Here is a 144,179-nt window from a genome sequence, read left to right on the forward strand (position 1 = left end):
AGATGAAGCCTTTTACAGACATTGACCCAGTTATATATGGCCATTAAGTAAGAGGGAGATGTTGGGGAATTGTGAGGATATGGTTGAGCTTGGAAGGGCTTGAGCCTGAGGGGTGTGTCAATCCTGTTAGTCTCTCTCTCTACGGAGAGGTTTAGCAAGGAGGGACAGTAGAACCAACCCCCAAAAATGTGCCTCTTATCAGTCTCCCTGCCTCACAAAGTGCCCCGCACTCCTGATACTATGGCAAATAGTTAAAAAGAAAGGGGGAGATGTTGGGTAGTATGCCAGCTCCCCCTGGCTTCTGCTTAACCATATGCCTATATAGGGATTGATCTGATCCCATTAAAAGCTTTGGTCTATTTACATAAATCACTTTTACATTTACATAAAGCACCACACTCCCTCCAGGGCATTGGTGGTTTAGTGGTAGAATTCTCACCTGCTCCACCCCCTCTCCTTGTCACATCCTGATCCTCTCCTTGTCACACCCTGATCTTCCACCAATCACTTTTTGCTCCACCCTATCTATGTCACATCCTGTTTCCACCCTACTTGGAGAATATAAAAACAGCTGCTCTTCTGATTAAAGACACTTGGAAATTGCTTTCCGGCTCTGAGAGTTCCAGAGTGTATCTCCTGCGAAGTTAGTGCGGCATGAGTTCCTGATCCCTCTCCCACGCAGCAGCCTAGATCAGCTCCAGTTGAGTTCTCTCCAACCCAGAGAGCACTAGCTCGGGAAGAAGCACCCTCAGGCTATCCCGGCACACCTGGTTGAGTGCACAATGTTCAAGGCCCTGGGTTCAAACCCCCGGCCCCCACCTGCAGAGGGAAAGCTTTGTGAGTGGTGAAGCAGTCCTGCAGGTATCTTTCTCTTTCCCTCTTTATCACCCCACCCTCTTGATTTCTGGCTGTTTCTATCCAATAAACGAAGATAATAAATTTAATTGTTAAAACATTTGTAAAAAATTTAAAAATAAATAAAAGTAAAAAAATATATAAAGGAGGGCCTCAGTTGGCCTAGTTTGGGTGACATGTCTAATTCTGGCTTAATAATTTAAATTTTTTCTTGCAGGAAGGAGTAGGCTGGCTTGTGTCTGAGTCTGGAGCCTCTTCTGATTGATTTTTCCCAGAGATTTACCCTTGCTTCTGCCAGGGCTAGGAGAAAGTGACTGCTGAGATCTGAGGGAGGAATCCAGGATCTAACTGCTCCTTCAAGAGATTTACAGAAACCTCTGCTGCAGCCAAGCCTCTTGTACTCTCTTTAAGGATTATTTGATTTGTTTATTCATGTATTTATTTATTTTTAGCAAAGCACTTCTCAGCACCAGTTAGAGTGGTGGTGGATTCTTAAACCTGGAATTTTTAAGCCTCAGGCATGAAAAACTTTTTGCATAACCACTGTACTATCTCCCCCTCTTTAATCATTTTTTCAGAAGAATCTATGCCCACAGAGCCTTTCTGGGATGCTGTGCCTTAAAAACTGTTCCTCCTGTAACTATGGTTTTGTTAATTTATCCTTTCTGAAATAAAAAATAAATAAATAAACAACTGTTCCTCCATAACAGCTCCTCCAGCTGTAGACTTCCAGGTTCTGTTTTTTTTTTTTTTTTTGGCTCTGCTGGCTTAGTCACCTATCATCTAGCTCCTACCTTTCAAAACTGAGCAGACACTGACTATTCACCCATCCCTTTTGTCCTGTTGGACCTCTTCACTGTTGCTTTCATGATGTTTGGAAAGAGATTAAAGAACAACACACCTTTTCAAATTGTAACATTTAACCATACGTGTCTTCTGGGAATTTTCAAATAATCCTCTGAGAACATGTCACAGAGGGGATCATTCAGGTTTACATGATGGTGATGGGGAGGAGTGAAAAAAAGGGGAAGGGCAGCATGGCAGGCTCTGGTCCCCACCTCCATATTGAACAGGATATCTTGGCTTTTTTTTTTCTACTTTATATTTTGGGACTTCTAAGATTTGGTTTGAACAAAGAATCCTTAGCTAAAAATAGAGAACCTTAAAAGCCACTGCACCACACCAGGCAGCCACCTACATATCTCACAGAGTTATGATGATAGCATAATGGAGTCTTGTATCCTGGTTTAGTTTATTTATATATTAATCTTACATGAGGTTGCATTAGAAACATGTTTTTATTTTCTGTGGGCTTTTTCCACCCAAAGTTCACTTTTTAACCCAGTGTCTGCACATCAGAGACCTGTAGCTCATATAGTTATCAATGAATAAATTATAATGTGTAGTAGCTATTGCTTCTAGAGGTATTTTTGTATTTTATTTAATTTTTAAAATCTTGTTTAAATTATTTATTTATTTATTGGGTAGAAACAGAGAGAAGCTAAGATAGAAAGGGTGAAGAGAGAGAGAGACTTAGAGCACCGCTTCATTGTTTGTGAAGCTATTCCCCTGCAGATGGAATCCAGGGGCTTGAACCTGAGTCCTTGGACATGGTAGAATGTGCACCCAGTCCCTAGCATTTTATTTTAATGAGAGAATGGTACAAAGAGAAAGATACATACACACAGAGAGATGTTGGTCTGCTTCTAATTCTGCTTCTAAGACCCCTTCTGTTTTGGTCATCACGTTAGGTTTGCTTGCATTGCTTAATGTTGTGGTCTATTTACATAATCACTGCTTTACCTGAGACCCCCCTGCCTCCAGGGCATTGGTTTAATCCCCACTGGTTAGATGCAAGCTTGATACAGTGCGCTTTTTCCTTCTCCCCACCCCTTATCCTATGTATTTCCTCTTCTGACCTGACACTTCCACCTCAGGAGATATAAAGGACAGGATTTTCTGATGGAGAGAGATTAGATAGATTGCACTGCATTCCTGCTCATCAATAAAGATTGAATTGCGTTCCCAGCTCAGCCATGAGTCCCTGGTCATCTGTCTCCTGCCCGCGAAGCTAGCCCGGCAGAGAGAAAGAGAGACAGAGACAGAGAGAGAGAGGAAGTAGAGCAGAGCACTGCTTAGCTCTGGTTTATTGTGGTGTTGAAGATTGAATTTGGGAACTTGGAGCCTCAGGCATGAAAGTCATTTGCATAACCATTATGCTATCTTTCCAGTTCTAATAGCTGTTGTTTCTAATTTGTTTCTTATAATAATTTTCACACTTCCACCTAAGACATATTTGCTGAATACCTATTATGTGCCAGGCACTGGTGTATGGTGCTGGAAATACATCAATGGATGAGATAGACATGGTTCTCTCCATTGTGAGCTTCAAAAATTTCACATCCACAGTGTAAGAAGCACAAATGCTCTAAGAAACAAACAAACTATGGCCAAAGGACTATAGGAACACGGGCAGAACCCCTACCTAAATTTGAATGCCTTGGAAATGTCTCTGAAGGAAGAGATTTGGAGGGGGGGTTAGCAGAACATTCAGGAAGGAAAACAAATGCTTTGTGCAGAAAAAGCAACAGGTGCATGGACTAAGGACAGAGGACACTGTGACATGTCACAGGACCTGGAAAAGGTCCAGCATGTCTGGAGGGCAAAGTGCACAGAGGTGAGAGTCCAGGGATAAGCTGGAAAGGTCTGTGGGAACCAAAGCATGAAAATCCCCCTGGACTTGGCCAATTGGTGAGGTATACAATCATCTTGGGGTACAATCTATTTACCATTCCAGGATTGGAGAATACGCATCCAAAAGGGTCTGTAAACTGAGATGTTGGGAAATTGTGCAGATGTGGTTGAGCTTGGTAGGGCTCACAAAGTACCCTGCAATCCTGATACTATGGCCTATCTACATAATCATTGTTTTGCCTGAAAGATCCCCACCCATTCCATTCCTTTGATCTATCTTCTTTCTACCCTCAAGACCCTCCCTGCCTGCCTCCAGGGTATCATTAATCCTACCAGTTAAAACCCTGGCAACAGTTGCTAAGGAAGTTTCTACCTTCCCAGTCCCCTTTTGCCTTTCTCCGCCCCTTTCCTAGCCATTTCCATTTCTAACTTGCCACTTCCGAGTCTGCCTTTTAAAAGCCTTGGCTCTGTGATCAATAAAGATATTGCATTGTCTCGCTGCCATGTGTTTGGTTGCTCTGGTTGAGTTCTCTCCAACCCAGAGAGCATGCGCCCAGGAAGAGGTGCCCCTACTCTAGCCCGGCACTGAGATGAACTAATTAGAAGTGGGAGACCTTGAAAGGGCTTCCATAGGGGCCTCTACTTTGAATTACAAAAAACAATCAGTCTGTTTGCAATGTGAAGAATAACTGTGGCAGGGGAGGGGGACAGCAGGACCCGGGTTCATTGGCCCAGTCCCCACCTCCAGAGCTCATGCTTCACAAGTGATGGAGCAGGTTTGCAAGTGTCTTTCTTTCTTTCTCCCTTTCTGTCTGCCCCTCCTTTCTCAATTTCTTTTTTTCCTATCCAATAAAATAGAAAGGGGGAAGACGGAAATCAAAAATGGCACCAACCCCCAGCAATAACCCTGGTGGCAACAATAGCAAGACAAGGAAAAAAAAAAAAAAGAAGGAGAAATCAACTGGGCTGTAGATGGGATAAAGGCACCCTCAGTACTGAGGGCTCAGGTAAGGGGAAATGCAGATGGGAGATGGAAAGCAGAGCTTGGAAGGCAGTCAAATCCCACAGACGGTTGGACAGTTAAGGGAGGAGGGGGAGGAGGGGGAGGAGAAGGAGGGGCAGGAGCTGCAGGAGAGGCAGACAGAGAAGCCAGAATTGTAGGCTTGAGTCCAGGGGAGTGCTGGGCTGGGGAGGCCTAGAAGAAGACAGCCAGGAGGAACTGATAGTGTACTGATAGTGCTGTGATGTGATACCAACTGCAAAGTAGCAAAAGAACACCACTAGTATGCTTGATAATGAGGGGCCAAGCTGCCAGATGGGCCCATGATCCAGGCTGCAGTGTCTTTAGAAGCATCTGAATTTCAAAGTATCTGGGCCATTCTTTCAGGAAGTGTGACTGAGAGGAAAGGTAGTTAGGGATTAGCTGGAGGACAAGAAGTAGGTAGATAGAATCAAACTTTTCCATATTTGGAAGCTACTCTCTTCCGTGATCTAGCTTTCTAGCCTTTTTCCAGCCATGACATCATCTTCCTGGACAATAACTTGGGTCTACCTGCATATCAGAGGTCAGGCTCAGGAAAAAAACTAGTATAGTCATGGGCCCTTTAGAATATAACTAAAATAGGCCTACTAGCTATATTCAAAATAGAGACCCCAAATATTCATCTGCAATATTCCAGCCTTTAGGTTCATGATTAGTCAACAATTTGTTTGGCTCTATGTTGACTCTTTTTTTAGCCACCATGATGCCAACCGGACTTCCCTGGGCAGACAAGCCCACCAATGTGTCCTAGAGCCCCGCTTCCCCGGAGCCCTGTCCCACTAGGGAAAGAGAGAGACAGGCTGGATCGACCTGTCAATGCCCATACTCATCAGGGAAGCAATTACAGAAGCCAGACCTTCCACCTTCTGCACCCCATAATGACCCTGGGTCCATACTTCCAGATGGATAAAAAAATGGGAAAGCTATCAAGGGTGAGGATAGGATATGGAGTTCTGGTGATGGGAGTTGTGTGGAGTTGTACCCCTCTTATCTTATGGTTTTGTCAGTGTTTCCTTTGTATAAATAAATTTTTTTTAAAGTAGATAAAAGAGACTGGAGCCTATGTGAATGCTACTAGTGGCTCCCCAGTAAAAACCCATTCAGAACCAAATCAAACCAAGAGACCTACTTACTGTTCAGGGTTCTCCAAAGTATGATCCCACCAACTTTATTTCCTATTTTTCTTCCTTCCACCATCACATGTGTCTTCCCAGACAGGTTGGTCATTTCCCCCCAAATCAGTGACAGATGTTACTACTTCCATTTCTAGGTTTATATTATCATCACCATCTGAAACTCCCTGTCAGCTTCCTGTGGTGCAATTCTACCCACCTGTATTGTCACCTCTGACACTTGAGACCCCAATCTTAGGATCCTTTAGAGCTCATTGTCTGGTCCCATCCCACATCCCGTCCTTCATTGCCTCCTATTCTAACTTCTTCAGATATTTATCTTCTGCCTCTACCTGACTGTAAATTATTGGAATCATAGCAAAGTTTAGGGTAAGTTACTTCTTGAAATCTTGGGTGACTCTCTTAGCGCTTTGGAAGCTCTTTTTTTTTTAATTTAAGAAAGGATTAATTAACAAAACCATAAGGTAAGAGGGGTACAACTCCACACAATTCCCACCACCCAATCTCCATAACCCACCCCCTCCCCTGATAGCTTTCCCGTTCTCTATCCCTCTGGGAGCATGGACCCAGGGTCATTGAGGGTTGCAGAAGGTAGAAGGTCTGGCTTCTGTAATTGGGAAGCTCTTTTTATGCAGTAAAGTTTTGATAAATGTGAGTGAGTGAAATTTTCAATCAATTTCCTCAATGCATCTTTTTCTTAATTTTTATTAGTGAGTTAATATTGATTTACAAAATTATAAGATAACAGGAGTATAATTCGATACCTTTCCCACAACCAGAGTTCTTTGTTCCTATTCCCTCTGCTGGAAACTGCATTAGTTCTCCCAAGGTCACAGGTATGGATTGACTATTATTTCTATAAGTATATTTATATATATTTGCCATTTTCCCCCTATAGTCCTGCCTCTTCTTCCTTTCTAAGTTACACCTACTACTGCTGAGTGTCCTTTTTTTTTTTTTTCCTCTTTCCTCTTCTGTCTCTGGGTCCTGATGGAAGTGGGATTCAGAGCCCTCTGGGCATCTTCCCCTAATATTTACCCATCTATCAATGGATTTCTTTTTTACACTTATGATATAGTATTTGCATATAACTTACTTGCAAACTCCTGTATTCTTTTCTTTTTTTTGCCTCCAGTTTTATCACTGGGGCTCAGTGCCTGCACTATGAATCCACCCCTCCTGGAGGTAATTTTTTTCCATTTTTGTTGACTTTGTTGTTATTGTTATTGCTGTTGTTGTTGTTGGATAGGACAGAGAGAAATAGAGAGAGATGAGGAAGATAGAAAGGGAGAGAGAAAAATAGATACCTGCAGACCTGCTTTACCTCTTGTGAGGCAACCTCCCTGCAGGTGGGGAGCTGAGGCTGGAACCAGGATCCTTACGCCAGTCCTTGCGCTTTGCACTTAACCCACTGCGCTACCGCTGGCCTCTACTCCTGTATTCTTTTTTTTTTTTTTTTAAAGATTTTATTTATTTATTTATGAGAAACATAGAAGGAGAGAGAAAGAGCCAGACATCACTCTGGTACATGTGCTACCGGGGATTGAACTAAGGACCTTACGCTTGAGAGTTTGATCCTTTATCCACTGTGCCACCTCCTAGACCACCACTCCCATTTTTCTATAAATCATCTCTAGATTATTTATAGTGCCTAATACAATGAAAACTATTTCACTGCCTTTTTCTTTATTCTTTAGGGGAAAATGAATGACATGAAGAAAAGAAAATCTGTACCATCATGGGTTTAACTACCTAGTGGTATTCTGGATAGAGGTTGGTTGAATTCAAGGGTTCAGAACTTGAAGATATAGAAGGCTGACTGAACATATAGTTTGGTTTAATCTATGGTTTCAGGCAACCACTTGGGGTCTTGGAGTGTACCACAAGAGAATAAGAGCGGATTACTGTGATGTGATGTATGCATCAATTCTATGAAGGTACTACTATCTTACCCCATTTAAAAAGAGGAAATTCAGGCTCAGAGAAGTTAAATAACTCACAGTTAGTGAATGGCTGAACCAAGACCATCAACTCAGATCTCTTGGTCCTTATGGATCTTGTCCCTGCGACAAGGATGACTTCTCCCTACTTTTTGTGATTGGCTTGAAGAATGAAGAAAAAGAAAAACAATTAAGGAAATGTTCCAATAGTGTTCTCAGTGCCAGTCATATTAAAGACTGTAAAATATACTACTTCAGGAAGCCTTTTCAGATCAGTGGAAAATCAGTGGACTCTGTCATTTTCACTTTTCAAAAGTTCAGTAATGAGAAGAGTTTAAAGAACAGGACCCTTGGGGGCCAGATGGTGGCACACCTGGTTGAGTGCACATGTTACAATGCACAAGAGCCTAAGTTCAAGCTCCCAGTCCCCATCTGCAGGGGGAAAGCTTTCTGAGTGGTGAAGCAGGTCTGCAAGTGTCTTTCTGTCTCTCTCCCTCTTTATCACCCCTTTCCCTCTCGATTTCTGGCTCTCTATCCTATAAATAAAGATACTCGGGGGAAAAATTTAAAAAGAAAAGGAGAATAGGACCCTAAAGGAAATAGTCAGGGAAAATACAGTCAGTGAAAAGTTAGGGTGTTAAAGAACTACACAGGAGAGAAGCAGCCAGATTGGGAAATATCTTCTACTACTTCTTCTTCTTCTTCTTTTTTTTTAATTTGTCTCAAAACTCCCTGACCTGATTCTCAGAACCAATTCCTTACAAAAATTATACTTGTCAGTGAGATACCTAGGGTCATTCTTTCTCAGTGACATAAAACTAAAGTCTAAGTCTTAAAACTTGTAAAAGTGATTCTTTCCTTAAATAATTTTAATTTTCTAACAGAGAAGCATCAAGCACACCAACTCATCACTGCCTGGAGTTAGAACCCTGCCCTCCTCCCTAGGTAATGATCCAGGTGTTGGACTGTATTTTCTGTTTGCACTGACACATGATGGTAGTAAGCCTTTTCTCACTCACATAACGACATTATTTTTGACAATAGTTATTTAACAACTCATTGGATTTTCTATGGGGTCTGATTTCTAACTAGATATTCATTATAATAAAATGAAAATATAACTCAAATTCTGCTAATGGCCCATGGCATTCTTCATAGTAGGAAAAACGTCTCTCTATGGCTTTCTGAAGCCATTGTGTTCCAGAAATACTCTGAACAGAGTCAGAAACATCCAGTAATAGTCCCTTTGGCCAGGTTCCCAGTAAAGTCATTGAGCCTTCCCCCCCAAATAGTCTATTAGATTCCTGGTTTCTCTTCTTTAACAGATGATATGAAAAATTTCTCTTTTGACCTCTTTTTTCTCTGTGTTTTCCATGAAATAAATAAAAATTAAATTAAAGTAACTAGGATTTAAGGTCTTTCCCCTAGTCCCCCAATTTTGGGCCAGAAACAGAGAATTAGTTTCTGTTGAAATATTTTATAGCCCTGAACAGATCCTTTTAGATTCACTGGCATCTGAAAGTTTGATCACTGGTTTACTATTTATTCCTTTTCACCTGATGAAAAATTCAGAAGTTGGTTGAAAAGAATTTTCTTAAATAGAGGATTTTAAAGAGAAATACAGCCTTGGCAGGCTTTCCGGGTCACATTTTTAGCCACGTGGCAGCTGTGTTTTAGCTCCCAGTCCCAGCATAGAGGTGGGATATCCTCCCATCCTGCCAATGGGAGAGGCCAAGACAAAGAAGAAAATTTGAGCTGAGACCTGGAGTGGGAGAAGAATGTTTATCTCAATTGTGTTAGACAGTAAATAATGTGCCTGTTTAGCTGTGAGATCATTCACATCCCAAAGTAAGCTATCTGTGACCATGGGGGACTTCCTTAGCCAGCACAAAGTTCATTCATAAAATACAAATATTTCACAATGAGAATTCAATAAAAAAGACTGCTTTCTAGGTTAACTAGGGAACTGGCCAGGTAAAAAGAGGATGCTTGACAGACTAGGATGTGGCACTGTTGATAAAACCATCAAACCTAGGACTCTCAAGCATGAGGTCTCAAGTTCAGTCCCCAGCACTGCATGCCAGAGTGACGCTTTGATTCTCTTTTTTATTAATAAATAAGTGAATAAATCTTTAATAGATTTATTGAATGGCAGAATAGTAACTACAGAAACACCGACCTCTTCCAAAGGGAAAGGAAAGTAGCTGGAGGAGGGACCTTGGGCCTCCAAGATCTAATGTTTATTGACTGAATTAGATAAAGATGGTGTGCCCAAGAGCAGGTCCCGTGTTTTGGGTGGAGATGGGCCAGAGAGTAAAACCACACACTGGATTCAGAACCTGCTCTGGGAAGGAATGGTCTGAGTTGGGCTGGATAGGCATTGCTGTTGTGCAGTTTAAAGAAACAGGAAGTAGATATACACCCACAGGAAAGAGCAAGTCCCTTCTTCCTCTAGTACTGGAGTCTCCTAATTTCCCTTTGGTCAAGCCCAACAAATATCACGGGTAAAGCAGAAATATGGTCTCTGCAGCACCCCAGCACTATAAAGAAAAGTATACACAGGTGAACAGAGAAAGGAAAGTCTAATAACCTGGACAAAGTTGATTTATGGATCACTGACTACCCAGGCATAGTGCCAAGAACTTTGCAACAGGATTTCTCTTCAATTGCATTGGAGAGCTCCAGCCTCTAGGGGGAACCAAAGAGCAGCTTCATTCTGGAGGGCTTCTGGGGCCTCAGGAACCTTGGCTGCATTGACAGAGTATTGTTCTTTCTTTTTCTTTCTTTCTTTTTTTTTTTTTTAAATATTTTTATAGTTATTTATTTCCCCTTTTTGTTGTCCTTATTCTATTGTTGTTGTAGTTGTTATTGATGTTGTCGTTTTTTGTTTTTTTTTTAGATAGGACAGAGAGAAATGGAGAGAGGAGGGGAAGACAGAGAGGGGGAGAGAAAGATAGACACCTGCAGACCTGCTTCACCGCCTGTGAAGCGACTCTCCTACAGTTGGGGATCCGGGGGCTTGAACCAGGATTCTTGTGCGGGTCCTTGAGGTTTGCACCAAGTGCATTTAACCCACTGTGCTACCACCCGACTCCCATTCTTTCTTTTTCTTATCTCCTATTCCACCACTACCACATTACACATACTCCGTCCCCCGCCCCCACCTCTCTCTTTTAATTGGGGAATTAATAGTTTACAGTAAATCTAGTTGTTAGAACATGTGCAAAATTTCTGTTTTCTGCAAAACACTCTCACTGACCCCAGGCAAAGTCCGTCTCTACCATCATGCACCAGGACCTGAACCCCACCCCACCCCACCCCACCACATTGTTAAAAAAAATTGGGAGTCCGGCAGTAGCACAGCGGGTCAAGGAGAGGTGGCGCAAAGCGCGAGGACAGGCAAAAGAATCCGGGTTCGAGCCATTGGCTCCCCACCTGCAGGGGAATCACTTCACAGGCAGTGAAGTATGTCTGCAGGTGTCTCTCTTTCTCTTCCCCTCTCTGTCTTCCCTTTCTCTCTTATTTTCTCTCTGTCCTATCCAACAACGACGACATCAATAATAACAACAATAATAACTACAACAACAATAAAACAAGGGCAACGAAAAGGAAAATAAATAAATATAAAAAAAATTTTTCGGGTAAAGCGCAGGTGGCGCAAAGCGCAAGGGCCGGTGTAAGGATTCCGGTTTCAGCCCCTAGCTCCCCACCTGCAGGGGAGTCACTTCACAGGCGGTGAAGCAGGTCTGCAGGTGTCTGTCTTTCTCTCCCCCTCTCTGTCTTCCCCTCCTCTCTCCATTTCTCTCTGTCCTATCCAACAATGACGACATCAATAATAACTACAACAATAAAACAACAAGGGCAACAAAAGTGAATAAATAAATATTCAAAAAATTTTTTAATCTTAAAAATTCTCAATGGTGAAGATACAGAATCCTTTACTTCGATGCAATACACCAAACCCAGTTCAAGTTCTGCTTTGTGTTTTCCTTTTTCTGTTCTTATTCCTCAACTTCTGTCTATGAGTGAGATCACCCCATATTCATCCTTCTCTTTCTGGCTTATCTCACTTAACATGATTTCTTCAAGCTCCATCCAAGATGAGATGAAGAAGCTGAATTCATCATTTTAATATTTGAGTAGTATTTCATTGTGTATCACCTTCTTTCTTAAGCCCTGATTCTACCAAGGCCAGCTCATGGGCAGAACAGAGCAGTTATCTACCTTTTAAAAAATTTAAGTTGTACAACATAGGCTTGGACTAGGTCCTTTATATGTGAATTTTCCAGTAAACAGACCATGTAAACTTATGGTAACAAATATAGTACAGTTCTGTTTAAAAATTTTTTAAAATTTATTTTAATGAAAGACACAGAAGGGGGAAGGAGGTAGAGAGAGATCAGAGCAAGGGTGGGGGTATATAGAATAACGGTTATACAAACAGACTGTCATGCCTGAGGCTCCTAAGTCCCAGGTTCAGTCTCCCATACCACCATAAGCCAGAGCTGAGCAGTGCTTTGGTAGAGAGAGACAGACAGACAGACAGACAGACAGACAGACAGACAGACTAACCAGAGCACTGCTTAGTTCTGGCTTAAGGTGGGCAGGGAATTGAACCTGAGACCTGAGGGCCTCAGGCATGAAAGTCCTTTGCATAACCATTATGCTGTCTCCCCTGCCCTGTAGTACAGTTTTATAAATGCATTTTTTTTCCTTTTCTTCTTTCTTTCTTCTTTTTTTTTTTAAATCAGAGCACTGCTCAGCTCTGGCTGATGGTGGTTCAAGGGACTGAACCTGGGCCTTCAGAGCCTCAGGTATGAGAGTCTCTTTCATAACCATTATGCTATCTACCTCTACCATTTTCTCTTCATGTCTCTTACTTAGTTTATTGTAAGAACTCAGTACATAATACATACAAACATAGTATATATTATATATACACATTATTTATAATAAATATTAGATATATAATTTATATTATAATATAAAGATATAAATTTATGCTTCATATTATTTATAAAAATATAATGTATGTGTATATACATACATATACACACATGACTACTTATGTTGTTGGTAAGGCTCCTAGTTCAACATCAAGCTATTAATAGTTAAGTTTGAGGGTAAAGTAGCTATTTTAAAAAATAAATTTTAATTTAATTTAATTTTTATCAGGGCACTGCTTAGCCTTCTCTTATGGTGGTACAGGGAATTGAACCTATGGCTGTAGAATATCAAATGTGAAAGTGTTTTTGTGCAATCTGTGGTACCTGTCTTGCCCAGCAGCTAAATTTTTTAAATTAATTTTTGTTTTTATAAGGTTTTATCCTTTTTTGATTTCTTTTATTATTTTGTTTTATTTTTCTTATATTTGATAAAATAGAAATTGAAAGGGGAGGCAGAAATAGGGAAAAAGAGTCATCTACAGTATTACTTGACTATTCATAAAACTTGCCTGCTGCTAGTGGGGTCCAAGGGCTTGAACTTGGGTCCTTCCACTTGGTAATATGTGTGCTCAACCAAGTGTGCCACTGCCTGACTCTGTTAACTTTTTTTTAAAAGATGTATTAATTGAGGTGGGGATGAACAGGAGGAGAAGAACCAGAGCATCACTCTAGCACGTGTGATACAGGGATCAAATCCAGGACCTCATACATGAGAGTCCAACACTTTGTCCCCTTTACCACCTCCCAGGCCATGAAGCAGTTAACTTTTTAAAAATATTTTGTTTATTTATTTTCCTTTTTTGTTGCCCTTGTTGTTATTATCATTTTTGTGGTTATTATTGATGTTGTTGTTGCCAGATAGGACAGAGAGAAATGGAAAAAGGAGGAGAAGACAGAAATGGGAAGAGAAAGACAGACACCTGCAGACCTGCTTCACCGTATGTGAAGTGACCCCCCTGCAGGTGGGGAGCCAGGGCCCTTCCCCATCTGGGAATGACACCTGCACACACAGATGCCAAAATGTTCATGTCTGCAGCCATACCCACATGTGGATTTGGGCAAGAGGTAATAGGATGGTGTATACACAGATGTTTATAGCCCTGCTATTTTTTCCTCAGGATTCTCAGTAGATACAAATAATAATAAAGTAAAAAGAAATAGACAAAATTCTACTATCCATGTTGCCAAGGGAAATAATGTCAATGGAGACAACAGAGCTGCATGAAAGTTCCAGGCACAGAGTCTGTTGTGACTTCCCATTTGTGCAGTTAATCCCAGTCAGGAGCCAGGAGATGACTGTTAATTGGCATCTGGCAAATAGCTTTCAGTTAAGGAGCTTCAATTGCAGGATTCCTGACAAAAGGCTCTGGACTCCATTAAGAGTTATAGTCCTATTAAATTCCATCTGACAGGGGTGTGTCTTGTGGTAATGTTTAAAACAATAACAACCATTTTAATATACCACACCAAATGTATGTTCGTGTTCAAGTATCTTGCTTTATGTAGAAATTTACTGCAAGTGGTGTTTCCCCACATGTATCGATCTACTTTTGCAATTATCTTAGTAGAAAAAAAATGTACTCAGAGTTGTATGTGTTTCTCAAGAAAAATTTCATTTTGAGGGGCCGGGTGGTGGTGCACCTGGTTGAGTGCACATTACAATGCATAAGGACCTAGGTTTGAGCCCCCGGAGCCCCCACCTGCAGGAGGAAAGCTTCACAAGTTTCGCCAAGGTTGCAGGTATCTCTCTGTCTCTTTCCCTCTATATCACCCTCTCCCCTCTCAATTTCTGGTGTCTATCAAATAAATAAAGATTTAAAAGAAAAAAGGGGGGGATCAGGCAGTAGCGCAGTGGGTTAAGCACACAGGGCGCGAAGCGCAAGGACTGGTCGCTTCACAGGCAGTGAGGCAAGTCTGCAGGTATTTCTCTTTCTCTCCCTCTCTGTCTTCCCCTCCTCTCTCCATTTCTCTCTGTCCTATCCAACAACGACCACAATAACAACTACAACAGCAATAAAAAAACAAGGGCAACAAAAGGGAAAATAAATAATAATAATTTTTTAAAGCCTGCTTTGCAAGAAAAAAATTTTAAAAGAAAAATTGCATTTGGTTAGTATTATTTATTATAAAAGCAATTACAGGACCGTGAAATATTTTCAGAAGTCTAAAGACAAAGGACACGTATTTATTTATTTGTTTCTTTGTTTATTTGTATTGTCACCAGGGTTGTCTCTGGGACTCAGTCGGTGCCAGCACTATGAATCCACCACTGTCAGTTGATTTTTCCACTTTTTCCTACATTTTTTTCATTGGATAGGATAATTGGCTTGATGTGGAAAAATCGATAGTTTTTTGCATATCATTTTGTGTTAGAGAAAGAAATTGAGGGAGAGAAAAGGGGAGAGACACCCGCAGACCTGCCTCACAGCTCCTGAAGCTCCCCCTGCAGGCAGGATTGGGAGCTCAAACCCAGGTCCTTGTGATTTGTAATATGTGCACTTAACCAGGTGCACCACTGCCTAGCCCCCCCTAAAAACTCTTGTTTTGTAACCAAAGCACTGTTCAACTCTGGCTTACGGTGGTGTGAGGAATTGACCTTGGGGCCTTGGAGCCTCAGGCATGAGTCTCTGTACAATCATTATGCTATCTTTCCCACCCAAAAACTTTATTTTAAAAAGATACTTTATTTATTTATTTGCTGAATAGAGACAGAGAGAAATCGAGAGGGTAGGGGAAAATAGAGATAGATAGAGATGGGTACCCCTGCAGCACTGCTAGCCACTTATGAAGATTTTTTTCCCCCTGCAGGCAGGGAGCAGGGACTAGAACCCAGGTCCTTGTGCATTGTAGCTTGAGAGTATATGATTTAAATGTATTAATGGCTTGCTTTTAGGACTGAGTTAATAGCCATTCTTATCTATGCAAATTATATCATACAGAAATCAAGTATGCATATTTTTAACAGGTCAGGGTCTCACTCATGCATACTTTCACTTATCCAAGCTGATTTTTTTCAGAGAGAGAGAGAAACCACAGCACCAGAGCTTCCCCCAGTAACATAACACCTTCCTTGTGGTGCCAAGGAAGAATCTGGGCCACATATATGGCAAGGCAAATGAGCTATCAAATGAGCTATCCTTTCAGTTTGGCGTAAAGATCTTGGTTCGAACCCCCGGCTCCCCACCTGCAGAGGAGTCACTTCACAGGCGGTGAAGCAGGTCTGTAGGTGTGTATCTTTCTCTCCCCCTCTCTGTCTCTGTCTGCCCCTCCTCTCTCCATTTCTCTCTGTCCTACTCAACAATGACAACATCAATAATAACTACAACAATAAAACAACAAGGGCAACAAAAGGGAATAAATATTTTTTAAATCTTTAATAATAATAAAACCACAAATTTCACCCTGGTATACTCAGAATTTTGCAGAAATCTCCTAGTGACTCAGTTTCAGAATTCTCATGCCTCCGTTTACATTTAATAGTTATATTGCCTTCTAGGTAGTTATGTTACTTGTTCAAAAGCAATAACTCGGAGGCTGGGCGGTAGCGCAGTGAGTTAAGCGCACGTGGCACAAAGCACAAGGACCTGCTTAAGGATCCTGGTTCCAGCCCCTAGGTCCCCACTTACAGGGTGGTCACTTCACAAGCGGTGAAGCAGGTCTGCAGGTGTCTATCTTTCTTTCCTCTCTGTCTTCCCCTCCTCTCTTGATTTCTACCCAACAACAACAGCATTAATGGCAATAACAACAATAACAACAACAAGGGCAACAAAATGGGAAAATATGGCCCTTAGGAGCAGTGGATTCATAGTGCAGGCACCGAGCCCCAGCAATAACCCTGGAGACACACACACACACACACACACACACACACACACACCAAAACAAAAAACAAAGAACACCTTAGGGCCTCATGACTGAGTCCAGCATTTTATCCACTGCTCTACCTCCCAAGTACTTGAATTTTTTTTTTAAATTTCTTTATTAGGTGGTTCATAGTTTATGGTCAACAGTAAAATATAATAGTTTGTATATGCATAACATTTCCACATAACAATACAACCCTCACAACGTCCTCCTCTGCCATCATGTTCCAGAACCTGAACCCTCCCCCGACCTGAGACTTTTATTTTGGTGCAGTATACCAAGTCCTTGAAGTTTTATTACGGCTGAAAATAGTGTACTGGAACTAGGACTAACTCACCCTATACAGCACACACTTTCCATGAGTGAGGTACTAGGTTTGAAGCTCACTATCACATGGAGGCACCATGGGTGGCACCAGAGGAGCTACATGTATGGTGAAATGGTGCTGTGGTATCTTTCCGCTCTCTTTCTCACCTCTATCTCTCTAAGAAATAAAGAATGAAGAATTGCACAAGGAAATAAAGAATGAAGAATTGCACGAGGGAGGAGGCTCAACAATGGTATTGCTTATGCTTATGTATGAGGCCCTGGGTTCATTCCTCCAAGCTATATAAAGAATGTTTTAAAGTTGTACACTATAATTATCATAACCATATCAATTTATTCCTTTATTCTGAAGAATATGGAGCTTTGCACCAGCACAAGTCCACTGTTCTTGGTGGATTATTGTTGCTGTTATTATTATTATTATTGTTACTCAAATTTCAGACAGAGAGTGGGGGAGAGAGAAGGAAAGACACCATAGAAATGAAGTGTCCTTGGTGCTGTGCAAGGTGCTCCTACATGGTACCATAGACTCAAACTTGGGTCTTCAAGCATGGCCGGATGTTATCTTCTAGTAGCAGAGCTACTTCTGAGTCCCTGCCTTTCACTTTTGAATTTCACTATAATGTAATGTACATTATATGTTCTGTACAAGATTACTTTTGCAAAAAGTATTATGGAGTTTCATTTTTATCCTCTATTATATCTGCCGGTCTAGCTTTGCGGGCAGGAGAGAGACGACCAGGGACTCATGGCTGAGCTGGTAACGCAGTTCAGTCTTTATTGATGAGGAATGCAGTGCAAGCCGAGCTATCTCTAATCACAGTCCTGTCCTTATATATCTCCTGAGGTGGAAGTGTCAGGTCGAAAGAGTATGTACGTAGGATGGGGGGTGGGGAGAAGGAAAAAGCACTGGAACCAGTGGGGATTAAACCAGTGCGGGCAAAACAATGATTATGTAAATAGACCACAGTGTCAAGCAATGCAACAGAAGGGGTCTTAGAAACAGAATTTAGAAGTAGACCAACATATATCCCCTCATTTTCTAAGGAAGTATGGAGACCACAATACTATAGTTTGACAAAGGTTAAAATATCATTTATTTAGCGTGGAGCTAATTAAATTTTCCTGCATTAAAAATCATTCTTTCCTGTGCTAAATATGAACCAACATGGACCCCAGGTTAGATTGATGGGGTTTACAGTTAACAGTATTAATATACTTTTCCCATACTTAGGAGCTACTCTATGCCTTGATGTAGTGTTCTAATCCTATTCCCAACTCTGACACCATCTTCTCAGAAAATACTTTTAGCCCACCTGAATGTTAGCTGTCAAAAATTAGGGCAAAAATTAGTAATCATGGGCCCCTTGGAATAAACTTAAAATAGACTTCCTATATTCTTCCAACATAAAGACCCCAAGTCTCATCTGCTATATTCTTACCTTTAGATTCCTGATTATTAAACCATTTGTTCTGCTTTATATCTTAATGTTTTTCAGCCACCAAGTTGCAGATGCTACCATGATGCCAATCTGACTTCCCTAAACAGATGACCTCACCAATGTGTCCTGGAACCCCACCTCTTCAGATTCCTGCCCCCACTAGGCAAAGATAGAAACAGGCTGGGAGTATAGATCAACATGCCAATGTCCATGTCCAGCAGAGGAGCAATTACAGAAGCCAGACCTCCCATCTTCTACACCCCAGAATGATCCTGGGTCCATACTCCCAGAGGAACAGGGAAATTTCCATTGGAGGGGATGGGATACTGAAGTCTAGTGGTGGGGATTGTATCCCTCTTATCCCACAGTCCTGTCAATCATTATTAAATCAAAAATCAAAAACAAAATCATTCTTTCTGGAAGAGACTTTGATTCTGCAATTCTCTTCCATCTCTTTCCTTGAAATAACTCATCTAGGGTTTCATTTGCCCAGGAAAAAAAATAATAATTTCCTTACTTTGTTTTCATCACTTTCATCCATTTTATGAAATGCTGTATCTTTTATAAGATCAGTATCACACTGTGGAGTAAACTTACATTTCTGAATGTTTACAAGTTTGATGAAACTGACCAGAGAGTAACCAACAAAGCTGTTGATGTATTTGGCTTAACTAGATAGTAATGTGATACAGGAAGCAATGCTTGGAGGGGTTGAATTGTGAAAGTGCTCCATTCACTGAGGGATATTTTAATATTTCTAAAATTTTGTTTCTCTGTGCAACACAGTATATATATATATATCAAACATCAAGGATCACTTTTCTACCAGTCTGTTATTCTTTAGATAATCCATTTACAAGGTCTTTGTCCTCTCTAGCTCTCTCCCCTTTTCTACTGCTAGCATGTTTAGTGTGAATCCCTATCCATTGAACCAATTCTACATTGTTAAAGTCCAGACATTGGGCTCATAGAAATGAACCTTACACACATTTTCAGTCTACTTGGGTCTGTCTCAATTTTAACACGTTAAACTTCTCAGGACATTTAAGGTTTATAATTTTGGCCAGACCCATAGCTCCAAGTCAAAAATGTGCTTCAAAGAGCAAATAGTACAGCTCTTAGTAAACTTTTAAAATCATGTGCTACCATCAATGTCTTTCTATGTGTCTCAACAACAACAGAGCCATCAGTGTGGGAATGTTCTTTCTTTCTTTCTTTCTTCTTTTATTTTTAATGAGGACACATGAAAGCACACTTCACAAGTTAAGAAAGGAAAATACTGTTGCTTATATGCATGCCAGCAGTTCTCTCTCCATGTAGTCATGTTTCAAACTTTGTGTTTTCATCTTGAAATTTGAAAATGTAGTTGATTCTAAGAAAGAAGTATTTTCTGGCTATGAAGACTTACTTCAAATCATTACCAGAAAGAGAATTGAGCAATGATTCTCCTTTATAACATAAAACTATGACCTTTTAATGAAATATTTTCTAAATCATTTATGCCCTTGAATAGCATATTCTTGAAATGTGTGCAAAATAAACAATCCTTTATTTTCCTCTTTGCTGTTTTAAAACAATTTTTATTGGGACCAGGGTGTAGGTTTTAGGATACTGCCAAATGTCATGCAGGGTGTGGTATCCTTAGAGGGTTGTTTTTGTGTTTTTTTCAAGTTGTAGTTCTTGGGTTTTTATTTTTTATTTACTTCTTCAAAAATAATGAGATAACCAAACCTCAAAGAGAAATTCCGGTTCTTACTGTTGTCTCATGGGTTCCCCACTAATAAAAATCAGATCATTGCCTGCACCCAGTTTTCACTTATTTCCTTGCCAGGAGAGCTGATGCTCTTAACATTGTAAGCTCATTATTAGAAGCTTTAACAAATTATTATTTATGATTATTATTCCTTAGGAAAGCAAAAATAACTAAGAAGGGTCACCACATGTAAAGCACCTAAATTCAACTGTATTCTTCTTGTGGTGGTGTGCTTATTGAAAATCTCAGTAAGTCCATTCTTCCCTTTTCTATTTTGTTTTTTCTTAAACTAATCCCTGGTTACTAGGAAACACAGAAGCCCCACCTCTGACTTCACAGTTAGCAAAATGAAGGCTAAAGATGATTTTTTATATAATTAGAGCAAAGCCTTTATCCTACAAGACTAACTGTTCTTCTAAAAACAAAAAGAAAAGAAAAAACCAACCAAGGTCTATGCATATCTTAATTCCTCAATCTTCTTCTTCTAGCGTTTGCCCTTCTTCTGTAGCCAGTTAATGGTTTTGAAAGTGACTGGGATCCATGTGGATTCAGTCGGCTAGGAAGGATAGTCAGTTTCCCCAATGAATGGGTACTCACGGGATGCACCACGGGAAGGTCGATCCAATGCATCCCAATTCCTCAATATTACACAGAATAATCGCTAGAAAGAACTTTTTTAAAAAGACCAAATCAAATCGATGGCATTTACAATCAACAATATTTATACCCCTTTCCCATATTAGGGAGCTGCTCTCTTCCCTGATCCAGCTTTCTGTTCCTTTTCCAGCCATAACATCATCTCCCCAGGCAATAACTTGGATATACCTGCATATCAGATTTCAGGCTCAGGGAAAAAAAAAATAAACAGACTACACATGCCCTTTGGAATTTAACTAAAATATGCCTACTAGCTATCTACAAAATGGAGTATTCCCCAACTCTTCATCTACACTATTCCAGCCCTTAGCTCCATGATTGTTCAACAATTTGTTTGGCTTTGTATGTTAACTCTCTTTTCAGCCACCAGATTCCAGATGCTAGCAGAATGCCGACCAGACTTCCCTGGACAGACAACCCCATCAATGTGTCCTGGAGCTCTGCTTCTCCAGAACCCTTCCCCACTAGGGAAAGAGAAAGACAGGCTGAGAGTATGGATCGACCTGTCAATGCCCATGTTCAGCAGGGAAGTAATTACACAAGCCAGACCTTGCACCCTCTGCATCCCACAATGACCTTGAGTCCATACTCCCAGAGGGTTAAAGAAAAGGAAAGCTATCAGGGGAAGGGAAGGGATACAGAGATCTGGTGGTGGAAATTGTGTGGCATTGTAACCCTCTTATCCTATGGTTTTGTCAATGTTTCCTTTTTATAAATTAAAAAATTAAAGATAAAAAATAAATACATTTTAAAATCTTTTTTTAAAATTTGTTGGACAGAGACAGTCAGAAATTGAGAGGGAAGGGGATGATAGGGAGAGAGACAGAGAGACACCTGCAGCACTGCTTCACCACTTGTGAAACAGTTAACCCTGCAGGTGGGGACTGGGGGCTCAAACCTGGGTTCTTGTGCAATGTAACATGTGCACTCAAACAGGTGTGCCACCACCTGGCCCCAAAAGATCTTTTAAGAAATGAGATGCCAGCAAAGAAACCCCATTTTCAGAACATAACATGGGATGGTGTTATCTTATGACTGGGATTCTGTCTTCATTATTTGACACAGTTAGTGAGGATCTACCTACAAACTGCTTGGATGACAACGTATTTCTGAAACCCATCACCTTTAGTGTTGGTGCAACTAAGGAAATTTGTGTTTAGTGAGTTGTTTTTTTTTTTTTTTTAAGAAAAATGAAATTCTAGTCTCATTTGTTAGATTATGCAACTTTCCCCAAAACAAATAAAATGAACACATGCTGGAAACAAAACAAGACAAAATTCATCACAGAACCATCTCCCTAGTGTCATGCACCAGTAAGACTGGAAAGGCCAGAGGGAGGGAAGGAGAGGAGGGAAGGAGAGAAGGAAACATGAGCAGGAGTTTAAATATGATATAATAAAGAAATATGATCTTGAAAAACAAGATCAGAAGAGAAAACACAAGTAGAACCTGAGCTGGAATTGGCGTATTGCACCAAAGTAAAAGACCCTGGGGTGGGTGGGTGGGAGAATACAGGTCCAAAAATGATGACAGAAGACCTAGTGGGGGTTGTATTGTTATATGGAAAACTGGGAAATGTTATGCATGTACAAACTATTGTATTTACTGTCGAATGGAAAACATTAATTTCCCAATAAATAAATTAAAATTAAATTAATTTAAAAAGCTATGCAGAGAGGACCAGCTAAGCCAGCACATTAGCTCCCTTAATTCCACCATCCTCAGGGTGCAGAGCCTGGCTGGCTGTTTGAAATCCCTATGGCTTTCCTCCCTTTTCAAAAAAAGAAAGAAAGAAAGAAAGAAAGAAAGAAAGAAAGAAAGAAAGAAAGAGAAAGAAAGATGAGCGGCAATTAAATATGATGGAATCCCTCTCCAGTTTCTCTTGCCTTATATCTCGGAAGTCTGAAGAAGATAGAAATAAAGAAGGAACTCCAGGTTTTTCAGCAATCAGCAATCGCTGATAACACTTCCCGTTAAGCAACTAGGGAAAAGCACTTCCAGAAGCAAACCAAGAGCCCCCCACCCCCTCCGCTGGGTTGAATGGCTCACAGATCTAGGAGCCAGGTCCCATCTGGGTACCACTCGGCAGGGGCTCCTCTTTCATCCTTCTCCCCGCCGCCCCTGCAGGCGGGTGTGACCTGGCTGTGGCTCCCAGGGTGCCAAGGAGGCGACGCCCGCGCGCCCCAGGGGAGGAGGCGGCTGGGGCCGGGGAGCCGCCCCCTCTCGCCGCCGGAGAACAAACGGGATATTCAGCAGTGGTCTGTGGCTGCCAGAGCAACTCCTCGCGGGGGAATTCAGTGTGGAGTCGGGCTGCTCCGCGAGCGCCTTTAAAAGCGCCCCCACCGCGGCCGCCGCGCGCACCCAGCTTCCCGGGCGGTCCCACGGCGGCGAGCGAGAGAGCGAGGGGCGAGCGCGCGTCTCTGCCCGCGGGGGCGCCTGGGCGCGCGGTGTGCACACGGGGGCGCGCCGGCCGGGGGGCGAGTCCCGCGCGTCTCCAGCGGCCATGAGGGGCGCGGGCGCCTGGGTCCCGTTCTGCCTGCTGCTGGTCGCCGGGCTTTCGCGGCCACAGCCCGGGGAGAGGTAACGCGACCCTGCCGGTCCCCCTTCCCCTACTCCCCGCTCCATTCGCTTCCTGGCATCTCCTTCTCCCCGCGCTAACCCGGGGGCGGCTCTGAGCACCCCAGGACCAGGTCACTCTGATCTACTTCTCCTCTCCTCGAATGCTTATGAGATTTGAGGGACACTCTTGAGTCCCAGATGTGTGGACTATGATTTCCTTCTGTTTCTTTCCCGGGGAGAGGTCAGTGGCGCCCGGATTGCTCGCGGAGAATTAACTTTTTTCCAGCCCCTTAGAGGACCTCCCCGCGGTCAACTGGGGCATCTCCTTTTCCACCTCCCTCACCATCAACCTCTCTTTTTCGAAGAGCAGTTCTACTAATAGCCCTTTTCAGAAAAGAGGAGGAGGACCAGGCATTTCTCCACTCTGCCGATTGCATTTATTTGTCTACTTACTTAAAATTTTATTTATAGTCAGAGCACTGCTCAGTTCTGGCGGATGGTGGTGCCGGTGATTGAACCAGGGACCTAAAGGCTCAGCCACGAGATTCTTTTTGCGTAACCATTATGCTATCTCTCTAACCCTTATTTATATTTATTATTTATTTGTATTTGCCGCAGTGGCTCAGTGCACAACTCCACCACTGTGGCCACTTTTTAATTTTTATTTTTTATGGAGGGTGAGAGACAGAGAGGAAGGTACACAAAGGAGTGATACCTGCAGCACTGCTCCACTGTTGCTAAAGTTTCACTCCTGCAGGTGTGGACCGTAGGCTTAAATCCAGGTCCTTGAGCATGGTAAGGAATGCACTCCACCCGGTGAGCCATCACCCAGCTCCTTCTTTTCTGTATTTAAAGCCACGCCTCTCAGCCTGCCTGGCTTTCAGCACCTCTTCCACTCATCTAGCTAAAATTTCCATTTTCTTCCATCATTTTACCACTGCATAAAGGATTTGATTGCATATGGAGGATGGATGGATAGATCCATTATCGTAGTGGTGACAGATGGCAGATGGAATGAATTTTTCATCAAGTTATAGTTTAAATATTTTAAGAGTCAGCAAGCTTTCAAAGTCCTTTAACAGCTCACACATTTATTAATCAATATCAACTTTATCTGGACGACTAGGTTACTACTTTCTAAAGTTGGCATTAGATTATGAGCTCTTGCTTCAAATTGCTTCCTTTCCTCATTTATTTCCCCAGACCTGTGTTCACATGTGGTGGCATTTTTACTGGAGAGTCCGGATTTATTGGCAGCGAAGGTTTTCCTGGAGTGTATCCTCCAAATAGCAAATGCACTTGGAAAATCACAGTAAGCATATATTTTTTAAGGACCCTTTCCTGGGAAGTGGGTACTGGAACTAGTGGGAAGTTTGCTGCTTTTGCTTTTGGTGTCAGGACTTGGGTTAGGGTAAAATACCTGCAATAGTGACATATTGGATTTGCTTCAAGTATTTGGGAGATTTTTTTTTTTTAAATAGAATTACTGGTATCCTGCATTAGCAACTAGAAAGTGCACAAGATAATGCGTGAAGGAGTAAATTCTTAAAGGAGATGTGTTTCTGAGAACTCAGCCTGACTCAGTTGGGTTTCATGAATACGTAATCAAGACTATTTTTCAGTCAACAGCAGAATGGCTTTGCTGCAAAGGTTGTAATGACTTTTTTAAGCCACATAAGAAATTTATTTACATAAGGATTCTGGTTCGAGCCCCCGGCTTTCCACCTGCAGGGGAGTTGCTTCACAAGCAGTGAAGCAGGTCTGCAGGTGTCTATCTTTCTCTTCCCCCTCTCTGTCTTCCCCTCCTCTCTCCATTTCTCTCTGTCCTATCCAACAATGATGACATCAATAATAACAATAATAACTACAACAATAAAACAAGGACAACAAAAGGAAATAAATAAAAAATTATTTAAAAGAGTTTAAATTTATATGTTATCTGAAGGACTTTTTTGAAATTAACTTTTATTTATAAAAAGGAAACACTGACAAAAAACATAGGGTAAGAGGGGTACAACTCCACACAATTCCCACCACCAGAACTCTGCATCCCATCCCCTCCCCTGATAGCCTTCCTATTCTTTAACTCCGTGGGAGTATGGACCCAGGGTCATTATGGGATGCAGAAGTTGGAAGGTCTGGCTTCTGAAATTGCTTCCCCGCTGAACATGGGCATTGGCAGGTTGATCCATACTCCCAGCATGCCTCTCTCTTTCCCTAGTGGGACAGGGGTCTGGGGAAGTGGGGCTCCAGGAAACATTGGTGGGGTTGTCTGCCCAGGGAAGTCTGTTTGGCATCATGGTAGCATCTGGAATCTGGTGGCTGAAAAAAGAGTTAACATATATAGCCAGACAAATTGTTAACTAATCGTGAATGTAAAGGCTGGAAAAGTTCATATGAAGAGTTGGGGGGGGTTGTCTCTGTTTTGTAGATAGTTAATAATCCTATTTTGGTTATATTCCAAAGAGCTCATGAGTATACTAGTTTTTTTTTTTCCCCTGAGCCTGACATCTGATATGGAGGGACAACAAAAGGGAATAAATAAAAAAAATTATTTAAAAGAGTTTAAATTTATATGTTATCTGAAGGACTTTTTTTAAATTAAATTTTATTTATAAAAAGGAAACACTGACAAAAAATAGGATAAGAGAGGTACAACTCCACACAGTTCCCACCACCAGAACTCTGTACCCCATCCCCTCCCCTGATAGTTTTCCTATTCTTTATTATGTTATTGTCTGGGGAGATGATGTCATGGCTGGAAAAAGGGCCAGAAAGCTGCATCAGGGAAGAAAGTAGCTCCCAAATATAGGAAAGGTGTGTAAATATTGTTGACTGTAAACCCCATTGATTTGATCTGATCCAGGGCCCATATTCAGCTTGGGAGCCTAGGTGACCTCTGCATCCCTGTAGATCTGAGTTCACATTCTGTGGTCACGAGTAGGAATGTTCCAAGCTGCCCCAATTTCAGGTCCCATCTTTCTCAGGTGAAAAATAGAGTATGTTGTCCAGCCTCCCTTTGTGTAATGACTTTTTAAAATATATATATTTATTTATTTATTCCCTTTTGTTGCCCTTGTTGGTTCATTATTATAGTATTATTGTTAGTTATTGATGTCCTTGTTGTTGGGTAGGACAGAGAGAAATGGAGAGAGCAGGGGAAGACAGAGAGGGGGAGAGAAAGATAGACACCTGCAGACCTGCTTCACTGCTTGTGAAGTGACTCCCCAGCAGGTGGGGAGCCAGGGGCTCAAACCAGGATCCTTATGCTGGTCCTTGTGCTTTGTACCATGTGTGCTTAACCCGCTGCGCTACTGCCTGACTCACGTGTTTAATGACTTTTAAAAGCTATTCCTTAGGGGTTTCTCTTCCCACTGTCTCCCCCTCCTTTCTCGATTTTTTTCTGCCCTATGCAGCTACAACAACAGCTATGACTACAATCACAGTAACAACTACAACAAGGGCAAAAACAAGGACAACAAAATGGGAAAAATAGCCTCCAGGAGTAGTGGATTCATAGTGCTGGCACCGAGCCCCAGCAATAACCCTGGAGGCAAAAAAAAAAAAAAAAAAAAGCTCTGTTTCTTGCCTGTACCTTGCATAAATATTTACTGGTGGAGATTAGAGAAGATCAAAGGAAATGTTCACCACGATTACTTTATATCCATTAAGATAAAATGAATAATAAAAAGAAACAAATCCCACTTAATGTCCTTGACTTGAAACCATCATTAAAGCAATCTAAGAATAGAGAATAATGATAATTGGGAAAAGGCTGGGGAGAAAAATTATCAAGAGAGGGCTAATGAAGTAAGTGCCCACATTAGTTAGTAGTGGGGTACACTCTGCTGAGTCAAGATGAGTAAGATTTAGAGATGGCCAGTTTAAAAAGATGCCTGGATTTAAAATTAGCAAGATCAACTCATTTTCCCTGTAAGCATAGGTCTGATTGTTATTTTATTCATTTTTTTCTATGCTGGGAAGTTGTTTGGTATCTGAACATGTTGGTTCATTTGAGCCCTTCATTCACTCATCTGATATATGTGGATTATGGTTTATAAAAGTTGCTGCCTCTTAAGGAGCACTTGTATGTAATTAAGGAGACAACACATTAGCAAGTTGTATCATCTTACTGGCTTTCTAAAATCACTCTGAGAAATTAACTATTTCCTCAGTTTATAGAGGGAGGGAAGTTGGAACTTAAAATAGACCGGTCACATAACTTGGCTAAGCAAATTTTATGCAAAGTGGAACTTTTTTTTTTTTTTTTTTTTTTTTAGAGAACACTGCTCAGCTCTCGCTGATGTTGGTGTGCGGTGTAGGGGATTGAAACTAGTACTGCGGAGTCTCAGGCAGAAGCATCTCTTGGAATAACCATTATGGGATCTACTCCTACTTGTGAAACCCCCTTTTTTTTTTTTTTGCTTACACTCTACTGGGTGAACTATATTCTTATTTTAAATTTATTTTTTATTGAGAGATTAATGTTTTACAGTTGACAGTAAGTACAATAGTTTGTACATGCATAACACCATTAAACCTATTTTGTAATGAGGCTTTTCCCACCAAGAAAGTCATCTGATATGTAGATAGGAGATGTCCCTACTTAATATAAAATTTAGCTCCAGGGCCTGGCAGTGGCACAGATGATTAAGTGCACACATTACAGTGCACAAGGACCCATGTTCAAACCCTTGACCCCCACCTGTAGGGAGGAAGCTTCACAAGTGGTGAAGTAGGGCTGCAGTGTCTCTCTGTCTCTTTGCCTCTCTATCCCCCCCTCCTCTCTCAATTTCTCTCTGTCTCTATCTAAGAATAAATGAATAAAATATTTAAAAAAGGGAGTCGGGTGGTAGTGCAGCGGGTTAAGCGCAGGTGGTGCCAAGCACAAGGACTGGCGTAAGGATCCTAGTTCGAGCCCCTGGCTCCTCACCTGCAGGGGAGTCGCTTCACAGGCAGTGAAGCAGGTCTGCAGGAGTCTATCTTTCTCTCCCCCTCTCTGTCTTTCCCTCCTCTCTCCATTTCTCTCTGTCCTATCCAACAATGATGACATCATCATCAATAATAATAATAACTACAACAATAAAACAAGGGCAACAAAAGGGAATAAATAAATAAATATAAAAAAATAAGAAAAAACATTTAAAAATATTTTTTAATAAACTTAGCTCCAGGGCAAATGAGGTAGTTCAGCTGGGAGCATGCCTCTTTGCCATGAACTCAAACCCAAATTTCACCGCTTTTATCAGTGCTGCTATGTCTCTTCCTCTCTTTTTCCGTCTGAAAAAAAAGTCATAGAGAAGCCCCATTGATAACAAAAAACAAATCAACAACAACAAAACTTGACTCCTGAGATTGATGACAAAAAACAAACCAGCAATACCCAGTAGAGTGCACACATGACCCTGACCTAGTCCAAGCTTCAGGAGTAGTGAAGCAATGTATCTCTCTTTCTTCTCTCCCCTCTACTCTCAATCTCTTTCTAAAAAAAAAATAACAAAATTTCACTCCTCTATACATTAATCTTATCTAATAGAATAGCAACCACTTGATGAGCTAATACATATTTCATTACGCATTATGTTATTAACACATGAATCCAGGAGAGGATAAGTCATGGAAAACGATTTTGCAACAGTGGTAGATAAATGTGAGAAAAGGTTCTGAAACAAGCCTACAACTTTGTTTTCCTAGTATAGTGTTTCAGTTGTGAATGAATTGCTGTAAGAAAATATCTAGTGAAATTCATGACGGAGAGGCATCGTGTATCTACAAGTAGAAGTCCATGGTTGACCATGTGTTAGGAGTAGAATGGGCATTACTGCCATGACATCAAGCTTTTATGGGGTGGGGTCAGTGTTCAGTGAAGCATTTCCCTGTTGAAGGAGTTGTATGCTTTAAGAGAGCCTGACTGCCTTATTCTTATGTGTGGGGCAGGGAAGTACAGTGGATGATCCATTTGGATGCAGTGTAAAGATAAGATGCTGTTACCCAGCAGTCATATACTGGATACAGATTCTTCCATCATCCAGATGTTGTGTGACCAGGATCTTTCTTTAAACCTCAGGATTGTTGTGAAAATAAAACATTAACATGTTTGAACAATAACATGTTAAAAAAAAAAAATTCTTTCCACACAATTCCCACCACCAGAGCTCCATACCCCATCTCTTCCCTCTTATGAATTGTGTGGAATTGTACCCCTCTTATCCTATGGCCTTGTCAATATTTTCATTTTATAAATAATAAAATAAATAAGTAAAAAAATAAGATTGTAGAAACAACAACCATAAAAACTCTTGAAGTGGTGCTCAATAAATGTTAGCCACCACTGTTGGTGTTAAGCCAGAGCACTGCACAGCTCTGGCTTATGGTGGTGCAGAGGGTGGGTGGAGGACTGAACCTGGGATCTCCAAGGCTCAGGCATCAACATCTTTTGCGTAACTATTATAGTGGCTCCCCCACCCATCATTTTTATTATCCTTATTTATTACTAGTCTTAATGTGTCCTTCTCAATCCACATGGATATAGCAGATTACTGCTTCTCCCTCGCCACTCCACTCACACTGGACTTAACATCAGCTCAAAACCATTTGGATTTTTTTTTTAATTAAAATTTTTTTTTAAATTTATTTAGCGGATAGAGACAGCCAGAAATTGAGAGGGAAGGGGGTGGTAGAGAAGGGAAAGAGACAGAGAGACACCTACAGCCCTGCTTCACCATTTGCAAAGCTTTCTCCCTGCAGATGGGGACCAGGGGCTTGAACCCGGGTCCTTGAGCATTGTGCCGTGTGCTCAGCCAGATGTGCCACCACCCGGCCCCAACAAGTTGGATATTTATGAAACAATCTACTTCATCATATATCTAGAAAGAATCTGCCTTTGTGCTTGGGTTCTCCTGTGATCTCAGTGGAGAGATTCTGTGAGAGTTGACCTTTTTTTTTTTTTTCCTTATATTTGCTAGCACAGAGAGAAATTAAGAGGAGATGGGGGAATGGATAAATGGATGGATGGATAGATAGATAGATAGATAGATAGATAGATAGATAGAGCACTGCTTCATGAAGTCCCTCCCCCCAGAAGTTGGGACATTCTCGAAGTGCCTGTTTCCACCATGTTGTGCCCTCAGGGCATTGTCTATTTCCCCAGGATATTTGGAGTGCTTTGGTCACTCCTCTCCCTTCCCAGAAGGTCCTTATGTATGAACCTGGGTCCTTACATATGGTAATGTGTATACTCAGACAAATGCACTCACCCCTGCCCCCTTTTTGTGGAGCTAGATTCTAAACACAGAGACCCACAATAATGTTGGTTCTAACAGACATTCAGTTCTCTTCACCTAAAGAACCTATGATGGGGCCAGGTGGTGAAGCACCTTGTTAAGTGCACACATTACAGTGTACAAAGACCTGGGTTTAAGGCCCTAGCCCTCACCTGCAGGGGGGAATGCTTCACGAGTGGTGAACCAGGGCTGCAGGTGTGTGTCTATTTTCCTTTCTCTCAATTTCTGATTCTTATCCAGTAATAAATAAATAAGATTAAAAAATGAAAAAGAAATGAAAAATCTTAAAAAAAAAAGAACCTATGACAGCTTTATAGTCATTGGGCGCTCAGTATTTTTCTCCTTTTTGTGTTGCTATACTTTGTATGCCTCCTCATTGTCCAAGGTGACTGCTGAAGTTCCAGCCATCATGTCCGCCCCAGGCAACAGAAAGGAAGAGGATTGGCATCTCCTCTCCCTTTAACAACATCGTGCAGTTATATGTAGTTTACTGTCTATATTTCATTGGCTGATTCTAGTAATGGAGCCACTTCTAGCAGCAAGGAAACTGAGAAATGAAGGCTTCGTTTTAGGCATTCCTGTGCACTGCAAAATTCAGGTCTTCTTTCACTATAGAAAAAAAGGGAAACAGCAGATGACAAATAGGCTCTATGACCTATTTGTTAGTGGTTTGCCCAGGCTGCCCAGACTAGTATTCATGAAATTTGAACAACTGCCAGCCTTTTGGGGGAAAATATTTTCAGAAAGGATAGGTAATTAGGTGATGCAATAGAAAGGACTGCATAATTTGCTTTTCTAGCTAAAGCTTGATAGTTCCACTCTTAGCCTCTTGAGTTTATTCTGCTGCAAGGGGCTGCCTCTTTTATGTGTGCATATGAGTAAACTACCGCACTAGAGAACCCAGCACGTTTTCTGGGTCATAATTACAGCCTCAGTGGAATAATCACAAAGACTCTGGGTGTTCTCAGAATCTCATTTTGACATCTTTAATTCATTGCATTTCACAGGGAATAGCAGGAATGTTTCTCAAAGTCATCTCAGTTTTTTACGGTTTTCTCATTAACTAAAATAGCAGAAGGAAGCTCCTACTTCCTGTAGTTCTAGAGGAGAGAAAGAGAGAAACATGATAGAAGTACCAAAGCTAGTACTTCTGAGGCCTCCACTCATTCAGCACATGGTATTCAGGGCTTTGTCCTGTTTTGCTCATGGTGGAGAACAAGGCAGCCAAGCACCTGGCCCTCTTGTAGCTAGTCTAGTTTGGGGAGACAGACACAGGTAGTTTATTTTATTTATTTATTTTTAATTTTTTTAATTTTATTTATTTATTTATTTATTTTGGATAGAGACAGCTGAAAATCGAGAGGGAAGGGGATGATAGGGAGAAAGACAGAGAGACACCTGCAGCCCTGCTTCACCACTTGTGAAGATTTCTACCTGCAGGTGGGGGCCGGGGGCTCGAACCCAGGTCCTTGCACACTATAACATGTGTGCTCAACCAGGTGCACCACCACCTGGCCCTGGCACAGTTAGTTTACAAACAAGTAAATAAGATATCAACTGATGGTGGCATAGACAGTGGCTATGAAGCTTAGATGAGGTGGTCAGAGAAGACCACTCTGAGATACTGACATTTAAACTGAAACCCCCATGGTGAGGAGTTGGCCATGGGATAATCTGGGGAGGAGCATGTTAGACCAGCAGGTGCAAAGGTCCTGAGGTGCATAGGAGCTTAATTTGTCTGAAGAACAGCCAGGAAGTCAGTATGGCTGGAATAGAGTGAATCCTGTGTGTGTGTGTGTGTGTGTGTGTCTGTCTGTCTGTCTGTCTATGGGGGTGCAATGGAAGAAGTGAAAATGTTTGCAAGAAAGACCCTTTTGGCTATGGTGTGAGATGGAATTTTATTTTGAGTTGGATTCCACTGGAGGATAAACAGAGAAATGGGAAAGTCTGACTTTAGCATCTGCTGTGTTATTCATTTATTTACTTTGGATAGAGAGAGAAAAAAACTGAGAAGGAAAGGGAAGATTAGGAGAGATAGCTGTAGCACTGCTTCGCTGCTCATGAAGCTTTCTCCCTACAGTTGGGGACCAAAGGTTTAAACACTGTAAAATGTGCACTCAACCAGTTGAACCACCAGCCAGACACTCAGCTTTTTTTTCTTTTCTCTCAGCTCTGGTTTATGGTGATGCCTCGTACTGAACCTAAGGCTCTGAAGCCTCAGGTATAAGAGTCTCCTTGAATAACCATTATATTATCTACACCTGAAGACTTTAACATCTGTATGCTTCAAGAAAGACAAATGTGGATTGTCGCAATGAAACATTTTAACCAGTTGTATTTGACTTTCCAGTATGTGCATATTGGAAATTTATTCTTAAATTATAGTATTTTGAAATTTTCATAGGAATTTTTTGTACAGCTGATATGCCCAATAGACTATTGACATTTGTCTGCTTAAATGAAAAATTCAGTTCTTCAATCACACTTGTCACATTTCAAGTATTCAATAGCTGTATGAGGACAGTAGCTATTTGTATTGGACAATGTGCATATGAATATTTCTACCATCATAATAAGTTTCATTGGACAGTGCTGGTATTAACAAGTTCTGAAGTTAATTTCACTCATGTTTTTATGAAAGTATTACTCAGCTATGGCTTATGGTGGTGCTGGAGTTGAACCTGAAACCTTTGGCGCTTTAAGCATAATTTTTTAAACATTTTTTTCTTTATTGGGGGATTAATGTTTTACATTCAACAGTAAATACAATAGTTTGTACACGCATAACATTTCTCAGTTTTCCACATAACAATACAACCCCCACTAGGTCCTCTGTCACCCTTTTTCAGGATCTATACTCATCCCCCCCCCTTAATTTTTTAAAAAGAATTTATTTGTTCATGAGAAAGGTGGAGAGAAAGAACCAGACATCACTCTGGTACATGTGCTGCCGGGGATTGAACTCAGGACCTCATGATTGAGAATCCAATGCTTTATCTTCTGCACTACCTCCCAGACAACAGCATATATATATATTTTTTTTTTTGCATAACCATTTTGCTATCTCCGTAGTCAAGGTAATTCTGTTCTACATTGTTGTCAGTGTTATGACTAAGGATCAAGTTCTCTGGATTCAGCTATGTTTTTCTGGACACCAACACTTGGTGACCTCAGCTAGCCTTAGTTTTACTAAATATCTTGCTCAACATGTGCTCAGAAATGAATGGCTAGTGATTACAAAAAAAATTGAGGTTTAAGAATTTGTTAAGTATTTGTAATCTATGATAGGGTTGAGGGTTTCTCCATTTTCTGTAAGAGCTCATTTTCATGACTATAGCCAAAGATAGCTACATAAAAACCCTTTTCTCTTTGTTATGTGTGTACAAACTATTGTATTTACTGTTAAATGTAAAACATTAATTCCCCAATAAAGAAATAAAACCCATTTCTCATAGGTAGTGGTGGTATGGTGGGCTGGGGTTAAGTATGGTTTCACAACTAAGATATGTATGATCTTTTGGAATATGGTGACTCAGTTTCTTCTAAGCAGGCATAGGAGTGGGTTGAGGCAAAGTCACCCAAACTGATTTAAGAGTCAGAATTAGTAACTCCACTTGTACCAGGTTTTACTACAAAGAGAGAAGGACAAAAGAAAAAAAGAGAGAAAATGAAGCTCCAAATATTGCCATACTATCACCTGGACCCCTCTTTCACAGTGGTCTTCTTGCTGGTGACACATGTCTACAGGGATAAGACTGTGCTCGGGGATAAATCACATTGGTAGCATACAGGACTTGCATTTGAGAGGACTCAGCTTCAATCCTGGGCACCACCTATTAATAGTCAAAGCTGAGCAAAGTTCTGGGAAAAGATAGAGGGAAAGTGAAAAAATTTTCATCCAGCAAAGGGACAAAATTGTGCAAGAGATTGAAAGAGCTGTCTGAGACCCCTGAAGAAATGAGGGGTAAGTGAGCCATTTTCAGGAAAGGACACAGACAACTCTACCAAGAACATATCTGGTACCATATTGTGTGCTGGAGTTGCAGATGAACTCTTGGCCAAGGTGAGAGTGGAGGGCTGCCTGTGATAATGTCCCAGGCTAAGGAGGAAGAAGATAAAGCCCAACTTCTTGGCTTCACATGCTGCCCTGGCTCAAACATTACCATTCCATTCATCACTTCATTATAAATTTATTGCAGCCTTGGCAGATCCCCAGTGTTCTTCTGTTCCTTGATCTCTTCATCCAGAGTTTTTTGTTGTTGTTAATCAGACCACTGCTCTGCTCTGGTTTATGGTGGTGCTAGAGATTGAACCTGGGACATCAGAGCCTTAGGCACAAAAGTCTTTTTGCATAACCATTATGCTATTTCCCCAGCCCTATTCATTTTCTAAACTCACAGTAAAATTAAAGACTTATGCTGATGATCTGGCACAATTTTTTATTTAATTCATTTATTTCCTATTCCTTCTTTTATTTGATAGAACAGAAATTGAGAGAGGGAGCGAGAAAGACACCTCCAGCATTGCTTCAGCACTTGTGAAGCTTCCCCTTGCAGGTGGGGACCAGGGTTGAGAACCTGGGTCTTTGCACATGGTGACAAGCATGCTTAACCAGGTACACCACTGCCCAGCCTCATACACAATTTTTTAAGGTGAAAAACATAAAAAGTAATAAAATAATGCCTAGTGAAAACATCTCCATTTAATATTTGACTTGGGCTACATATGGGTGACTGGGTGGAATTTTGTTGATAGCAGTTATACAAATGAAAAGAAGCTTGAAGCCTGGAGCTTTCTGGAATTTCCCCTCAAATAGATGTGTAGAAATTATTTAAAACTGGTCCCAAGTAAATATCACATCTGAATGTGTTAAACAGGTGCCTTTATTATCTAAGGGAAACAGCAACTGATAATTAGTGAAAGTAATATTCTTAGACTTAAAGCTAGGGATAATTTACAAAATGGTCTTTAAACTGAGGTAGCCTCTGTTTATTATTAAATTCCTAAGCTTTTACTTTTTTTATGTGTGTTTGTTCTAAGTTAGAAACCGGGGGGGGGGGGGAGAAAGAGACCATCGCACTTAAACATGGTGGGGGCTTGGCTAAAACCTAGGTTGTATACATGGCTAAACTACCCAAGTGAGCTATTTCAGTATCCAAGTGAGCTATTTCACCAGTCCAAGTCCAAAAGTTTTTATTTATTGCCGGTCCCTGTTCAGGTGCCAGATGCCAGGCTAGCTTTATGGGTGGGCGGGAGGGCAGGTGACAGACCACCAGGGACTCATGGCTGAGCTGGGACGCAGTTCAGTCTTTATTGATGAGTGACGATGCAGTGCAATCAATCAATCTCTAATCATTAGAAAATCCTGTCCTTTATATATCTCCTGAGGTGGAAGTGTCAGGAAGAGGAAGTACATAGGATAGGGGGTGGGGAGAAGGAAAAAAGCACTCAAACCAGTGGGGATTAAAAGGTGGAAAACAGGATGTGACCAGGAGAGGGGGCGGAGTGGAAAAAGAGCTCGATCCAGTGGGGATTACACCAGTGTGAGTCTCAAACAAAACAATGATTATGTAAATAGACCACAGCTGTTAAGCAATGCAAGCTAACCTAACGTGATGATCAAAACAGAAGGGGTCTTAGAAGCAGAATTAGAAGCAGACCAACAATTTATTATGTATTTTTCTTCTTTACATAAAAGAAGGATATGTCAAGGTACTAAAATTAGAAATCCAATTATTTGAGATGTTAGTTATCATTTTCAATATAAATTTGATTTGGGAAAATTATCAAATATTTGAACAGCTTAAAATTTGGCATTGGAGAACTCTTAAGTAAATAACTTGGAGGGTTGGAAAGCCACAGAACTTTGCCAGAAATGGGAGGAGAATTACAGCAATAAATAGAAATGGTCCCATTTAAGCTGAAAATGTGTGTAAACAATTTCTGGATTTATTTGATTCAGAAATAAGCAGAACAAAAAAGGTGTGAATTATTCTATGTAAAATCTTTAGATTCTACAAGTAATTTATCATTTTGATAATTAACCCATTTTCCATTGAGATAGAATTAAACCTACTAGTTACTGTGTAGAACATGAATCTAACATGCTAATTTATGGTTCAGCAAACTTTGAAGTAAATATATTCTAACATTTAAGTTCATTTGCTTCCAATTCTGTGAAAGTGAGATAAATGCTAACATGTTCATTTTATAGTGGGGAAACTAAGATCTAAAAAACTTATATCTTGCCTAATTTCATTATAATTTTAAATGGTGTAAAAACTAGCTCTAATTTTTTTCTTTTTAAAATTTTTTCCCTTTATTGGGGGATTAATGGTTTACATTTGACAGTAAATACAGTAGGTTGTACATGCATAACATTTCTCAGTTTTTTTTTAATTTCTTTATTGGGGGATTAATGTTTTACATTCAACAGTAAATACAGTAGGTTGTATATGCATAACATTTCTCAGTTTTCTTTTTTTTAATTTCTTTATTGGGGAATTAATGTTTTCCATTAGACGGTAAATACAATAGTTTGTACATGTGTAACATTTCCCAGTTTTCCACATAACAATACAACCCCTACTAGGTCCTCTGTCATCCTTTCCAGGACCTGTACTCATTCTCCCCACCCACCCCAGTGTTGCAACACCAACTCTAGTCCAGGTTCTGCTGAGTGTTTTCTCTTCTAATCTTGTTCAATTTCTGCCTGTGAATGAGATCATCCCATATTCATCCTTCTGTTTCTAACTTATTTCACTTAACATGATTTCTTCAAGCTCCATCCAAGATGGGCTAAAAACAGTGAAATCGCCATTTTAAATAGCTGAGTAGTATCCCATTGTGTATATATACCACAACTTGCTCAACCACTCTTCTGTTGGTGGACACCTAGGTTGATTCCAGGTTTTCCCCCAGCCTGTTTCTGTCTTTCCCTAGTGGGGTAGGGCAGCCATGTATTTTCTGAACATCCTTGTGGTATCAGTGTCTTCATATGGCTTCATGAGAAGAACATCAGCAGTGGTGGGTCCTAGGGGTTCTGTGAAAACTGAAATGTATAGTGATGTTCTAGAAAGTTAAGTGCAAGGTATAGTTGGAGAAAGGAAATCATGAATTCAGATGGAACTCAACATTAAAGTCAATTATACAAAGCAGGGGGTTTAAAATTACTGTGACAGTTATTTGCCTGGCATAACCACAGCAGGACAGATAGAAGAGTGGAATTCTGACTTTAAATATGTATTTCCTGCCTTTAAACTACATGTAGGATTTAGAATTATAGACTTAACTTCCTATGTTATCTATGTTTTTTGTTTTTTAATAATGTACACATATATTTGTTGGACTAAGCTTGGTTATTTCAGCTTTCTGAATAGTAATTTAACTCATTGCTTGACTTAATGCTATTTATGTCTGACGCCTTAGTAAAGATGACTATAATAAACAAAGGATGCCTGCATGTCTAAGCCTGAGCATCATATCAATGACATTAAGGACTCAGTAGTGAGGCTTTGTAAGGAGGGTGTAATTCAGAAGCTCTGTGATTCTTATGACACGTAGACTGTACCAACTAGGTTTCAGTTCATAGGATATTGAAGGAATAAAAACAGTCAGACCTTAAATCTCTCTGGAAAACAAGAAAAATATAAATTCTAAATAAACAGGCATGTAGGTGATTCTTTCCCATCCTGCTGGAACTTCAGTTCAGTTTTTCTAAATTTGTTTAGCATTATGCTTGTTTTTAAGGACTTCTCTCACATGTTTTGCTTGCTTTTCTTTGCTCTTTCATATGGCAATTAAATGTGTTTTCTTCTTCTTCTCCTTCTTCTTTTTGTTGTTGTTGTTGCCCTTGTTGTTGCATCATAGTTGTGATTATTGTTATTGTTGTTGTTGGATAGGACAGAGAGAAATGGAGAGAGGAGAGGAAGACAGAGAGGGGGAGAGAAAGATAGACACCTGCAGACCTGCTTCACCGCCTGTGAAGGGACTCCCCTGCAGGTGGGGAGCCGGGGGCTCGAACCTGGATCCTTAAGCAGGTCCTTTGCGCTTTGCACCAGCTGCGCTTAACCCGCTGCCCTACCACCCGACTCCCTTCTTCTTCTTTTTTTAACAGAGCACTGCATAGCTTTGATTTATGGTGGTACAAGGGATTGAACCTAGAATTTTTGGAACCTCAGGCATGAAAGTGTATAACTATTATGCTATCTACACTTCACTTTCAAATATTTCTTTATTATTTGAAAACCTGATGTTTTATCAATGTACTTATTTATACTACACGTAATTTTTAGTGCTGTGCTAAGGTAGATGCTTTTGAAAGGGCTGAATGTGTAAAGAAAATAACCTGAAAATGAACTCTTTCCTGGATACTTCTATTTTCTGAAAGAGATTCTCTTTCATAATTTATTAATGACTAAAAATTATTATTTTTTAAAATATTGCTATGGTAATGTAATACAAAGATAACAAACTCATTTAAAGCCCTTCTCTTAAAAAGCAGTCTAAATTGAGAAACCATTTAACAGAAGTCAGCCAGAAAGGGTTTTTGGAAATGCATTATTTAAAAGACCAGTGGAATTACTTTCATATCCCTTGCCTGCTTCCAGAGTTTCAATCTGTGAAGTGGAATTTTGGACAAATTTGAATTATTCCATTAATTGAAGAGACCTTAAAAAGTGGCTATTAAAAAGAAAGAAAAAAGGCACGGTCTCATGTGTTGGTTTCTTTTTGCTGGAGATCAGACTAGCATTTAGAACACCTGGTTAAGTTCACATAGTACTAAACACAAGGATCTGTGCAAGGACCTGGGTTTGAGCTCCCACTTTGCACCTGCAGCAGGAATGCCTCACTAGCAGTTCTTCTTCTTCTAGCATTTGCCCTTTTTCCGTAGCCAGTCAACAGTGTCAGGTTGAGCCTGATGTAAAGTTTCGAGACCTCCTTTGAATCTGGAGAGGTGGCAGTCGTTGACTATGTGGGTCATAGTCTGTCTGTAGCCGCAGGGGCAGTTCGGGTCGTCTCTGGCTCCCCAGCGATGGAACATAGTGGCACACCGGCCATGGCCTGTTCGATAGCGATTGAGGAGGGCCCAATCATAACGTGCTAGGTCAAAGCCGGGTTGACGCTTGCAGGGGTCTGTGATGAGGTGTTTGTTCTTTACCTCAGCTGACTGCCAGCTCTGTTTCCAAGAGACTGGAACAGAGAAGTTCAGTGTAGGCGTAGGGGACCAGATTGGGTGACGAGACGTCAAGCGCTGGACAGGGTGGGCGAAGATATCCGCGTATATTGGCAGGTCCGGTCGAGCGTAGATGTGGGAAATGAACTTAGATGATGATGCTGCATCCCAACGAATATCTGGCGGGGCGATGTTGCTAAGAACTGGCAGCCATGGAACCGGGGTGGAACAGATGGTTCCAGAAATTATCCTCATGGAGGAATATAATTTGGAATCGACCAAGTGGACATGGGGGCTATGGAACCATACTGGGGCACAGTATTCTGCAGTGGAATAGCATAATGCCAGAGATGATGATCGTAGTGTGGAAGCGCTTGCGCCCCATGAGGAGCTGGCCAGTCTTGCAATGATGTTATTCCTCGCGCCCACCTTTGCTGCAGTTTTTATGAGATGTTTGTGAAATGACAGAGTGCGATCGAGAGTAACACCAAGATAGACTGGCTGGGCTTCATGCCGGATTCTCGTATCGCCAAGCTGCACATTAAGCTCACGCAAGGCCGAGGCATGGTGTAGATGGAAAACAGATGATACCGTTTTTGCAGTGCTAGGGATTAGTCGCCATTTTTACAGTAATCAGATATCAGAGACATGTCTTTCATGAGTGTTTCCTCGAGGATGTCGAACTTGGATGCCTGAGTTGCACAGCAGATGTCATCGGCGTAGATGAACTTCCTTGAAGAAGTTTCTGGGAGGTCATTGATGTAAATATTAAATAGCGTAGGAGCCAGAACAGAGCCCTGGGGGAGGCCACTTGAGACAAGTCTCCATCTGCTAGACTTGTCACCCAGATGCACTCACTAGCAGTGAAGCAGGCCTACAGGTATCTTTATCTTTACTTCTGTGCCTCCCCCCCCTCAATTTCTCTCTGTCCTATCGAATGAAAAGAAAAAGAGAGAGAGAAAAACACCTCATGAGTAGTGAAGCAGGTCTGCAAGTCTAATCTTTCTCTCTCCCTATCTCCCTCTCCCCTCTCAATTTCTCTCTGCTCTACTGAATGAAAAACAAAAGGCTCCAGGGAACGGTGGATTCATAGTGCCCACTGAGCCCCAGCAATAACCCTCGAGGCCAAAGGAAAAAAGAAAAAAATCCTAAAGCATTCTTTCTTTCTTTCTTTCTTTCTTTCTTTCTTTCTTTCTTTCTTTCTTTCTTTCTTTTTGTTACCAGAATGACTGCTATCACTCATTCAGTACCTGCTTGATGAAGCCATTACTCCTGGTGGCCATTCTCCTTCCCTTTTTTAAAAATATCCTTTTAATTCTAAGTTTTTTGTTTTTTTTTGCCTCCAGGGTTATTGCTGGGTCTCGGTGCCTGCACCACGAATCCTGGAAGTTTTTCCCCCCTTTTGTTGCCCTTGTTGTTTTATTGTTGTGGTGGTTATTATTGTTGTTGTTATTGCTGTCGTTGTTAGATAGGACAGAGAGAAATGGAGGGAGGAGGGGAAGACAGAGAGGAGGAGAGAAAGATAGACACCTACAGTCTTGCTTCACCTCCTGTGAAGCGACCCCCCTACAGATAGGGAGCTGGGGGCTCGAACCAGGATCCTTACACCGGTCCTTGCACTTTGTGCCATGTGTGCTTAACCCACTGCACTACCACCCGAACCCCCCCCCCATTTCTCTCTTTCTTTCTCTCTTTACATTATTTTGCTTAAAGTTAAAGTTAGAGAAGTGCTCTTGTGGACAGGTCCACCCTAAATTCACTGTGAAGCTGTATGTGTATAGATTATGGTTCTTTGATCCTGGGAAAAATAGAATCACTCCTGCCAGCTTCGACAGTTGTACCTTATAATTTAGTAGTTTCACCGGAAGGAACAATAAATAGTGCTTTGGCACATTCTTGGATTTCTTACTCTAGGCAGTCAAGAGAGTATATGTGTATATGTATACATACACACATATAATTGTATATATATATATATATATATATATATATAAAACTACATATGAAAAATATATATGACTGTATATATGACCATATATATCTTTAGATCATGAGAGTCCAACAGCACATCTCTGGAGAACCATTATAAACATCTAAATTAGAAGGAACTCCCAGTAAAAAGTTGGTATTATAGCTGCCCAGAAACAAGTTCTAGCACTATATATCACCTCTCTTCGCCACTTCACCCTCAAGACACTCCTGAGCACTACTTATAGTAAGATACGGTTTTCCAAAATATGAAAGAAGGAGGATCCGGGTGGTAGTCCACCTGGTTGAGCTAACATGTTACCAAAATACGGAAGGAGGGGCGTTCAGTCAGACCTAAGCAGTTCCGTGAATCAGGCTGACGAATAGGTGCACACAGGGAAGCCATCTTGTTTTTATTGCTGTTTAGTGCTCTTCACAATGAATTGACAGGGATCTGATGGCTAGACAGAGACTTTCTAAAAAGCCACGAACTACAACTCACCTCCTCTGAAGAAATTTTAATCATTCATTAAGACTATTTTAAAAGTACCTACCAGAGATCATTGGCTGGGTTGAGCACAGAGACTGCAAGGACTGGAAAGAAGTTTGTGCAGATTTATGGAACAATTCAAGCGTGTCCAAAATTCCACATCACTGATTGAAACGTTCAAAGTGGGCAAGGCATGTGAAAGTAATCCCATTAGTCTTTTTAAATAATACATTAAAAAAAATCCCTTCTAGCTGTCTGACCTCTGTTAAATGACTTCTCAGTTTAGACTTTTTTAATTTCACTGTTTTTTCTTTTACTTGATAGGTAAGACAGAGAAATTGGGATGGAAGGGAGATAGAGAGGGAAAACCTAGGTCCTTGTGCATGGTAACAGGTGTACTTAAACAGATGTGCCACCAGGCAGCCTCAATAGAGGGGTTTTAAATGAATTTATCTTTGTGCTGCATTACCATAGCAATAGTTTAGAAAAGAATGACTGTTTGGGATTGGGGGTATAGACCGAGCTGCTGACGCCCATGCCCAGCAGAGAAGTGTTTACAGAAGCCAGAACTCTGCCCTTCTATACCTCATAAAGAATTTTGGTCCATACTCGCAGAGGGATAAAAGTGTTAAGGGGAAGACGACCAGAGAACTCTGAGCTCCAGTTCCATCAGGACCTGGAAAGAGAAGAGGAAAAAAAAAAAAAGGAGATTTGAAAGTAGTTATAGGCATAGATGTGACTTAGAAAGGAAGGTAGGACCATAGGGGGAAAAAAAGGACAAATATATATAAATATAGATAGTTACAGAAATAACAGTAAATCCGTATCTGTGATCTTGAAAGAACTACTACAATTCCCGATGGAAGGAATGGGGACACAGAACTCTGGTGGTGGGAACAGTGCAGAATTATACCCATGTTGTCTCATAATTTTGTAAATCAATATTAAGTCACTAGTAAAAAAAAGTGACTGTTTGGGGGGAGGTAAGGCATGTCACACTAATCATCAGGAAGATGTCTTGGGAAAGAGTAACAGTGGTACCAATGACAGGGATTGTGGCAGAGGTTGTAGATGTGGCATTTCTCAGTGACAAGGAGAATGGGCATTGGTGATTCATACTGGCAAGAGGTTAAATCTTTGTTTGACCTTTTACTAAGTATATAAGCAGTTTCCAGAATGTTCTGAAGTTATTATGCTAGTTAGAACTAACTGCCTTATAAGGGGGGGGTGTGTGAAGATTGAAGGAGGCTTGATGATGAAAGACCCTTGGCGCTATGTTTAGTATAAGCAAGCACTCAGTAAATAATAGTGGTGGTGATAATTTATTTTTATTTTTTACTTTTATTTATTTGTTTATTTTACTTTTACCCAGGACTGTAATATTATATAAAAGTGTGGTGTTTGTGTAGAACTTGTCTACAAGCCAACTTGGTTCTAGCTGGATGGTAATCCTTCTGGGGCATGGCTATTTCCACTTAGAAATACTCTTTTCTACTCACTGTGTCCTTTCTTCATTTAAAATATGATCTTTCATAAGACTGGGTTCATAGGAGCCTTTCCAAACCCTCCCTACTCCTTCTAAAGTCATGCTCCCTTCAGTGCCAACTGAGAGGACTCCTTAATTTTGGAAGTCAGGCCCTGCAGAAGCAGAGAAAGACTGTCAGTTAAAAATTACAAATATTTTTCTGTTTTTAGAGGTAGAGTTTTGTTTGTTTGTTTGCTTGCTTTACCAGAGCACTTCTCGGCTCTGGTTTGTGGTGGTGCTGGGAATAGAACCTGGGATGCCAGAGCCTCAAGCTGGAACGTCATTTTGTATAATCATTATGCTATTACAATGGCCTCAAGATGGAGATTTTAATTCCAAGTCACTGAGGTAATCCCTTCTAATTATACCAGTGAAGTCACAAATGTATTCACTTATTTCTAGAAGATACATACCAGGATATAGCACTAGGTTAAAGTGTAGTTTCTGGAGCCAGACTGTCTGAGTTCAAATACCAGCTTCTACTTTAGTGGTGAGTCTCAAGATGTTGTCTTGGTAACCACACCTCTTGGTCCTCATGCTTTTTCCTAGCACCTTCAGACACTGAATCTGGGATGACCCTGAAAAACAAAGAGAGTGGGCTAAGTGACATGGTGTGATCTCTGGAAAAGGGTGTAAAAAATCGTAAAGTTTTTGCCTTGATGTCTTAAAACATGCATGCTAGGAAACTAGCTGTCATATAAGGACCTCCATGCTGTGAGGTATCCAAAGCTAGCTATGTAGATAGGCATCATGGTTGGGTGGATGGAAGGGTGGATGATTAGGCAGTCCCATGAGGTTCCAGTCTTCCCAGCTGAAGAACAGCCAGGCGAATGAAGTAATCTCTAAAGATGAGCCCACAGAGGGCCTCAAAATACTTGAATCCCAATGTTATCTGGTAAAGTATGAAATAATTCAAGCAAGAACCAGCCTGCTAAGATGAGTGAACCCACAGAACCACACACAATAATTTTTTGTTCATTGTACTATTGAGTACATTGCTTATGCTCAATTATTTTTCAGGATTTCATTTTTTTTTTTGTGGGGAAAGGGGGAAGACAGAGAGAGAACCAGAGCATTACTCTGTCATGTGTGGCACTGGGGGATTAAATTTAGGATCTCATGTTTGCAAGTCTAATGTTCTACTCACTGCATGACCTCCCATGCTAAGTACATTATTGTTTTTAGAATGTAAGTTTCAGAATAGAAGGGTTATTCATTTGCAGCAATAGATTACCAGTTACTTACTAGCTGTATGACCTTGGGTTTGTCAGGTAACCTCTCTGAGTGGATAATTATGCCCCCTCCCTCACAGGATTACTTTGGAGGTTTAATTAGCTACTGCATGTACTGTATTAAGAATAATCTACTTGGGGGCTAGGTGATAGCGCGTACAGTAGAGCAGCATGTTACATTACACTAGGACTCGGGCTTAAGCCTCTGGTCCCCACATGCAGGGGGAAGTGCTGCAGGTGTCTTTCTCTCTCTTTCTCTCTCTTTCCCTCTCAGTTTCTAGCCAACATAAATAAATAAATAAATAATCTACTTACCCCTACTTTTCTCTCCCTGTCTATTTCTATCTGTCTTTATAAAAGAAAAAGACCACCTGAAGCAGTGGAGTCATTGTGCAGGCACAAAGTCCCAGAAATAACCCCAGTGGTAAAAATAAAAGAATAATCTAGCCTAAAGTAAATAGTAAAAGTATAATGAGTCTTAATCATTCATGAAGCATGGAGTGCTTACTATGTTTCAGGCCTTGTTTTATATGTACTATGAGGACATGACAGTGAAGGTTCTTGCACTGATGGTATTGACATTCTAGAGGGAAGAGACCTCTAAAGTGGTCTCTTAAATCAGATAGAGATCTAAAATAGATCACAAAAGATGGGAATAAGTACCAGGAAGACAATCAAACAAGGTGATGGGATCGAGAATCACTCTGATGAGGTGACATTTGAGCCAAAATCTGGGTGATGCAAAGTACCTCTCCCCTCGTGGCTCTCGGAGAAGTGGTGAGCTCACTCTGCTCTGGACGCAGATGACTGAGTGTGATGTAGCTTTCAACAGCTTCGAGGCTTCTTGTCCATTATCAGTAGATAATAAAATGTTTTCTGGATGTTTATGTGTGGAAGAAGCCTCGCTCGAAGCTGAGGCTGGCTCCTTTAATAAAGAAGAGTGCAATGGATTTGGTTTACTTCTCCTTTCTTTTTAAAGATTTATTTTGTGGAACCAGGTGGTGACACAGCTGGTTAAATGCATACATTACAGTGAGCAAGGACGGAGGTTCAAGCCCCTGGTCCCCACCAGCAGAAGGGAAACTTTACAAGTGGTGAAGCAGTACTACAAGTGTCTCTGTCTCTCTCCCTCTTTATCTCAATTTCTCTGTCTCTGTCCAATAATAAACAAACAAACAAACAAACATTCTTTCTTTAAAAATATTTATCTTATGTATTTCATGAACAGGCTAGAGTGTGAGCAAAATGATGATGCAAATGACTTTAGTACCTAAGGCTCCTAGGTTCCAGGTTTCGTCCCCCCATCCCACCCCTTACTTCTGCATGCCCATACACCAGAGAATGAGCAGTGCTTTGATTAAACAAACAAAATATGCTTCTTATTTATTTCATAAACTACAGAGAGAAAGATGGAAGAGAGAGACAGGCCAAAATAGCACTTGGGCATATGCAGTGCTAGGAATTAAACTCAGGACCTCGTGTTTACAAACCCAAAGTTCTACCACTGTGCCACTTTCTGGATTGCTGGCTTTCTTCTTTGCTTTGTTTGGGTTTTGCCTTTTGAAGGTTGTTTTGGATTGTGGAAAAGTAGGCAGGCGAAGTTGAAGGGTCCATTTTATGACTAGTGCTGCCTTGGGGCCAAAGTGACACAGTGTGCTGCAGGGTTGCAGAGAAGCTGCTTTCTTATCTCTACCCACGACTCTGCAACCTTGAGAAGGAACGGAATTTTAGCAACATTAGGAAATATCACCCTTGAAACAGAAGTTCTCATTGGTGGACCCATTGAGGTGTCTCAGAGGGTAATTCCATCAACAGGGACACCGATGATGGACACTGACCTTGTTTCTACCTTTTGGTTTTATTTTCTTTTTAATTCATTAAGTCTATATAGAGTCTCTGAGTTGTTGGATCATATGATAATTCTGTATTTTTCTTTCTTCTTAATTGTTTATTTTATTTATTAATGGCAGAAAATGAGAGGGAGTGAGAGCAAATCTGAACAAACTCAAGCCTGTAAGTCTGCTACTCTACCTACTGCAAACATCCAAGACCACATATTTAGCTTTCTGAGACATCACATACTATTTTCTAGTCCCAAGTGAGGAGAAGATGTAGTGAACTCTAGCACTAGGAAGTTAGACTTGTGCCCTAGAGGGTTCCATAACACCTAGGGCTTTTTTCCCCCCTTTTTTCCATAGGAGTCAATTTCATTTGACTTCTTAAAAAAAAAATAGAGAGTGAGAGAGAGAGAGAGAGAGAGAGAGAGAGAGACTGACTCAACACAACTCTACCACTTGTGAAGTTTCCCCCTCTGCAGGTGGGGAAACAACTAGATTTTGGGAGTGGGGGAGGGTGGTGTTCTGGTAGAGCCATCAAACTCAGCTTAAGTCATTGTTGTTCAGTTTATGTCTAAGCATGCATGATTTGAGGCTATAGATCTTTGTGGAAGAGTATCCACTACCTGTCCAAGATCACTGGAGGAGACTTACTCTATTCATTTTCATAGTCAATAGAAGATTACACTTGAAAGAACTAACTCTCTCCCAGTGTCCTCTCCACCCACCATATCTCTGTGTCCTGTATGTCCCTTGTGCTGGCTCCTAGGGTTTGTATATTGCCAGTTACTATCCAGTCACACCACTGGCCACCAGTCAGTAGCTGAAACAATAGCAGTGACAAGAGTATAGCAACATGCCCTTTGGATTTCTTGTTGCCTTCTGAATATTTGCAATTCAGTATAGATGAACATTACAGATGCAAGGTGGCATGAAGCTTTCCTTATGTGCTTTTTATGTTGACATTCATTCCACCACTCCATTGAAGTGTGAATATATACTATACTTCATGCACATTCAGCATGACTATGCTCTCTTTAGAATGCACATGCAAAATCAACAATATTTATACCCTTTCCCCATATATGGGAGCTACTCTCTTCCCTGATCCAGCTTTCTGGTCCTTCTGCCAGTCATGTCATCATCTCCCCAGACAATAATTAGGATCCACCTGCATATCAGATTTCAGGCTCAGGCAAAAAAACAAAACAAAACACACAACAACAACAAAAAAACCCTAGTATAGCCACTGGCCCTTTGGAATATAACTAAAATATGCCTACTAGCTAGCTACAAAATGGAGGAACCCCAAGTCTTCATCTGCACTATTCCAGCCTTTAGGTCCATGATTGGTCAACAATTTGTTTGGCTGTGTATGTTAACTCTCTTTTCAGCCACCAGGTACCAGATGCTAGCAGGATGCCGACTGGACCTCCCTGGACAGACAACCCCACCAATATGTCCTGGAGCTCTGCTTCCCCAGAGCCCTTACCCACTAGGGAAAGAGAGAGGCAGGCTGGGAGTATGGATCAACCTTTCAACGCCCATGTTCAGTGGGAAAGCAATTACAGAAGCCAGACCTTCCACCTTCTGCATCCCACAATGACCTTGGGTCCATACTCCCAGAGGGATAAAGAATAGGAAAGCTATCAGGGGAGTGGATGGGATGCAGAGTTCTGGTGGTGGGAATTGTGTGAAGTTGTACCCCTCTTATCCTATCGTTTAGTCGATGTTTCCTTTTTATAAATAAAAAATTTAAAAAAAAGAATGCACATGCAATAGTACAGCAAGACTATGCTGTTTATTTCATGTATCATGTGGGGCTGGAACCCATTAACAGTTAATCAGAGAAGTTATTATTTTCTTGTAGAGCCAACAATTGCTTATAAAAATATAAGTGACATATAGTTGAGTGTTAGAGACTAGAATGTACCATAATTCTAATATTTGTAGACTTGTTTGGTGAACTAGCATTTATAACATTAAGTAATAGCATTTAAGTTTTACATTTAACTTCTAAGTATTATGTTTAAATGTACTTCTCTCATCCTATTCAGGTCATAAATCTTTTAAGAAAAGAGTCTGGTAGGAGAGAATTATTTGCATCATAAAGACCAATGAAATTGTCTTTTACCAATAAAATTGTCATCCTATTGATGCTGATCCTTGCCTCTTACTGGATATAGTGATTTTTCATATGAACCCAAGATCTGTGTTCAGTAGTTGTGGGGAATGAACATGGTAGTTTTTGTGCAGCAGTGTCATGCAACTAGAGGTGAGCCTTTTCTCCCACATAATGTTATTTTGTGAGCTGTGATGGAGAAGGAGAAGTGTCTGTTACCACTGCAATAAGGAAGGATACTGGTATGGAAAATCCTGAACTCTAGGCCCAGGTGGTGGTACCCCTGGTTGAGTGCACATGTTACAATGTACAAGGGCCTGGGTTCAAGCCTACAGTCCTCACCTGGCAAGGGGAAAGCTTTGCAAGTGGTGGAACAATGTTGCAGGTGTCTCTCTGTCTCTCTCTGTCTCTGTCATCCCTTCCATCATGATTTCTGCTTGTCTGTATCCAATGAATAAATAAAGATAAAAAAATTTTTTAAAGAATCAATACACCGGATGGGAGTAGATAGCATAATGGCTATGCAAAGAAGCTCTCTTGCCTGAGGCTCCAAAATCTCAGGTTCAACCCTCCACACCACCATCAACCAGAGCTGAGCAGTGCTCTAGTATTTAAAAAAAGAAAGAAAGAAAAGAAAGAAAATCCTGAACTCATTTGATGCAGCAAATATTTACAGAATGCATACCATCTACCAGGTACTCTTGAATGCACTTGGGGTACATCAGAAAACCAAGCAGACAGACTGGCATGTAGTGGGAACAGCTAAGTGGCCTATAGTGTGAACAGGAAGGGAGGTGATAACAAGCTCAGCTCAGACAAGACTTCCCTGGGCAAACAACCTCACCAGTGTGTCCCAGAATCTCACCTCTCCAGAGCCCTATCCCACTAGGGAAAGATAGAAACAGGCTGGGGTTATTATGGATTGACCTGCCAACACCTATGTCCAGAAGAGAAGCGATTACATTAGCCAGAATTCCCACCTTCTGCACCCCATAAAGAATTCTGATCCATACTCCCAGAGGGAGAAAAATGTTAAGGGAAGATGACCAGAGGGCTCTGAACTCTAATTCCATCAAGACCCTGAGAGAGAAGAGGAAAAAAGAAAGAAGGAAATTTGGAAATAGCAATAGGTGTAGGTGTGACTTAGAAAGCAAAAGATGATAGGACCATAAAAAAAGGCATATATATATGCTGGTGCTCACGTAGGTGGTAAGCCACTGGCTTCCCTGTCACCGATTCAAGGCATGTGTGTGATGCAGAAGAGAACGCCAGGAGAAATTCAGTTATGAACTTCCAATTTTATTCAGAGAAGAGAGGGATTATATAGCAAAGTGGAACAAAGAACATTTTTCACATATGTCTGTAATCATAAGTTTCCAAAAGGTCAATACCCCTATGGTGGGAAGGGTTAAGGAATGATGGGAATTGATGAGATACCAAAAAGTTAAAGCAATTAGTTACCATGAAACAAGAGATGTTAATTATCTAAAGGTATTATGAAAAACATGGTGGTTAAACCAGCAGAGTGAGATAAAACAAAGAAGGGCAGAGTATTGATGTAAGGCATGGTGATCAAAGAACAGAGAAATAGGGTGTGTGGGGGTCTCATTGTTAAGTTACTGGCAAGGCAGTGATGAAGTGTATTTTGTATGTGATCAAAGATGGTGAACTTATTTATAGGCAACCATTTGCAGCAGGGGAATGAATTAAGTGTTAGAGGTTGCAGGCCTCTGTGAAACCTGGGAGATTGACAAGGGTTCGGAACTGAGTCAGGAAAGTGTTTCCCTCCAAGCTCTATCCTTGAAAGGGAGAGACTGACAGGTGGGGTGTCTTTTCAGACCTCCATCCCAAGGATGAGGGAGTTCCCCTATGTTCTACCATACTTTCACATAATCCTACATATATATATATTAGTCAACCTTGGGAGAATTACTGTAGTTTCCAATAGAGGGAATGGGGACTGCAAACTCTGGTGGTGGGAATGGTGTGCAATTATACCCTTGTTATCTAGTAATTTTGTAAATCAATATCAAATCATTTAAAAAAATAATGTCGGGAGTCGGGCGGTAGCACAGCGGGTTAAGTGCACATGGTACAAAGCACAAGGACCGTGCAAGGATCCCGGTTTGAGCCCCCGGCTCCCCACCTGCAGGGGAGTCGCTTCACAAGTAGTGAAGCAGGTCTGCAGGTATCTATCTTTCTCTCCCCCTCTGTCTTCCCCTCCTTTCTCCATTTCTCTCTGTCCTATCCAACAATGATGTCATCAATAGCAACAACAATAATAACTACAACAATAAAAAAACAAGGGCAAAAAAAGGGAATAAATAAATATTAAAATAAAATAAAAAATAATGTCACATAAGAGGTGGTAATGACTTGAACAGTATGGGGTCTTTGGAGGTGCTAAGGAGTGGTCAGTTTCTGGATCTACTTCAAAATAGTGCTAATAGTAATTGTTGGTGCTGCAAGAGAGAGGGACCATGAATGACTTGAGAATTGTTGAGCTGAGCAAACTAGAGGGTGGAGGTGCCACCAATAGTGGCAGAGAGTTTGGGTGGAGCTTTGGGTCTGGTAGAGGACATGTTATGAGGACATGTTATGCTGAGTCATACATCAGACCATACAGCAGGATGCCATTCCTAGTAATATCTACCAGGAGAAAAAGCAGGCAGCAGGTAATAATTTGCTTCTTATTCTTGAATCAGTGCTTCAGGAAGTCAGAAAACCTAGAAACCCGATCAAACGGCAGCCTGTGTCATTAAAGCATGCAGTCCAAGGAGCTGGATGAGGTTTGGGGGTGTTTGTGGCTGAAAATAGAAGGCATGAGAGTTTTTTTAAATGAAGAGCAGCATACAGTACAAGTATGGCTTCAATGCACTGAGTATATCAATAAAAACATTTCTTCAGTTGCAAATGATCCTCTTTGGTGTATTACCACAATAAATCCTATTTCTTGTTTACCCTATACTTATTTTCAGAGCCAAAGTGTCATGATTCTTTTTGTTAAAAAAAAAAATGAGATAGTTGGAATCTTTTGAGACTGGCATGTAAATAGTTGCCTAGAGGCTGGAATATTCCCAACACTTGATTTACTTCTTCACTTTTCATAGAAACAGATCAGTAATTTATTATCAGGCATATTTTCAGGCCATACCCAAATACTGCAAGGATGAATGAAAAAATGCTTTCTAGAGCTAGATATTCTCAGGGAATCTATTGTCAGTAGCAAACTACTCCAGTGCCCACATTGGAACTGTCAGCTTACTGAGTCTTGAGTGTGACATGTCCATTAACCTAACATTTTATGGAACACAGCAGCTTATAATGGGAACTCACAGCATTATTCCAAGTCCTAATTTGATTTTCCTACCCAGAAATATCTGACTAAGCTGGCATTCTTGACATTCTATTAATCTTAGTTGCAGTTTTTGAACTCCTAGAGCAAGGAAAAACTGAAACTGGCAATCTTTGGTACCACTATGAAATAAAATTGGTTGATGTTACAATAATTTCTCTTGACTATGTGAAAACAGTTTTAAGATAGAAAATTATGTAAATATATATCTCCCAACTAGGAAAGAGTTTACATTCATTTCTGAGATTTACTGAACATGAATTTTCCTCAGCACATTCTATTTCATTTTTTCTCATATTTCTAAGATGCTTTTTGAACAGAGATGTAAGTTCCAGTCTTCCACAACAATTTAGCTTTAGCTCCTTTGGAAAGCTATCAAGTGAAACACTACTGTTTCTACTCCTTTACATACAGAGTGACTGTTGCTTCAGATTAAGAATGCAGACATTAACAAGAGAGAATACATTGAAAGTGGCGTGTTATAAGTTGTAACTTTATTATGATAGATCACAGAATGATATCATTTGACTAGCATTTATAGTCTTTATTATACAGTCACATTATGTTTGTACAATGGTGTGGATAACATTTAACAGTAGTTTTGCTCTGATAGATAAGTAAACTGATATCTTCACATCACCTGCAAAGACCTGTATGATTTTGCTTGTTAAGTGTTTCTTTTTGTTGTTGTTGCTGCTGTTGTTATTTTGTTTTTGTAAACCTCATGTTTGGTCTTAAGTATCTTAACACATCTATACTTCCTTTCCACTCACACACATTCCTTTAAGTTATTCATCTTAGATTTTGAAGATATATTTATAGAATCAATTAACATATTGACCATTGTATTTGTTCTAGTTATTTTTGATGTTTTTTTTCTTTAATAGAAGCAGCAAGAACTTGAAAGGGAAGGGAGATAGTGGAGAGGGAGAAAGAGAGATACTTGCATCATTGATTCACTACTCATGAAACTTTCCCCCTATATGTGGGGACCAGGGGTGTAAACCTATCTTCTTGTGAATGATAATGTGTGCACTCTACCAGGTATGCCACTGCCCAGCCCCTTCTTGTTATTTCTAAAATGCCCCATATGTATGTGTGTGTGGGGGGGGGGGGCACAGAACTTTAGTGATGAATGAGGTGTGAAACTATTCCCCTGTAGTCTTATAGATCATTATTAAATCACTGATACAAAATATAAAAAATGTCCCATATGTTTTTATTGTCCTCTGGAAAACAAATTTTCTTCTGTCTCTTGCAGTTCCTTTTTTTTTTTTTAATTTTTTTATTTAAGAAAGGATTAGTGAACAAAAACATAAGGTAGGAGGGGTACAACTCCACACAATTCCCACCACCCAATCCCCGTAATCCCCCCCCTCCCATGGTAGCTTTCCCATTCTCTAGCCCTCTGGGAGCATGGACCCAGGGTCGTTGAGGGTTGCTGAAGGTAGAAGGTCTGGCTTCTGTAATTGCTTCCCCGCTGAACATGGGCGTTGACTGGTCGGTCCATACTCCCAGTCTGCCTCTCTCTTTCCCTAGTAAGGTGTGTCTCTGGGGAAGCTGAGCTCCAGGACACATTGGTGGGGTCTTCAATCCAGGGAAGCCTAGCCAGCATCCAGGTGACATCTGGAACCTGGTGATTGAAAAGAGAGTTAACATATGAGGCCAAACAATTTGTTGAGCAATCATGGATCCCAAGCTTGGAATAGTGGAGAGGAAGTGTTAGGGAGGTACTCACTGCAAACTCTAGTGTACTTCTGCTTTCAGGTATATATTTTGCAGTAGTTTATGGATACGTGTGCACATAAGCTCTCTCTCACAGAAACTGGTGTATATCTAGATTATGGGACTTTGTTAGAAAGTGAACTACCTGAGATGAAATTAGAGTGTACTATAAAAGGAAAGGTCTCACCCGAGTAATGAAGCTGAAGGGTTGTCATTCCACACGTGAAGTCTCTGGATACAGTCTGAAGTGAAGCATATTGAGGTGGCAATCGTTGCTTTGGTTAGGTTGTGATCGGCGGATGCAATATTATTTGGTTCGGATTGGGAGATGCATACGGGAAAGTGGGCCCTCTCCAAGGGTTCCAGGACTGAGGGAAGTAGGGGCTCTATAGTGGAGATGTGAGGTTCCTGCTGTCTTAGGGTTCAAAAAGACAATCGATAGTTAATATTATCATCACTTTGTTAATTGGGTTAACTTTGAAAAGTCCCATTGTTATGGTTTGCTGTACAGTATCCAGTATCTTGTATATAGCTGTGCTATTGGATGCTTCTGATCTACTTGGTCTAGGCTTTTGAGAGAGTCCGCATATATCAAATACACAGCCTATATATTAAAAAGATTCGGTTTGTCTTTTGAGAAACTTTGAGACATACAATTGATTTCCCCCTCTCATATTAATTAACTAGTGATTTATATGTCTACATTTTGCTAGGAGTGTACATAAACACCATTCCCACCACCAAAGGGCTGTGACCCATCCCTCCCGCCCACTCCCACCCCCCACTGGCCCAGGAAGCTGCATGTCTACCCCTCACCACTGGGTTTTTACTTTGGTGCCCTACTTTGCAGTTTCTTTTTTATGCTATATAGAAACTGTGATTGAGAATTTAAAGTGAGAAACCACCGTTCTTAGCCAGTGCATCCTTTGAGAGGTGCTGTTGTCATCTCACTGGTATTTTGTGTGGAGTAACTTCATCAGACAAGCTTGTTAGGGGTGCCTAGCCTCTCCCTCTTGGCATAAAATAGATGGATGTAACTAGAAATTTCACTATGACTCAGTGCCTAGTTAACCGTTGATGCTTTCCTTAATTGCGTGTGTGTGTGTGTGTGTGTGTGTGTTTTAAGGATTTACAATTTATAAACCAGGCAAAATATTCAAATAGGCAATTCACTGAAGATAGTATATGATGACATTAAGTATATGAGAAGGTGTTAATCATCATTAGTCACTAAAGAAATGCAACCCCAGATGATAAAGAGATATGACTTCACATCCAGTAAGATGACTAAAATAATTTCTTTTCTTTTCTTTATAATTTTTTATTAGTGCTGTAATAATGATTGAAAAGATTGTGGGATAAGAGGGGTACAATGCCATGCAATTCCTACCACCAGACTTTCACATCCCATCCCTTCCATTGGAAAGTTTCCTACTCTTTATTCCTCTAGATGTATGGACCAGAGATCTTTATGGGCCACAGAAGGTGGTGTCAGATAAAGTAAGACAGATAGGCCAGAGCACTGCTTTGTGGTCCCAAGGATTGATCCAGAGACCCTTGTATCTCAGGCATAGCATATGGTAACATGAAATCTTTTTCTTAATTAAACAAAAGACCATATAACTTAGTAGTTGTATTTTTAGGTACAAGAAACACAATATCGTACATCCATACATCCAATACTTCATAGAAATATTATTAATAAAAGATAAAAGGTAGATACACTTCAGATATTCATCAACTGATGAATAGGTACACAAGTAATATATCCATACGATGAAATATTATTCAGCCACAAAAAAGAATAAATTATTAATTCAACTTGTGACAGGGATGAGACTTGATGGCACTGTTCTAAGTGCAAGAAGCAGATGCAAAAGACAACATGATAAATGAGATCATCTGCATGACATGCTAAAGCAAATGTAAGGACAGAAAGATTATTGGTTATCTGGGGCTGTGTTGGGGCTTAAGCAAATGAGCTGGAGCTATTTTTTTGGAGGCTGGAAGTACTCTAAAATGGGACTGCGATGATTGTCCAACCTCAAAATATTACTAAAAATGTACACCCAACATGAGTTAGTTGCACATTTAAGTAAAATGTATACTTAAAATGAGTGAGTTGTACAGCTGATAAATTTTATCATAATGCGATTTTCAAAGATTTATTTTTTTTTATTGGAAAGAGAGGCAAGAACACTGCATATGGCAATACCAGAGACTGAACCAGGGGCCTCAGGCATACAAGTCCTGTCATCTAACATTGAGTTATTCCCCCACCCATAAATGCAGGTTTCACTTCTTTTGTTTAATTTTTAATTTGTGATTAATAGTAAGTTACAAGATTGTATGATTACAGTGTCTAGTTCCACAACACCGAAGTTCTGCATCCTCACCCTCCCACCCTTCTAAAATAATCACTAAAGTTCTCACAAGGCTTAAAAAGGGTTTGCTTGCTTCTCTTCCTCCTCTCCCTCCTCTTCCTTCTTTTTTTTTTTCAATTTTTTTTTATTTAAGAAAGGATTAATTAACAAAACCATAGGGTAGGAGGGGTACAACTCCACACAATTCCCACCACCTAATCTCCATATCCCACCCCCTCCCCCGATAGCTTTCCCACTCTCTATCCCTCTGGGAGCATGAACCCAGGGTCTTTGTGGGTTGCAGAAGGTAGAAGGTCTGGCTTCTGTAATTGCTTCCCCGCTGAACATGGACATTGACTGGTCGGTCCATACTCCCAGTCTGCCTCTCTCTTTCCCTAGTAGGGTGTGTCACTGGGGAAGCTGAGCTCCAGGACATATTGGTGGGGTCTTCAATCCAGGGAAGCCTGGCCAGCATCCTGATGGCATCTGGAACCTGGTGACTGAAAAGAGAGTTAACATATGAAGCCAAACAAATTGTTGAGCAATCTTGGGCCCAAAGCTTGGAATAGTGGAGAGGAAGTGTTAGGGAGGTACTCACTGCAAACTCTAGTGTACTTCTGCTTTCAGGTATATATTTTGCAGTAGTTTATGGATACGTGTGAACATATGCTCTCTCTCACAGAAACTGGTGTATATTGAGCTAGAAGGAATTATGTTAAGTGAGCTAAGTCAGAAAGCATAAAGATGAGTATGGGATGATCCCACTCATCAACAGAAGTTGACTAAGGAGATCTGAAAGGGAAACTAAAAGCAGGACCTGACCAAATTGTAAGTAGGGCACCAAAGTAAAAACCCAGTGGTGAGGGGTAGACATGCAGCTTCCTGGGCCAGTGGGGGGTGGAAGTGGGTTGGAGGGATGTGTCACAGTCATTTGGTGGTGGGAATGGTGTTTATGTACACTCCTAGCAAAATGTAGACATATAAATCACTAGCTAATTAATATGAGAGGGGGAAAATCAATTGTATGTCTCAAAGTTTCTCAAAAGACAAACCGAATCTTTTTAATATATAGGCTGTGTATTTGATATATGCGGACTCTCTCAAAAGCCTAGACCAAGTAGATCAGAAGCATCCAATAGCACAGCTATATACAAGATACTGGGTACTGTGCAGCAAACCATAACAAAAGGACTTTTCAAAGTTAACCCAATTACCAAATAATGTAATGATAACATTAATTATCGATTGTCTTTTTGAACCCTAAGACAGCAGGAACCTCACATCTCCACTATAGAGTCCCTACTTCCCCCAGTCCTGGAACCCTTGGAGAGGGCCCACTTTCCCGTATGCCTCTCCCAATCCATATCAAATAATATTGCATCCACCGATCACAACCTAACCAATGCAACGATTGCCACCTCAACATGCTTCACTTCAGACTGTGTCCAGAGACTTCACGTGTGGAATGACAACCCTTCAGCTTCATGGGTGAGACCTTTCCTTTCATAGTATACTCTAATTTCATCTCAGGTGGTTCACTTTCTAACAAAGTCCCAAATCCTTCTTCTTTTTCAAGTTCATGTATATCCAATCTGTAGATTCCACAAATGGTAGTTGTCTTTCACCTTCTTACTTATTTTTGCTAAGCACTGAATGCAGGTTTTAAACAGTATTTTGGGAATGAAAAGTCTTGGTCTGAATAATATCTGAGATTCCCAGCCTGAGACTTGAAGTTAGCATGGGGAGAGATAATACAGACTGCTGTGGGGATGGGACTCTCAGTTTTAGGAATACACTGTCTTTGAACTGAAAACTCAAGAAAGAACACCTTGCCAGCACCAGCTATCCCTTTCGGCAGCTGAGAACTTTAAGGAGAAGAAACTTGGTGAAATTTGGATTTTGCTTATTTCATGGTCAACCAAAATTTGGAGATAAGAAAACAAACCCCCAAATCTGAAAAAAAGAGAACAGCCAGGGGAGTACAATGGAAAAAGCCCCAAGCCTTTGGAACATAATTACCTCTGTTCTGCCCATTTCTTCCTTTATCTTGAGAAGCTAACATCTGATGGCCATCTGTGCCACCTACATGCAGTTGGGACTGGTGAATTCATTCTGATATCTCTCTAGTTCTCTTCTTCCTCTCCATTCGTGTCTTCTTTTTAATTTTTCTTAACAGTGTTGTCATCATTAAACATTTCATTTAAATGTCACACCATCTGAACAGAATGATTCACTGTCTTTTATTTGGCTGACTAAACTCTCCCCTGGGGATCCTGAAGTTTTTCTTAAATAATATGTTTATCCAGTTTTATTTTGCTTTTAATTTCATTTAGGTTTTTTTTTGGATTTTTTTTTCCCCCTGAGTGGAGGAGAATTACAAGCCAAGTTAGTTAGGTCACTGAGAGGCTTGGGGAAACTGTAGTGGAAATACTGAAGGAGCCTCCTTTGTTTATGCTGCTAACCACCATGCCAAGGACATGCCCTCTGAGTTTCGGCTTCTGGCACTGCTGAGCCCTCCACATGCCCTTCTCTTTCTTCCCCTCTCCTTGTGGCTGCACAAGGTTTGTGCGACATGTCTCCAGTATCAGAGTCATATGTGGCCCCAGACTGTGTTTTCTCTAGTAAAAGTTCTTCCTTTCTTTCTTTTCTTTTTTCTTACCAGAGCATTGCCCATCTCTGGCTTGTGATGGAACCTGGGACTTTGGAACCTCAGGCATGAGAGTCTCTTTGCATAACCATTATGCTATCTTGTAAAAGATTTTCCATGCCCTCCTTCCTGGGAGAGCTAGCCCACCTTTTTGAAAATATTTATTTTTTTAAATTTATATTTGTATTCTGAAAAAAAATTAAACATTTATATATTTATATGTGAGAGAGCACAGACCATCACTCAGTTCTGGCAAATACAGTGCCTGGGTTGGAAACTAGGATGGCATATAAGTTTTTGTGCTCTGTCTTCCACTGAACAGCCTGTGACCTGAGAGATATACCTATTAAAATCGTTTTTCCTCAAAACCATTATTTAACTAACTGCCTTTAAAAATATTAAATTTAGTTTAATGACAAAGATATGGAGAGAAAGGTAGAGATAGAGAGACCAGAGCACTGCTTATGGCAGTGCTGGGGATTGAACCCCAGACCTCAGAGACTCAGGCATGAAAGTCTTTTGCATAAACATTATGCTTTCTACCCAGACATTAACCGCGGTTTGATACTGAAATACCTGCTTCTATATATTAGACTTGACATGTTCAAAACCAGACTTATATACACCCTACTTCCCTCTAAAGCAAATCTCATTGAACCCTTGTCTCCTCACTGCCTGGCCACATTGATGGTGCTTGTGGGGCTTGAAATCTCAGTCGAGGTTATCTTTGGTAAGGTTTCTTTCACCTGCCACCATCTATTTAGTCTCCATCAGTTTATGGAAATCCAGCTCTTCTTAAAAAACATGAGAGAGACATCATGTTACTCTTCTCATGTAGAGAAGTATTGACAGTATTGAGTGTAACTGGGGGGTGTGAAAAACAGGCACATCAACTAATTCAGTTTCTCCTGGGGGTATTTTTTCTAAAGATTTGTTAATTTTTAAGGAGAGAAACCGGGCCATGGCTCAGCTGTGGCCTGTACTGTGCTGAGGACCAAAGTAGGACGTTTCAGGCATACAAATTCTACTCTCTGCCCACTATCTCCTGGCTCTCATGGAGATAGTCTGTAATAATTTTATTTAAGTATCGATTTCATTTATTTACTCATTTATTAGATAGAGACTGAGAGAAACTAAGATGGAAGGGGGGAATAGAGGAGAGATAGACCTGCAGCACTGCTTCACCACTTGTGAAGCATTCCCCCTACAGGTGGGGAGCGGGGAGCTTGAACCCAGATCTTCACACTGTAAAGTGTGTTCAACTGAGTGTACCACTACCAAGCCCCCCATAATAATTTTTTACTAACATATTTTTTTAATTTTTATTATCTCTATTGGATAGAGACAGAAATCAAGAGGGAAGGGGGAGATAGAGACAGAGAGACACCTGCAGCACTGCTTCACCACTCTCAAAGCTTTCCCGCTTTTGCATAGACATGATGCTGTCTACCCAGCCATTAACTGCCTTTTGATACTGAAATATATATTCAACTTGACATATTCAAAACTAGGCTTTTGCAGGTGGGGACTGGGGGTTCAAACCTGGGTGTTTGTGCATTATAGCGTGTGCACTCAACCAGTTGTGTCACCACCCAGCCCCACCCCCCACAATAATTTTAAATTCCCAAACTCTTTGACTTAGCAAGTCAATTTCTAGAAATTTAACCTACAGATATATCTTCTTCAACACAAGATTTATGTAGTTGTGCTTATAAGGGTATTATTTATATTAATGAAAAATAGGAACATGCTAAATACAGAAAACTTGAGGAGGGGCAGGGTAGATAGCATAATGGTTATGCAAAGAGACTCTTATGCCTTAGGCTCCAAAATCCCAGGTTCAATCCCCCACACCACCAAAGCCAGAGCTGAGTAGTACTCTGGTAAAAAAAAAAAAAAAAGGAAAAAGAAAAAGCAAAAAAGGAAGGAAGAAAGAAAACTTGAGGATTGTTTCTACAAATCTCAGTACAGGGAATGCATTAAAATAGTATAAAGTGCAAGAACCGGCCTAAGGATCACGGTTCGAGCCCCCAGCTCCCCAACTGCAAGGGGGTCACTTCACAAGCAATGAAGCAGGTCTGCAAGTGTTTCTCTTTCTCTTCCCCTCTCAGCCTTCCTCTCCTCTCTCAATTTCTCTCTTCCCTATCCAACAACAACAACAGCAATAACAACATAACAAGGGCAACAAAATGAGAAAAATAGCCTCCAGGAGCAGTGGATTCATAGTGCTGGCATGAGCCCCAGCAATAACCCAGGAGACAAAAAAAAAAGTATAAAGTCATTAAAAGTAACAGTATAGTGTGGACACGGAGCTCAGTATTGGTAGAGTGTGTGCTTTGCATGTGTGAGGTCTTTCCAGGCACCAATGGAAAAAAAAAAAAAGCAATATAGTTCTTTTCCTCCATGTCTTGTAGCATAAATCATGGTATTTGACAGGTGGCTTTTAAACATGGAAATATTTATATATAATTTTGTATTTATATGCACAATAAAAATAACTTTAGAACATAGGATCATATCTATCTTGCTACTTTTTAAATTAAAATCACTAGTAAGACTGACGATTAAGTCTGGCAGATTAAACAAGTGTGCCCTGTCTGAAATTACAGTAAGGAAGTTAAAGAGTTTAAACCACAAAGTCAGAGGGACTTGAGATAGAATTAACAGCAAATGAGAGATACCAGCAAAATGTTGGCAGTTGAGAAGCAGATTGCCAGTGGTAGCTGAGTTAACTGAGGAGAGTGCACCTGCTTGTGCAGGGGGAGAATCACATATAAAACGAAATGAACATCAGTCTGTTCAAAGATAGAAGGCAGTAGAAAAATGCCTTTAAAACTCTCATGAGGGAGTCGGGCGGTAGCGCAGCGGGTTAAGCGCAGGTGGCGCTAAGCACAAGGGACCAGCGGAAGGATCCCGGTTCGAGCCCCCGGCTCCCCACCTGCAGGGGAGTCACTTCACAAGCGGTGAAGCAGGTCTGCAGGTGTCTGTCTTTCTCTCCCCCTCTCTGTCTTCCCCTCCTCTCTCCATTTCTCTCTTTCCTATCCAACAACAATGACATCAATAATAACTACAACAACAAAACAAGGGCAACAAAATAAATTAATTAATTAAAAATATATATATAAAAAAACTCTCATGAGAATTATTGTGAAGCTACAATTCTGAGGCCTTCCAAAGTGACAGACAAATATGAACACCAAATAAAGATACTGAGTAGCTGTCCAGACTGATCACGAGAGGGCGGGAGAGGAAAGGGCTCCAGAATGAACGTTTCCAAGAAGAAATCAGAATCGATAGGATACTTGGCCATTACTTAGATGTACTTCATTTCATTTTATTTAAAATATTTAAGTAATTTATTTATTTACTGGATAGAGATAGAGAGAAATGAAGAAGGATGTAGGAAATAAGGAGAGAGAAAGAGCAATACCAGGGGCTGGGTGGTGGCTCACCTGGTTGAGCGCACATGTTACAATGCATAAGAACCCAGGTTTGAGCCTCCAGTCCCTATCTGTAAGGAGAAAGCTTTGTGAATGGTGAAGCAATGCTGCAGGTATCTTTCTGTTTCTCTTCCTCTCTAACTCTCCCCTTACTCTCAATTTATGGCTGTCTCTATCCAATAAATAAAAATAATGAGAGAGAGAGAGAGAGAGAATACCTCCAGCAGCTTCACTGCTCTTAAAGCTTCCCTTCTGCAGGTGGGGACCCCAGGCTTGAACCCGGGTCCCTGCTCATTAGCCCGTTATAACATGTGCACTTTAATGGGTGTGCCAGCACTGGGCACCTGAGAGGAACTTTTATAGTAGCCATAGAAGAAATGAATGCAATTTATAGAATATGACAAATACTAGACCTAGAAAAAATGTGCAAGACATGTAGCAACTTAACTCAGCAGTAGATAATATGTATGCTGCCAAAGTAATAACCTGAGTATTTATGTATTTATTATTTTTATTTGATATGACAGAGCAAAATTGAGGGGAGAAGGAGCCATAGGGAGAGAGAGCTACAGCATTGCTTTACTGCTAGTGAAGCTGCCTACCCTGCAGGTGGGAACAGGGGTCCTGAATCCAGGTCTTTGCAAATAATAATGTATATGCTCCATCAGGTGTTCCCAACCTGAGTATTAATTTAATCAGAATTTTTTTTAAATTTTTTATTTAAGAAAGGATTAATGAACAAAAACATAAGGTAGGAGGGGTACAACTCCACACAATTCCCACCACCCAATCCCCATAACCCACCCCCTCCCATGATAGCTTTCCCATTCTCTAGCCCTCTGGCAGCATGGACCCAGGGTCGTTGAGGGTTGCAGAAGGTAGAAGGTCTGGCTTCTGTAATTGCTTCCCCGCTGAACATGGGCGTTGACTGGTCGGTCCATACTCCCAGTCTGCCTCTCTCTTTCCCTAGTAAGGTGTGTCTCTGGGGAAGCTGAGCTCCAGGACACATTGGTGGGGTCTTCAATCCAGGGAAGCCTGGCCAGCATCCTGGTGGCATATGGAACCTGGTGATTGAAAAGAGAGTTAACATATGAAGCCAAACAATTTGTTGAGCAATCATGGATCCCAAGCTTGGAATAGTGGAGAGGAAGTGTTAGGGAGGTACTCACTGCAAACTCTAGTGTACTTCTGCTTTCAGGTATATATTTTGCAGTAGTTTATGGATACATGTGCACATAAGCTCTCTCACAGAAACTGGTGTATATCTAGGTTATGGGACTTTGTTAGAAAGTGAACCACCTGAGATTAAATTAGAGTGTACTATAAAAGGAAAGGTCTCACCCGAGTAATGAAGCTGAAGGGTTGTCATTCCACACGTGAAGTCTCTGGATACAGTCTGAGGTGAAGCATGTTGAGGTGGTAATCGTTGCGTTGCTTAGGTTGTGATCGGCGGATGCAATATTATTTGGTTTGGATTGGGAGATGCATACGGGAAAGTGGGCCCTATCCAAGGGTTCCAGGACTGGGGGAAGTAGGGGCTCTATAGTGGAGATGTGAGGTTCCTGCTGTCTTAGGGTTCAAAAAGACAATCGATAGTTAATATTATCATCACATTATTTGGTAATTGGGTTAACTTTGAAAAGTCCTTTTGTTAGGGTTTGCTGTACAGTATCCAGTATCTTGTATATAGCTGTGCTATTGGATGCTTCTAACCTACTTGGTCTAGGCTTTTGAGAGAGTCTGCATATCAAATACACAGCCTATATATTAAAAAGTTTCAGTTTGTGTTTTGAAAAACTTTGAGACATACAATTGATTTTCCCCCTCTCATGTTAATTAACTACTGATTTATATGTCTACATTTTGCTAGGAGTGTACATAAACACCATTCCCACCACCAAAGGACTGTGACCCATCCCTCCCGCCCACTCCCACCCCCCACTGGCCCAGGAAGCTGCATGTCTACCCCTCACCACAGGGTTTTTACTTTGGTGCCCTACTTACAATTTGGTCAGATCCTGCTTTTAGTTTCCCTTTCAGATCTCCTTAGTCAACTTCTGTTGATGAGTGGGATCATCCCATACTCATCTTTATCTTTCTGACTTAGTTCACTTAACATAATTCCTTCTAGCTCTGTCCAAGATGGGTTAGAGAAGGTGGGTTCATTGTTTTTGATAGCTGCATAGTATTCCATTGTGTATATATACCACAGCTTTCTCAGCCACTCATCTGTTGTAGGGCACCTGGGTTGCTTCCAGGTTTTAGCTATTATGAATTGTGCTGCTATGAACATAGGAGTACACACCTCTTTTTGGTTGGGTGTTATGGAGTCCTTGGGGTATAACCCCAGGAGAGGAATTACTGGATCATATGGAAGGTCCATGTCTAGCCTTCTGAGAGTTTTCCAGACTGCTCTCCACAGAGGCTGTACCAGTTTACATTCCCACCAGCAATGTAAAAGGGTTCCTCTGTCCCCACATCCTCTCCAGCATTTGTTGCTGCTGTCCTTTTTGATGTATGCCATTCTTACAGGAGTGAGGTGGTATCTTAGTGTTGTCTTAATTTGCATTTCTCTGACAATCAGTGACCTAGAGCAGTTTTTCATATATTTGTTAGCCTTTTGGATCTCCTCTGAGATGAATGTTTTGTTCATTTCCTCTGCCCATTTTTGGATGGGGTCATTTGCTTTTTTGGTGCTAAGTTTGCTGAGCTCTTTATATATTTTGGTGATTAGTTTCTTGTCTGATATCTGGCATGTGAAGATCTTCTCCCATTCTGTGAGGGGTCTCTCTGTTTGTTTAATAGTTTCTTTGGATGTGCAGAAGCTTTTCAATTTGATGTAGTCCCATTGATTTGTTTCTGCTTTAGTCTTCCTTGCAATTGGGTTTGATTCATCAAAGATGTCCTTGAGGTGTATGTGGGAAAGTGTTTTACCAATGTTTTCCTCTAAGTATTTGATTGTTTCTGGTCTGACATCTAGGTCTTTGATCCATTTGGAGTTGATTTTTGTTTCTGGTGAGATAAAGTGGTTCAATTTCATTCTTCTGCATGTTTCAACCCAGTTTTCCCAGCACCATTTATTGAAGAGAGCCTCCTTTTTCCATTTAATCCTTTGGGCCCCCTTATCAAAGATTAGATGCCCACAGGTGTTGGGATTTACTTCTGGGCTTTCAATTCTGTTCCACTGGTCTGTGTGCCTATTTTTGTTCCAGTACCATGCTGTTTTGATGATGATGGCTTTATAATATAGTTTAAGGTCTGGGAGTGTGATGCCTCCATTTCTGTTTCTTTTCCTTAAGATGGTTTTGGCAATTCTAGGTGTTTTCAGGTTCCAGATAAATGATTGTAATGTTTGTTCTATTCTCTTAAAGAAGCTTGGTGGAACTTTGATGGGTATTGCATTAAATTTGTATATGGCTCTGGGAAGAATATTCATTTTGATGATATTTATTCTTCCAATCCATGAGCATGGGATATCTTTCCATTTCTTGGTATCAGTTTCTATCTCCTTGAGTAGCGACTCATAGTTTTCAGCATACAAGTCTTTCACTTCTTTGGTCAACTTTATTCCTAGGTATTTGATTGATTTTGCTGAAACAGTAAATGGGATTTTTATAGAGAAACTGGGAGCATGTACCTTGTTATACCAGGTTCGAGCCTTAGCATTGATATGGCACCAGGGGGAGCTCTGGTGCTGCAGTGTCTCTCCCACTTTGGGTCTCTCCCTCTGTCTCTATCTAAATGAAAAAGTGGTCCAGGAGCCATGATATCACGTATGTGTGAGGCACTTGCTCAGAGAGAGAGAGAGAGATAGAGAGAGGATAATGACCACATAACTTGAGAAGCTGTATCACCCACTACTCATGTCCACAGTATGGTCATAGTGATGTCATAGCCGCAGGACAAGCAGAAGATGCACATCTGTAGAGTGAACACTATACATCTTAACTTTCTCGTCCCCAACCCCAAACCTAAACCAGCTGTTTTCTGATCAGCTGCTTGTCTTGCCATCCAGGATGGAATAACCTGAGAGCTCATTCTGCCCCGAGTTCTTTGCATTGTTCCCATCTGTTTTGCCTGGTGCACTTGAATTCAGTAACCCTCATAGTTATGGATGGCCCTACCATGGCCATAATCTCAGACATTTCTCCTTCACTGTGAGGCAGCATTCTCAGCGAAAGAAATATGTGAACTGACACCAATTTCTTTATTCACTATGTAGCCAAGTCTTTAGTCCAAAGATCTGTATCTTGTCCCAGCTGCAGTAATTGTTAGCTGGTTGCCTTTTCAATCAACTGCAACCAGACATGGGAGACCAGGGGCCATAACAGTGGGTCTAGCGGTTCTAGCCATGCTTTGCAGGCACAGGGCCTTTTGGAATTACATTGCGTCCCTCAGCAACTGTGGATTCTCTCACATCTGTGCTTACATCAAATTGTCACCTCCCTTACTGGTGTGGCACAGCCTGAAAACTGGACATTATATTGCGCTGTTGGTTCATGTAGAATTTACAGCCACCAAATGGCCCCTGCCCTCTCCCATCTCATCTCCCCCAATCTCAATGACCTTACACAACAAATGGTTCCTTCTTTCCTACTTTACAGTTCAGTGCTGCTGTATGATTGTCCCAGGCAGCTCTCCTTTGAGTACTAACTTGTGATTCAGATGTCTCCTACCCTCTTTCCTCTACTGAATCTCATCTTTAGAGAGAGAGAGAGAGAGAAAAAAAAAAACTTGAGATATTGAGAAAGAGAGATAATCCAAAAAGATTACATAGGACACTTTAAAAATTTTTTCTTTATAAAAAAGAAACTCTGGGAGTCCGGCGATAGCGCAGTGGGTTAAGCTCCGGTGGTGCAAAGCGCAGGGACAGGCGTAAGGATCCCAGTTCAAGCCTCCGGCTCCCCACCTGCAGGGGAGTCGCTTCACAGGGGAGTCGCTTCACAGGTGGTGAAGCAGGTCTGCAGGTGTCTATCTTTCTCTTCCCTTCTGTCTTCCCCTCCTCTCTCCATTTCTCTGTCCTAGCCAACAACGACAACAGCAATAATAACTACAACAATAGAACAACAAGGGCAACAAAAGGGAATAAATAAATAAATAAATAAATAAATATTTTTTTAAAAAAAGGAAACACTGGGGGGAGTCTGGCAGTAGCACAGCTGCTTAAGCACAGGTGGCACAAAGCGCAAGGACCGGCGTAAGGATCCCGGTTCGAGCCCCAGCTCCCCACCTGCAGAGGGGTCACAGTCGGTGAAGCAGGTCTGCAGGTGTCTATCTTTCTCCCTCTCTGTCTTCCCCTTCTCTCTCCATTTCTCCCTGTCCTATCTAACAACAATGACATCAATAATAATAATAACTATAATAACAATGAAAAACAACAAGGGCAACAAAAGGGAAAATAAATAAATAAGTAAATAAATAAAATTTTAAAAAAGGAAACACTGACAAAAAACATAGGCTAAGAGGGGTACAACTCCACACAATTCCCACCACCAGAACTCCATATCCCATCACCTCCCCTAATAGCTGTCCTATTCTTTATCCCTCTGGGAGTATGGACCCAGGGTCATTGTGGGGTGCAGAAGGTGGAAGGTCTGGCTTCTGTACTTGCTTCCCCGCTGAACATGGGTATTGGCAGGTAGGTCAATATTCCAAGCCTGTCTCTCTCTTTCCCTAGTAGGGCAGAGCTCTGAGGAAGCATGGGCTCCAGGACATATTGGTGGGGTCGTCTGCCCAGAGAGGTCTGGTTGGCATCATGGTAGCATCTGGAATCGTGGCTGAAAAAAATAGTTAACATACAAAGCCAAACAAATTGTTGATGAATCATGAACCTAAAGGCTGGAATATTGCAGATGAAGATTTGGGGGTCTTCATTTTGTAGTAGGCCTATTTTAGTTATATTCCATAGGACCCATGACTATACTAGTTTTTTGTTTGTTTGTTTGCTTATTTGTTTTGTCTGAGCCTGACATCTGATATACAGGTGGACCCAAGTTATTGTCTGGGAAAGTGATGTCATGGCTTGAAAAAGGGCTAGAAAGCTGGGTTAAGGAAGAGAGTAGCTCCCAAATGGGAAAGGTGTATGAATATTGTTGACTGTAAACCCCATCGATTTGATCTGGGGCCCATATTCAGTTTAGGAGCCTATGTGACCTCTGCATCCCTGTAGGTATGAGCTCACATTCGTAGGAACGTTCCAAGCTGCCCCAATTTCAGGACCCATCTTCCTCAGGTGGGACATAGAGTATGTTGTCCAGCTTCCCTTCGGAGGATGGAACATTCTCTACCATTGCTGATCCACATTGAGGGCAAGATTACATAGGACATTTTTAAAATATTTATTTATTTATTTATTCCCTTTGTTGCCCTTGTTTTTTTATTGTTGTAGTTATTATTGTTGTTGTTATTGATGCCACTGTTGTTGGATAGAACAGAGAGAAATGGAGAGAGGAGGGGAAGACAGAAAGGGGGAGAGAAAGATAGACACCTGCAAACCTGCTTCACCGCTTCTGAAGTGACTCCCCTGCAGGTGGGGAGCCGGGGGGGGGGGGGGGGGCTCAATCCTTACGCCAGTCCTTGTGCTTTGCACCACCTGCGCTTAACCCACTGCGCTATGGCCTGACTCACTACATACGACATTTTAAAAAAGTATTTTATTTATCTGTTAATGAGAAGAGTAAAAGGAAAGGAGGAGAGGAAAAGAACCAGACTTCACTCTGGTACCTGCGCTGCCAGGGACCGAACTCAGGACATCATGATTGAGAGTCCAACATTTTAAAAACTATGCCACCTCCTGGACCACATAGGACATTTTGTAACTAGGCCTCAAGGTGGGTATATCACTTCCACCTACATAAATCCAAGTGACTGGCCCCAACTTAATTACAAAGGAAGCTGGAAAACCACAACTTCCTGGATGCCTAGGAAGAGGCAACAGTATTGGTGCCCATTCCTCCATCAGGCCATGGAAATCACAACTGGGAGGCCGAGGGTCTGTAACTGACTTGCTGAGTGATGTTAGGGAAATACTGGGCTGTTGGAAAAGTCATGACAAATTTTTCTGTGCAAAAATGTGTTATAACTTTTCCAACTACCAAATAAATCATAACCATCCTGAGCTGTTTCTTCCTTTTAGTAAAGGTACTCACACTGTCTGCTTTGTACCTGCGTGAAAGTATACATTGTGGTACAAATGGATGTGTAAGTAGTACACATACTAGGAGTTGTGGCCTCTACTATTTTTAAATTAAGATTCTGAAGACCCTAGTTATTTATTCAATAATATTAAGCATTTTCTGAGCTTCAGTAATGGCCATTGGAATATGGGCACACTCTGATCTCTGAATTTTAATTCTGGTGGAGAGATGGATGATGAATTATCTGTGAAAAGTAATAGTTACGTGATCTAAAGAGATTGAAGGGTTCAAGGTAAACCTACCTGTGAGCTGAGACCTTGCCTATCAGGGAGGAAAGTATGCACAGGCCCAGGGGTAGAAGGCCAGGTGTGAGCTATATTGAACAGAAAAGTGATGAGTGTGGCAGGCAAGCTATTACACAAGAGAAAGAGATAAAGTCCGAGGAAGCCAAGAACCATTTATGCAAGGTCTTAGTTTATGCCTTAGTTTCCTAGTTTCCTTACCTATAAACTGGAAAAGTAGGCTTGTCATAGTATCAACTTCATATATTACTAGATTAACTGAAATGATTTCTATAAAGTGCTAAAAATAACAACTGTTGAGCACCTGACACATGTTACTTAAGTGTGTGACTGTAAGTAAAGGGAGGACTTTTATCCCACATGCTATGGGAAAGTTTCAGATAGTTCTCTGTAGAAGTTGTGACCCTTGGGAGTCAGGCAGTAGTGCAGCGGGTTAAGTGCATGTGGCGCAAAGCCCAAGGACCAGTGTAAGGATCTCCAGTTTGAGCCCCTGGCTCCCCACCTGCAGGGGAGTCACTTCACAGGCGGTGAAGCAGGTCTGCAGGTGTCTATCTTTCTCTCCCCCTCTCTGTCTTCCCCTCCTCTCTCCATTTCTCTCTGTCCTATCCAACAACGACAACAACAATAACAACAATAATAACTACAACAATAAAAAAAAACAAGGGCAACAAAAGGGAATAAATAAATAAATATTTAAAAAGAAAAAAAAAAAGAACTTGTGACCCTCATCTGCCAGTGGGTTGACCTAGAGGAGGTTGGGGTTTCCTTCCTCCTTCAAAGCCATTCAGGTTTTCCCCTCTTTTTTTTTTTTCCTCGTCCCTTCTTCTCCCCTTCTCCTCCTTTCCTCATGTGTATAATTTCTAGTAATCAAGATATTTTTTTATTATCTAAACATATATAAGGTTCCCCCCTTTTTAAAGTGGACTATTTAAATACGCAAAATTTATTTGTCTAAATAAGACCATGTGAGCTTCTGATTTGTCCCCTTCTTAAAAATATAGGCAAACACCAGGTTCCAGATGCTAACATGATGCCAACTGGACTTCCCTAGGCAGACGACCCTACCAATGTGTCCTGGAGCCGCACTGCCCCAGTGCCCCATCCCACTAAAAAGAGAGAAAAGAGGAAAGAGAGAGATAGGCTGGGAGTATGGATCAGCCTGTCAATACCCATGTTCAGCAGGGAAGCAATTACAGAAGCCAGACCTTCCACCTTCTGCACCCCATAATGACCCTTGGTCCATACTCCCAGAGGAATAAAGAATAGGAAGGCTATCAGGGGAGGGGATGGGATATGGAGTTCTGGTAGTGGGAATTGTGTGGAATTGTACCCCTCTTATCCTATGGTTTTTGTCAGTGTTTCCTTTTTATAAATAAAAATTGAAAAAATATATAGGCAAACATGAGTCATCATAAGTAATTCCCATCAGAATGTCTGGCACTCTGACCAGAGTGATCATACTGGGCAGTGGATCCCCACCTGCTAGCTCACACTTTCCTAATGGCCTTTCATTGAGCCCCACCCTAGTAGTGTGTGGTGCTGGCTCAGATCGGTGCACCCTGCAAACTTCCAATGAATGCTTTGACCCTATGCAGCAGTTTGCCTTCCCACATCTGGCTGTAGAGAAATCTCATATGTGTGTTTTACCTTGAGGGAAATCAACCACAAACTGTGGGCCAAAGAAGAAAAGTTGAGGGAGGGAGAGGAAGTGAGATTTTTGTCTACCATTCCATTCAGTGGTCCCATATCCTAATGTGAGTCTGAAAAAGTAGGTAAAAGAACAGCCATCCCACAGACTGTTTCAGGCCTGGGGCGCTTTTCATATGATAACATATCACCACATGAAATTAATTCTAGTATTTAAAAGTATCTTTTTTTTTCTTCCCTATAACATAACCCTTGAATTGAAGCCTACCTCAACTGAAACTGAACAAAAGAAAGCTAGTCCAATGTTGGAATAAAAAAAATGGGGTGTTAAAAAAAACATATATATAGTCAAATATATGTACATAACTTAAATTAATTTGAATTACATGTGGGGGGGTCTCTTCAAATTTATGTAAATAAAACATGCCTTGCATGTCAAAAAGGTCTGCTTATGAGAGAGAAAAATCTGAGGAGAATAAAATGATGACTTTAAGAAATCAGTCATAATGTGGAAACATGTTTTTGCTCAAAGTGATAAATGATGTGTTAGGGGGTGGAGAAGCTGCAGACACAAAAGAGCAGTAACCTTTCTACAGAAGCTCATCCTCCAGACAGAAGACGCTGACTCCATATTTGCATTTTGCTCATAGGGTCCTGAAAATGCAAAACAGCCTTCAAACACATAGTTCCATTCTTCCTCTGGCAGCAGCCTCAAGAAGCTTGGCACGCTTGCCAGTGACAGTGAGGACATCCCAGGGGCTGTGGGGTGAGCTGAGGTCATCATTGCAGCATTGGGCTTTAGCCCACACAGGACTAGGCTGTTGATAGAGGAGGGAAAAAAGAGCCAGGAACCAAACTATTCAATAGAATTGTTTTTCTACAGGCAGATAATGAATTTTAGTCAGTAGAATCTCATAAAAACAGCAGCTTTGTCTAATTGCTGCCTTTGAAATAAGCATCATAACTGAGTTTCTGTATTTAAATATTAATGATTACAGGAGATTTTGAAATATAAAAATTTCCCCCAAGATGTGTATCTTCTTCTTTTTTTTTTTTTTTTTTTTGTCAAGAATGGCTTAGAAAGAAGAGTGGCCTTTTAGAGCTGTTAGACTGGTGAGAGATTTTAGATTAGAACAAGAGTCTCCCTGTAGACGTCTTGTTCAGACTTTGTGCAAAGAAGAGTTGCAAGGAGTGTCCCATTTAAAATGTGCCAGACAGAGTCATTCATTTAACATGCCTTTAGGGTGTGCCTTTACTTGGGGGGTAGGGAGCGTTGCCAGGGGCTGGGGGTTGCATCAGGGACAGACAGGAGGGATTCTGCCTCCTAGAGTTCCACCTTTATGTGAAAACAACCGGTAGGTGGGTTGAGTCAGTAGTCACAGTCAGAAATCCATCTCATGCAGCCTGCTAACTAGACAGAGCCCATCTTAGAGGTTAGGGGTGGCAAAATGGGGTGGCAGAGGAGGCTTGGGAGTGGCTTTAGGAAGACAACCTTGAAACTGAGGACAGGAGTGAGAGAAACTTAAAAATGAAAAAAGTGGGAGTCGGGCGGTGGCGCAGTGGGTTAAGCGCACGTGGCGCAAAGCGCAGGGACCGGCGTAAGAATCCCGGTTAGAGCCCCGGCTCCCCACCTGCAGGGGAGTCGCTTCACGGGGCGGTGAAGCAGGTCTGCAGGTGTCTATCTTTCTCTCCCCTCTCTCTCTGTCTTCCCCTCCTCTCTCCATTTCTCTCTGTCCTATCCAACAACAAAGCAACGTCAACAATGGCAATAATAACCGCAACGAGGCTGCAACACCTAGGGCAACAAAAAGGGGAAAAAATGGCCTCCAGGAGCGGTGGATTCATGGTGCAGGCACCGAGCCCAGCAATAACCCTGGAGGAAAAAAAATTTTTTTAAAAAAATGAAAAAAGCTTTCTAGCTTTAAAGATCCTGTGTGATTTTGGTTTTATTTTTCTCTCTCCTCTTCTTCCTTATCCAGAAAATTCAGGACTTCCCAGTGTTATCTATATTCATTCATTTTTAAAACAAATACAAAAACACAGCTTTGTATTTTGCACAGACACATATGCATGTATATGTATATGTATATAATGTGAGTGGCATGGAAGGAAACCCACTATATTTGTAATAGTAGTTGATTCTGAGGGAGGAAAAGTAAATATGACTGTGGGCAAAGGAAATCTAATTTTACCTGAAGTTTTTAATTTATTTTATTATTTTCTTAAAATTTATATATTGGAATTATTGGTTTACAGTTGACAGTAAAGTACATGCATAACATTTCCACATAACAATACAACCCCTGATAGGTCCTCTTCTGCTATCATGTTCCAAGACCTGAATGCTCACCCCCCCACTCCACAGTTTTTAGTTTAGTTTTAGTTTAGTTTTATTAAAGGTAACTTTCAAGATGTGTTGACAGTAATAAACAAAAATCTGGATAGTTGGTACCCAAGTGTGTTTTATATCATGCTGTATCTTTCTGTATTTAAAATATACCTTAAACCTGGTGAGAGAGGGAGTCTGGTGGTAGCGTAGTGGGTTAAGCACTGGTGGTGCAAAACGCAGGGACCAGCGTAAGGTTCAAGTCCCTAGCTCCCCACCTGCAGGGGAGTCGTTTCATAGGCGGTGAAGCAGGTCTGCAGGTGTCTGTCTTTCTCTCCCCCTCTCTTGTCTTCCCCTCTTCTCTCCATTTCTCTCTGTCCTATCCAACAACAATGACAACAATAACTACAACAATGAAAAAACAACAAGGGCAACAAAAGGGAATAAATAAATATTAAAAAAAAAACCTGATGAGAGAGTATAGCTTATGCAAAAAGACTTTCTAGTCTAAAGCACCATAGGTCCCAAGTTCAATCTCCAGCACCACAGGAAGTCAGAATTAAGCAGGGTCCTGGAAGGAAGCAAGCAAACAAAAAAGCAGGCACCCTAACAAAGGAAAATCAAGAATACAGATTGTGGATGTTTGGATCCGTTTCTGAGACCATGCTTTCCAAGGTCCTTTAGGATGACAATCAGGAACTCAGTAAAGGCCATTTCACAGGGCATCCAATGGTCTTGATTTGATCTTTATTTCCTGTATGAATGTAAAGAATAGCAAAAGGGTTATTGTAGCGTATATCTCACCTGTGGTCGAATTTCTTCTTAAAACATTTTAATTTGTTTATTTTGGAAGGAGACAGAGAAATTGAGAGGGAAAGGGGAGATGGAAAGAGAGACACACAGATACTTGCAGCACTGTTTCATTACTCTTCTTGAAGCTTCCCTCATGCAGATGGGGTGGGGCCCTTGTGCATAGTACCATGTGCTCTTTTTTTCTTTCTTTCTTTCTCTCTCCCTCCCCTTCTCTCTCACTCTCTTTTTAAAGGTCTCGCTTATTTATTAATGAAAAAGATAGGAGGAGATAGAGAGAGAAAGAACCAGACATCACTCTGGTAGTGTGTTGTTGGGGATTGAACTCAATACCTCATGCTTGAGAATCCAGTGCTTTATCCACTGTACCACTTCCTAGACAATCTATGTGCTTTCTACTGGATGTGCCACCACCCAGCTCTTGTGACCAGATTTCTGTGGGCTTCAGTGCAGAATGGCATTTATCTCTGGCTACCATACATCCACAGCTGGATCAGGTCACCTCTGCATCCTCCCTTCAAAAGAATGCTTGCCAGGGCTGAGGAAATCATCACACAGTCACAACTGCTTTAGCATAATCCAGTTTTCTTTTTATTTATTTATTTATGTATTTGAGAAAGGAGACATTAACAAACCATAGGATAGGAGGGGTACAACTCCACACAATTCCCACCACCCAATCTCCATATCTCATCCCCTCCCCTGATAGCTTTCCCGTTCCCTATCCCTCTGGGAGTATGGACCCAGGGTCGTTGTGGGTTGCAGAAGGTGGAAGGTCTGGCTTCTGTAATTGCTTCCCAGCTGAACATGGGCCTTGACTGGTCAGTTCATACTCCCAGTCTGCCTCTCTCTTTCCCTAGTAGGGTAGGTCTCTGGGGAATTGGAGCTCTAGGACACATTGGTGGGGTCTTCAGTCCAGGGAAGTCTGGTCAGCATCATGCTGGCAGCCAGAACCTGGTGGCTGAAAAGAGAGTTAACATACAAAGCCAAACAAATTGTTGAACAGTCACGGACCTAAAGGCTGGAATAAAGCAGATGAAGTGTTGGGGGGGTATTCTCTGCAGACTTTTGTGTACTTCTGCTTTTAGGTATATATTTTTCCCTGGTTTATGGACAAGTGTGAACATATGCTCTATCTCAGGGGACCTGGTCTATATCTAGGTTTGGGGACTTCACTGGGAAGTGGACCACCTGGAATGGAATTTGAGAATACTATGAAAGGAAAGGTCTCACCCAAGTGATGAAGCTAAAGGGTTGTCGCTCCACTCCTGAAATCTCTGGACACAGTCTGAAGTGAAGCATGCTGGGGTGGCACTCATTGCGTTGATTAGGTTTCGATCGGCAGATGCACTATTGTTTGATATGAATTGTGGGCCTCACATTTCCACTATAGAGCCATATTTCCCCCAGTTCTGGAACCTTAGGGTGGGGCCCACTTTCTTGCATAATCCAGTTTTCTATTACTCAACATATTTTTGTCTCCTTCTCAGAGAAGTCACAACTTTTGTTGCAGTGGGACCTAGTAAAGGACTTTTGAGAAGGAATGATTTATCCCAATAAATGAAATTAATTCCTGTCTAATAGAAGGAATGAATCAACAGAACATTCTTAGCGTCAAAGATGAGGCCTTACCTGAGAAATGAGACTGAGCCTCCTGGTGTGCCTCTTTGCTGTTGACATTGAAAATCCCAGGACAGTCTTTAGTTCACTGTAGTTGTAGTTCCTGACTCACAACCACTGTCCTTAAGAGTCTTCCTTAAAATAATTTCAAGTTACTCCAGTATCTACTTGGTAACATGTGTGCTTAACCAAGTGTGCCACTGCCCAGCCCTCTCCAGTATCTACTTGGGATCTTTAAACACTTGCAGTGAGAATATCCAGCATCCTTGCTCAACCACTCACTTTAAAAAATTTTATTAATTTTTTTATTTTAAAAATTACATATCAACAGAGTTTTAAAATTAATTTATTTATTATTGGCTAGAGACAGAATTTGAGGGGGGTGGGATAGAGAAGGAGAGAGACAGACACCTGCAGCCCTGCTTCACCACTCATGAAGCTTTCCCCCTACAGGTGGGGACCAGGGGCTTGAACCAGGTGCGCCACCACCTAGCCCCTCAACAGGGGTTTAAGTCCACACCATTCCCACCATCAGAGTTCTGAATCTTCAGCCTCCCAACTACAATCCACCACAATTCCCCTTAGGTTGTAGACATGGGCCAACCATCATCTCTACAACTGCCTACATTTACACATAACTGCCCCCTTTTTTCCTTCCCCTGCAAGCCGCTCATGACAACATTACTACCTCCATATGTCCCTCTCTTTTTCCTTCTCTCTCTCTGGGTGCTGATGGAGCTGGAGTTCAGAGCCCTCTTATCCAGAGCCCTCTTATCTTCATCCTATCACTTCTCCCCTGCTGGGAGTATGATCAAGGTTGTTTTTGGGATGCAGAAGGCAGTAGTTCTGGCTTCTGTAATTGCTTCTCCACTGAACATGGGCATTGACAGGCTGAGCCATGCCTTCAGCTTGTTTCTATCTTTTCCCAGTGGGCCAGAGCTCTAGAGATGTGAGGGTCCAGGACACATTGGTGAGGTCATCTGCCCAGAGAAGTTGGGCAAAGGAGTCATGGTAGCATCTGTAACTGGTGTCTGGAAGGTGGCATGACCCAAGTTGAGACAAAATGGTTAATGAACAGGAACCAAAAAGTAGGATTAGAGCAGATGAGATTAGGTATCTTAAGGTGGAAGAAAGCTAGGAAGTCCATTTTAGGCATGTTCCTGGGAGCACACACCTATGGTAGTTTTGCTTGTGTTTGATAGCTAGCCTGAAGTTGGATAAGAATATTGTCTGAGAGGATGGTGTCAGAGTAGAGAAAAGGGCTCAAAAGTTGGATTAGGGCAGTGAGTGGTTTCTGTTCTTAGAAAAAAAATTCTGTGGATAAAATTAACTATTCACCTCCATCCACCTGGCCCAGGGCCTATATATATTACACACACACACACACACACACACACACACACACACACACACACACAGCCTGTGTAACCTTTAGGCTCTACTGGTCTGAGCTCACAGCTCATGGTCATAGCTGGGAACATTGCAGGCTGCACTTATTTCAGGACCAGTCTTCCATGATTGGCAGGACAGGATACCCCAGCCTCCCTTCAGAGACTGAAGATATCCCTATCGTCACTGCTTTATGGTGAGGACAAGGCCCTGGGAGGGCCCACAAGATGCCATTCTTGATGGAAGTGACCAGTGGTGGTAGAGAGAGGGATCCATTAGAGGTCTATGCCTATCATATATGTGTGTGGGAATCCAAGGATTCTCTAACTAGGGCCCCAGATGATGAAGTGGTCTCACTTCCCAATCTAGATAATCACTGTCCTCAACCTGCTTTTTGTCCTTCCCCAGTTTGGAGTCCATACTCCTTCATCATGGTCGTTCCTGTGCCATATTCTCAATTCTTGGCTCTCTTTATATACTGAGTCCTTACTTGGCAAACCCCCCCCCAGACCCATGACTTTCTACCCCCCCTTCTCCATGCTTACATCCAGACCTCCACCTGCTCCAGACTTCTACCCAAGGACCAGCACACTGAGGAAAGAGCATACTGCTATACTGAGGTTTTACTTTTCATTCATTTCCTGAAGGTGGATCCCAGTCTCCCTGACTGTCTGGCTACATTTCCCAAATCCATTGACATGTCTTCTCTGTTCTCAAAACTCCCGATACCTCCTCTCTTGCTGGGGCTCACGTGGAGTGGTTCCAACCAGGGGGTAAGCCTCCGACCCCCCCCCCCCGGGTTCTAGGGACTGCGTGACTCAGAAAGAGGCATCGGGGAATATTCTGGTATGAACATTCATTTATTGGGAGAAGAGTACAGGTTTTTATAGAGAGTTAAACAAAGAACATTTTTCACATATGTCAGAGATTACATGTTTCTTAAAGGTCAGCTTGCCCCTATGGTAGGGGGCTGGTATGACAAGAATTGATGAGATACATAAAGGTCAAAATGATTAGTCTCCATGATGCAGGTGAGTTAATTATCCAAAGGTATTTGAGAGAAGCATAGGGGTTAAACCAGTAAGGTGAGGTAGAGAAGAAGAAAAACAAAACTTGATGTAAATCACAGATATCAAAGAAAACAAGGAAATAGAAGTTGGGGGTTTCGCTGCCTGGTGTTTGGGAGGTGTATGATAGAGTGTGTTCTCCTTTATGATCAAAAGGTGAAGTGGATGTGTGAACTTTGAGTGAACCCTAAAGCAGGCAGCCATTTGGCCTGCTGCTAGCAGGGAAAACTAAGTGTGAGAGGCTTGTAGGCTTTCTGTGAGCTTGAGAGACTAACAAGGAGAAACTGAATCTGGGAGACTTTTCCCTCTTGGCTCATCTCTATAAGGAGAGAGGCTAACAAGTGAGGTGTCTTTCCAGACCTCCATCCAAGGATGGGAGAGCTCCCCTAAGCTCTACCAAGCTTTCACATAGTCCCACACTCTCTTATTCCTCACATCCACTTTTGCTGCTTCTACTGCTCCTGCTGGTGGTGGTGGTTTCCTGTTTCTGAAAGAGAAAAGCAACCAGAAAGAGTTCATATGCTCTCATACCTTCATCCACTAGTCTCCCTGCACCTACCTCCCTCTTCTTGAAGGTAGTGTCCTCATCTGACCCTTATGTCCATTCTCCTCTGGTCCGCTCAGTGACAGCCCTCCTACATCACTGGTTTTGCCCACTCTACAGAATTATTCCCCTATGGCATGCAAACATACCTTCAGACAGTTCATTTAAAAGGCTTCCCTTCCAGCTACCCAAAAGTTACTCTGCAATTTTGCCAGCAAGACTCTTTAAAACACTTGCCTACATTCATTATTACCAGTTCCACCCACCTCATTCTCTCTTTCTCTCTGGCAGTTTTATAACTTTTAAGGATCAGTGGTTAGTTCTCATCCATGATAACTACAATTTTTCAGAAGCTGTGGCAGTTACACAGGTAACCAGTGCTGATAGCTTACTTGGTGAATTATCTATAAATTAACCACATAATGTCAGATAATCCCTTAGAATTAAGCTACATAGAAATATTCCAGGGGGTCGGGCGGTGGTGCAGTAGGTTAAGCGCATGTGGCGCAAAGCGCAGGGACCGGCGTAAGGATCCCGGTTCGAGCCCCTGGCTCCCCACCTGCAGGGGAGTCGCTTCACAGGCGGTGAAGCAGGTCTGCAGGTGTCTTTCTCTCCCCTTCTCTGTCTTCCCCTCCTCTCTCCATTTCTCTCTGTCCTATCCAACAACGAATTGCGCCAACAAGGGCAATAATAATAACCACAACGAAGCTACAACAAGGGCAACAAAAGGGGGAAAAAAAAAAAGGCCTCCAGGAGCGGTGGATTCATGGTGCAGGCACCGAGCCCAGCAATAACCCTGGAGGAGGGGAAAAAAAAAAAAAAGAAATATTCCATATAGGGAGTCGGGCAGTAGCGCAGCAGGTTAAACGCAGGTGGCACAAAGCACAAGGACTGGCGTAAGGATCCCGGTTTGAGCCCCCAGCTCCCCTCCTGCAGGGGAGTCACTTCACAGGCGGTGAAGCAGGTTTGCAGGTGTCTTTCTCTCCCCCCTCTGTCTTCCCCTCCTCTCTCCATTTCTCTCTGTCATATCCAACAACAATGATAGCAATAACAGCAACAAACATAGCTACAACAATAAAAAACAATAAGGGCAACAATATGGGATAAATAAATAAATATAAAAAATAATAATAAAGAAATATTCCACATAGGCAGTGGGCAGTGGTGCACCTGTTTGAATGCACAAATTACCATGCACAAGGACCCAGATTTGAGCCACACTTGTGGTGTGGGGTAGCACTTAATAAGCAGTGAAGCTTCAGACTGTGTCCAGAGACTTCACGTGTGGAATGACAACCCTTCAGCTTCATTACTCGGGTGAGACCTTTCCTTTCATAGTATACTCTAATTTCATCTCAGGTGGTTCACTTTCTAACAAAGTCCCAAAACCTAGATATAGACCAGTTTCTGTGAGAGAGAGCATATCTTCACACGTATCTATAAACTACTGCAAAATATATACCTGAAAGCAGAAGTACACTAGAGTTTGCAGTGAGTACCCCCCTAACACTTCCTCTCCACTATTCCAAGCTTTGGGTCCATGATTGCTCAACAATTTGTTTGGCTTCATATGTTAACTCTCTTTTCAGTCACCAGGTTCCAGATGCCATCAGGATGCTGGCCAGGCTTCCCTGGATTGAAGACCCCACCAATGTGTCCTGGAGCTCAGCTTCCCCAGAGACACATCTTACTAGGGAAAGAGAGAGGCAGACTGGGAGTATGGACCGACCAGTCAACGCCCATGTTCAGCGGGGAAGCAATTACAGAAGCCAGACCTTCTACCTTCTGCAACCCTCAACGACCCTGGGTCCATGCTCCCTGAGGGATAGAGAATGGGAAAGCTATCAGGGGAGGGGGTGGGATATATGGAGATTGGGTGGTGGAAATTGTGTGGAGTTGTACCCCTCCTACCCTATGGTTTTGTTAATTAATCCTTTCTTTTTTTTAATTTATTTTATTTTATTTATTCCCTTTTGTTGCCCTTGTTGTTTTATTGTTGTAGTTATTATTGATGTCGTTGTTGTTGGATAGGACAGAGAGAAATGGAGAGAGGAGGGGAAGACAGAGAGGGGGAGAGAAAGACAGACACCTGCAGACCTGCTTCACCGCCTGTGAAGGGACCTGCCTGCAGGTGGGGAGCCGGGGGCTCAAACTGGGATCCTGACGCCGGTCCTTGAGCTTAGCGCCACCTGCGCTTAACCCACTGTGCTACAGCCCGACTCCCTAATTAATCCTTTCTTAAATAAAAAAATTAAAAAAAAACAAGCAGTGAAACAAGTCTGCAGGTGTCTCTCTCTCTCCTTCTTTATCCTTCCTCTCTCAATTTCTGTCTGTCCTATTGAAAAAAAAAAAAAAAAGGCCAGTGGTGTGGGAGTGGTGAATTTATAGTGCTGGAACCAAGCCCCAGCTATAACTAGTGACAATAACAAATAAATAAATGGGGCTGGGTGGTGGTGTACCTAGTTAAGTGCACGTTACAATGTGCAAGGACCCAATGTGTTTGAGCCCCTGATCCCCACCTGCAGGGAGAAAGCTTTGCGAGTGGTGAAGCAGGTCTGTAGGTATCTCTCTCTCTCTCTCTCTCTCTCCCTCTCCCTCTCTCTCTCCCTCTGTATCTCCCCTATCCTCCTGATTTCTGGCAGTCTTTATCCAGTAAATAAAGATAATAAAATTAAAATAGAAAAATAAAACAAATATTTCATATATAGAGATTGTTCTGCTGTATTATTTGTGAGAAATGACATTTCTCATGCCAAACATGAGTTCAAGGTACTGTGGTCAAAATAGGCATGTATAGTGGAGTCCAGTGAGGGTTGATAGTCTTTGTAAGTAAAGAATTATGAATTAATAAGACTGATCAAACACTTTATAGCTTTGTTGGGATAAAGACTTTATGAAGAAGATTGTGTACCCTAGAAAACTGTGGGGATTATCAGACGAGAGTAAGTATTTTCTATTTATTTGGAATGCATAAATTAGCTTTCTTAGTTTTAGGTTTAGAGAGACAGACCACCGTCGTGGATACTGGACGTCTGTCTTCTCACTGGAGTAACTGATTCCACATGAAAATGTTTTCATAGCATAGTTTTCCATTTGGTCCTTTTCTTGGCAGGTTCCAGATGGGAAAGTTGTGGTTCTTAATTTTCGCTTCATAGACCTGGAGAGTGACAACCTGTGCCGTTATGACTATGTGGATGTGTACAGCGGCCATGCCAGCGGCCAGCGTATTGGTCGCTTCTGTGGTACCTTCCGGCCTGGTGCTTTGGTGTCCAGTGGCAACAAGATGATGGTACAGATGATCTCCGATGCCAACACTGCTGGGAATGGCTTCATGGCCATGTTCTCTGCTGCTGAGCCCAATGAAAGAGGTACCCTCTTCACATACCATGAAGAGTGGCCATGGCAGTGATTGCCTTCAGAGTATCAATGTCAGACACTGTTCTAGGCACTATAGTACACTAACCCATTTAGTCAGAAATATATAAGCAGTTCTTGTCAAAGAGCTAAATGCCAACAAATCATAAAGGTGCCATAACAAATCCAGTCATTTAAAAATTTTTTGGTATAATTTTCTATTAGTGATTTAATATTGGTTTCCAAAATAACAAGATAACAGGGGTACAGTTCCACACCATTCCCAACACCAGAGTTCTGTGTCCCCATTCCCTTCACTGGAAATGGTAGTGGTTCTCCCAAGGTCACAAATATGGGTTGAGTATTATTTCTATAACTGTCTGTCTGTATCTGTCTGCCTGTCTCTCTTGTCTATTTATCTATCTATATTTCTGCCCATTTTTCCATGGTCCTCTTCCTATCTGTTCTAGGTCATACCTACACCTATTACTACTTCTGAATGTCTTTCCTTTTTCACTCTTTCCTCTCCAGGTTTTGATGGAATTGGGTTTTAGAGCCCTCAAGTGAACTCCCCCTAACATTTCTCCCCCTCTGGGAGTATGGAACAAAATTCTTTATGGGGTGTAGAAGGTGGGAGTTCTGGCTTCTGTAATTGCTTCTTTGCTAGACAATGGCATTGGCAGGTTGATCCATACCCCTAGACAAAAATCAGTCTTCTTTTTTTTCTCTTTTTCTTTCTCTCTTTCTTCCTTCCTTCCTTCTTTTCTTTCTTTCTCTCTTTATTTCTTTTTTTCTCTCTCCAAATAGAGACAGAGAGTCAGAGAGAAAGATATCACAACAGTGAAGCTTCTGGGGCTATGCAAATGACAAAGGAAGAACACTGTCCAAGTGAGCTATTTTCCAAGTACAAACCTTTCACTCTCCATATGTGTATGTGTGTGTGAGAGAGAGAGAGTGTGTGTGTGTGTGTGTGTATTCTTTTTAAAAATTTATTTATTTATTTATTTATTACAAGAATGAGAGATGAGAGAGACCAGAGGACTATTCAGCCCTGGCATCCACCACTGTCTTTATTTGCTATTATATCACTAATGGCTCAATTTTCAAATCTCCTTATTGTTTCACTGTCATACTTGTATTGGGTTATTGACCTGGATTCTTTTTATGTTTCCAACCTTCAGGAGATCAGTATTGTGGAGGACGCCTGGAAAAACCTTCTGGCTCTTTTAAAACTCCCAACTGGCCAGAGCGCGATTACCCTGCAGGAGTCACCTGTGTGTGGCACATTGTAGCCGCGAAGAACCAGGTGAGGATCTCCATAAATGAGGACCTCCATGTGTTAGTTGCCCTTCCAGTGTGAGGCCAGCTTTCAAGAGCTCTTAGTTCTGGGGGTTATTGAAGAGCTAGGGAGCAGAAGAGGAAGGTTCTAAGAGACTGGTATTTTATTATACCAGATTATTTTTTTTCTTTGTAGAGACACAGAGGCAGAAAGAGAGAGAGAGAGAGAGAGAGAGAGAGAGAGAGAGAATGGTTTTGCAGTACCAAAGCTTCCTTTAATGCAGTGGGGGCCAAGCCTAAGTCTGGATGATACACATAACCAAGTAGCAGACTATCTAAGTGAGCTATTTTGCTGACCCAAGACCTAGATTTAAATTGCCTCTACACCTTTTGACTTGCAAATTGATGGATTTAACTTATTAGTTACTTTACTCAAAACATTTTCTGAAATATAAATGCTAAGCAAATCCCAGGTGAGATTATATGTAACCCTTTGGGAAGAGGTTGTAAGCATCAGTGACTGTGTTGTAGTACCCAGTTCCCAAGGGCACACACACCTTACATTATCATTTGTATATGTGGCATACCCATTATGCTTTGGCTACGGCCCTCCTGGCCACACTCAATGATTCAACAAAGCTACCACAAGCATTATACACTGTCACTTTAAAGAATAAAGGGATTGCTGTGAAAGTTAGCATGCTTCCTGGTTTTCTGGGTTGTTTTTATAGTAAAATTTATGAGACTGGGAAACTACTCATCTGGTAGAGCTCATTCCTTACATGCAGGTGTTCCTGGGTTTGGGCCCCAGAACCACATGGCAACATCATGGATGGCACCACGGGGGCTCCATGAATGTTAAGCAGTGCTGTAATGTCTTTCTTCTCTGCCTCTCTCATTTATTCTCTCTATAAATAAAAAAAAAGTTGAAAAAAATTGGTCCTGGAAGGTAATTCAGCAGCATGCACTGAGGCTCTCAGTTCATTCCCTGGTACTGTATAAAAAAATCAATCAATTTAATTTGTGAAAGTTCCCCACAATAAACTTCATTCATGTTCTTAAATCAGTAAAAAAGGTTCAGTTTTCTAATGTTTATTAGTTTGTGGTTATATGAAATTTTACACTTTCTGGGAACTGCTTTTGGATTTTAATTGTAGGCTAGAACTGAACTTGGGAATAGACCATGTTTACTTTGAAAATAACTTCTTTTTTTTAGTATCTTCTGGGGCTTCACTACTTCGGGCTGACTTTTCCAGATAGAGGCAGAGAGACCAAAAAAAAAAAAAAAAAAAGGCAGGGGAAACCACAGCACCAAAGCTTCCTTCAATGTGGTAGTACCTGGATCACACATGTAGAAGTACACTAGCCAAGTGAACTGTTTTGTTGGATCTGAAAATAACTATTTAATAATTGTGATTATGAACACATAAGCTCTGTATACTATATAAATATTCATATAGACTTTAATTCAAGTTCTACAAAATGAACTTTAATTAATTAGCCAATTAATTTTGTAGTCATAGGAACCTCAATGCTCTGGAATAACCTTTTCAGAAGAGAGAGACAGAAAGAAGAGAGGGAAAGACCATAGCATTGAAACTTCCTCCACTGTCGGGGGCTGGGTGGGGCAGGGGGCAGAGAAGGTCAGGTTCAAACCTGGGTTGTGTGCATGGCAAAGCAAACACACTTATCTTTTTTTTTAATATTTATTTAATTATTTATTCCCTTTTGTTGCCCTTGTTGTTTTATTGCTGTAGTTATTAGTGTTGTCATTGTTGTTGGATAGGACATAGAGAAATGGGGAGAGGAGTGGAAGACAGAGATAGACACCTGCAGACCTGCTTCACTGCTTGTGAAGCGACTCCCCTGCAGGTGGGAAGTCAGGAACTTGAACCAGGATCCTTACATTGGTCCTTCTGCTTTGCGCCACCTGCACTTAACCCGTTGTGCTATCGCCCGACTCCTGCAAACACACTAAGTGAACTATCTTGTCAGTCCTGAACAATGATGTACTTAAAAAAAAACTTTTCTAAATTCATCTTTTGTATCACTTATACAAGTATTATTTTTCATGTATTTACGTTTAAGGGAGAGCTACTCAAGTATAGTATGTAAGTTAGTTATTTCAGTGTGAACACATACACATAAATACTTTGATCAAAATCCCAAAACTTGTTTTTACGTATTGAGATGTGGTCATTTATGTAATAATGAAAATTCTATGAATCTGTGGGCATAATAGCTTAAAATAACTTTTAAATTTTGAATTGCTCAACATTAAAGTATTATGTAATTCTTTTTAAATTATTTATTTATTTATTTATAAAAGGGAAACACTGACAAGGCCATAGGGTAAGAGGGGTACAGCTACCATCACCAGAGCTCTGTATCCCATCACCTCTCCTGATAGCTTTCCTATCCTTTAACCCCATGGGAGTATGGACCCAGGGTTATTATAGGGTGCAGAAGGTGGAAGGTCTGGCTTCTGTAATTGCTTCCCCACTGAACATGGGCATTGGCAGGTCGATCCATATTCCCAGCCTGTCTCTCTCTTTCCCTAGTGGGGCAGGGCTCTGGGGAAGCGGGGCTCCAGGACACAGTGGTGGGGTCATCTGTCCAGGGAAGTCCCGTTGGCATTATGCTAGCATACGGAACCTGGTGGCTGAAAAAAGAGTTAACATATAAAGACATACAAATTGTTGATGAATCATTAACCTAAAGGCTGGAATATTGCAGATGAAGATTTGGGGTCTCCATTTTGGAAGTAGTTAGTAGGACTATTTTAGTTATATTCCAAAGGGCCCATGACTTTATTAGTTTTTGCCTGAGCCTGACACCTGATATGCAGGTGAACCCAAGTTACTGTCTAAGGAGATAATGTCAAGGCTGGAAAAAGGGGTAGAAAGCTGTATCAGGGAAGAGAGTAGCTCCCAAATATGGGAAAAGTGTATAAAGACAATACTGAGATACCAACTCACCCCTGTAAGAATGGCATACATCAAAAAGGACAGCAGCAACAAATGATGGAGAGGCTTTGGGGACAAAGGAACCCTTCTGCACTGCTGGTGGGAATATAAATTGGTCCAACCTATTTGGAGAGCAGTCTAGAGGACTCTCACAAGGCTAGACATGGACCTTCTATATGACCCAGTAATTCTCCTAAGGATTTACCCCAAGGACTCCATAACACCAACCAAAAAGATACGTGTACACCTATGTTCATAGCAGCACAATTCGTAATAGCTAAAAACTGGAAGCAACCCAGGTGCCCAACAACAGATGAGTGGCTGAGAAAGCTGTGGTATATATACACAATGGAATACTACACAGCTATTGAGAACAATGAACCCACCTTCTCTGACCCATCTTGGATGGAGCTAGAAGGAATTGTGTTACGTGAGCTAAATCAGAAAGACAAAGATGAGTATGGGATGATACCATTCATAAATAGAAGTTGAGAAAGAAGAACAGAAAGGGAAACTCAAAGCAAGATCTGACTGAGTTTGGAGTAGGGCACCATAATAAAAACCTCTGGGTAGAGGGTGAGGGTGGATGCTCAGCTTCACTGGGGAGGGGTGTGGGGGGTAGGACACAGTCTTTTGGTGGTGGGAATGGTGTTTATGTACACTGCTATTAACTTGTAGTCATATAAATCACTATTTAATTTATATGAGAAGGGAAAAATTGATTGAATGTCTCATACTTTTTAATGCACAGACCATAGGCTGAGTCTTTGAAATGTTGACTCTCCTAAAAGCTTAGGCCAGGAGAGTAGAAGCAACCAGTGATGTTACTTCATAAAATACATATATATATATGTAATTCTTAAGATTATATTGGTTATGGGAACTAGGAGGTGGCACACCCAGTTAAGCACACTATTACCAGGAGCAAGAAAATAGGTTTGAGCCCCTGGTCCCACATACATTGGGTCTGCTCTACCAGCGGTAAAGCAGGTCTGCAGGTGTCTGACTTTCTCTCCATCTCTCTGTCTCCCCACCCTCTATTAATTTCTCTCTGCCCTGTCTAACAAGGGCAACAAAATTAGAAAGAAAAAAAAAGAAGGAAAAAATGGCCACTGGAAGTGGTGGACTCATAGTGCCAGCATTGAGCCCAGCAATAACCCTGGTGGCAATAAAAAACTTTTTAAAAAATAAATAAAAAGACTATATTGGTTATTATTCTGACATTTAGCATTATGTTCAACTGGATGATTTCAACTTATACTCGAATATCACAATTTAGCTTCTCTTTGACTAAATTAAAGTTTGGATTTTTGGGGATTGGGCGGTAGTGCAGCAGGTTAAGCAAAGCGCAAGGACTGGCATAAGGATCCGGGTTCAAGCCCCGGCTCCCCACCTGCAGGGGAGTTGCTTCACAGGCTGTGAAGTAGGTCTGCAGGAGTCTATCTTTCTCTCCCCCTCTCTGTCTTCCCATCCTCCCTCGATTTCTCTCTGTCCTATCCAACAACGAATAACATCTACAACAACAAGGGCAACAAAAGGGAGGAAAAATGGCTTCCAGGAGCAGTGGATTCATGGTGCAGGCACTGATCCCCAGCAATAAACCTGGAGGCAAAAAAAAAATTGGATTTTTTTTTTAACCAGAGCACTGATCAGCTCTTGGCTTATGGTGGTGTGGGGAATTGAACCTGGGATTTCAGAGCCTCAGGCATGACAGTCTGTTTGCATAAGAATTATGCTATCTACCTTTGCCCAAAATTTAGATTTTTAAAAAATATGATTTTGGCTTCATCAGATTGAATTATTAGTCATTTTTGCAGTGTCTGAAATAACTGGAAGCCTTATTAAATGGAGGCATATAAGGGGAAAATTAAAATTCTAAGTAGTTTTTGTGCAAATCTATGGGCATTTTATTCTAGTAAAGATTCACCTCCAATTTTTTTTTTCCCATTGCTGTTGTTGGTGTTGTTGCTGCTACTGTTCTTGTTGCTATTGGATAGGACAGAGAGAAATTGAGAGAGGAGGGAAAGACAAAGAAGGAGCAACAAAGATAGACACCTGCAGACTTGCTTCACCGCTTGCAAAGCGACCTCCCTATAGGTGGGGAGATGGGGGCTCAAACCAGGATCCTTGCACTTTACACTATGTGCACTTAACCCGGTATGCTACCACCTGGCCTCCTCGCCACCATTTTTTAATAATAACTTCCCCTTTTCTTATAAGTGTTATAACAGGGTTTTACAAAATCATAATATCTACTTATTTTTAATCTGCTTTACAAAAGTTGTTATACAACTAATTTTTTTTTTGCAACTAATTTCTAAGTAGAGAAAGCTCAGCCAATTTTTAAAATAACTTAAGCAGTATCTCATTACTGAGATAATTGGTGAGAAGTTACTGGATCCAAAGAGGAAATATTCTGAAATAATTTAAGCAGTGTTAATTATGAAGGGGTTTATTCACCCAGCACTGGTGCTGATTTTTTAAAACTCAAGTAAATATCTAAGTATGTGGCAATGAAAAGCCAAAATTTACCTTTCTGTTTGTATGTGATGCTACCACTATTATCATATGCATCCAAATAACTGTGCCTGAGTCTTCCTACCAGGGTTCACTGTCCATTATCTTCCTGCCTGCCTGCCTCCCAGCAGAATAGGAACCAGGTGGCTGGGTGCCATTGTTTTTTGTAAACCCAGTGAGATTTCTTTCTATTTGCACATTGGAGCTGCTCTTGAAAAATCTATAAGGGGAATGACTGCCCAGTAATCCAAAATTTCCTATAATGCCCTGGATAATTTAGGATGGCTATTAATGGGACTGGTACAAAAAGAAAAAAAGGAAAAGAAAGAGACTTCTGGAGGTGGGGCTATGGAGCAGCAGCAGCTGTGTTTCTCTCCTCTCTCGGGACAACTAGAAATACCAGAGGAGACCACCTGGGACCACAACAAGACAGGACTAGAATGACTTCAGGAACCCACCAAGTCACCAGTGAGTGCAGAGGAGCCCTAGGGAGAGATTAAGTGGCTGGTAACAGTCCGGCACTTTACCAGCTAAGACACCACCTCCAATCTGTTTCACCAACAAGGGAACAGCTGAAAGGAGGAGAGAACTCCCCTGAGACTCACGAAATGCAACTGTGAGTCTCCATTGCTACTGCCCTCAGAATCTGGAGCAGCAGCAGGGAGGCCCTGTGCTGACACCAGGAGACAGAGAACTAACCAGGAAACTCAGGAGGAGATCTATACCTTGGTGGCCTAGTGGTGGGGCTGTGAAAGTCTTTTTGCATAACCACTGGATTATCTCTGCTACACCCTGCTTTGTCTCTTGGTCAGGAATCAGTGATTAAGCTAAGAAGCCTACATATAGTTTAAAATCCCTCAGGCTCCCATAGCCTACAGGGAAGAAAAAGGCAAAAGAGGCTTTTAAGCCACTGAGCTTCAACTCAGGGATCAAAATAATACTGAAATAACTGTCAACTTCCAAAACTGTGAACTCTTTAACTACCTTACTTAGAAGTGAATCCAGGCAATAGTGATCAGTCATTTGAAAAGTACTGAGAGAGGGACCTCATAACATAATATATAAAATGGTTAAATCAACAAGGACAAATATTGGAGAAATGAACCAGGAAAAGAGTCTAGCTAAAAGCCTCCCAAAGGTTGAAGCACAAAATAATGAGGTCAACATCCAACCACTAGTTATGGAAATAATCACAGGAGTGAGCAAAGATTTTGAAAGAATTATAATCAGAAATGCAGAAACAACAAATGAGACCCTGGAAGAAAACATTAATTATCTCAAGGTTATTAGAGAGCTGAAAGCTGAAATAGCTGAGCTAAGAACACAACTAGCTGAACAAGCTAAAGCAGTATCAGAAAAGGGCAACAAAATAGATGAACTCCAGAAAACAGTAGAGGGCAGAGAGAATAGGATCAATGAGGCTGAAGACAGAATTAGCAAGATTGAGGGCGAATTGGAGACAACGAAAAAAGAAGTAAGAGATCTCAAAAAGAGATTAAGAGATACTGAAAACAATAACAGAGACCTATGGGATGACTTCAAAAGAAACAATGTACACATAATTGGCTTACCAGAGGAAGAAAGAAAGGGAAGGGAAGAAAGCATTCTTCAGGATATAATAGCTGAGAACTTCTCTAGTCTAGACAACATCAAAGACATAAAGATTCAAGAAGCCCAGAGGGTCCCAAACAGAATTAACCCAGACTTAAAGACACCAAGACACATCATATTCAGAATGAAAAAGAATAATGATAAAGAAAGGATCCTGAAGGCTGCAAGAGAAAAACAAAGACACATCTATAGAGGAAAACGTGTAAGATTAGCAGCAGACTTCTCCTCACAAACACTACAGGCCAGAAGAGAATGGCAAGACATCTATTGAGTGCTCAATGAGAAAAGCTTACAACCAAGACTACTGTATCCTGCTAGACTGTCATTCAGACTAGATGGAGGCATAAAAACCTTCTCAGACAAGCAACAGTTGAAGGAATCACTATCACCAAACCTTCCCTGAAAGAAGTTCTGAAAGGTCTCCTATAAACAGACCACCATAATTAGGCCATTTATCAGAAGACTCTAAAACTCAACAAGAATGACATTAAAATGTCTTCAGTCTTTGATATCAATAAATGTCAATGGCCTGAAGTCACCTATTAAAAGGCACAGAGTAGGAAGATGGATCAGAAAACACAACCTAACAATATGCTGTCTACAGGAAACCCACCTAACTCAACAAGACAAACACAGATTCAAAGTGAAAGGATGGAAAACTATCAAACAAGCCAATGAATGGCCCACAAAAAGGGCAGGAACAGCTGTTTTCATATCTGACATGATAGACTTCAAAATAAAATTATAAAAGATAGAGATGGATACTACTTAATGCTCGGAGGATCAGTCAATCAAAAGGACTTAACAATTATTATCTATGTACCCAATGAGAAGTCATCTAAATACATCAAACATCTACTGAAAGAGGTGCAGCAATATATTAACAGCAACACAGTCATAGTAGGGGACTTCAACACCCCACTGTCTCAACTTGATGGATCATCCAGGCAGAAAATCAACAAAGACATGAGGGAGCTAAATGAGGAGATAGATAAACTAGAACTATTGGGCATTTTCAGAGTCATTCTTCCCAAGAAACTGGAATACACATTTTACTCAAATCCACATGGGTCATTCTCAAGGATCAACCATATGTTAGGCCACAAAGACAGCATCAGCAAATTCAAGACCACTGAAATCATCCCAAGCATCTTCTAAGACCACAGTGGAATTAAACTAATACTTAACAATCAACAAAAGATGAGTAATAGTCCCAAAATGTGGAAGCTCAACAGTACACTACTTAACAACTACTGGGTCAAAGAGTAAGTAAAGAAAGAAATCAAAATGTTTCAAGAGTTCAGTGAAAATAAAGACACAAGCTATCAAAATATTTGGGACACAGCTAAGGCAGTACTGAGAGGGTAGTTCATAGCCATACAAGCACACATTAGGATACAAGAAAAAGCACAAATAAACAGCCTGATTGCACATCTTAAAGACCTAGAAGAAGAACAAAGGAACCCTAGAGCAACCAGAAGGACAAATCATTAAAGTTAGGGCAGAAATCAATAACATTGAAAATAAGAAAACCATACAAAAGATCAACAAAAGCAAATCCTAGTTCTTCAAAAGTGAACAAAGTCAACAAACCTTTAGCCAGACTCACAAAACAAAAAAGGGAGAAGACCCAAATAAATCAGATACCAAATGAAAGAGGAGATATCACAACAGACACCGCAGAAATTCAACATATCATGTTAGGCTTTCTATGAACAACTATATGCCACCAAGCTAGAGAACCTGGAAGAAATGGACGATTTCCTAGATACCTACCAACTTCCAAAACTAAGTAAAGAGGAAGTAGATAATATGAACAGGCCCATCACAGCTAATGAAATTGAAACAGTTATCAGAAACCTTCCCCAAAATAAAAGTCCTGGACCATTCATTTGGTTTTACAAATGAATTCTACAAAACCTTCAAAGAAGAACTAATACCTCTACTTTTAAAAGTCTTCCAGAAGATTGAAGACAATGGAATACTCCCTTCTAGCTTCTATGAAGCCAAGACTACTTTGATACCAAAAGCAGATAGGGACACACCCAAAAAAGAAAACTATAGACCAATATCTCTGATGAACATAGATGTGAAAATATTGAACAAAATCCTAGCCAACCGGATACAGCAGTTTATTAAAGATTGTTCATCATGACCAAGTGGTGTTTATCCCAGAGAGCAAGGTTGGTTTAATATAAGTACATCAATCAAGGTGATCCACCACATCAAGACCAAAAACCACATGGTCATATCAATAGATGCAGAGAAAGCCTTTGACTAAATACAACATCGCTTTATGATCAAAACACTACAAAAAATGAGAATAGTTGGGAAATTCCTGAAGATAGTGGAGTCTATATATAGCAAACCTACAGCCAACATCATACTCAATGGTGAAAAACTGGAAGCATATCCACTCAGATCAGGTACTAGACAGGGCTCCTCACTATCACCATTATTATTCAACATAGTGTTGGAAGTTCTTGCCATAGCAGTCAGGCAGGAGCAAGGAATTAAAGGGATAACAATTGGAAGAGAAGTCAAACTCTCTCTATTTGCAGATGACATGATAGTATACATAGAAAAACCTAAGGAATCCAGCAAGAAGCTTTTAGAAATCATCAGGCAATACAGTAAGGTGTCAGGCTACAAAATTAACATTCAAAAGTCAGTGGCATTCCTCTATGCAAACACTAAGAAGAAGTTGAAATCCAGAAATCAGTTCCTTTTACTATAGCAACAAAAACAATATAATATCTAGGAATAAACCTAACCAAAGAAGTGAAAGACTTGTATACTGAAAATTATGAGGCACTACTCAGGGAAATTGAAAGACACAAAGAAATGTAAAGATATTCCATGTTCATGGGTTGGAAGCATTAACATCATCAAAATGAATATAGTACCCAGAGCCATCTACAAATTTAATGCTATCCCCATCAAGATCCCAACCACATTTTTTAGGAGAATAGAACAAATGTGTATCTGGAATCAGAAAAGACCTAGAATTGCCAAAACAATCTTGAGAAGAAAGAACGGAACTGGAGGCATCACACTCCCAGATCTCAAATTGTATTATAGGGCCATTGTCATCAAAATTGCTTGGTACTGAAACATGAATAGACACTGACCAGTGGAATAGAATTGAGAGCTCAGAAGTTAGCCCTCACATCTATGGACATCTAATCATTGACAAAGATGCCCAGACTATTAAATGGGGAAAGCAGAGTCTCTTCAACAAATGGTATAGGGAAAAATGAGTTGAAACATGCAGAAGAATGAAACTGAACCACTATATTTCACCAAATACAAAAGTAAATTCCAGGTGGATCAAGGACTTGGATGATAGACCACAAACTATCAGATACTTAGAGAAAAATATTGGCAGAACACTTTTCCGCATAAATTTTAAAGACATCTTCAATGAAATGAATCCAATTACAAAGGATACTAAGCCAAGCATATACCTATGGGGCTACATCAAATTAAAAAGCTTCTTCACAGCAAAAGAAACCAATACCCAAACCCAGAGTCCCCTCACAGAATGGGATAAGATCTTTACCTTCCATACATCAGACAAGAGGCTAATAACCAAAATATATAAAGAGCTTGCCAAACTCAACAACAAGAAAACAAATTACCTCATCCAAAAATGGGGGGCATGGACTGAATATTGACCCCAGAAGAGATCAGAAGGCCCAGAAACACATGAAAAAATGCTCCAAGTCTTTGATTTTCAGAGAAATGCAAATCAAGACAACAAGGAGATATCACTTCACTCCCGTGAGAATGTCATACATCAGAAAAGGTAGCAGCATCAAATGCTAGAGAAGGTGTGGGGTCAAAGGAACCCTCCTGCACTGCTGGTGGGAATGGAAATTGGTCCAACCTCTGTGGAGAAGTCTCAGAAGGCCAGAAATGGACCTACCCAATGATCCTACAATTCCTCTCCTGGGGATATATCCTAAGGAACCCAGCACACCCATCCAAAAAGATCTGTGTACACATATGTTCTTATCAGCACAATTTGTAATGGCCAAAACCTGGAAGCAACCCAGGTGTCCAACAACAGATGAGTGGCTGAGCAAGTTGTGGTCTATATACACGCTGGAATACTACTCAGCTGTAAAAAATGGTGACTTCACCGTTTTCAGTCAATCTTGGATGGACCTTGAAAAATTTATGTTAAGTGAAATAAGTCAGAAACAGAAGGATGTATATGGGATGATCTCACTCTCTTCTGATATTGGAAAAACAAGATCAGAAGAGAAAACACAAGTAGAACCTGAACTGGAATTGGGCATATTGTACCCAAGTAAAAGACTCTGGGGTTGGTAGGGGGGAGAATATAGGTCCAAGAAGGATGACAGAGGACCTAGTGTTGCTGTACTGTTATATGGAAAGCTCAGAAATGTTATGCATGTACAAACTATTGCATTTACTGTTGAATGTATAACATTAATTCCCCAATAAAGAAATTTTTAAAAAACAAGGAAAATAAAGAGAAATACTTAAGGCTGTCCAACACTGATTTTATGCAACCTCCTCAGAACTCAGTCACATCTTCAGGTGGCCCATGCACAGCAGGCACATTTTTCAAGAACATTTTACAGTCAGTTTCCTTTTTCCTCAGTCTCTGGCCCCAAAGAAATTGGCTCCTTTACATGGGCTGGCACTATCAGTCTCTTTCCCCTCAAAAGGGGAACAGTCCTACCTACCTGTCTTACATACCCACATACATACACCACTACCCAAACACATAATAATAGAGGAGATCTCTTAGATCATGCTTTTTATTTTTGTTGGTTTTCTTCTGGTGAATGAGGTTGGCGTGTAGCTCCCCCATTCCAACACATAACCAGTTACATCTTAGTGTCAGTTTCTGGGGTCATGGCATATTTCCATACTTTTGAAACTGTAAGTGAACAGAATTCTAAGTTTATCATCATAACTAGGGCTGATCAGAGCTTGAGATGATCTTTTGGGATGATTAAAAGTAAGAGAACACTACCGTTTTGCTAACTGGTTATGAACTATGCCACAAGGTAAAAACAAAACAAAACTGAACGAATGTTATTTTTATGAAGGAAAACCATAGTACCTTACACATCTGGAGAAAGGAAGAATTATTTGAGGATATTCAACAGTGCTGTTTTGATATTTTTAATATTCTGTTTTTTGTCACTAAAGCTTATAGAATTAAAGTTTGAGAAGTTTGATGTTGAACGAGATAACTACTGCCGATATGATTATGTGGCTGTGTACAACGGTGGGGAAGTTGACGATGCGAGACGAATTGGGAAGTACTGTGGTGATAGCCCACCTGCGTAAGTACCACCTTATTTATTTCAGTAACGTTTTGGTGTCCAGTAAGGAAGAACAAGGGATGGGGGAGGCAGAGGGGGAGTTTTAAGCTGATCTGGAAGGAATAGTTAGGATTAGCCAGAGGCAGAAACAAGGACAAACTACACAGTGGAGGGAATTCCTGTAATGAAGACACACAGGGAACTGGTGATGGCCCACCTGCAGAGCACACATGTCACCATGCTCAAGGACCCAGTTAGGTCCTTGGTCCCCACCTGCAGGAGGGAAGCAGTGCTACATGTGTCATCTTTCTCCCTTTCTATTTCCCTCTTCCCTCTTAATTTCTCTATGTGTCTATCAAAAAGGAAACACACACACACACACACACACACACACACACATACACACATACACAAAAGGTTACTGGAGTGGCAGTTCACTGGACAGGCACCAAGCCCAGTGATAACTCTAGTAGCAAAATAAATAAAGAAAGAAACAAATAACATACAGAGGACCAGGGAGATACCTTAGTGTGGTGACACCACCCACTGGTGGTGACTCCACTGTGGTGACTCAGTATTAAAGCAGGCCTTCATGCCTGAGACCCCAGAGGTCCCAGGTTCAATTTCCAGCACAGCCATATTCTAGAGCTGAGCTGTGGTCTGGTCTTCTTTTCCCCCTTGTGAAAATAAATAAATAAATTTAAAGGGCACAGAGAGCGGGGACCAGGCAGTGGCGCACCCAATTAAACACACATAGTACTAAGGCAAGCACCCACACAAAGACCCAGTTCACACAAGGATCCAGGTTCAAGCCCCCCAGTTCCCCATCTGCATGGGGGACACTTCACAAGCGGTGAAGCAGGTTTGTAGGTGTCTTTCTTTATATATATATCTCCCCCTCCTCTCTCAATTTCTTTCTGTCCTACCCAATAAAATGGGAAAAATGACCTACAGGAGTGGTAGATTTGTAGTGTAGGTATCGAGCTCCAGCAAGTACCCTGGAGACACACAGAGATAGGCACTATCCCAGAACCTGACTTTTGATTTAGGGCCTAGAGAGAGATGAGGCAGGCGTTGTATTCAATGTTCTGCAGAGAGGAAAGCCTGCCGGGGCACTCAAGCAGGAAGAGTCTATAGAACCCCCGCTTTGGAGTAAGTGAGTAGGCATGAAGAGTAAAAGACCTGTAGCCATACCTAGATAACATGGAGGAGGTGAAGTAGGGCAGTAGACAGAGATAAAGAGGAGGAGATGGACCAAAAGATCTGTAGGAGGCAAAATAAACGGACTTTTATAGTCATTGCAGGAGAGGAAAACAAATGTCTGGTGCCATGCAGGGCAGAAATCACACGTCTGGCTCTAGCTGACATTGAACAGACAGCATCCTCTAGAGTTGGCTCTGGGGTTTTGTCCAGACAGCATGAACCCATCTGAGAATGCCTTTTGCTCACTCAGTTATTTTTTTTAACTTTTATTTATAAAAAGGAAACACTGGGAAGTAGTGCGGTAGTACAGTAGCACAGCAGGTTAAGTGCAGGTGGTGCAAAGCACAAGAATCAGTGTAAAGATCCTGGTTCAAGCCCCTGGCTCCCCACCTGCAGGGGAGTCACTTCACAAGCAGTGAAGCAGGTCTGCAGGTGTCTACTTTTCTCTCCCCCTCTCTGCCTTCCTCTCCTCTCTCTATTTCTCTCTGTCGTATCCAACAACGACGATAATAATAACTACAGTAATAAAACAGCAAGGGCAACGAAAGGTAATAAATAAATAAATAAATAGAGGAAACACTAACAAAACCACAGGATAAGAGGGGTACAACTCCACACAACTCCCACCACCAGAACTCCATATCCCATCTCCTCCCCTGATAGCTTTTGTATTCTTTAACCCCATGGAAGTATGGACCCAGAGTCATTATGGAGTGCGGAAGGTGGGAGGTCTGGCTTCTGTAATTACTTCCCCGCTGAACATTGACAGGTTGATGCATATTCCCAGTCTGTCTCTCTCTTTCCCTAGTGGGGCAGGGCTCTGGGGAAGCAGGGCTCCAGGACACATTGGTGGGGTTGTCTGCCCAGGGAAGTCCAGTTGGCATCATGCTAGCATCTGGAATCTGGTGGCTAAAAAAAGAGTTAACACATTGTTGTCTAATCATGAACCTAAAGTCTGGAATATTGCAGATGAAGATTTGGGGTCTCCATTTTGAAGATAGCTAGTAGGCCTATTTTAGTTATATTCCAAAGGGCCAATGACTATACTAGTTTTTTCCTGAGCCTAACCTCTGATATGCAGGTGGATGCACACTTGGTTGTCAGAATGGTTATGAAAGGGCCCGGTGGCAGCACAACCATTAAAGTGTGCAAATTACCATGCAAGGGGCCCAGTTTTGAGCCCCCAACCCCCATGACCTACATGGAGGAGGTTTTATGTACAGTGGAGCAGCCTGAAGCTCTCTTTCTTTTTCTGCCTCACACCACCCCCACCACCACCAATTTGTCACAGGCACTGAGCCCTAGCAATAACCCTGGTGGTAAAAAGAAAGAAAGGAGAAAGAAAGAAAGAAAGAAAGAAAGAAAGAAAGAAAGAAAGAAAGAAAGAAAGAAAGGAAGGAAAGGAAATGAAAGAAATGAAAGAAAAAGAACAAAAGAGGAAGAAGAAAGAAAGAAAAGAGGGAAGATAGAAGGAAAGACTGCAGTTAGTCTGCAGTGAATCAGTATAAAGTTCCTAATGAAATAGTATCTAATTAGACTTAGATACCCTCCTCACCTACTTCCTATTACAGTTCTCTCACTCACTCCAAAGCTAACCTTAGCAAAGCAAGGACAGCAAAAGCTGAATAAGGGCAAGAGACTGGCATACTTTAATGATGACTCTTTAGTCACTATCAGGCCTCCCCATCAGCTAGGGCCCTATTCGGGGAGTCTTGAGATTCCCAAACAGACATGATGGGCCTAGACCTCAAATAAATCCCTCTCTCCATTGTTATAGGTCATCTATATGAGGAACAACAAAATATACCCCTTTGTGGGTCCCCCATAGGACCTTGCCCTCAACTTGGATCAACAACGGTAGAGAATGTTCCATCCTCTGAAGGGAGGATGGACAACATACTCTATGCTACTCCTAGGAAGATGGGTCCTGATATTGGGGCAGCCTGGAATGTTCCTACTCATGACCACAGAATGTGAGCTCAGATCTACAAGGAAGCAGAGATCACATAGGCTCCTAAGCTGAATATGGGCCCCAGACCAAATCAAATCGATGGGGTTTACAGTCAACAATATTTATACCCCTTTCCCATATTAGGGAGCTGCTCTCTTCCCTGATCCAGCTTTCTGTTCCTTTTTCAGCCATAACATCATCTCCCCAGGCAATAACTTGGATACACCTGCATATCAGATTACAGGGGAAAAAAAAAACTAGTTTAGCCACACACCCTTTGGAATATAACTAAAATATGCCTACTAGCTATCTACAAAACGGAGGACCCCCCAACTTTTCATCCGCACTATTCCAGCCTTTAGGTTCACGATTGTTCAACAATTTGTTTGGCTTTGTATGTTAACTCTCTTTTCAGCCACTAGGCTCCAGATGCTAGCATGATGCTGACCAGACATCCTTGGACAGACAACCCCACCAATGAGTCCTGGAGTTCTGCTTCCCCAGAGCCCCACCCTACTAGGGAAAAAGAGAGGCAGACTGGGAGTATGGGTTGACCTGTCAATGCCCATGTTCAGCGGGGAAGCAATTATAGAAGCCAGACCTTCCACCTCGTGCATCCCACAATGACCTTGGGTCCATACTCCCAGAGGGATAAAGAATAGGAAAGCTATCAGGGGAGGGGATGGGATACAGAGTTCTGGTGGTAGGAATTGTGTGGAGTTGTACCACTCTTTTTAATAAATAAAAGAAAAGAAAATAAAAAGAAAGCAGGAAAGAGAGAAAGGGATACAGATCCTTGAGTCATATACTAAAGCTCAGTAATAGCAAAATTCAATTATTCAATTTCTGGTATCCCTCCAAGATTCATTCCTAGAGAAGACAGTGAATAATGACTATAATTATAGTATTACCTGGCTGAGTCTTAAGCTTTTCTTTTGCTGCTTATGACAAAGGCTTTATTTTTGTAATTTTGTCATTTAAATGCAATTAACATGTTTTATATAGAGATTGGGGAGATAGTATAATGGTTATGTAAAAAGGCCTTCAAGCTTGATGTCCCAGGTTCAACCCCCAACACCACCATAAGCCAGAGCTGAGCAGTGCTCTAGTAAAATAAATAAGTTAATTAATTAATTAATTAAAATAACATGTTTTATTTATAATTGTAGGTGACAATTGTGTCTAATGTATTATTTATATTTTATTTAATAGAATTTGTTTTTTCCAAGTACATGATAAAATGTTTCTGTTGAAGGCAGCTTTTGTGACCAGTACTATAAATGTGGGTTACAAGGCTTACACTTTGTTTCAGCTCTTGGCTCTGAAGGTAATAGCCTTCAGAACAAAAAAATTCTGCGGTCTTCCTTTGTTTCTATACTTCCCTTCCTCCCTTTCTTTTTCTTTTTTTAAATTTTATTTATTTATTTTCCCTTTTGTTGCCCTTGTTGTCTTTTTATTGTTGTTGTAGTTATTGTTGTTCTTGTTAGTGATGTCGTTGTTGGATAGGACAGAGAGAAACGGAGAGAGGAGGGGAAGATAGAGAGGGGGAGAGAAAGACAGACACCTGCAGACCTGCTTCACCGCCTGTGAAGCGACTCCCCTGCAGGTGGGGAGCTGGGGGCTTGAACTGGAACCCTTACGCTGGCCCTTGAGCTTTGTGCCACATGAGCTTAACCCGCTGCACTACTGCCCAACTCCCTCTTTCTTTCTTTTTCAGCACTAGGGCCTCACATATGCATGTGTGGGTTTTTTTTAAAGTTTATATAGCAATACAGAGGGACAGAGAGAAGGAAAATCACAAACAGAAAGCACTTGTAAGCAGTAAAGGAAACCTTGATAATCAGACTCTTTCATAGTGTCTTTCTATGGAGAATGTAAACAGAAATGTCTCCTTTGCAGATATACTTCCAACCCCTCTTATTAAAAATGAAGTGGAGGCAGCAGAGCCAAGGGCTGTAAAGGTGGGGTAGGCAGGGAGCATTTAGAGAGTTTTAAGACCCAGTGCGTAATGATGAAAGTAGACTTCACCTGGTGGTGGTTGTGGTTCACAGACGCCTATTGTGGGGAGATGTGACAACCATCTTATAAATCCTTCCCTCCAATAAAGTGATTTTAAAGAAATGAAGTTGAGGTCCCTTTCAGCCTTGTATGGCTTTCTTATCCCTGCTGGACTGGCTAACAAAGATGAGTTCTTTTACTGCGTCTACCAGGGCGTGGGGATTTGCTCATCAAATCTATTGATCTGATTCCTGGTGGCAAACACCCCCGGCTCCCCAGGCCAGCTGGAACCCAGAATCTCAGTTCAAAAAAGCTGTGTGCTTCCTGAGTCAGGTTAAGTGCTCGAGTGCTTGTGGAGCCACAACTGCAGTTGGAACCTTGATCCCTGTGTCTCCCACACTTAGAAGTCTCCTGAAGGGAGTCCGGTGTTAGCGCAGCAGGTTAAGCGCACATGGCGGCAAAGCACAAGGACCCACGTAAGGATCCGGTTAGAGCCCCCAGCTCCCCACCTGCAGGGGAGTCGCTTCACAGGTGGTGAAGCAGGTCTGCAGGTGTCTATCTTTCTCTCCCCCTCTCTGTCTTTCCCTTCCTCTCTCCATTTCTCTCTGTCCTGTCTAACAACAACATCAATAACAACAACAATGAAAAACCAACAAGGGCAACAAAAGGGAAAATAAAGAAAGAAATATTTTTTTAAAAAAGAAGTCTCCTGAAAAAAAAGGAGGAGGAGAGGAAGAAGAAGGAGGAGGAGAAGAAAGAGGAGAAGAAGGAGGAGGAGGAGGAGGAGGAGGAGGAGGCGAAGGAGAGAAGAGGAAGAGGAAGAAGGAGAAGTCGTCTCCTGGCCCTGGGGTACAATGCTGATACTCCCACATACTAGCTGTTGAATCTTGGGTAGATTATTTGTACCCTTGGAACCTCCTGGCCTGTTCATTGAAAAGGAGCTAGTGTTAGATTGTGAAGACAGAATGTCACCTTTTACATTAAGTTAAGTTCCCAGCAGAGCAAACATTCAGTAAATATTAGCTACTAGCATTAAGATTGAACAGAACGAGACATTCACCTTTTTAAGAGTTTTAGGTTTTAAGTTCAAAGATTGTAGTCCACTGACAGAAATTAATGGAAAACTAGAAAATTTCAGTTTCAGAGGGATGTCAGTTTAACTTTAAGTATACATTTATATTATAAATTTTATATGTTAATATTGACATGGCTAAATTGTTTGTTTTTTTTTCTTTTAGGCCAATTGTATCTGAGAAAAATGAGCTTCTCATTCAGTTTTTGTCAGACTTAAGTTTAACTGCAGATGGGTTTATTGGTCACTATAAATTCAGGCCAAAAAAATTGCCCATGACCACACTATCTCCTGTTACTACCCCAGCTCCTGTGACTACAGGTAAGTTTTTTTTTCTGAAGTAAACAGAAACTTGAGGAGTATAAGCAATATTTGGGGGGGATGGGCAGTGGAGCACCTGGTTGAGCACACATATCACCATACTCAAGGACCCGAGCCCCCGATCCCCACGTTGGTAAAGCAGGTCTGTAGGTGTCTATCTTTCGCTCTCCCTCTCTAAGATCCCCCTCATCTCTCAGTTTCTCTCTGTCCTGTCAAATAAAATAGAAAAAGAGAAATAGAAAAAATGGAGTGGTGGATTTGTAGTGCCAGCACAGAGCTCCAGAGATAACCCTGGTGGTGAAAAAAGAAAATCTTTTGATGTAGAAAAAAATTAAATAACATGAAGTTACTTGAGACCAAGTTAAATAAGATGAAAAAAACTACATATGAGACTTTCTTTCTTTCTTTCTTCCTTTCTTTCTTTTTTGCCTCCAGGATTATTGTTGGGGTTCTGTGCCTACACTATAAAACCACTGCTCCTGTGACCATTTTTTTCAATTTTATTGGATAAGACAGAGAGAAATTGAGAGAGGAGAAGAAGGCATAGCGGGGAGAGAAAGATACCTGCAGACCTGCTTCCCTGCTTGTGAAGTGACCCTCCTGCAGGTGGGGTGCTGGGGGTTTGAACCAGTATCCTTGTGCGGGTCCCTGTGTGTACTATGTCCCCTTAAATCTGGCGCACCACTGCCCAACCCCTATATGACTTTAGTTTTAGTGAATAAAGCTACAAGGGTCTGGCTCAACAGTAGGGCATATGCCTGGTATGTGTGAGGCCCTGGGTTTGTTCTTAACATTATCTAAAATAGTGTGGCAGTGCTCTTGTCTCTCTCTTCCTTACACTCTTACGTTCTTATAAATAAGAATAAAATAATTTACTTAGAAAAAAGAATATACTGTGTAAGAATGATGATAAACTAATAATTTTAAATATCTTTTAAGAAAATCATAGCCACTTGAGAATGATCAGAATTCTATTATAGGCACTAGTAACTATATACTTAATATAATTTTATTTGATATACTATATTATATTAAATATCTGATGTTTGTGTTATATACTATACCTAGTATAACTATAGTTATAATTATAACTCTATTATAAGCCTAATTTTTATCTCCTGGCACCTAGAAAATTGTGGCTTTCTTCTTTTTTTTTCCTTTTTCTTTTTTCCTTTATTGGGGGATTAATGTTTTACATTTGACAGTGAATACAATAGTTTGTACATGCATAACATTTCTCAGTTTTCCACATAACAATACAACCCCCACTAGGTCCTCTGTCACCCTTTTCCAGGACCTGTACTCTTCCCCCTCACCCACCCCAGAGTCTTTGGTGAAATATACCAACTGCAGTCCAGGTTCTGCTTAGTTTTTCTCTTCTGATCTTGTTTTCCAACTTCTGTCTATGGGTGAGATCATCCCCTATTCATCCGTTTCTGACTTATTTCACTTAACATGATTTCTTCAAGCTCCATCCAAGATGGGCTGAAAATGGTGAAATCACTATTTTTAATAGCTGAGTAATACTTCATTGTGTATATATATGACAATTTGCTCATCCACTTATCTGTTGTTGGATACCTGGGTGGCAGCTTTCTTTTTATTATAACAGAACGTATCATTTTAGGACCTTGATACTGTATGTTTTCACATCTATGTTTGGGTTTTTTGTTTGTTTTTGTTTTATTTTGATTTTGCTTTATTCCAGAATAAGTCATACAGATAATTTTTTTAACTGGAGAAAGTCCATTAAAAATAATCAGCATATTATAGAAGCCAGTAGGGAGATCTTGGTCAGGGACATCATCTAAGAAATGGGGAAGCAGGAGTGGACCCCAGTTTATAGTCTCTTTGTCCTGCCAGCTATACCCACTGGTACTTCAGTACCAGATCTCAAAATCTAAATTCTGAGAGGCGACACAAGGGGGAAGGAAGAAACTAACATTGAAATGTGAAATAGGCTAAAGTAAGCCCAGCTACATAGGCCACCATCTCCTGCCTGCACCCTGGCAGGGCTATCCTGAGTATAGATACTTCTAGCAGGGCTGGATTTCCTAAGCACTCCATGGGGTGCCACCTTGTGGTCTGGAAGTGTCTGAGGTATTTCTCCAGCTCTGGAGGCATTGAAGGACAAAGGGGGAAAAAGAGGTTTAAGATATTGTCAAGAAAATGCCTGAAATAATAAACTATGGAAACAGAGGTGGGGGGGGTTTAAAGATGAACCAGAGTTATGAGAATAAAAACAAGCTTGAAAAAGAGGAGAGGGGGGACCAACTGAGAAGGTTGCAGAAAGGTGCCCACACTGGGGAGGGAGTACAAACAGGTAAGACGAGGGGTTGTGTGTGTGTGTGTGTGTGTGTGTGTGTATTGGGGGGGGAGGTTACACGACACTCACTGACTTCTAGATTGATATGCTGAGGTTGATAAGGACTTAGTTTCCAGGGATCCAAGATCACATAGGGAGAAAGACTCATTTACTTTTGACCCAGCTATTGATAGTTAGGTAAATTTAATTCCAAAGTAACCTCCCTAACTATGGAGCAGTGCTTCCTATAAATACCTTTTTCTCTCAAAAACTCTGACCCAGGGAAATAGCTCACTTGAGTAGTGTGTTGCTTTGCCATGTGCATGACCCAACCCCAACCACACTGAAGGCAGCTCTGATACTGTGGTCTCTTTCACTCTTTGTCACTAGGGGAAAAAAAAAATCTTTTTACTATTTATCAGCTATCTCTTTCTTCATTATATTATTTCAACAATAAATTGTATATATTTGAATAAGGTACCCACTTACTATGATTTCTGGAGTCAAGTAGGGGTTCAAATTAAGAATAAATCATACATTCAAGGGCTGGCCAGTGGTGCACCCGGTTGAGCGCACATATTACCATGTGCAGGGACCTGGGTTCTTCACCACAACTGGTGAAGCAGGCCCATAAGTATCTTTCTCTTTCCCTTCTATCTCAGTTTCTCTCCGTCCTATCAAACAAAGGGGCGGGGGACAGGGAAAAAAATGGCCTCCATGAGGGGTAGATTTTTAGTGCTGGCACTGAGCCCCAACAATAACCCCAATGGCAATGAAAAAAAATTCACAATGGATATGGCACAACATATTAGAAGTGCAAAATTACAACAGCCCATTCTAACCTAAGAACAGTTTTGTTGCAGTTGCTTTGTTTAATTGTTCCCATTATGTTGCCCCACATAAGTGAACAATTAGCTTTTTAATGATGGCAATGGGGAGGGATTACATGTTTTCTTTCTGTCAACTCAGGGTTTCTCTGTCCTGGCATTTCTTACATCTTTAGTCTAGGTAATTCTTTGTTGAGGGAAAGGGGAGTTCTGTCCTGTCAGGACTTTCAGCAACAACCCTGGCCTCTATCCATTTAGGTGCCAGTAGCGCCCCCTACTTGTAACAATTAAAAATGCCAACTGTCATCAAGGGCTCAAAGTCACCCCTGGTTGAGAACCTCTGTGTTTATGTATTTTGCTTCATTTTTCACATGTGTCTGCTTCCCAGTTTCTAACATCCTTATAGTCATTTGTCCGGCTCAAAATATTTAGTTATTGGTTGCACCTAATTATTCAATCAAAATATAACTTACTTTCCATGTGAGCAGTTTCAAAAAAATCAGGACTGCCCCTTATCTGGGTAATTGCATATTTTAAATGCACTATGATAGCCTCTGGAATGCCATAAGATTCTTTTCATAAATGAAGAATTAACCTACATTTTCGACATTCATGTTTTTTGGACAGTATTGGATTTTTCTAAGCAGGTCACATGGAGACTGTATTTTTAGTGATAGCTTTAGCTGTATATAAAGGGAGAAGAGAATCAGGCTAAATTTGGATTATCTTTGATCTCCGGTTTAAAATTCCACAGAGAGTATTGAGTTGCTCTGAGGAAATTAGAGCAGCAGCTGAGTACATGAAGAATTTCTTTTGCATGCTTTCGAATTATTTCATTTCAGTGACAGACTGGTAGCTCAGGGAAGTAAACAGTAATTTTAAATTGCTAGATTCATATCTAAATACCACTTGCACTTGAGTTCATTCTTCTGAAACATTTATCTTTCTTCTTTGGATTAAGGTTTAAAACCCACTGTGGCTCTGTGTCAGCAAAAGTGCAGACGGACGGGGACTCTGGAGAGCAATTATTGTTCAAGTAACTTTGGTAAGAAACAAAAGCCAAGCTTTTCTCTTTCATCAGAAACTGCATGCTTAATCACAGAGGAATCAACATAAATGGAAGGGCAAAGGCACAGTAACACCTTTCCTTTATCCAGGAAAATACTTCCTACATCCTCAATTGTGTTTTGATGTGTGCTCAACAGAGTGTTATATTTCACAACTGAGAAAAACATGTGTACAGAAAACATACTTTTTTTCACATAAACTAGATGTACTTTGACTCCTGGTACATGGTACTGTTAACACTGCATATTCTGGCCGGCTCTGTGTTCTGGGGGAAAAAAATGCATGGATTTTTCTTGTGCTGAGTATTTTTTTTCTCATACATCTGTAATTCAGCTTAAATTAGAAACATACCCAGAGTGACCTCTCACTGAAGAAATTTAAGTATTTCCTCTGTATTGTATTTCCGCAGTGCTGAACTAAAAATTGGAAGCCATTTGGAAACTTATAAACTGGAATCTGAGGAGATACTACCTAATGACTTAGATTTTCTTTTTTTTTATGTTTTAGTTTTATTAGTGATTTAACACTCATTTACAAGATTTTAGGATAATAGGGGTATAATTCCATACATTTCCCACTATCAGAACTCTGTCCCATCCCCATTGAAAACGTCTATATTGTTTGCTCCTCTGGGAGTATGGACCAAAATTATGGCTGCAGGGGGTGGGAGTTCTGGCTTCTGAACTTCTCCACTGGACAGGGCTGTTGGCAGGTAGATCCATAACCCCAGCCTATTTCTGTCTTTCCCAGCTGGGGCAGGGCTCTGGAGAGGTGAGGTTTCAGAAAGCATTGGTGAGGTCACCTGCCCAGAGAAGTCAGGATGGAATCATAGTAACATCTGCAACTTGGTGGCTGAAATTCAGTGAGCTGGAAAGCAGGACAAAATGTTTAATAAGTACAAACCATAAAGTAGGAATAGAACAGGGAAAGTAGGGACCTTAGGGTAGAAGGAAGCTAGGAAGTCCATTTTAGGACTGTTTCTAGGAACCTGTGTCTTAATAATCTTTGCTTGAGCTTGATATCTACATGGGGGTAGACTAGAATTATTGTCTGGGAAGATGGTATCAGAGTTGAGAGCAGAACTAGGATGCAGTATTAGGGCAGAGTTGCTTGCAAACTTGAAAAAGATATATAAATAGAATTAATTATTTACCACAATGATCTAGCCTAGGGATCATATCTATTCATATTTAGCACAGGGGCCTGTAAAATCTCTTGAGTCTCTGTCATAGTGAGCTCATAGTTCATAGTCACAGCTGGGAACATTCTAGGCTGCACTTATTTTAGAACCAGTCTTCCTAGAGTGGCAGGGTAGGGTAGGATGACCCAACCTCCCTCCCTTCAGAGAGTGGAGTAGTTCCTAATGACTTCGACTTTTTATTATTTATTTATAAAAAGGAAATACTGACAAAACCATAGGATAAGAGGGGTACAGCTCCACACAGTTCCCACCCCCAGATCTCCATATCCCATCCCCTCCATTGATAGCTTTCCTATTCTTTAACCCTCTGGGAGTATAGACCCAAGGTCATTGTGGGATGCAGAAGGTGGAAGGTCTGGCTTCTGTAATTGCTTCCTCCCTGAACATAGGCATTGTCGATCCATACTCCCAGCCTGCCTCTCACTTTCTCTAGTGGAGCGGGGTTCTGGAGAATCAGAGCTCCAGGACACATTGGTGGGGTTGTCTGTCCAGGGAAGTCTGGTTGGCATCATGCTAGCCTCTGGAACCTGGTGGCTAAAAAGAGATTTAAAATATAAGGCCAAACAAGTTGTTGGCTACTCATAAACCTAAAGGCTGGAGTAGTACAGATGAAGAATTGAGGGGAGAGGGTCTCTGTTCTGTAGATAGCTAGTAGGCATATTTTAGTTATATTCCAAAGGACCTGTCGCTATACTAGTTTTTTTTTTTTTTTCCCTGAGCCTAAAATGCAGGTGGATCCTAGTTCTTGTCTGGGGAGATGATGTCATGGCTGGACAAAGGACCAGAAAGCTGGATCTGGGAAGAGTAGCTCCCTAATATGGGAAAGGGTTATAAATATTGTTGACTAAAAACTCCATTGATTTGATCTGATCTGGGGCCCATATTCAGCTTAGGAGCCTATGTGACCTCTGCATCCCTGGAGATCTGAGCTCACATTCTGTGGTCATAAGTAGGAACATTCCAAGCTGCCCCAATATCAGGACCCATCTTCCTCAGGTGTAGCGTAGAGTATGTTGTCCATCCTCCCTTCAGAGGATGGAACATTCTCTACCGTTGTTGATCCAAGTTGAGGGCAAGGTCCTATGGGGATCCACAAAGGGGTCTGTTTTGTTGTTCCTGATAGAGATGACCGGTGACTTAGATTTTCCAAGAGATGTTACCAGTTCTATGAAAAAGCAATCACTTAAGAACAAAGATGCCAAATTTAACCATATTGAGTATTTTTAAAGGACATTTAAGAAAATTATCACCAGGGGCCAGGAAGTAGATCACCCAATAGGGCATGTGCTTCCCCATGTGTGAAGCCTAGAATTTGAGCCCTAATAACAAATGGAAGCACCAAGGCACCAGGGAAAGTGCCACAAGTGGTGGAGCAGTGCTGTGGTATCTCTCCATTTCTCTCCCTTTCTTTGGCTCTCACTATTGGATGCAAAAAAAAAAAAAAAAAAAAGATGAAAAAATAGATCCAGGAGTGGTAGAATAATGTGGAGACCTAGGAGATAAGGAGAAGGGTTGGGTAGGGTGGGGCTAGGGGGAATCTTATTAGAAAATGTCTAGAGCCTAAATTGCTTACTCAAACACTGAGGGCCTCCTAGAAGGGACTTTGCTTGCTGTTTCTATGGCTTAAAGTGCCATCTGTCTGTAGCTCACATGAACTATGCTGTAGTGAAGATGTGAAGACACTGAAAGTCTGGGGCCCTAAATCTTGAAGTTTGCCTGCCAAAATTCAAACAGATGTCATAAAAATGAAAACAAGAAGTACCCAGTGTCATGGCCCCACATCCATCTAACCCCCTGTAACAGGAATGTAAGGAAATCTCCCTCCCTGTCCTCTGGTGCCATCTGTGTTCATTCACCAGGCTACACCCTGCTATTTGGCACTGAATACTCCTCACTAGGAACAAAAGTAAGAATGAAAATAATTCTGATTTTATGAGCTTTATCTGAGACATAAGGGGTGAGTTTTCACTTGATCCTGAAGAGGTCATATCAGCCATGGTGAAAGCTTGATCTGTCCCATTGTGACTCACTTACATGGCAAAATGAAAGTTCTGTCACTGACCTGGTTCTTAGCCAGGACTGGTGGTGGTCCTTGAACACCAGCTGCGGGTTATCATGGTAATCAAAGTGATAAGGGACTTTGGGGACAGAGTCAGGACTCCTAAAAACATTATTCAAAGTCCTCAATCACACACACCCACACCTTCCCACCCCTCAATACTAAAGCACAATGGGGAATACAGAATCTTTCCATGTGGTACTCAGAAGTAAGACTCCTTTCTTGGAATGTCACTGTGAAAGGAGACAGTGCTACATAATGAAAAATAACTGGACGCTTTTGCCAGTCTTTTTTTTTTAAGCAAGAGAATAGCAATAGTTCTGTGTTCCCTTTGGCTTGTTAATTGAGGGTAGATAGAAAAAGAATGTGAGGGCAGGCAAGATAGCACACATGGTTACTGCACCTTTGTCACGTGTGTTATCCAGGTTTGAACCCAGTCCCCACTGCACTGGAGAAAGCCTCAGAATTTTTCCCTCTCACTTAGTTTCTTGATTTTCTGTCTGAAAATGTTGGTTCAAAACAGTAATGCCTTGGTGATGACAAAGAATATGAAAGATTCAAAGAAAGCAAATATTTACTATTAATGACAGAGACAGGCGCCATGGGAGGAAGCAACTTTTAAGGAGAGAGGATAGCTAAACAGAAGTTAGGGGAGAAAGACAGAAGCTTACTCATGCTGACACAAATAAAGTCGTCATCGTAGCTTATCCTCCAGAGTGCTACTTCTTAGTGTGACATCACCTCTAAGGATTCAAAGCGTAGGTAGACTCAGTATGCACAGCTAGAGGCTCATCAGTCTGTCACCTCATTAGTGCACCGCCAGATAAAACATTGTAAAGAACCCCTGTCTCGGCCCTAGGCTGTAGCACAGCAAGTATTAAGGTTTCCTTCTAGATATGGACAACTAACAATCAGAGTTACTTCCCTATATGGCACCACCCACCCCTCCCCTTTTCAACCTGAATTTTGGTGACATATATATGGAATCAAATCTGCTGTCCTTTTCAGGGCCTTTTCTTTAGCATCAAAATGTTTCCATTCTGAAACTTAGAAGCATGTAAAGTTCTTTTCGGTTCATTTTGCCTTCACTGTCAAGTTATTATTTGGAGAACATTTTCTTTCTGCAGTGTTGGCTGGCACTGTTATCACAACCGTCACCCGAGGTGGAAGTCTACATGCCACTGTCTCAATCATCAACATCTACAAGGAGGGAAATCTGGCCATTCAGCAGGCAGGCAAGAATATGAGAGCCAAGATCATGGTGGTCTGCAAACAGTGCCCTCTCCTTAGAAGAGGTGAGTGAGGTGGAGGGCTTCAGTCTATCTTCTCAGGGAACACAGGAAAACATTGCTCCAAGTCAGTTCTGGCTCTTTCCATACCATAGCTGGATTAGGGAATCAAGGCTAATGTACTTCTCAATTCTAGTTTAGAAGGGTGGGCTGTGGAGCCTGGCAGAATTGGGTTTTGATCCCAGTCCTGCAGCATGTGGAAGAACAGGTAAGAAAATGGCAGGTCCAAAGAAGCACTTGAAGTTGAATCCATAGGGAATAGGCAAAGATGAAGTTCAGCAGAAAGAAATTTTCAACTGTTATACTAATGTGCTAACACTATATTTACAGGAAAATATCCAGCAGGCAACAGGACATTCAAAAAATGAAGACCAGAAGAGAGAGGTAGATGTGAGGTAGAATGAAAAATTTGGGAATTATTTACAAAGAAAGTAAAGGTCATCCCTTACATTAGGGAGAATGAGTCATTGAGGGAAATTGTGAAAGACAGAAAAAGAAGAAAAACATTAATTCAGAGCAAAATGTACATGAATTTTCCTCCCAATATTTAACAAGTTCTTTAACTTATGAAAGCCACCTATGTATGGCTCATATATTTATGCTTAAATAAGTAGAGAAGGATATAAAGTAAAACGTAAGGCTTTTACTTTCCTCAGAAATACTATGAAAAGCTTTTTTTGCAGGAAGTTTTTCTCCATATAAATCATGTACATATACACTTCAAAAGGATCATACTACACATTCTATTGCAGCTCCCACCCAGTGTATATGTAGGTCTTTTTCTACAAACAGTACAGATAGACACATCTTTCCATTAAGAATGATTATTATGGCTGGTAGTCCGCTGTGTAAACTACCATGATTTCTCTGTCCAATCTCAATTCTCCCCCTCCCTTGATCTTGTTGATCTCTACACAACCAAAAGAAAACTAAACTCAGGGAAAGAAGTCTAGAATGCGCATTTCAATAAGTTTCACTATGAATTCAGGTTGTTCAGAAATGTCAGGAGCTGTCAATCTTATGTTGATTCTTCAGAGTGACTAGCAACAGTTCTGTAAAAGATAAAGTTCTTTTCAGATCAGTCAGGCACAAGAACAGTGTGCATGTACATACTATCACATCTCAAGATGATGCTAACACCTATTCCACCAAACTGTCACAGCCCCAGGACCACTATGACAGTGCTCACCCACTGAACAGTCCTAACACAAGGAAAATGCACCTGGCTAAGTACACAAAGCACTGTGCAGAAGGACCTGCACAAGGACCACTGAGCTCCAGTGATAACCCTGGAGGCAAAAAAAAAGGCTATTAAAATGCAAGGGGAAAAAAGAAACAGATTTCTCATGGCAGACAAGGAGACAAGGGAAGAGAGAATAAAAGAAATAGGAGCTATCAGACAATTTCTTTGTGATTATTTTTTGAAGCAAAGACAATCTTCATAGTGTAGCCAAGCATACAAAATATTAAAAATTGCTAACATATACTTTTGGGTACCTATTTTTTGAAAGGGATTGTAAGAATGTAAAGAAGTATGTGATTCAGCTATGCCCTTAAGAAACTTACATAGTATTAAGGTATAAATATATGTAGTGTAGATGTTGAAAAAAAAATTTAAGACCACAAAAGAGTGAATTGTTAGTTGTCAGATGCCTGGTGAATCCTGAGGAAGGAGACCTTTTCACTCAGAGTACTCAATTCATTGCAGGCCCAAGTTGTGATTGGACCTAATCTCTCTGCCCAGTGTGCCAATGTTAGCAGAGCTAGAACATGGCATTCAGGTGAATTTAGCACTTAGCTGATGAGACTTTATCCTCCACAGAATAAATGCATAGTGATATCATTCACAGAATACTTTTGTATTAACCAACATAGAAAAATAATTTCATATTCTCACTCTTTAGGTCTAAATTACATTATTATGGGCCAAGTGGGTGAAGATGGGCGAGGCAAAATCATGCCAAACAGCTTTATCATGATGTTCAAGACCAAGAATCAGAAATTCCTGAATGCCTTGAAGAACAAGCAATGTTGACAATGAACTGTGTCAATTTACACTGCCTTTGAAAGATTTTTTTTTTCCTCAGTAGAAAACAGATCTTAGACTTAATAGTTAGCGTTCTGAAAGGTTTACTCTTCACATGTCGTAGCTATGAAGCCTCCCATATCACGGATGGAAGATCTGTGCCGGCACCAAGAGGAGAAGGTTTCTGGTTGAAAACCTGCAGATTGAGGGCCACAATAGGAAACTGTGTTTCAGGCACTGATGGTTTGGAAGCAGTTTATTTGTACATCTGTGTAAACGTATAATTTAAAAATGAGTTTTGTGAAGATGTAAAGAGATTTATAAGTGCAATATTTATAGTGACATTTGTTTTACCTTCAAACACTTGCTTTGTGGTGTTACATTCTTCTCTGTCATTTTTAAAATCAATGCTTAATAAAATATTTTTGAGTGATCACAGTTTTTAGTAATATCAAAGCCATTTAACTTCTGTTAAGAGCCAGTGGAGTATTAAAAAAAGAACATTTCTTACTATTAATACAATTTTTTGTGTCAGTTGCCACTTTACTGAAAAAAGAATTGGCACTGCAAGAATTTCATTAACTCTACAGATCTAGTAATATAGATAATTTTTCTTTCTTTTTAATTATCTTTATTTTTTACTGGGTAGAGACATCCAGAAATCTAGCAGGAAGAGGGTGATACAGGAGAGAGACAGAAAGACACCTGCAACACTCACAAAGCTTTCCCCCTGCAGGTGTGGACCAGGGGCTCAAACCGGGGTCCTTGCACATTGTAACATGTGCACTCAACCAGGTGCACCACTACCCAGGCCCTAGATAGATAATTCTTCTTTCCATAGAACCATAGGAGCAGCACTAAATTCCTTTAGGAATGGAGTTCAAAACTTCCCAGAATATACTTGCTTAGCTTTGGCATATGGTGCTGGGGATTGAATGTGAGACTTCTGAGACTTCAGGCATGCAGGTCTGGTACATTAGTGTTATGCTATCTCCCCCAAACCTGCAAAGTTTAGGAATAAGGGAAAATACTCTTTTGAGCGAAAACAACCCCCAGTTATAGAGGTGATCAAACATCCTAAAAGCATCAAAATGGAAGATTTAAACAAAGAAAGCAATGAATGTGTGCTAGGACCTGGGTTCAAGCTCCTGGTACCCACCTGCAAAGGAAAAGCTTCATGACAGTCTTCTTCTTCTAGCGTTTGCCCTTCTTCTGTAGCCAGTCAACAGCGTCAGGTTGCAAGCTGTCAGGAGCTGCTTGTTGGCTGGCTTTGAAAGTGACTGGGATCCATGTGGATTCAGTCGGCTAGGAAGGATCGTCAGTTTCCCCAATGAATGGGTACTCACGGGATGCACCACGAGCCAATGCATCCCCATTCATGACAGTAAAACAGTGCTACAGGTGTGTCTCTATCTCTATTCTCCCCTTCCCTCTTGATTTTTCTCCATCTCTACCCAATAAATAAATAAAACATTTAAAAAATAAAAAGGAAGCAAACACAAGGGAAATGGCATGTCTGTAATTGAGCCTCCTAGTTATGTTTTTACTGACACCCCATGTATTGAACTGATGCTCCGTCTTCTTTCTCAAAGGAAAGAAATTTTTTCTTTTAAAAAATTTTTTAAATGTTTTATTTATTTATTATTGTATAGAGACAGAGAGAAATTGAGAGAAGACAGAGAGGGAGAGAGACAGAGAAACATCTGCAGCCCTGCTTCACCACTCATGAAGCTTTCCCCCTACAGGTGGGGGCCAAGAGCTTAAACCTGGATCCTTGTGCACTGTGATGTACGCGCTTAACCAAGTGTGCCACCACCTGCCCCCCCTTTTTTTTTTACCAGAGCACTATTCAGCTCTGGCTTATGGGGTGCAGGGGATTGAACCTGGGACTTTGGAGCTCAGGCACGAGAGTCTCTTTGCATAACCATTATGCTATCTACCCCCATCCTGAAAGAAATCTTAAAAAAAAATTTTTTTTTTAATGAAAGATAGCAAAGAATATAGGCTGGTGGACAGAGTAGGATTTTGTCCAAAAGTCTTCATCACAAAGGCCCATCAATACTTCAGAAAATTTACCAGCTGAGGAACTGGATGAACTAGAGGACCTGATGGTTGGCTTCACTGGCTGTTGCAAGTGAGAGGCCTTCTCAAACGGCTGGACTTTACAGATCATCTGCATCTACTCATGGTGTAACTATGGGATCCTGACTGATTGCAACCATCTTAGTGCATCTTAGTTTAATAATATATGTTCCGGGGCTTTGGAGAGTGAGTACTAAATATTTTGTTATTTCCTCTCAAAGTGAATTGTGATGGTGGTTTTTCTAATCCAACAACCATTCCTTAGTTTCTTTCATTGTTTATTAAATCATTTATTTTAGTGAGCTTCAGTTTCCTGATTTACAGACTGAAAGAGTTAGATTTCAGGGAGCTGGGAGGTGGCGCAGTGGGTTAAGCGCAAAGCGCATGACCAGCGTTAAGGATCCCGGTTTAAGCCCCTGGCTCCCCACCTGCAGGTGAGTCGCTTCACAGGCAGTAAAGCTGGTCTGCAGGTGTCTGTCTTTCTCTCTCCCTCTCTGTCTTCCCCTCCTCTCTCCATTTCTGTCTTATCTAACAATGACGACAGCAATAACAACAACGATAACAAGGGCAACAAAAGGGAAAAAATAAATTTAAAAAAAGAGTTAGATTTCAGGGATCTTATGTTTTTCTTTTAGAGCTTATTTTTAGATTTTATTCTTTTTAAAGAATGGCTTTTGCTATAAAGCATTTGTACTTGGAGACTCAAATACATATGAAAAAGCAAGATACCAAAAATCATAAAAGTATGTAAAAGGAGAAAGTAATAATGATTCTTAGAATAAGCTCCAGCTTTATCTGCTTTCAATATAATAGGCTGTAAACCTAGAACTCAAGAACTTAATCCTATAGTAACCTCAAAAACAAAAATACTGTGGGTCGTAGGGGTGGTGGTGGTTAGAAAGCATAATGGTTATGCAAAGAGACTCATGCCTGAGGCTCCGAAGTCCCAGGCTCAATCCCCCATACTACCATAAACCAGAGCTGAGCAGTGCTCTGGTTAAAAAAAAAAGAAGAAAAATAAAATAATTATTCTACAAAATATGAAGAGGCATATGGAACCAGATTACTACAAAGGGTGGGGGAGGCAGATATCAAGGGAAGAGGTTAGGAGAAAAGCAAACACCCAGGATTCACACAGAAAAATGGCAATAAATTATTTTGCATCCATTATGTCACAAAACGTCAATGGTTTACTGATTAGAAAGCACAGAACGACAGGATAGATCAGAAAACAAAACACACCCTGGTGGAAAGTGTCCCAAGTGGTAAAGCAGGGCTCCAGGTGTCTATTTCTCTACCCCCCCCCCCGTCCCCTGAATTTCCCTGTCCTATCAAGAATACAGAGAATAAAACACAATTCCTTCAAGCTCTGTCCGAGGTGGTGAGGGTTACTTCATCATTCTTAATAGGTGAGTAGCATCCCATTCAACTGTATTTATATACTTTTTTTTTTTCCTTTGACTAGAGCACTACTCAGTTCTGGCTTATGGCAGTGCAGGGGATTGAGCCTGGGGTTTCTGAGACTCAGACATTAGAGTCTCTTTGCATATCTCCTCCTGTCCTTTTTTTTCTATATACCACAACTTTCTTAGCTATTCCTATGTTGCTGGACACCTAAGTTGCTTCCAGATTTTGGCTATTACAAATTATGCTGCTATGAACATAGGTATACACAGATCTTTTTGGATGGGTGTGTTTGGTTCTTTAGGATATATCCCTAAAAGAGGAATTGGTGGGTCATAAGGTAGGTCCATTTCTAGCCTTCTGCATAGAAATTGGACTGGTCTGGTGTGTTGCACTAAAATAAAGAATGCTGAAGTGGGAGACCTCTGTGGTCCTGGTGCCTGATGGTGGAAAACGACCTAGGGTGGAGATGAGAGTGTTTTACAGACACCTATCATGGTGAGAGGAGAGCTGTACCTGTATTTCAACAACTGTACTGTAAACCATTAACTCCTTAATAAAAGAAGGAAGGGAGGAAGGAAAGAAGACAAGCCACTAGGAGGGCAGATTCATCATGTAGGCACCAAGCCCCAGTGATAATCCTGTTGACAGTAACAAAAAACAAACAAACAAAAACCAAAATCCAACTTTCTGCTGTCTCCAGCAGACCCATTTGAACCTCAATGATAAACACAGGTTCAAGGTAAAGAAAGGCAGAGACAGCTAGACTCAGCATAAAGCAAAATAAGACTTCAAGGTAAAAAAAATATAACAAAAGATAGGCACAATGAGTAAGAGATCTATTCATCAAGAGGACTTAATGCTCATTAACAAATGTATTAAACTATGGAACATCACAAATATTTAAAGAAACTATTAGCAGAACTGAAGAGATATATCAACAACACAGTAGTGGTAGGGGACTTTTAACATCCCATTCTCAGTAGATCAACCAGATAGAAAACCTTTGCCTGACAACATAGTTGACATATTATCAGATTACTAAGTAAACTAAACTAGAATTAAACAAAGGTCAACTACTAACAGAATGGAAGAAGGTTCATTAAACTTTGTTCACAAGAGATTAAAGACAAAAATCATTTGATCTTAATAATGAAGACAAAGATTTGCTATGATTCACTATTTAATCATGACAAAACAAACCTTGAGCGTTCTGTGAATAGAACTAGATGACAAGAAACCTTGCAGCAAATCTTCTACTTAATGGTAAACTACTCAAAATACTCTTAAGACAAGCAGCAAGACAATAAATGCCTGAAATCAACATTTCTATTTAAAAAACTTAAAAACTGCACTGGTAGGTCTAGTTAATGTAATAATGAACTAAAACACATTAGAATGGAATAAATAACACTATCATAATGCAAATATTATGATACGATTATGCAAACAAAAAAAATCCAAAGTAACCAGCAGGCAAATAGTTAGAATACACAGGGTTTCGTGTATTTCATAGCTGTCACTTTTCAAGCCCAGAAACAAAATATTGAGTATAGTTTATAATTAAGCATGATGGACTAAGTATGTGAGGACACATTACAAACCTTTTTAAACATATGGTCTATGGGGGTTGAGGAGAGAGCACCATTGCTAATGCAACACACTTTAATGCTTGAGACATCAGAGAGGTCTCAAGTTTAATTCAAGTTAAATCTCTGCAACACTGTAAACCAGAGCTGAGCAGCTCTGGTAAAAAAAAAAAGAAGGAAATGGAAAATGGCAAGGAAAAGAAGCAATTAACCAGAAAAGAAAGCTCACTAGGCAAGGCACACGCCTTACCATGTGCTCGGCACAGGTTCGAATCCTAGCACCAACACAGGAGGAAGTGCTGATGCTGTAATATCTTTTCCTCTGAATAAAAATGTCAGTTTGGGAGCAGTGAAATCTTTCATACAAGGCCCCAGCTCTACAAGATAAATATAATACCATACAACAGGATATGAGAATGCTCTACATCCTATTTGATAATTAATTTAGTTCAAAATTTCAAGTCTTTATACAACCTTGGGCAAATTAATTAAAATGTTCATTTTCTCACCTATAAAGTGATAAGATTGAAGTATGTGATCTAGTCTTTCCAGCATAATTTGATGAAATAGGATTTTTGATCACAAAATTGCTAAGTGGGAATCTAATTCTATGCCATTATATACACACAAATAGATAATGTCTAGATCTAGATTTTCATTCAATAAATATCTGTGCCTTTCAACATTACGGCATACTTTAAATGGGGAAGTAGAACAGAATGTACTGTTTAATTTTAACTTTTTTTTTTTTTTTGCCTCCAGGGGGCTTGTTGTCTGCACTATGAATCCACTACTCCTGAAGGCCACTTTTTCCCCTTTTGTTGCCCTTGTTTATCGTTGCTGTTATCATTATTGTTCTTAGTAGTATTATTATTGTTGTTGGGTAGGACAGAGAGAAATGGAGAGAGGAGGGGAAGGCAGAGAGGGAGAGAGAAAGCTAGATACCTGAAGACTTGCTTCACCACCTGTGAAGCGACCCCCCTGCAGGCAGGGAGCCCGGAAATCAAACCGGGGTCCTTAGGTTGGTCCTTGTGCTTCATGCCAGGTGCACTTAACCAGCTGCACCACTACCCGGAACCCTATGCTGTTTAATTTTATAGCTTTTTGAAAAAAGGAAGATAAGTACAGAAGATATTAAAGCAGTCATTACAGAAAACATTAAAACAATCATTACAGAAAATACTGTGATTCCTATTTCCAATTTCTTATTAAAAAATTTATATTTTGGGGGGTTGGGCGGTGGCGCAGTGGGTTAAGCGCATCCCGGTTCGAGCCCCCGGCTGCCCACCTGCAGGGGAGTCGCTTCACAGGCGGTGAAGCTTGTCTGCAGGTGTCTATCTTTCTCTCCCCTTCTCTGTCTTCCCCTCCTCTCTCCATTTCTCTCTGTCCTACCCAACAACGAATTGCATCAACAAGGGCAATAATAATAACCACAACGAAGCTACAACAAGGGCAACAAAAGGGGGAAAAAAATGGCCTCCAGGAGCGGTGGATTCCCAGCAATAACCCTGGAGGAGGAAAAAGAAAAAAAAATTTTTTTTTAAATTTATATATTTTTTTCATTGAAATATAAAATGAGGGAAATGAGTTCTTATAAAGATATGCTGAATTATCTCACAGAACTAATTCAACTTCTGAATCAGCTAATGAGATGGCTAGTATTTTTTCAAATAGCACCTAATACTATTTTTTTTTATATTTTATTCCCTTTTGCTGCCCTTATCTTGCTTGTTATTGTCATCGTTGTTGGATATAACAGAGAGAAATAGAGAACAGAGGGGAAGACAGAGAGAAGGAGAAAAAGACACCTGCAGACTTGCTTCACCGCTTGCAAAGCGACCTAACTGCAGGTGCAGAGCTGGGGGCTCAAACCCAGATCCTTATGCCGGTCCTTGTGTTTTGAGCCACCTGCGCTTAACCCGCTGCGCTACCGCCGGACTCCCACCTAATACTATTCTTATTTCAGGAAGACTAACTTTGCTTAAAATTGAATGGTGGGGACAGGGCAGTAGCACATCCCATAAAATGCACACTGACTATGAGTAAGGACTCAGGTTCAAGCCCCTGGTTCCTACCTGCAGAAGGTAAGCTTCATAAGAAGTGAACCTGTGCTGCTGGTGTCTCTTCCCATCTCCCTCCCTCACGATTTCTGTTATCAAAAATATAAGTAAAATTAATATTTTTTAAAAGGAAGGGTGGATTAAGTAGCCTTAATAAGGAGGTGGAGGACAGGAACTGCTTGGACTGTTGTTGGTAATAGGATGAAGAAAATAGAGCTTATATGGGAGTTGGGCAGTAGCGCAGCGGGTTAAGTGCAGGTGGCGCAAAGCGCAAGGTCTGGCATGAGGATCCTGGTTCAAGCTGGGGCTCCCTACCTGCAGGGGAGTCACTTCACAGGCGGTGAAGCAGGTCTACAGGTGTCTATCTTTCTCTCCCCCCATCTTCCTCTCCTCTATTTCTCTCCTATCCAATAGTGACATCAATAACAATAACTACAACAATAAAAAAACAAGGGAAACATAAAGGGAATAAATAAATATTTTAAAAAAGAAAAAAAGAAAATGGAGCTTACGGGAGTCAGGCTGTAGCACAGCGGGTTAAGCGCAGGTAGCGCAAAGGACCGGCGAAAGGATCCTGGTTCGAGCCCTGGCTCCCCACCTGCAGGAGATTCGCTTCACAAACAGTGAAGTAGGTCTGCAGGTGTCTTTCTATCCCCCTCTTCTTCCCTTCCTCTCTCCATTTCTCTCTGTCCTATCCAACAATAATAAAACAAGGGCAACAAAAGGGAATAAAATAAAAATAAAATATAGTTTTTAAAAAAGAAAATGGAGCTTACCTGTTATTTGATTAGCTGAAACAGGTCTTTTTTACCTGAATACACATTATCTCCTATACAATACTGCTGTTTTCCCTCATATTACTGTCATTTAATTTACATCAGAAGTCATGTCTCTTAGAGCTGGCAATTTTTGATGTATTCAGCTAGCAATGCACTTTTTTCTTTGCTAAGTATATCATGTTTATGAATGGGGCATTGATGCCACAAAGCTATGTTAATTTATAAATAAGAAAGTCAACGCATCTTTGGCACATCTTTTGTTACCATCCATCATTCTAGGTAGTTTCACCTTAAGTTCTTTGAAGTTAGCATTCTGCTCTCAGCTCGCAAGTTAAAAGCATTTTCTCTACTTACCTAATTGACTGGAAGGCAATTTTTCTATAAAAGATAAAATAATTACTTGGCAGTTTGATTTCATGTTTGGTCTGCGCTGTGATTAGTAGTTATAGCTGATAGAGATCTAAAAATAGCAAGTGGTAACTATCCCTGTCAGTTTGCAGATCCTTTGGTCAAATATAGTGACAATTTTCCATTGGTCAAAACCAAAAGTTTACCTAATGTGTAACAAATATAAAAGACAGCTAGTAATTCACAAGAGTCTTCAAGAGAATTATCAGTTCTTTAATTTAGACACAACTTGTTTTCTGATTCATTTTATAAAACTTATCATGCAATATCAGAAAACTACAGACAATAAAACCCACCTACACCTCCCAAAAGAAATTATTTCATGACCCCTGATAAGTTTCTTGAAAATGGTGTACATTTACATAACGACTGTGTATGTGATGAAACATCTGAATGTAGTAAAAAATATGTGCAAGTTACATATACTACATATAATTATGAGAAACAGCAGGCAGTAATTATTATTTTTTCTTTTTTTGCTTCTAGGGTTATTGCTGGGGCTTGGTGTCTGCACTACAAATCCACTGCTCCTATGAACCATTTTTTTGCATAGGACAGAAAGAAATTGAGAGGAGAGGAGAAGATAGAGAGGGGGAGAAAGACACCTGCAGATCTGCTGTACCCAACCCTGCAGGTTGGGAGCCGGGGACTGGAGCCAGGATCCTTGTGCAGGACCTTGCACTTCAGACTATGTGTGTTTAACTGGGTGCACCACCTCCCAGCCCCTGCCTTTGGTTGTTTTACCTGAAGGTAAGCCTGAAGAAAAACAGATCTTTTTTTTTTTTTCAGACATCTGGTTATGAATCCTTAATAATCTACACTTGTTTTTCATGATTTTTAACTGCCTTATAGTCAACTGGTTATTTAGTGGAAAGGTGGCAAAAGAAAAAGAGGTAACTTACTGGACATAATGATTTTCCTGATGTAAATCTGAACATTAGATCTGATGACCTCAAACAAATATTAAACACAAAAACTCAGTTATTGCTACAAGGCAGATTGAAAAACAATAGAAGAGAAGATAAAGGAGTACATTCATGAGACTTTTGTGCCCCAGAATCCAAGGCTAACATCCCTTCATATTTAATCTCTGGAGCAACATCCCCTCAGTTTCCACAGAAATGAAAATAGCATCACCTCCCATGGGCAATGCAGGCGTGTTGGATCCTGCAACGTAGCTTGCTGATGTATGCAAGCCCACTCTCTTACTAGCCTCCGAACCTCACTTAAATAGATAGGATTCTGAATGTTAATATTCACAGACTCAACAGATTTACTCCAGGGTTTAACAACCTCAGTCTGTTTGGTATTATATGTCTTTACTGAAGGGGAAAAATAAATTTCAATGTAATTAAAAATTCTGAAAGACTTTTTAAGTAAAAACTGATTCAAAAATTTTTATGTGAAAGTAAAGAACCTAGAATAACCAAAATTACTTTGAGAAAGTAAGCAAAATTCAACACCGTATCATTTCTTACTATACTTCAGTGTTGCATTGGTTTTTTAGGGTAAAAATTTCACTGAATTTTGTTACTTTTTGTAGGCTATAGCATTATGTATTTTGTCAGGTTTATTGAAGCATAATCATATATCAAAGCTCACTTCTTATTTGTTTATTAATTATTTATTTTTGCCTCCAGGGTTATTGCTGGGGATCGGTGCCTGCACTACAAACCCACTGCTCCTAGAGGCTATTTTTCCCATTTTGCTGCCCTTGTTATTATTATTGTTGTCATTGCTGTTATTGGATAGGACAGAGAGAAATCGAGAGAGGAGGGGAAGACAGAGAGAGGGAGAGAAAGATAGACTCCTGCACACCTGCAGGTGGGGAGCCGGGGACTCGAACCAGGATCCTTGTGCCCGTCCTTGTGCTTTGCACCATGTGCACTTAACCTGCTGCACTGCGGCCAAGTCCTCTTAAAGCTCACATTTTAAAGGGTAGTTTGATGAGTTTTGCAAGTGTTCCCACTAGTTCCTAGTAAGCAGTGATCTATGAAAAAAAAAATAAACCATTCCTGATCACGACAGCAGGTCCTACACTTCAGTCATTATCTGAAGTCTTCTGTCCATCAATCAGAGATACAGTAGACTGATAAAACACTCAACACTCAAGTTTCTCTACAAATGATTTCACTTCAGACTATCTCCCTCTCCAATCCTTTAAAACCCCATATACTCTGACCCTAGCATATATGCACTAAAATAGTGGGACTCTCTTGATCACAGTTACCATTCTCAAGTACTTTTCTTTTCTCTTCTTTCTTTTTAAAGATAGAGACTGGCAGAGAAAGAGAATAAAAGAGGCCACAACACCAAAACTGTGGCCAAACTTGGGTGACATACATGGCAAAGCAGTTCACTATCCAAGTGAGCTATTTCACTGGCCCAAGTAAGTACCTTTTGACTCATGGTAGCCTGATTATTTCTCCATTGATAATTTTATGATTTATCCATGTTGTTACATATATCAGTAGTTTGCTCTTATATCAGTTTGCCTAGGTTAAATTATTTCTCAGAATTTTCTTCCTGTATTCTTCAGTTAACGTGTGACATTTGACACATTTTAGTGTAAGATGAGAAGCAGCAGAAGTGAAGCAGCCATTTTGTTTTTTGTGGAGATACTTTTGTAGCTCACATATATTCAAGTTATTGACTACTTTAATTTGGTATGAGGCAGCAGTCATGCCCACAACTGTTTCAAAGTTTCTTGAGTCCTTCAGATCTGATGACTTTCTGGACCAAGTAAGTTTAGTTCATACAGGAAAACTTTCACAAAAACAACTCTCACAAAAGACTCCCATCCTCTAAGTGGAAGAAAGTGAGAAGTGATATGGTTCTTAGTCCAGCTTATCCTCACTTTCTCCCACTTCTCTCCTATTTTGCCTACCCAATGCCTCCCCTGTGAACTTCAAGTTCACAGAGACTATTCTACTAACTACAAAACTTGTATATTCAAATCCAGATAAACAAATCACTGCCTACAAATACCCTAATGGTTCTGCTATTCTGAATTCTGACACAACATGCTTATCTACTCACCAGCTGATAGCTATTTGGTTGTTTTCAGTTTGGAATTATGAATAAAGCTGCTACAAATAGTCACATACACATCTTTGAGCATATTATTTCAAAGCATGGTAATTATAGACACAAAAATAAATAGCTGAAAACTAAATGTGATTATCACTGGAGGTAGAACATGATACCAAGGGGTCTGATGTTAATGTTTTGCATTTAATGTCTTTGCTACCACGATAAAAAAATAGTGAACTGTATTCTTCAAAATAGTGAATTTTATAGTATATGAATTATATCTCAAAATATAATAAATATTATTACCAATACAGTGAACAGACTGCCAATTTATAATCTATAATAAGTTTTTATTAACCTTTGTTCTTATACTATGCTGTCATTCCAAATATACCTCTGAAGTTACTCATGCACACATAGGCACTCTATAAATATTTTGATTTTATAATAAGGTATTTTTTAGAATGACTAAAAACTCTGTTGTAAAATCCCAACTGGGGATGCATAACCCCATCATAGACAAAATATATAACTTTACAATAAACATTTTTATAAGAATCTTCCCCAAAGAGGGGACACTTATAATTTGGAAATTATAAGATTAAAAAAATGGGAAAAATAAAAGAAAAAAAAAGCCCAATATAAAACTAACATAAAACACAACACTAACATTGGAAACTGATCCCTGGGTTGGTGGTACTTATAGACCAAGGGCTACCTGCACCCTGTGGCCTTAAGACCATCTGACATTCAGTTAAGAAGATAATTATATATCTAATAGCCCCTTAACTGGAAATGCTTACATGAACACAGGGGAAAATACACATTTTATTCTCCAGTTAAGAAAAAAAAAACCAATGCTATGTATCTTAAGCAGCAAGAATAATTTACAAGTAAGCATGAAGTCGTTTTTATAGAAGCTATGCTGAATTCTGTAGAAAAGACTTTGGAAGTTAAGCTCCAGAACCTCAGACCAAATATAAAATAGAGCCTTGCATTAAAGAGTCCTCTAATGCTCACAAAACCAAAAATAGGCTGTGGCCAAACATGTTAAAGAAGAATCTTTGAATCCATATTTTGGGTTAGCTATAAAACCATGAACACTGATGCCAACTTGAAAAAAGATGATACTATTACTATAAAGAAAAATCAAAACACCACTAAATGCAGTCTTAGAGAACTACACAAACTTATCATCAAATATGCTAAAGATACATACTAACTATATTTTCCAAAACTATATCATTGTATAAAATTTAAATATGTGAACTATATATCTCAATACATGGAAATGTATATATAAAAAAACTATTAAAAAAAGTGATCACAACCATGTAAAAGTAAATATGTTACAATAACGAAGACTGAAATGAATTCAGATCTATACAGACATATAAATAAAATATTCATTAGGGGTTTTCCTTTGTTACTTAATAACAAAATAAAAGAAAAAATAGACTATTATTTTTGATAAAACTATATTCCTAAACAATAAACACTAAGCTATATTTAAACTCCTAAAATAGATTTTTTTTAATGACAACTTCTAAATTTCAAGTTTATTTTATGGAAGAAGATCAGCTCATATTAGTTGATCTTCATTTTACATATCCTTCTGGCAATGTCCACCCCTAAAACTGGTCTTCTAATCACAGAAAATGTGAAAATATTGTTCAAATACGAAAACCAAGTAACATGCAAACAAAGTCTACTTAAATCTGTTTTTCCCCTGCAAAAAGTCATCTACAGAGGTTTTAAAAAACTAATTCTATATACACCATTTTTACATAACATATATTATGCTATAAACAATTTAAAGAATGGCTTTTACATAGTTATTTCACTATATATCTTTTAGTATAATTCCAGGTTATGCAAATACAGTCTCATATATATTGTTGAAAATTATTCTCTACATGATTTAGAAAAATATCAATTTCGTGGGTAAAACATAGCATACTTAGAAGTCCTAAAGCCAAGCAAATCCCTAATTTCATTTCGGAATTTTGAGAGATCTTGCCGTAGCTCATTCAGATTTTCTACAGTTGCCTGGTCTGTACTTTGCATCTTTTGTCTCATGGAAGTTAAGTAACGATGTACTAAGCAGCACATCACTTTTTGGTAGTTTTCATCTCTCTTTTGTTTCAGATTTCTCCATTCCTTCAAAACAAATAATATGACAACATATATAAACAGTATTTGAATCAGGCAATTTAAAACATATTCAGATACAAACACGACTTTTTAAAAAATATATATTTTTATTTAATTATTACTGGATAGAGACAGAGAAATTGAGAGAAGAGGAGACAAAGTGGGATAGAGAAAGAAACACCTATAGCCTGGCTTCACCACTTGTGAAACTTTCCCCCTGCAAGTGGGGACAAGGGGCTTGAACCTGGATCCTTTCATACTGTAATGTGTGTGCTTAACCTGATGCACCACCGCCTGGCCCCTCAAACATACTTTTCAGCTTTTTCAGACTATATTTTTACTACTATATGTTACAAAATAATATTCAATACTTGTTTAGACAAGCACAGCTAATATATTTATTTTGGTTATATACCTGTATGCTTGTCTTAATTAAAAAATTATCTTAAGAGTGAGCCACAGGCCAAATATGGCCTATTTCTGTTTTTATGGATTGTGAGCTAAGAGTGGTTATTACAATCAGAATGTGTTTTTTTCAATCAATTTGATGATAGGGAACACTAATTTAAATCTCAACTGAAGAAAATGTTATTGCCCCCACACAAATGGATCCATTCTACTCACTAATGGATAATACAAAATTATAACTAAATTATTTTACATTTTTAATTTTGTCAATAAAGATTTACTGTGTTTTCTCTTGTTATACATAGTTTCAATTGTCTTAAATTGAAGTCTGAAATACTTAAGTTTCTGACCCTTTACAGAAAAGGTTTGCTAACCTCTGGTTTATGGCAATGTGCATTGAGTTGTTCAAGTACTGCATAATTTCAAGAAGAATAAGAAAGCAAGGTGGATGGTATAATAGTTATGCAAAGAGGCTCTCATGTCTGAGGCTCCAAAGGTCCAGGTTCAATTCCCTGCACCACCATAAGCCAAAGCTGAGCAGTGCTCTAGTAAAGAAAAAAAGGCAAGAAAGAAAAAGCTAACACTAGTAGCTATTCTTTACGCTGACAAAAATAGGTTTTCTTACTGTTTTCATGAACAAATAGCATATTTATACTTCAATCTCAAATATTTCTTAAATCCTTACTTTATGGATAGTTGAGTAGTTAGATAATAAAGGAGTGAAAAAAAAATCAGACAGTCTGGGAGTCAGATGGTAGCGCAGCGGGTTAAGCTCAGGTGGCGCAAAGCACAAGGACCCGCGTAAGAATCCTGGTTCGAGCCCCTAGCTCCCCACCTGCAGGGGAGTCACTTCACAGGCAATGAAGCAGGTCTGCAGGTGTCTATCTTAACCCCTCTCTGTTTTCCCTCCTCTCCCCATTTCTTTCTGTCCTATCCAACAATGACAATAATAATAACTACAACAATAAAAACAAGGGCAACAAAAAGAGAATAAATAATTAATAAATCAGACAGTCTAAGACTAAGTAAGTCTGCATGTTTATGCTTTAGAAAACACCTGAGATTATGAATTGTTAAGACTTCCAGGCTGTAACTCAAACTTCTAATTTCTTACCTTTAAACTGTTTTGCCGTTTAACTTTGCCCTTAGATGTATGAGAGCAAATCCATTTACTGAGGCTACTAATCATATAGCAGATAGTCTTTGGTGAAGGAATGATATTGAAAGGTGGGGGTAATGTACATTTGTCATCAAAGTAGCTAAGCCACAACTTTGCTCGAGCAAACTTCCATTCTTTGTCTTCATGATTCTGTAAGAGTCAAGTGAAAAAGTAGTAACAGAACATAAAATGCACACTCATATAATGGGGGATGGAGTGGGTTAAACTGCCTAAATGTTTCCATACCTTGTAGGCCAAAAATTGATTCAAAAATTGCAAGTAATTACTTATTTAAATACTTTAAAATATTTACTTATTTTGGACATTGCTATGGCTTCACTACTCTAGGATAACTTTTTCAGATAGAGGAAGACAGAGAGGAAAAGGATAGCACAGCACTGTAGTTTCCTCCAGTGTCATTGACGGGGGCTGGGCTTGAACCTGGGTCATGTACATGATAAAACACATAATCCAGGCAAGCTGTTTGGTCAGTCCTAGATTAAATTTTTAAATGACGTGAGTTTTTATTTTTAACACCAGGGTAAGTGCAGGTGCTTGATGCCTGCCTAATTCTGCCACTATTTCTGATGGTCATTTCCTCCCTTTTTGATAGAGGGCGAGGGAGAAACAGAGATAAACAGAGATACCTACAGCACAACCCACTGCTTAGGAAGCTTCCCACCTGCAGGTGCTCCTATGTGGTGGCCCAGGGTTCAAGCCTACGTCCTCGCACATGGTAATGTGTACGCTCAACAAGTTGAGCTACCTGCAAGCCCCTAAGTCTTAAGAAATTTTAAAGTCTTATAATCTTTGGTTGTCTTATGCATGCTATATACATATTTGGTGTGATCTGAAGAAAATATAAGGTTTTTAAAAGAATACTTACTGCTATCAACTGAAAGCTTTTGTGAAGCATTGCCACCAGCAGCTTGGTAAGCACTATCACAACCACGACATTGTATGTACCAACAATAACGGCTCCAACAAAGGACTGCAATTCTTCTCCATAGCTAAACCTTGTGACAAAGATTGCCACATGTGCTAAGGAAAAAATATACCAAAACAAAGCAAAGCAAGTGCCAATGAACCTGTAAAGACAATTATATTTTTGTTGAAGAGGAAAATCACATGATTAGTAAAAAATGAATTCATTTATATAAATGGACATTATTTGAACATTATTTGAAAAAATAACATTATTTGAAAAAATAAATGACTGGGTTTAACAGTACTGGAAAATGTAAACAGAAGATACAGAAAAAACAAAAAGGAAAATCTCATTCTCTGTTTAATTTTTTTAATTTATTGTACTACTGTGGACTTTAAAAAAATGTATTCATCTTATTTGACATGACAGAAAATTGAGATGGGAGGGGGACAAGAGAGGGAGAAAGATACCTCCAACAACTGCTTCACTACTAGCGAAGTTTCCTGTCCACAGATGGGGACCAGGGACTTGAACCCTGGTCCTTATGCATGGTAATGTGTGTGCTCAACTGGGTGCACCACTGCCTGGCTCCTCTTTCTTTCTTTTATGTACATAAAAGGCAGAGAAACAGAGAGTGAGAGAGCACTTCAATGTGGTGGGGCTGCACACACAATAAGCAGCACACTCGTAAGCTGTTTTGCTGGCCCAGGGATATGTCACTCTTAACTCTTTAGCTTTACCAACTTTCTGTCTATTCTCAGCACAGCAATCCATACAACTGTATTAACACCTAATTAAATTTTACCACTCTACACAATAACATCAAATGTCTCCAGTCTCTGTAGTCCTAAGTCCTTATAAAGATGGACAAGGTCCGAGTTGATCCACATTGCCTTTCTGACCTCATCTCCTTCAAGTCTTCTTCAAATTCACTACATTGCATGCAGCATGACTTCCCATTCTCCTTGAATATGTCAGTCATACTTTCATTTCAAGGAACTTGCCTTTGCTATTCCCTTTCTGCAAATGCTATCCCTCCCTCCAGGTTATCTTCTTCATGGCCTTATCCTTTACCAGCTGTATCTTTACTGGAGTACCATCCTATGTGAGGCCCTCTCTGGTCTTCTATATAAAACAGAATTCTCTCACACAATCCTCTCTGGTCCAAATTTTAGTCCTTAATATTGCTTAATATACTATGTACTGGGGGCTGGGTGGGGATGCACCAGATTAAGTGCACACATTACCATGCACAAAGACTTGGGTTTGAGCCCCACTCCCCACCTATGAGGGGGTGGGGGGTTGTTCAGGAATGGTGAAACAGGTTTGTAGGTGTCCAACTCCCCCTATCCTTTTAATTTCTCTCTTTCCTGTCTTATAAAATAGAAAGAAAAAAATACAGCCACCAGGAGTGGTAGATTCATAGTGCTGGTACCAAGTCCTAGCAATAACCCTGGTGGCAATAAAAAAAAGCATACACACACACACACACACACATATATTACTATATTTTTTCTTTTTACTGCCTTAGTAACTTAATTTCAATAAAATCCATGGACATATATAGGTGTTAGATAAATATTTAAATTTAATCTTATTCCTCAACTAAAATAGCATGCAAGTAGTTAAATAGTTGGTATATAGTATGAATACCAACACATGTATAATTACACATCCCATCTCAATTATTTTTAGAATAGATGAGTATTTTGTCTGCTGGAGAAATGAATGTTCAATTCCACAAAAAAATTTTATAAGCTCTAATGAGTCTCAGTTCTAAAGAGCTACTAAGAGAGATAAGGAGTATATTTTAGCTGTAACAATGACTAAAAGTTGCTACTGACATTTAGGACTTGAGGGGCATTTAAGACAAGACTAAATGTCTTTTAATGTACAGAACCAATAAGCAATTATTCTGTCCAACATGTTCTATGTAACAAAATGCTAAGAGTTTCTGTTATGGTAGACCAAAGTAGAAGAACCAATATAATAATTTGGGTCTACTCTTTATATGATTTTATCATAAAGAGATTATATAAATTACTCACAAAATTGAATGTTTATTAGAGTTTTATGATTATTTTAGATGGAAGCAGAGAGAAAAAGCACAACATCAAAGTTTCCTTTAATGCAGTGAAAGCTAAGCTCGACCCTGGGTTGCTGACAAGGCAAAGCAGTGCGCTATGCAAATGGGCTATTTCACCAGTCCTTGAGAACATTAAAAAGGAGTTTTCTTTTAAATATTATTTTTTGTTTTTTAATCATCTTTACTGGAGTGGTTAATGGTTTATAGTGCAGTCGCTGATATATGGGTGTAATTTCTCACATTTCTGTGGAAGTTATCTGAAGAATACTCTAACCCACAACTTTTATATCATCATATACCAGGACCCCAAAGTTCTCTTCGACTCCTCCCTGCCTCTCCTTCCCCAGAGACCTTTTCTTTCACTCAATACCTTAAGGTTCTGAAGGAAAATAAATAAATAAATAAACAAATAATAAAAGAAAACTTAAGATTCTATTCCTGAAGGTACCAACCCATACATAATATAACAGAATACAGAAATAGATACTAGAGATTTAAAAGACACTTACGAATGGAAAGTATCATTACTTTGCTCTTCACAAAAGATTCCTACACAGTCCTTCTGTTCTTTGGGAGTATAGCCTTTATCATATAATTGTGTCAGTCCAATCGTGAAAGAAAACAGAACAAGGAGGAACATTCCAAGAAATTTTCCAAAATCTTGTAACATCTGTCCCATTGAAATCTAGGCAATGTATCACATGTGTTATTAAAATCATCAGGATAAAAAAGTTAATTATTACATGATCACACAATAAAAGGTTAACATATAATTCAGACTACTTATGCTTCACCTGACTGAGAAAGTTCAGGACTTTCAAACATCAAAACTAACAAAGGATCTAATTATGCCAACATTCTTTTGCAAATGGCTGCCTAGCTTTCTCAATACTGTTTGTTAAAGAAAGTTTCCTATATCACTTAATGTTATTATTATCTCCTTTATTAATAATTAGCTGGCCCATATACATCTGGGTTCTCACGAGATGCCTTTCGCATAACCATTATGCTGTTTTCCCAGCCCTCAATTATATTTCTCTCCATTGTATTCGGTATTATTGAACTGCTTTAAAATCTACTATAAACTTGAATTATACCTGTTCACTGAAAGTCTAAGTCTGTTTTTCTCTTCTTTTTTAAGTCTGTTTTTCAATGGAGGGTTAAGTACCGTATATTTGGACATTCAAATATAATATCCTAAGGAACCCAATACACCCATCCAAAAAGATCTGTGCACACATATATTCTTAGCAGCACAATTTGTAATAGCCAAAACCTGGAAGCAACCCAGGTGTCCAACAACAGATGAGTGGCTGAGCAAGTTGTGGTCTATATACACAATGGAATACTACTCAGTTACCAAAATTGGTGACTTCACCATTTTCAGCGGATCTTGTATGGACCTTGAAAAATTCATGTTAAGTGAAATAAGTCAGAAACAGAGGGATAAATATGGGATGATCTCACTCTCAGGCAGAAGTTGAAAAACAAGATCAGAAGAGAAACCACAAGTACAACCTGAACTGGAATCAGTGTATTGCACTAAAGTAAAAGACTCTGGGGTGGGGGTGGGGGGTAGTATACAGGTCCAAAAAGGATGACAGAGGACCTAGTCAGGGTTGTGTTGTTATATGGAAAACTGGGAAATGTTATACATGTACAAACTACTGCATTTACTGTTGAATGTAAAACATTAATTCCACAATAAAGAAATTAAAAAAGAGAAAAACAAATTTTAAAAATAATAAAATAAATAAAATTTTAAAAATAAAATAGAAAAAAAAAAGACCAGATTTAGTTCTCAAGTAACAAGGCAGATGAGTATGTTGTGTCCTTTTAATTGTAGTTACCTTCAGAAGCAAAGTTGGTGTTAGTCTCATGAGAAAATAATGTTACAGTAGACAGATTCAACAGTATACACATAAATACTCTAGGAAATCTGAATTATTTACCTGTAATGGACCCAAAATAGAACTTGTTGTATACATGAAAAAGAGACGAAGATAACTCAGAACATTTGCAAATGCAAAAAGGCCTTCTGCCACCAGTGTAGGATGGAATGCATCCCAGTCCTTCCGATCAGCAAAATCATGAAACTAAAATTAGAACAAAAAAGCCAAATGTAAATAGAAATCTCAATTAGGAAAATGAAAACAAATATATTCTGATAGTCAGAAACAAGACTATTTTAATTATGTGTCCTTTGGGGAATCTACAATTATATTTCATAGAATATAAGGAACAATGTTGTAACTAAATAAAAGAGTTGCGTGAGGCACAATTTCCCAGTTCTGAATGATGGGTGTCTGCAAAATAATCTTATCCCCCCCCCTCCAACCCAGGATCCCACCTCTCCATCTAGCTCCCTTGTTCTGATCCTTCCACAGAGTCCCTTGCTTTGATACACCACCCCAAGTCCAAAATGTGTTGTGTTCTCTGTTTCCCCTTTCTGACCCTAATTCTTGAATTCTACCTACATGTGGAGTCATCTAGTATTCAATACTCTCTTCTTGACTCATCCCACCCAATACCTTTTTCAGGTTCCATCCAAGATGAGGCATAGATCTGGATTTTAGAGTTTCTGGGCTAATATCTAGGCCTTTGATAGTTGGCCTGTGTTCACCGACATTGATCATGTTGCTTTGTCTCTTTTGTCCTCCCTTTTCCTAAGCATTTGCTTTCTTCTTTTGCTACTGTTAGTGTTACTGGTTCTATTCTACCACAGATCACTTTATTTGGAGTTGGAGCTCCTTTTCTTCTTTTCATGTAGAACTGCTTCCAGTAATTCCTGCAAAGCAGGATTGTTGGTAGTGAATTCCTTAAGATTCTGTATGTTTGGGAAGATTTTACTTTCTCCTTCATACTTGAAGGATAATTTGGTAGGAGAGAGTATTTGTGACTGGCAATTTTTATCTTTTAATACAGTGAATATGCCATTCCATTCCCTTCTTGCCTCTAAGGTTTATGACGAGCAATCTGATGAAAGCCTGATAGTTCTACCAATCTATGTCAGATTCTTCCTTTCCTTAGCAGTGTGTTGCTATTCCATGGCCCTGCCCCCTGGAAATTTCCCAGATCAGACAATTTCTAACTGCCATTAAATATTTTATAAATGAAATACTGGCGAGTTTTTCACAAATTCCGTAAGAAAAACCTTAACTATGTATGCTGTCAATTAATTAGTTGTCATAATAAATTAGTCCAGATACTTCCTTTGGCTGAGAATTCCAGAACAGAATATAGAAAATCTTGTCCCCTTAAAAAAAGTCCATTATTGTACTCAAGACAGTTTTGTATCTAGTTAGAGTATTATACAACATACTGCAATGGCCTGGAATAGTTCCAGATTTCATGCCAGTTGCCCTGGCATGATTATTAATAGTGTTCCCTTTCACTTTCAAAGTGTTATTACTTGGCTAATGAATTATTTGGGCATACCACTTCTGGAATTAAAGGGACCAGTCTAAAAAACCAATGGCTTAAAATCTCTTTTGAATACATTTATCTGTATGTGGCCAATAAATATTTCTTAGCAATTTTACAACTTTTATCATTGAACACACCTAACAAACAAGTTATCTATTACTGATCAGTTAAAGAAGTATACACATTGTTAATAAAGATGATGAATATAACTATTTTGCCTTTTCTATAGTTAAAATTTAGTCAAAAACAGAAAAGAATCAAATCTTTCAATTCCTTGAATGTGCTATGTCAGAAGAATTCTAAACTCAAGGTATAAACACAGCTAATTAACTAAAATCTATTGCCTTTTTTGGGCTTGGGGGGGGACATAAATATTGATTAAAGTAAAAGTATAAGATTCTATAATGCTAGATTTTTTGTCAGATTCTAAGTTCAGAAATAGGCATCTGAAAAATAGTTACATTTGTTTTACTTTTTATATTGTGGTAGTTAACCAAGTATAAAATGCTATGTAGTAAATTCCATTCAGATATGCTTTTTCCCCTGATAGATATAAAAATATTCAAGGCTAATAAATTTAAGCTATTTTGGTTTCTTAATTTAGTATAGTAAGGTCAAGGAGGTAAGTTAACTTAGTTCTGATATAAGGATTTCACATTTGATAGAAACTGCCTAGACCGATCTGGATTAAAATCTAGTCAGTCTCTCTCTTTCTCTCCATATATGTTTTTTCCTGTGTGGTCTTGGACAAGTTACTTAGCTTATCTGAACTTCCTTTTCCTCTGTTTGCAAAATGGGGAGGAGGACATCTGTCTCATAGAGTTTCTGTGAGGATAAAATAAAATAAGGGATAGCAAGTATCAACCATGGTGCCTAACACCTATTAAGTAACCAACATTTAAACATTACTAATAACTTTAAACTTAGAAAGGAAAAGGAAAAACAAAAACAAACAAATAAAAACCACTGTGCATGATTTCTTTGCACAGGAACAAATTAGAAATGAAAATACACAAAACATAAACTTGGATCAATATAGCAGAGTGAAACAACAACAACAAAAATCCCTGGCTTTTTCCTAAATAAACTTCATTTGTACCTCCACTGGACACAGTGAATAGTCACCTTGTTGTGAGCAACCACTTTAAGTGCAAAGGTGGCCAAATAAAGTGAATTCATGACAAAACTGAGTTGATTACGAGATTCTTCTAAAAAGTCTTCCAACCCCTCATACCAGAGTCTTTTAATGTCTGACCAAATCATACCTAAAAAAAGGAAGAAAAAAAGTCAGATAACACTTTAAATTCAGTAATAAACTAAGAAATCAGAGTATCAAATAAATAACATTTGGGTCAACTACAGTCTCATTCAGAAGAAAAAAATAAACAGATTTCAACCTATAGTTTTACATATCTTTCCCTAAGAGATCTTCATAAATGATACAAAATAAGCATTAAAAACCAATTTGATGCTAACCACACATTTATAACCCCCTCCAAGAGCTCAGTTCTAGGTCCTTTCTTTTGTCTATACTCATTTCTTTAAAGTGATTTCATCCAGTTACATCTAATGATTTTAATTATCATCTATGTGACAACTTTCATACCTTTACCTCTAAGTTAGATCTATATTATATAATAATTTACACCTCTAAACTTTTGTCCTAAACTTAACTTGTAAAAGTACTTGGTTAATCTATTTCTCTAGTTGGCCACCCAAACTGAACTCCTAACCTGTGCATTCACACTCACTGCATTAACACACTTTCCCACTCAGTGGGTAGTAACTCCATCCTTCTAGAGCTATCTGTTCCAGAACTGTTATGCTCATCGCTTAAAATAATAGTGACTTTAGACAAGCAGGGAAACTATATATGTATTCTTACATAGTCCCTAAGAGCAGATTCAGATCTATATTTAAGGAAGCCCAGAGTTGATTTAGTTATACAGCAGGCTCAGAAGACATCCTTGGCAAGGCTTTTTCAGAACTGTTTCAAATCACAGACTGAACTAAGTAACACTTTTAGGAATTTTAATTCACACTACATTCTTCTGTAACATGTGCACTCAACCAGGAATGCAACCACCCAGTTCCACTACATTCTTCTAAGAGGCAGAAAATGCATAGAAAAGTAGTTGTGCTGTATGTGTATATACAAATATTACCGAAAATAGGACCATCATACTTAAAAAGTAGTAGTTACAGTTTTTTTAACACTTTTCTGATAACCAGTGACAACAGTAATATTTATATCATTATTATATTTATGTCGAGCTCAGAGTTTTTACTATTAAAAAATAACTAATTCTTATCTAACTAAGCAAACTGAATTTTATTTATGTAACAAGAAAAATATTTCTTTCCTACTACTTTAGCAGTAAGTTATAGATAAATGGTAAAATTTTCTTTCCTTATAACTAATATAACAGGTTTTCAGAAGTAGCTCATATGAATACAGAGAAAATGTCCTCTTAAAATTTTGTTTTTAGCAGGGAGTTGGATGGTAGCACTGCGGGTTAAGTGCACAGGGCGCAAAGCACAAGGACTGGCTAAGGATCCTGGTTCGAGCCCCCCGGATCCCCACCTGCAGGGGAGTCACTTCACAGGTGGAGAAGCAGGTCTGCAGGTGTTTATCTTTCTCTCCCCCTCTCTGTCTTCCCCTCCTCTCTCCATTTCTCTCTGTCCTATCTAACAATGATGACATCAATAACAACAACAATAACTACAACAACAATAAAAAACAAGGGCAACAAAAGGGAAAATAAATTTTAAAAATATTTTGAACAATCTAGAAACCAAGAATGAATTTTAACTTCCACATACTAAACATTAAAAGTATTTCCTTAACATCAAGTTCAGGAACATTTATCTTTACTATGATGGCACTGGGGGAAGCTCTACTGCTGTGGTCAATCTACTTATCTATGGGAATGAAAAAGCAACCCAGAAGCAATGAAACTGCAAATGTTTAAGACCTCTAATTCCATGAAAAATATTTTAATGACAATGATGTGTTCACATTTTTGCTGTGTAAATAATATAAACTTAGAAACTGAACATAAGTGTTTATAAGACTACCTTGCAAGGAAAAAAAAAATAACAAGTGTAATAAAGGCAGAACCTTAAGAACTAATAATACTTACCAATAATCCACAGTATGAGAAGATAATCTATTCTTTCTAGAGCTGGGCCCATTGTGTTTTTCTTATCTTCATTGTAGACAAGCGAATATAGGTTTAATAATAGTAGAAATGTGAAATAAGATGCTCCATGAATAATAAATTTCATAAATGGTGTGTGAATGATTCTGCCAAACTGAGACTTGGGAGCTATCAAATAACACAGTGACAAAACTGGCCAGAAGATGCCAACTGTCAAAACAGTCATTATCTTCTTACAGGTAGGCTTTCGTCGGTAACCTGACATCTGTCCAAACCAAACAGTGTTCAGAAACTGCTGGCAGTTCGACTGGGAGACAAACTGAGGACATACAAATATACATACAAAAAGAAGTAAGATAAAAGCTGTAAATTCTAGTTGATAATACCACTACTTAATTAACTGTCAATGTTTTTATGAGAAATAAGTGGTTTTCACTAGATTGAAGAACACTCTGATGCACACGCACAGATAAATAACATGTATTTCTTTTAAGTCACATAAAAGTATCAAAATCTACTTGGAAATTATATAATACACATTTAGTTCCAATTTTAATATAATAGCCTAATATTTTTAAATAAAGTAATTCTTATCCTTAAATATATTCTATAGAAATATCCATCTGCATTTTATTTGGAGTAACTGAACTTCTGTTTCCCAGAGTTTTAATAATAGTTTAAAAACCAGTTCTATATAGTCCACACAGTTTCATTCCCTTACATGTAAATAAAAGAGGACAGAGCTAGACTCTGCTATTTACTAATAACTTGCGCAACTTTTTACACCTTCCAAAGTCTTAAATCCTCCATATGTAGAAAGGAACCGTAAAAACACCTACTTATGGGAGTCGGGCGGTAGTGCAGCGGGTTAAGCGCACATGGTGCAAAGCGCAAGGACCGGCATAAGGATCCCAGTTGGAGCCCCCGGCTCCCCACCTGCAGGGGAGTCGCTTCACAGGCGGTGAAGCAGGTCTGCAGGTGTCTATCTTTCTCTCCCCCTCCATCTTCCCCTCCTCTTTCCATTTCTCTCTGTCCTATCCAACAACAATAACTACAACAATAATAAAAGCAACAAGGGCAACAAAAAGAAAATAAATAAGTATTTTAAAAAATTTAAAAAAAACACCTACTTATAAAAACTTGTTAAAAGAACTAAATGAAGCTCTTTCTAAACAGAAGATGTCTGAGGTAAGTAAGAGGATTTTTAAATTCTCACTGCGAGAACTATGGTGATTACCTCTGGGAGGCAGGAGGGTGGGGGACACAGAACTTTGGTGGTGCATGTCGTGTGGAGCTACACACTGTAATCTTATATTCTTGTAACCTGCTTTTAATCACAAATAAAAAATGGAAAAAATAAATAAATCCACACTGCACTGGCTCATAGTACAGAAGTATTAACTATTATTACTAGCTTACTTAGCCAATTTATAAAGACAGTGATGTTTACAAAATTTAACAGGCACAACTGATGTACTGTCTTTAACCTAGAAAAACTAATGATTAGTTATAAAAAAAACATAGTAAATAGTCAAAGCCTAAATATTAGACATAATTATGCTCTAGGAAAACACTGAGTTTCTTAAAATATATTAAAGATAGTCTTAAATCTGCTTAAAACTGAATTCTGTGGGAGAAAAAGAAAAATATTTCCAAAGAGTAAAATTCTAGTTCAAGTACCAAAATGAAATCACAGCTTACAAAGTCTTTCAGATTATAAATTTTAGAAGCAAAATTCTCCATAAGATGCTAATAACATAATAGTATGTTAAAGATTCTAATAACTTTACGTGAACAACCTTGATATTGCCAAAATAAAGTATGAGTGATCATATGTCATACAGGTAAACTAAAATGGTATTTAGTAATTTTAAATTATCTTGAGATAGAACATAACTTGCAGAGTAAAACACTGTACTGAAAAAAAAAATGGCAGTCTGGAGAAGTAGCTCAGAGGTAGGGCACTTTACACATATCAGGTTCTGGGTTCTTCAAAACCAAAAAATAATTAAATTCTTTTTAATTTATATATATTTTTTTGCCTCCAGGGTTATCACTGAGGCTCAGTGCCTGCACTACGAATCCACTGCTCCTGGAGGTCATTTTTTTTTTCCATTTTGTTGTCCTTGTTATTTATTGTTGTTGCTGCTGTTGTATAGGACAGAGAGAAATCAAGAGAGGAGGGGAAGACTGGGGTGGGGAGAGAAAGACAGACACCTACAGATCCACTTCACTGCTTGTGATGCAAACCCCCCCCCCCCCCGCAGGTGGGGAGCTGGGCTCGAACTGGGATCCTTACGCTGGTACTTGGCACCATGTGCGCTACCGCCCGGCCCCCTAAGACAGGGTTTTTATAGTTGCTTATTGTGCTTGATAAATTTTCTAATATATTTGTTTTGTGCAGTAAGTATCACCTTTTTATTTTTTCGTTTAGATTCCAATATTCTTAAGAAATCTTATTAAGTCTCTCCAAGATAAAATACCTGAGATAAAAATAGCTCTTTACCATCCCACCCCAAAAGTACCCAGTTTAGTAGTATCCCAAATATCAAAGCAACTCGGGAATAAATGTCTTTGTCATACTTCTAAATATTGATTTAATTCACAGTCATGTGACATATGTGTTAGAAGGCCAAAATTTTAACCAGAAATGCTCTCAGTCTGCATAGGTTTTTTTGTTTTGTTATGCTTCCAGGGTTATTGCTGGGGCTTGGTGCCTGCACCATAAATCCACTGCTCCTGGAGGCCATTTTTTCGTATTTTGTTGCCCTTGTTGTTACCCTTGTTGTCATTATTATTACTGTTGTCATGGCTGCTGCTGTTGTTGAACAGGACAGAGAGAAATCGAAAGAGGAGGGGAGACAGAGGGGGGGGAGAGAAAGACAGATACCTGCAGTCCTGCTTCAAGTAGAAAAATACATTCTTTGTTACTCTCTATCAATGGTCCCTCCTATTCTTCAATTCAACAAGCTTGGAAGTGCTTTAACTAGTAACTTCTAGATGAAGTGAAGCTATGCAACTTCTGAGGGTAGGTCTTAAAAGGTCATGCAGTTTTTGCCTTGTTCATGAAACATTTTATTTTGAAGTTATGAACCATCATGTAAATAAAACTCTACTACCCCAAGCCACCAGCCTGTACACCATCAGGATATAAAGAAAGCCTTCAAGTAAGCATCCTAGACAGCCTTCCCCCCGATGATCACAATCCTCCCTATTTTTAGTTTTAGTTTTAGTTTTTAGTTTTTGTCCACTCACACACCAGACCATCCATCCCTCTTACAGCAGTTCCCTGTTTCTGCATTCTCAGCGGCAGCACAGAGACTTGACAAAAGAATATTAAAGTCTTTAAATGAAGTAGCCTAAAATTATTTGAGTTAATTCTAGCTGAGACCCAACACTGTGAAGCAGAGACAAACATTTCTGCTTGCTCTTTCCTAATTCCTGAACTACAGAATACAAAATACAGATTATCATGGTGGGGGGGAGGGGGCAGGTGGTGGTGCACCTGATTAAGTGCATACATTAGAGAATGCAAAAGCATAATAAAATAATTGTGGAATTACTATAAAATTATAATGAAATAGTGTTTAAAGCTGATAAGTTTCAGAACAGTTTGCTATTCAGGGTGGGTAACTTTTAACAAAGTCATCAACTATTTGGGAAAATATTATTTCCCCGTTGATTATATTTATAAATCTATTGATAATTTAATTTTTTAATTTTTATTCCTTAGAATTATGAAGTGTTGGGCCAGGAGGTAGCTCACCCAGTAGAGTGCACATTTTACCAAACATAAGGACCCAGGTTCAAGGCCCAAGCCACCACCACGGAAAACCATGGAAAGGGAACATTTCATGAGCAGTGGAGCAGTGTTGTGGTATTTCTCCTGTCTCTATTTTTCTTGTCCCCACCCCTCCTTCCTTTATCTGGAAAAAAAAAGAAAGAAGAAAAAAAGAAGTCTGCTATGTCTACAAAGCCCCAGTGAAGCCCTGGTGGTAAACAAATAATACATCATCATCATCATAAATATATTTAACTAAAATTTCCATTCAATTAAAATATTATTATTATTTATTACTATTACTTTGGGTTTTCTTTTATCTTTAAAATGGGAAATTGGGTTATTATTATTTTTTTTTACCAGAGCACTGATCATCTCTGGCTTAAGGTGGTACAGGGGGTTTAGCCTGGACTCAGGCATGAGAATCTCTTTGTATAAACATTGTTATCTACGCCTTCAGAAATCTTGTTATTCGCTATGCTTCCACTTAAAATATATATCATTTATTTATTTATTTATTTACTTATTAGAGACAGAGAGAAATTTAGCAGGAAGGGGAGATTGAGAGGGGAGAGAGACACCTGCAGCTCTGCTTCACTACTCATGAAGCTTTCCCCCTGCAGGTGGGGACCAGGGTCTTGAACCTGGTCTTTGTGCACTGTAATGTGCGCACTTAACCAGGTGCACCACCACCTGGCCCCAAATTCTCTGGGATTCTTTCTGGGATATATACACATATATAATATAGATTATATATCTACAAATCTAAAATTAGGAAAGTGTCTCTTAGATAACTAACCAGAATAATCTTGGTTCTTCTAGTTCTTTCCATCTCTCTTTGAGATTCTTTTTTCCAATCACTTAAGTTGACTTAGTATCTTGTTCTCTCTTTACTCTTATCATTTTTAGTATTTCATGCTTATTTTAGGTTCTGGAACACAGAAGTAAGCAAATTAACCTAAGAGCTAATCAAAATGTATGAAAAATGATTGATTACCTTATTGTTTGCTTCTACTATCCATATATTGACATTATATTTCCTTTCAAAACCACATAGGTATGTTACTGATTTATAATCTTACAGCTATACTGTTCCAAACTATTCTACTTAATTCCCCTATAATGTCCTACCTTGCTCAAGAACCTTAGAAAAGTAAGAGTTTAAAGCATAAGAAAAATATAGAGTTTAAAGTCTGGGATTTAAGTAAGCAGTATATTATCTAAACAATTTTAAGGAAAGTATGTTAAATATTCTCTGTATCAAGCCTGGGAGGTAGCACAGCATGAGGTCTCAAGTTTGAGCCCTAGGATCACACAGCCATAGTAATGCGCTTGTTCTCCCTCACTCTACCATCCTCCTTCTCATTAGTAAGTAAAAAAATATTTATGCATATTTACATACTGGTTCATATTTACAGACTATTCTATTTTTTAAATTCTACATCAATTTCCTGGGTCATAAAACTATCCTGAGACTCAAATTTTCCCCTATGGTAATATAAATTATGCTTTTATGCTTTTGGCACCAATGGTCTTATCTTGTCTTCTACTATTATATATTTCAGGCCCCATTTTTATGGTGATATAAATTTGCTAAGCAAGATTTATTCTAAAATCTATTTTGTAAGCAAAAACTATTATTCTTAGAACACTTTAAAAGTACCATTGTATCAGCACTTATACTATCAGCTAGATATCATCATCTACATATAAATACCTATGTTTAGTGAAATATCTCAAAAATGACATTTAAAATGCATTCTGTAAGTTCCTGAATCATGTGTGTGTGTGTGTACAAGGAGTAGAAATAGGTATTTCTACCAGAAGAGTAGGTTCAATTTAATTATACCTGTGCCTCTCCACCTCTATGTTTCACAATTAATTACAAAGTGAATCAGAAAACAAAGTATCTGATACTTCATTTTTTAAAACATAATGGCACAATTCTTAAAGAAAAGGCTATTTGTTACCAGAGCAATAAGCCAGTGGCAGCAAGATAAAAACTTCATTATAAATACACAAGATCTTACCAACTTAAATATCATTTAGCAAAAATATATACTATGTTATGTCATAATTAGTAATATTAAAAATATTAGCTAATACTAACTGCTCAGTCCTTGCTTAATTTCAGCACTCATTCTGCTAAACTCTTA

General features: G+C 40.1%; 2 protein-coding genes and 1 long non-coding RNA gene across 6 annotated transcripts in view; 2 read left to right on the top strand and 1 right to left on the bottom strand.

The window, feature by feature from the left end:
• Positions 1-22,783: 22,783 nt before the first annotated feature.
• Positions 22,784-113,998, top strand: PCOLCE2 (procollagen C-endopeptidase enhancer 2). Its single transcript, XM_007524072.3, has 9 exons — positions 22,784-23,233; positions 24,416-24,524; positions 82,326-82,581; positions 83,749-83,873; positions 96,130-96,266; positions 102,636-102,790; positions 106,884-106,967; positions 111,378-111,545; positions 113,444-113,998. Exons 1-9 carry the CDS (start codon positions 23,157-23,159, stop codon positions 113,572-113,574), a joined length of 1,242 nt encoding a protein of 413 aa, XP_007524134.1. The 5' UTR covers positions 22,784-23,156; the 3' UTR covers positions 113,575-113,998.
• Positions 113,999-125,249: 11,251 nt separating this feature from the next.
• TRPC1 (transient receptor potential cation channel subfamily C member 1) overlaps positions 125,250-144,179 on the bottom strand; it is a 46,722-nt gene continuing 27,792 nt past the window's right edge. For 3 of the 4 annotated variants that reach the window (XM_007524071.3, XM_007524070.3, XM_060197557.1), the window contains 7 exons: positions 138,225-138,561; positions 136,207-136,346; positions 133,608-133,751; positions 132,165-132,340; positions 129,528-129,729; positions 128,597-128,791; positions 125,250-127,080 (listed from right to left, as the gene is read on the bottom strand). In XM_007524071.3, the coding sequence (XP_007524133.1) occupies positions 126,853-127,080; positions 128,597-128,791; positions 129,528-129,729; positions 132,165-132,340; positions 133,608-133,751; positions 136,207-136,346; positions 138,225-138,561 (1,422 nt within the window). In that variant the 3' untranslated portion in view covers positions 125,250-126,852. Of the gene's footprint in view, positions 127,081-128,596; positions 128,792-129,527; positions 129,730-132,164; positions 132,341-133,607; positions 133,752-136,206; positions 136,347-138,224; positions 138,562-142,822; positions 142,955-144,179 lie in introns of all 4 variants that reach the window. The other variant, XM_060197558.1, reaches the window with a different exon arrangement.
• LOC132540368 (uncharacterized) lies at positions 138,481-142,322 on the top strand. Its single transcript, XR_009551547.1, has 2 exons — positions 138,481-138,593; positions 141,976-142,322. It is a non-coding gene; the product is annotated as an uncharacterized LOC132540368 (long non-coding RNA).

Source organism: Erinaceus europaeus, chromosome 9, assembly GCF_950295315.1.
Source record: "Erinaceus europaeus chromosome 9, mEriEur2.1, whole genome shotgun sequence".
NCBI classification, from domain to species: domain Eukaryota; kingdom Metazoa; phylum Chordata; class Mammalia; order Eulipotyphla; family Erinaceidae; genus Erinaceus; species Erinaceus europaeus.

What these genes read in the sequence shown, in the direction of transcription:
- PCOLCE2 (XM_007524072.3), top strand. Translation starts at nt 23,157, where the DNA reads ATGAGGGGCGCGGGCGCCTGGGTCCCGTTCTGCCTGCTGCTGGTCGCC. An exon ending in TTGTAGCCGCGAAGAACCAG is followed by an intron (nt 83,874 to 96,129) that starts GTGAGGATCTCC and finishes TTGTCACTAAAG; the next exon opens with CTTATAGAATTAAAGTTTGA. An exon ending in TTATTGTTCAAGTAACTTTG is followed by an intron (nt 106,968 to 111,377) that starts GTAAGAAACAAA and finishes TTCTTTCTGCAG; the next exon opens with TGTTGGCTGGCACTGTTATC.